Genomic DNA, 138,404 nt, shown 5'->3' with positions numbered 1-138,404 from the left:
GTTACGGGTGGGCACCCCTCCCCTCACTTGATAAAGAGTACAGAAGTGTCGCAGGACCCACAAAGCATGGGGAGAACAGTGGAGCAGAGGCATAATGACCGAGCCTCTCGGACCACAGATCTCTCAACCCTCAGTCAGCCCTGAGTTCTGGCCTTTGGATGCTGCCCTGCTTCCTTCTGCCTCTCTTGCCCCGGGGCAGCCTGCTGTGCCGCCGGCTGTAGCCAAAGCCACTGGGCTCTCTGGGCCCCACTCTGCCCCTGGAAGCTCCCTGCCCCGCACCTGCCCTCCCCTGGGCTCTCTTCTCGGCTCTCAGTACTCACATCTGGGGATCCAAGAATCAGGTGACAGACCCAGAATGCCGGGCTCAGCGGGAGCAGCTCGCAGGATCTGTTCCAAGACCTTTCAAGGCAAAAGAACCTCCTTAGGACAAAAGAAGGGACCCCCAGAGCCGGCCCTCGGGATGGCCCCACCCCTGCAGCAAGGCCAGTCTGTGCGGCCTCTATGCTCCGTAGAGACCCTCATGTCCCCACCTGCTCCACTTCCCATCACGAGCACCTCTTCCTGTCCTCCCCAGCCTAGCCTCACAGTAGCCACAGTGATCTTCTAGAAGCAAACAGTGCAGGACATGTCGGCCTCCCTGCCTAAAGCCCTCCAGAGTCTTCCCTCAGGGCTGGAAGGAGCCCTTGCAGCCCTGTGGAATCACCACCCACCCAAGACCACGGCCAAACCCAAAGCCACCTTTGCTGTTGCCCTCAAGATGCCCGGATCACAGCAGCCCCTTCCCTGACTCCCTCCCAGCCCCTAGGATCCCAACCATGCCCAGGCCCCTGTTCCCACAGCTGCCCTAGATGTCTCTCAGAAAGCTTAGGGAGCCCCCTTTCTTCCCCCACCCCTTGCTTCTGAAGTCGACTTTAGCCTTGACCCATCAGTCTCACAGCCCAGTGTCCCCAAACTACCCTGTCTAGCTCATCTCCGGCCCCTCCCCTGCAGCCTGGACCCCCACTCCTCACTCCCGTCCTGGTTCCAGGAGTCTAAATATCCAGCCCCAAGAGTCTGTGGATCCTATCAGTCCAGATTCTCAAAGTGCAACATCTTGGAGTCTTCCGGGAAGGAATCCCAAGAGTCTAAGATTATAGGACCCCCCCCCCACACACACGCTGCACACCAATCTCGAGATGCTGCCGTCTTGCTGGTCAACCCCACACTCACCGTCTATCCGGCTGAGCATGGATCTTGCAGGACGAGGCCTGTGGGTCCCCATCCCAGCTCCAGGCACAGGAGATGTTGGCTTTTGAGTTGTAGAAGCATGTGAGCTTGGGGGTGTCTGCTGACAAGATGAAGCATGAGTGTCTGGCCGCAGAAGGGCCAAGGGAGAAGGTGGACGCCTGATCTCTGGTCCTGTTGCCCTTGCCTCCCTCCTGCCCCCGCTGAAGGGCCTCTGCCCAGAAGCAGGGGTCCTGAAAGGGGTTCTACAAGGGTTGGCCACATTCCCAAGAGAAAGCACAGCTATCCAGATGCCAGGGTCCTCACCATCTGCCGCCGTGAATCCCTGAGGGATGGCCAGGGCCAGGAGGAAGACAAGGAGGGACAGATAGCAGGACAGAGCCGGCTCTGCCATCACATCCACGGGTGGGAGCTGGGGAAGAGAGCCCTGGGGAAAGGAGAGAGGGAGAAAGCACAAGTGAACACCTGCTCCAGGTCCCTGGTCGCTGCAAGAGGCGGGCCGAGCCCTGCCCATCTCAGGATGGCCCATTCTGCTCTCTACCAAGCCAATATTAGCCAGCCTCAGGGCCTTTGCACCTGCTGGTTCCTCGGCCCCACACATGCTCCCTTCCTTTGGGGATTCGGGGAGCCATACATTGTCAGGGCTCAGAGGGCTCTCTGAGAGAGCCCACACCCTTGTTCAAAGGCTGGGGAAACTGAGGCTCAGAAAAAGGAAAGATTCGCTCAGGTCCGCACAGGGAGACCAGCACAGAGCTGGGATTACAGCTCACCTCTTCCCTTCCCTGCTGCCCCCTTAATCACACCTAAAACCATCATCAGGAGGCTCCTAGAAGCCAGGCTATGTTCCGCTCTTTAAATGAAGCAGCAAAAACCCTACTGGAGATCCTCTCATTATCTGCATTTTCGGAGGGGAAACTGAGGCACGGGGACGTAAAATAAACTGCCCAAGATCACAGAGCTGATCAGATGCAGGGGTGGAATCCAAGTCAAGGCGGACCCAGAGCCCAGACAGGGGCTCCTATAGCTTCTCTGCCTCTGTCTCCCCCCACCACTGAGACGGGTGACATGCTCGATACTCACGGACTATGTCACAGCAGTACTCAGGGGTGTACTGAGCACTCCCACTGTGCTCAGCAATTCATGTACACTAGATCGTCTTCTCTCCCCAGAGGCTTGGGGCTGGGTGCTTGCATTACCCCCTTACACAGATGAAGAAACTGAGGCTCCGAGTCCTTCACCCGCCAAGGTCATGTGTGCAGAAGAAGCAGAGCTGGGACCTCACCCCCGGCCTGCTCGCCCACAGGGCCTGCTCCCTCCAGCCCTGCCCAGACCCTGTCCCAGGCACTGGTCCCAGAGGTAAGGCCACCAGCCCTCCGCCCCTGGAGTCGAGGAGTCAGGGCCCAGCAAGGGCACAGGCCAACTGTCATGTGTCTGGCTTGAGTTCAAAAAGGAGTCCCCGGCCCACCATCCTCACAGGAAGGGGAACTCCCCAGTGGGGATAGGGGATGGGGGCTGGTTGCCTTTTTCCTTGGGAACCCCCCCACAGCACAGGGCACAGCGTTGAGATCCTCAAGGGGTCCAGTAAGCCCCCCTGTGCCCCCCTACTCACTCAGTCACGGCCTGGGAGCATGGGCACTATCCGCCCCCTGGAGGGTGCCGCCCCTGGCCAGCACCAGCCGGCAAGGCAAGCCCATGCCCAGGATAGGACCTGGTATAGAGCTTCAGGATGACAGGAGGAGAGTCGGGGCAAAGGCATACAAGATCACAGGAAGGTCAAGGCCAAACCACAGTGAGCCAGCCGGAGCAGAAACACGGTCTACAACGAGTTCCCCACCACTCATAGCAGACAGGGCGCAGTGATGTAGATCACGATTGCAAAGGGCACAGAGAGGGGAGTGTGGGCTGTTCCTCAGCCGGTCGGGGCGGGGAGGGCTCCAGGACGGCGCTGAGGCTGCACCCTCCGGCCAGGCAGGGAACCGAGGCTCAGGGAGGTTAAGGAACCGGCTCAAGGCCACAGGCACAGGCTCAGCCTCAGGGGATGCAAGCAGGACCTCTGAGTCCTGAGCCCCATGAGCCCTGGGTTCTCATGCACACCCACACTCCCTGCCCTTCATGGGGCACAGCCACACTCACTGACGCATGAGGTCCCCACTGCACCCTGGAAGGTGCTTGTCGTCACCCCCACCAACCCCACGACAGATGCCAAGACTGAACTCAGTGCTGCCCCGGGCAGCCGGACTGCAAGCCAGTCACCTGATTTCAAGTGAGGAGATGATAATGCTGATGACAACGGTGATGCCGGTGACAGGGTGAGGACGGGAATGGTGACCGGGCTGGTGACTAATACTCGACTCTCATTCTGTGCCCAGGTCCTTAGCACTCAGCAGATATCACCGCGCTGAGTCCCTGCAGCAACCCTGGGAGTAGGTACCGTTATGACTCCTTTTCTCAGATGAGGAGGCTGAGGCCAGTAAACCTCTCGCCCAGGCCAGAGCGGGGCCGAGACGGGGGTTGAACTGGGTCAGTACTGCCTGATTTCCCGCCACCGCTGGGGCTGACACTGTGGGCCGTAGGGCGCTGGGGGCAGGAGGCGCGCGGGGGGAGGGCAGGGGGCGGCGGGGGGAAGACCAGAGGCAGGAGCTCCACAGCCAGACCACCAGTTGTGATGGGCACCATCTCGCCTCATCCTCCTGGCCACCGCCCCCCAACACACAAGGTGGTGGGCGGAGGGGCGGGGAACTGGCCTCTTGCTGTTTAACTCCAGAAGCATCTCCCCAGCTGGGCTCGGAATCCCAGCTGTAGGGCTAGGAGTGGGGGGACCCTCAGAAATGCCTCTGCCCCCAAGCCACCCCCTGCTGAGGTCTCCAAACACAGTTCAGGACAGGAGGCCTTGTCCCCCAGGAGAAAGGCCAGCCTCAGAGATGGAATCCTATCCACTCTCGTGGTGCCTGGAGACACTACAGACCTGTCTGTTCACACGGCCAAGGGAGGGACAATCCGGACTCAAACCCGCCGTCTGTGGCCCCCCGCCCCTGCTGCCGCCCAGGGCTCCCAGAGAGGAGGCAGCCCCACTTCATGGCCAGGTCTCAGAGGGGCCCCCTCCCTCCTCTTCCACCCCACAGCCTCTTAAGGAGCACTTTACACGGGGGGCGCCTCCCCAACATGGGTCCCATTCCACAGCCGCCCGGAGGGAGCTCGCAGGTCCCCCGACCCACATCCCAGTGCGCTCCATCTGGGGTTCAGCTGGCCTCCCCCCTCCCAGTCCTCCTGCCTCTTTCCTCGCCCCTTCTGGGTTAGGAAGCCCGTCATCCCAGGGCAGCCCCCAGCTTCCCCAGGGATGGGCTGGGAAGGAGGGGTAGCCCAGAACTAGGGACCAGCTTTTTCTTCAAAGCCAAAACCCTGATCAGGACCTGCCTCATCCTGGAGGGATTTCGAGATCAGGTTGGGGGCCAGGAGGGTTGGGAGATGGAAGTTCCAGCGGAACCTCCTGGGGCATCTAGGAGATGAAAGCTGGAAGCTGTCCCATGACTTTCACTTCCAGCCCCAAGCTGCTGGCAGGGCCGGGAGGGAGACCCCAGGTCACTGGGAACCAGGCAGCGGCAGGGTGAGGGCAAAGTCACCTGGCTGAGACATGGGGCCGCAGTGCGCTCTCTCGGGATCTCTCCGCTGCTGGGTCCGCAGCCATCTCCCCTCGGAGCCCGGCTCCGGCTCCGACTCCCTCCAACTCCGGCAGCCCAGGTAGCAGCTGGCTGAGGAGGCCGGCAAAGACTCAAACCCCAGGGCCAGCCCACTTCCTGTGCAGAGGCTGGAGGGGGCAAGGCCTGGGGTGGGGATGGGGAGAGATCAGGCTGGTGAGAAACTCTGAAACTCCTGAAGCACCTAGGGGCCCGATAAAGATCTCCCTCCTCCGCTGGGGGGGGAGGTGGGGCCGCGTGGGTGTCTTGGCAGCTGACACACTCACACATGCTCGCGCGCGCGCTCACACACGCACACGTGCACACGCCTGGTCCCTCTCATATGGGTGCGTTGTGGCACATAGGAGCCCGAGGGGTACAGCCCCTTCTTTCCCCCCCTCCACAACCCCAGCCCATCTCATACGGTGCCACTTCAAGCCTCTGGCACCTTCATCCAGTCTCACACACACAGACACACACACACAGACACACACACACACACACACACACACACACACGCAGCCACTAACAAGTCCTTTGAGGTGTCCCCGGTGCTATTCACACCTATCCCACCCCCTCTCAGAGACCTCCCTTTTCACCCAGCCTTCCAGGGAGCCCGCTACTTAATTTAGCATTCAGAGAAGACCCTGTTCCAGGGCTTTGCAAACACTTTGCTGGCATCTTACTAAACATTCTAGAACCTTCCTTTTCCTTTCAGGTCATGGCTCCTAAGCCTTTCTCCCCACCCACCCCACGCTCAGGACTTTTTTTTAAATGATGAGAAACTGGGGGCCCCTTTTTAGAAAGGTGCACACCTGGTCAGGCGCAGCATCCCGGGCCCAGGGGCCCGTGAAGTGCCATCCAGCATCCGGAAGCAGGAGCTCTGTGTTCTCTCTTTCTCCTGATTTTAATGACCCTGCTCCAGGGGCGCTTTCTGAGAAGCAGTTCCATGGAACCTGCCACCTGCATGGAAGGAAGAGCAGCATTGACAGCCCAAGAAGAGGGTCAGTGGAAGAAGGCACGATGGTTCCGACCATCCACTGCACAGAGAGGGCTCCCCAACCCCTCCTCTCTCCCAGAGCAAGGCTTTCGTAGCAGGAATAGCTCATCAGCACAACCACCACAAAGACGAAAAGAATAGCCAAGATGTATTAAGCCTAGAATATTTCTGGAAGCTTCTCAAGAAACCGGGAGCATTGGCTCTCCCAGGAAGGAAAACCGGGTCAGGAAGGGGGAGGTAGAAAGGATGTTTGTTACTGTAGCCCCGTGTGTACCCCCCCGAACATATTTCCTGCCCCCAAATCAATGCATTCAGTTGAAACTTTTAAAAAACACATAAAGACAGGACGCCTGGGTGACTTAGTTGCTAAGCATCTGCCTTCGGCTCAGATCATGATCCCAGGGTCCTGGATGGAGTCCCGCATCGGGTTCCCTGCTCAGCAGGGAGCCTGCTTCTCCCTCTGCCTGGTGTTCTCCCTGCTTGTGCTTGCTCTCTTGCCCTCTCTCTCTGACAAATAAATAAATGAAATCTTAAAAATACACACACACACACACACACACATAAAGAAAAAATACATCCCCAGGCGAAGCCAGAAGTCACGGACCCAGCTTGCCAGCCGCTTTGCCCATGGAGATGACATGAGCCTGCCCTCCGACCCCAACCAGTTCCCCTCCTCCAACCTCCTTTCCTTAGTCCCTTCTTTTGTTCATTCAACAATCATTTACTGAGCATCCAAGATGTCCCGAAGGCAGGGGAGAGGAGACTGAGCAGAGTGCCAGCCGCTGGTGGGGGGATGCAGCAACGGGTCGCCTCCCCCTGCTGGGGCGGCTTGAAACAGGAAGCTGCTCCCACCCAGGCCCAGAGGATCGAGCTTGTGCTCAGGGGCTCAGGCCAGGCCCCCTGAGGTGGAGAGGCAGGGGTGGCTCTGGGGGGCCAGGAAAGCTTCAACCCGCATGGTCTGGAGCCTCCACCGAAAATCCAATGGCTATAGGAGGACAAGGGAGGGGACCCATGGTGGTGGAGAGAGAAGGTGGGCATGTGTCCCTCTCGCCCATTGTCCCCATCCTCCTGGGTGTCTGAGGACTCCATAGGTCATCCTCTCTCATAGTCCACTGAAGCCGGGGGACTGCGGGGCCAGTGGGATGGAAGTGATTTTGTCCGACCTCTGGGCCTAAAGCCCTCACCTTGTTCCTCCTCTGTATGGGTCTGTCTCCTTCCCCCCTCCTCTCTCTTTCCCCTGCCCTCTCCCCCTCCTCTCTCTTCCCCTCTCCTCCTCCCACCCTCTCCTCTCTCTCTGGCTCCCCCCTCCCTCTTGCCCCTCTTTTTCTCCTGTCTCTGCATCTCCCCTCTCCCTCTCTCCTCCCTTTCCCTCTCTCCCCTCCCCGCGGCTCCCCTTCCCCCACAAGAATCCCCTAGAAGATGTGAACCCCTAGCGGGTATCTGAAGGCCCCACCCTCGACTCCTCCGCAGACAAACCACACTGAACTATAACAGGAGCGAGAAGGACAGGGCCCGGGAGGGGCCCGGGAGGGGCCCAGGAGGTTGGGAGGCTGGGTTTCAGTGGGCAGTGGGCTTTACCCCGACTGACACACAGAGGTTCGGTGGGGGCCGAGCTCGGTGTTAAAGCCAGATGAGAGCTGAGCCGGCGGCCGGGCTTGCACGCACACACACACACACACACACACACACACACAGCGTGCACAGAGCAGGCGGGAAGCAGGTTGCTCCGTTCAGCCCCCATGCCTGTCCCAGCGACCATCACCTGCCCCTGAGCTGGGTCCCCAGGAGCCCCCTTCCTGGTCCCCTGTTTCCACTCCTGACTGCTCCCCCCAAGTCTGCTCTCCACTCAGCAGCCAGAACCATCTTTCCCAAAGCCAAATCAGGTTATTTCTCTGCAGCACCCCCCTTTTAAGCCTTCCGGTAGTTCCCAGCACATTCAGAATCAAATCCTGACCCTTGGTCTTGGCCACAAAGCCCCCCGCAGGAGAAGCCCAGCTGCTGTCTCTGAACTTCTCCTCCGGGCCAGGCATTGGTCACTTCCCACGGCTCCTCCTGCTCTCTCTTCCCATTCTCAGGCAAGGAAACTGAGGCTCGGGGGTCATCTGGCAGAACATGGCAGAGCCAGGATTCGAACCGGGGTGTAGAGGATATCAGAGTGAGGTATCCTGAAGAGGAATCCAGAAGCTTCTCTAATGGCAGAGGCCTGACAGAGCCCACTGAGTCCTGCCTAGACCTTCATCTCAGGACTTCTGGGGGTCAGACCTAGCCTCTTCCTCCAGTGGGCCTCCTCCCCTCCCATCCCCCACGGGCCTCCTCCCCTCCCACCCACAGGGCCAGGGGCCTGAAACTCTGGTCCCTGTGACTGCCAGTGCTCAGCACACCCCCACTGTCGCTGCCGCTGGCCTCCCAAGCTCCAGGTCTGATATCCATGTTCTCCCGTGTTTACCAGCCTTTCCTTCTTCAGCACCTTGCACAGCTCACGTCCCATGCAAACTGTACCTTTCACATAGGAAGTCATTCCTGGGATGCCTGGGTGGCTCAGTGGGTAACCGTCTGCCTTCAGCTCAGGACATGATCCCAGGGTCCTGGGATTTAGCCCTGCGTTGGGCTCCTTGCTCAGTGGGAGTCTGTTTCTCCCTCTGCCTCTGCTTCTCCCCACTCCTTATGCTCCTTCTCTCTTTGTCTCAAATACATAGATAAAATCTGGAAAGAGAAAGCGAGAAAGCAAGAAAGCAAGCAAGAAAGAAAGGGAGAAAGAGAGAGAGGGAGGGAGGGAAGGGGGAAGGAAGGAAAGGAGGGAGGGAGGGAGGAAAGAAGGAAAGAAAGAAAGCCCACCTCCCCGCTTCCTCGCCAGGACTACTCCAGGGGAACTAGCTGTCCCACTTTGCCTGGGCCGGAAGGGGTTTTGGGACATGGGACGTTTGTTGCCAAGGCTGGGAGAAAGTTGGTCACTCCATTCCCAACCTAGTCGTCCCCCACGAACTCAGCTCCCCAGTCAAAAGCCAGTCCTGCTCTGCTTTCCCACGCAGCCAGGGCGGATTCTACGCACACAGTGGTCACTACGACTCGTGTCACGGCGGGAACCGGGAACTATGTGGGATTTATCCCAGCAGTTCCGGAGTCTAGAAATCACCTGACACACAGAATGAGTCAAGCTGCAGGCATGGAAGGAAAAGGAAACCTCAGTGTTTTCAAATCTAATACAAGGACGATTCCAGAAGATACAAATTAAAAAGAACACAGGGGGTGATGTATTTGACGTTTCAAAAGGTTTGCCATCGGCGTGGTTTTAAAGCGTGGGTCACTCCGCTGGTGGGTGCTCCAAGGGGCACAGTCTCTCTGGGGGGCGATTTGTCAACCACCATCAACAGCTCTGGCCCATGACCTAGCTGTGGCTTGTCTCAAGCCCATTCTGTAGAGAGAGGCATGTGCATGTAGGACACGTGTGCACCAAGCCTGGAAGTAGCCAGAACGTGCACCAGCAGAGGACAGCTGGTGAGTAAATTAAGGACCACCCGTACAGCAGAAGGTGATGCAGCCGAAGACAAACGGAAGCGGCCAGCTCTCTGTCCCTGACCCAGAACAGTCCCCAGGGGGCACGGTGGAGGGACCGAAAGCCAAGTTCAAAACAAAGTGTGTGTTTTCCCTTAGCCAGGTAGATGTGAGTGAGTGTTGCGTGTGTGAATGTGAGTCGGGGTGTGCAAATGTGTACGGGTGTGGATGTACATGAGGGCGAGCCCGTCCATGTGAGTGTGTGTGCACGGGTGGGCATGTGGACATTTGTAAGAGTGCGTACGAGGGTGTGATGTGAGTAGGTGTGAGCACACACGTTGTGAGTATATGCTGGGTGTGAAGGCACGTCTGTAGGGGGAAGCGTGTGGGTATGTGAGTATGCACATTTGTGAAGATGCTGTGTGTGCATGTGTAAGGCTGTGTGTGTGCAAGTGTGTGTGTGTGTGAGCAAATCTGTGAACTAGCATGTACGTGCACTAAGTTGCTCTGGAAGGAATTTCTAGAGACCGGTGGCAGGATTTTCCTTCGGGGGGGAGCTGGGAGACCTGGGAGGGCGAGGAAGGGGAGGAACTTTCCTGAATTACCTTTTGTGCAATTTGAACTCTGTTTCCTGGGAACCTAATATCTACTTAAGAAAATAGATAAAATTTGGAACCAAATACAAAATAAAAAGTAGGGGACCCTTTGTGGGGGACAGAGCTCCTCGGAGAGCTCCCCAAATACCAGTCCTCCCACTCCCCCTCATCATTTCTTACCTCTCCCAAGGAACCTGAAAATGTCCTCGAGTCTCCAGGCCTGTGGGACCACCTCCCTAGGCTGAAGGAGCCGGGGGAGAGACGCATTCTGTCCACAGTCGTCTCTACTCCTAACCTCAAGCTCTCGATAGCCAGGCCAGAGTCCCCCTGTGAGGACAGTCAGGAAAACGCCAAGACCCTCTACCAGCACCTGCCATGGTCTCCCCCTTTCCCGTGGGAAACAGGTAGAAAAGAATCCTTTCACTTTTTTTTTTTAGCAGGTTTCACCAAGATCTGTGATCTTTCTCAGAAGACAATCTAGGTGTTACACCGAGGAAAGAGAACGTGTGATGTTTGCAATGTGGCTGTCAGAAGTTCCTCTCAATCGAGACGTTATGCTTGCTTGCTTTTTTTTTCTTGGTATTTTTCTTAAGGAATCGGAAAAAAATTCTTCTACCTAGAGGCCGTGCCTGCCACCCCTCCTGCCCCCTGCCCCCCCGCCTACAATATCTGCTAGGAGGAGAGCAGCCAGATGGGGTCCGAAATTGGCCCCAGCTCTGGAATGACGCCCCCACTCAAGCCGGGTCCCAGGGCTGGGAACCCAGGACCCCCAGACAACAGGGGACCCCCAGGCAGTGAGGAGGGCAGCTTCCAGCAGCGGGCAGGTTCCAGGTGTGCTGGCCCCAGCCCTGCATCCCACAGAGAGACTGCAAAACCTTCCCCTGGTCCCTGACCCTTGGCATCCTGGCATGTCGGTCCCATTGCCACTTTAAGAATCCCAGTGAGGCGGCCCCGAGAGAAAAGGAGCAATTCTGCTCTGGGAGATCCTGAAATAGGACACAGGGAAGATACAGAAAACCCATGGGTCTCCTTCCGGGAAGAAAGGGGCCGAACTGAGCCTGCGGAAGGAACATTCGGGGCAGGTGACAAGCTTCTAGAAGCGCTGGGCCTGCGACAAGGACTCATGGAGAATGTTCCATGCAGATGGTACTTGGGGAGGATGGTGGGGCTGCCTGGCCATCTTCCCTGGGCACCCGAACCCTAACCGCTCCCCACCTGTATCCTCACACAAGTGTGCCCCCAAGTTGAAAGCAGGATCCCCAGGCAGCGTTTCTAAGTATACAGGCTTTGTGGACACATACCAGCCCTCCCCAATCCGATGGTGAGGACATCACGGACCATTAGCAACTGACTGACACACACACCCCACCGTCTTGGCCTCCCAGCCTCGAGGATGGTCACCCGAGGGGGGCGTCTCCCTCACGGGGGCCTTGGGCAGGAGTCCACTGCTGACATGCCCATGGGGCCAGGCGGGAGCGCAGCCCCCAGACTCCAACTGTCACACAGAAGGCCGGTGGGCACGCAGGCTCCATCCCGCCCAAAAATATCCCTTTTCAAGAGAGGCTCAACATAGGGGTTTAAAAACACAACATCGTCTCGTTTCAAATACTGGCCATCGGTGCTAAGAAATACACAACACATACCCCCGACTCCCGCCCCCGCTCAGGTCTGCCTCAGAAAACAACACAGGAAGGGGCATTTGTGGGCGGGGAGGCTGAGGCCCGGGGCTGCTGCAGGACCCTCTGTCAGGGCCGTTTCATCTCAGGTGCTGGCCGGATACTTATCTTCCACCGTGGTCACGGAGCGGCTCTGCAAACCTTTCCTGTGTTGCAGGTGTTTACTTCTCTAGGAGCCCTTGTGTCCCAAGCAACCAGCCAAAGCGTTACTTTCCCAGCGTCCTTTGCAGCAGGGGTGAGCAGAGGACCAGGCTCCTGGGGGTAGGGGGGGAGGCGGGAGTCTCCAGTGGAGACCTCAGTCTCAGAGCCCTCGAGGCCAGCAAGGACGCAGAGGACTCCCAGAGGCCGGGGGTGGGGGGGGGGGCAGCCACTTGGCCCATCCTACACGTGACACCCCTCCAAGCCCTACTGGTTGGTCCTGCCAGAGATTTCCAAGCTTCAGAAGGTCCTAAGTCAATCCCTTTTATAATGAAACAAGGCCAGGTCGGGCTCTGTGACTTGCAACAGGTGTTTCGGCCGCTAGTGGAGGGACCGTCGCTTAGCAGATCGATTTAAGATTTGAGGTTGCCTGTAATTGTCACCCAACCCCACCACCCGCTTTGGTAATGACTGACCAGCCTGGGGGACAGCAAGGTGAGAATCGGGTGAGAGGACAAAAGAAATATGGCTGCCGCACAGTTCTGTCTGCCGGGGCATTGGCCGGGGATCTGAGGCGAGATGCCTGCCCTGCAGCCAGGTGTGAGCACTGGGTCTCAGCAGACAAGTCAGGAGGGCCTAAGACAAAAACCTCTTGCTGCCTAGCGAAGTCAAGGTGTGGGTGACCCTAGGGGCTTTGCTGTGGGATGTCTTCCTGGCTGACTGCATGGCCAAAGGCCTGACTTTCAAGGTCTAGGGAGGCCCAGGCATACACACACACACACACACACACACCCATTGGCTGGCTGACCTTGAATCTGTCCCACTGACTGGTTTCCACTTTGGGTGCTGGTTAATAAAGAGACAGGCTGCGGAGCTTTCAGAACTCGCAGGGGCCCCCGTATTTGGTGGGTGGCTGGTTTCGCTTTCACAGTGTTAGACATGGCCCGGTTGTGGGTCCTCCCACCACACGGAGTCACAAACCCACCCCGGCTTGTCTGAACCAGGTCAGCACATGCTCTGTTTACCAAATGCTTGTTCCCCAGGAGGCCCTGTAGCCCTCATCCCCAGCCCAGAGCCAAGTTCCTACCCCCGCCACGGGTGCTGGGCAGGGTCACGATACGTGTCCGTGGTACCAGGAGCCCTGCCGGCTCGCCGCGCCCTGCAGGGAGCCCCCCATCCGGTTTCCATGCGCCTCCTCACACCTTGCTCAGTGGTCCAGGCTCCCCCACCCAACCGTACAGACAAGAATATTCATTTCTTCTCTTCGGTTCCCCTTCATTTCAGTCCTGCCACTCCCCTTGGCCAGAGGCTCCTCCCAGGGGACATGAGCAAGGGCTGGGAATCTAGACACCTGGGTTCGAGTCCCAGCGGGCTCAGGAGTCACATGTCTCTCCCTGTGGTAATCGCTGTTCAAGGGCTACAGGCCGCAGGAACAGGCCCTGGCTGACTTGAGCCGAACAGAACAAGCCAGAAGAATCTAGAGCGGTTTACAGGTTCTGGAAACAGCCAAAGACCCAGACCTCAGGGCTGGGCTGGGGGGCAGACTCCAAACCAGCAGCAAGATCCCTTCAGGGTATCAACTTCCAGGTTTTTCCCAGGTTCATTCCACTAGAATTCCAAGAGTCCCATTGGCTAAATGGGGTCCAACACCCACCCCCTCACTGGTGAGGATGAGGTGGTTTGATTGACAGCTTGACCGGGACCTCATCTAAAGTAGGAAGATAGATTTCCAAAGAGAAATGGGGTGCAGCTCCCAGGAACGGGGGTCAGACAGACACTGAGCCAGGAAGAGCCTTGAAGGCCAGCCCCACAGGGATGTGATTGGGTCCAATGATCCCAAAAGCTCTTCCAGAAAAGGCATCCTCTACCTGGGGCACTCTGACCTGGGCGCCTTGCCTCCCTCAGGGGAAGTGGGGCTCTATTCAGCTCTCAGGAGTGGCTGCAGGCTTGAGGGTGCTTTGCATGCCCCCCACCCCGCTCCGAGTCCCCCCCCACACCCCACATCCCATCTAGGAGACCACGGCAGGGTCAGGGCTGCCCGAATGGAAAGGAGGGAGCTCACCTCCATCCCCCATGTGAGGCTTGAACCAGTGACCTTGATCTCAGGGGCCTCCAGGGGCTCATGAGCCAACCTGAAAGCAGCAGAGGGTAAAGGGCCCCAGGCCGTGCCGCTCTCTCTCAGAGCAAGGCCTGGGGAGGGCTGTGACTAGCTCAGTTTCTAGGGCCTAGCCCTGAGGCCCCGAGCTGCCCCACCTGGGGGGCCCTTGCTCACCCCTAAGTGATGAATGATTTGGGTTCCCAGAACCCTATTCACCGGTCATCCAGAAGGAGCCCCTGACACAGGCTGGGAGATGGAAGACAGAGACCATGAACAAGTGTGTGCCCGGAGAGGCAGCTCCTGCCCAACCTTTGGCTGCTGGACAGGACTCTCCCTCTACATCCCTGCCGGCCAGTCCCTGCTTTCCCCGCCCCTAGCCTCCTCCACCAGTCCAGAAGTACCTGGGATTGGTACCAGCTTTACCCCTTCCTGAGCCAGGGCTCAGGGATTGCGGTGGGCCTGAGGGCCAGAGGCCAACGGGGTGAGAAGGGGGTTGGGGTCAGGGTGAGGAAAGAGTCTTGGGGCCCTGCCATCAGGAGGATGTGGCCGATGGCTTCAGGCCTGCGGTTCCGGCCCAGGAGAGCTGCTGACAACCTGGCGGAGGTCCCTCATGCCTTTCCTTCAGGAAGCAGGGGTGGCGGGAACGGGGGTGGCAGAGAGGTGGGGCAGGGCGGGGGAGCTGTGAGGTGTGTGGTTTAGGCTGTGAAGTTCACACCAGAGAAAGCCCGGACACTCTGGTGAGTGGGCCAAGAGAGCCGCAGCTCGCCTCCGGCCCCTTTTCCTGTTTCTGGTCTCTGGTCTCTCCTCAGGTCCTCCTCTGTCTGCTCTCCATCCTCCAACATCTGTCCCTCCTCAGGGGAGATCCCAGACCAGAACCCAGAGGAGGTTCAGGATAGCCCGCTCAAAGATATCAGAAGCTACAGCATCACCAAGTTTCCAGAGAACAGAGCAGCATCAAGGATGGAGAGGACAGAACCTTCTAGAAGCTGTATGAGTCCCTGAGCGCCGCCAGTTAACAGCACCTGGAACACTTCTGCCAGCCCTTACTACGGGCTGGACCCTGTTCTCAGCATTTTAGACGTTATTCCTGAGTGGTCTGGCACCCCCAAGAGCTCGTTGGAAACGCAGAATCCCAGGCCCCACCCCAGACTTGCTGAGTCAGAATCTGCTTTTTAGTCAGATCCTGAGGTGATTCGAGTACACGTGGAAGTCTGAGAAGCATCTCGTTAATCATTCAATCCCGACAACAACCATTTCAGGTCGGTACTCTTGGGGATGCCATTTCATGGAAGGGGAAACGAAGGCAGGAAGCTTGAGTATCTTGCCCAAGGCCCTACGGGGGGTCAGCGACAGGCTACTCGGGCTTTCCAGCACCCAGTCTGGCCCTGTCACCATTTCTCTGACCCCAAGCTCTCTAGGGAGCGTTGGAATCGTGCTTTTCCTAGGTATACTAGGTAGGAACCTGTGCAGTCAGCCGGAGCATTCATCTGGCCCCTGTATCTGCCTGGGTCTGAGCTGGGACTAATGGAGGCAGCCGAAGGTGCTCAGGGCAGCCTGGCCTCAAGGAGCCCAGGGGCTCATTAGGGAGCCAGGAGGCGGGCACACGTGTGAATGCAGTGACAGTAATCCGAGTTTGCGTGAGGCATTCGGACACTCCCTGGGCAACGGCTTCTTCAGGGCGAGCCTCATGGGGGAGGCAACTCTGAGTCAGACCCCGAAGGCAGAAAAACGGCTAACACAGAGCAAAGGGCAGAGACCAAGCCTGAGCAAAGGGGCAGAGGGGGGGTAAAGGTAAAGAGCCTGGGTGGCCGAAGCAGACACCTGGAGCTTTACACACATCTCCAAGTCCAAGTCTCATCCAGGGCTCACCGCAGTGCACCCGGAGTGCCCAGGCTCCCTTGAATTCCCCCTGTGATGAAAAGATCACTCTTTCCCAGAGGAGCAGGCCCAATCCAGCTCTGGTGTGCACGGGAAGGGGTGGCGTGGAGGGGTGGTTCTGGCGCACTGTGCACAGGCAGGCCTCCTTCAAACAAACCTGAGCCGGGCAGAGCCAGCCCAGCCCAGCTGCTAATCGGGGAGCGAGAGACGTCTCACAGGCCCGGGGTCTCCCCTGCACTGGACGCCCCTCACGCCCGGCCCCAGCCTTAAGCTCTTGAAGTCCTGGTTTCTCGGAAATGCCACTGTCACTCGGCGGTGTGTCTGCCTGGGACCCGCACAGCCCGTCGCCCTACTTGGAGCACAGCAGGGCCGGCACGAGGAAGGGGACCCTCTGCACATGAGCTCCACCTTACCTGGAGAAACCCCAAGACTGGTGTGTCCACGCACAACAGGGTGCCCCTCTGGACGACGTCGCCTTTGAAGGCACTGAGCCCACGTGCGTTGTAAGTGCAGCCCGGGCCGGGAGCGAGAAGATCACGTGTAGCACGAGTCAGCTCAGTCCTAGAGCACCACATACAGAATTCCTCCCCTCTTTAACCTTACTGCCATTCCTTCACGCCTGGCTCAGAACATTGCACACAAAACGCACTCAGTAATTGCTCTAAGGACACTTGACTCAGGACACAGTGACATGTGATCCCAGAAGTGGCCACCAGAGGGCGATACTTGCTTCTCTCCTGCCTCTACACAGGGTTTGGGCTTCAGGAGGAAGAAGAGGTAAATGCCAGGAGTGGCCCACATCGCCCAGTCCCTGATTCCTTCCTGGGAGTTTCAAGGACCCCCCCCCCCCACCTCCCCCTACACAAGACAAGATGGGATAACAGGCAGGGCTCCTGGATTCCAGGAGGACAGCATGAGGGGAGCCCAAGGAAGGAGAAAGCCAAGATCAATGACCTACAAGGGAATCTGGAGGCTCTCAGGTCCGTCCCATCCCTGTACTGATGATGAGTCTGAGCTCAGAGAGGGCAGCTATCAACCTTAGATCACACAGCAAAAGAGGCTTGAACTCTGGCCTGCAGCCTCCCAGATCCCACTCAATCCCACTCAATCCCACTCAATCCCACTCAATCCCACTCAATCCCCAGATAGAGCAGGGAACTTAACCCAGGAGGCCTTTTGTCTTCCTTTACTCAGAAAGAGATCCACCTCCCTCTCTAGATCCTGACTGTTAGGGTCCCTGAGACAGCCCTCCACTCCTCCTGCATCTCTTTCCCTTAGCCCTGGTGATGGCGTCCTCCCACACCTCTGGCCCTGACTGCCCCTGAGCGCCAAGGACTCACAGTCCGGCCTCTGCAGCCCAGACCCACATCCCCAGCCCCCTTCTCCCTTCCTCCCCACCCTCCCGCTCTCCTTCTCAAGTACCACTGCCCTGCCCTCAACCCCAGCCAGCAGCCTCTTAAGACAAAAATCAGTTAATGTCATGTCCCTCCTGCTTAAAACCCCTCAAAGGCTTGCTGCCGCACTCCCAGTACAACCTCTCCTCCTCGCCCTGGGAGACACAGACCTGCAGCCTCTCTGGCTCCTTCTTATCCTGGCCACCCCTCCCCAGGTCGCCTGTCTGCTCCTGGAAGGCTCAGACTTCTTCCCTGTCTGGGGCTCCAGCCAGTGGTCACTCTCTGAGGGAGACCTTCCCTGGCCAGCCCCACCCCATCTACAGTGGACACCAGCCTGTTCCATCCAGGTTCTTGCCCTTGGCACCCCGGGCATCTGCTCTCATTTGTAACTGGTTGGGCGTTGGTGGAGGATTTGCTTGGTGTCTGGCCAGACCGTGGCTCCTCAAGGTCCCATGGCTTCTCGTGTGGCACCTAAAGCCAGGTGTGGCTCGGATAGACACTCACACTGTATTTGTTGAAAGAATGGATGGATGGATGGATGGATGGATGGATGGATGGACGGATTGTAGGACAGTCTCGGTATCTGATCAAGGAGATGTCTGTTCATACTTCCTTTAATTCAGCAGGGATTTACTAGGTTTTCTGCTGATAGTCCCAGGCCAGGCAGTATGGGACTTGCCATCTGGATCATTCAAACCCCCCTTCTCTCTGTATAGGGGGCACAATGACACACAAATAGTTGTAACTAAGGGACCACTGGCTTGAAATGTCAGGACAACCCCAGTATCGAGTGATAAGTGAAAGTTCATGTGATTTCATTCTAAACCTTTTAAGGCTTTATCTAAATGAATGAAAAGACAGAAAAAAGAATTGTTCAGTTTACAGAGGCAATTTTGGCTTTAGAGAGAGTGGTCATGATGAGTGTAAGAGACAGAGAGTGAGCCCAGTTCAAACAAAACACAGGCAGAAGACAGAGACCAGAGCCGTGCTTGGCTGGGGCAAACAAGGAGAGCCTCTCCCCATCGCTGCCTTAAGCTCCCCAAGTTCGAAAACTCATATTCACCCAGTAAACAAGTATTTATTGGGAGCCCGCTATGTGCCAAGCTCAATTCTAGGCGCTTGGAAGCCAACAGTGAACAAAACAAAGATTTCTGCTCTTCTAGAACTCACTATCCAGCGGTGGGGGTGAGGGAAACACAGACAATAAAGAAAATAACTAAGGAAACGCCACAAGAATTAGAAGAAGACAAACATTAGGAGAAAGGGAAGAGCGGGACATGGGGGACCAGGAACCCCATTTCAAGTAAGGCAGTTGGAACAGACCTCGTGAGAAGGTGATGTGAAAATCTGAAAAAAATCAACCAAAAACACAAAGGTGGGGGGAGCCAGACAGAACTGGAGGGAGGAGGCGTGAAGAGTATGGACTGTCTCTTGAATGTGAACAGTTGCTGGGCTCCCCGGAATGTGCCCCGGGACCCCCAGCCCGAGCCCTTGCCTATACCAGCCTGGGAGTTCCGCATGAAACAAGGTGACTTGACTTATTCCCGGTAAGTGTTTACGGGATTAATGAGTTGGATCAGACAGAATGGGATGCTACCTGCAACCTTCTTCTTTGCCTTCCTCCTAGCAAACTCCTACTCATCCTTCAAGCCCCAGACACAGATGAACAGAGCTGGTTGCTCTCTCCTTTGAGCTACCCACTCTTATTGAAGGCTTGTTCCTTATACAGATTTCTTTGATATCCCCCAATGAACTGTATTTCCCTTATTTTCCTGAAAGTCTGGTCCTTTCCCTGCACTGGGACCCCTCGAGGGGATCTGACCTCTGGATCCCTTGAACCCCCTGGAGATGCTTGGTTAACGGTGGCAGAATTGAATGACCTGTTTTCCCTTCACTGTTCCCTCTCAGGTAAGCAGTTTCCATTTCTGGGGACCTGGGGTACAAGAGTTGAGGTCCTTCAGGTTGTAAGCAAGATAATTCAACGTTTATTCTTCTAAAAGTTGGGGGAGAAAAAAAAACTGATGTTGAAGATGGGAGCTTGAGCCCCAACCAAAGCTCAGGGAGGGAAAAAACCAGGGCCCCAGGACTTTGGCACCTGCCATGCCTGGGCTCCCTGACTGGAGCTTTTCCCGAATGTGCCCGTCTCTGTTAGCACTGGCTGTGGCTCTGTTTCCCTGATCCCAGGAGCAGCACTCAGGCTGTTCTGGCTGGGGTTGGGGTCCGCCCTTGGAGCCATCAACGACCCTGGCCACCAGAGGGCAGGGTAAAGATGACAGCCTGGGCCCCAGGGTGGGGTGGGAGCTGGTGGGGTGGTGAGGGATCCCGGGTAAGGAGGTCACTGAGCCTAGGGAGCAAACACCTGGAGAGCCTCCTTCCTGCGGCACCACCCCCCCCCACTCCAGCGTGCCCATACCCTTCATGTGTGAGGGGCCCAGGGCTCCAGCCGTATTCGAAGGGTAAGTGTGCTGGAGGTCAATGCCCTGGGGAACATCCTTTCATCAAGAGGCAGCTGCATTTTTTTTTCAAGATTTTATTCATTTATTTTAGAGAAAGAGAGGGAAAATCCCTGCAGACCCCAACCTCCCCCCCGCCCTCACTGAGCATGGAGCCCAACACAGGGTTCCATTCCAGGACCCTGAAATCATGACCTGAGCCGAAACCAAGAGCCTGACACTCAACCCACTGAGCCACCCAGGTGCCCCAAGGCAGCTGTATTTTTAATGAAAGCTTTATTTTGTAAAAAGTTAAAATTTCCAGCTACATCACGATGTCCCTGAGCTCAGAGCCCGGAAGAGATACACAGAGCTGGCTCTGGCCGGCAGATGCCAGCGGGCCACAGCGCACCACCGGTTGGATCCGCTGTGGTCCGAGGGCACGAGCTCCTCCGGGACTCCTGCAAGGGGTCCTGCCCTATCACGGGACTGACCAAAAGAGCTCGAGGATCTGTTCCACCTTGTAGCCATCCTCTGAGACATAACAGCTCAGCCCCAGACAGCTGTCACAAAGGCCTGGGTTGGACTTCTTCAGGTGCTGCCCACCGGCTACGTCCCAAATCCCAGGTCCTGCAAAGCTGGCTCCTTACTACCGTTTTTTCTGTTCCCTGAAAGTGCTGAGCAGTTCCTACCTCCAGGCCTTTGCCTGACCGCGCCACCCCTTTCCAATTAGCTTCGCCCTGTGTTCTGGAGACCACTTGCCCTCATTTGCAGTCTGTGTGATCCGTGAGGCTCTGTGCAGGTCTGTCCGCCCTATGAGGGCAGAGACCGTGTGGCCTTTGCGTTCACTGCTTTGCCCCCTGTGTCCAGCCCAGCGCAGAACCTGGGCTCAGTGGTCGCTCCCGAACCGCTGAATGAAGGGACACACGGTCCCTGAAGGCATTCGTCCGGTCTCCGGCGACACGGCTTCTTCTCCCGTAAAGACTTCAGTACCGTGTCTACCTTAACATAATACTCAGCACCTCTAGCGAGCCTGCCGTGAGCCCGCCTTTCACACATACTTCCCGCCTTTCCTCCCCACGCGGCGCTCTGGGGTGCACGCTGTTTCCATCATCCCCGTTTCCTGTGAGGAAACTGAGGCATCCCTGGGTTCCATCTGGGCCCGGGCAGTGTCCCCAGCAGGCTCCGATGTGCTCAGGAAGCTCGACCCTGCCTGGGAGGGCCGAAGAGGGTTCCAGGCCGGGGTGACATCGGTGCCCCACGAGCTCGGAGGCCAATCAATGGGCAGGGCTGTAACCAGGGGCGCTCAGGGCCAAGGCTGCCCCCCAAGTCTGGGAAGGCTCCCCAGAACCAAGACACCCTGGCAGAGTCAGATGCCCACATCGGGTGCGTCAGCTGTATTTTAACCCCCTTCTCCCCACTTCCCAACCCCCAAACCCTGCCCCACTCCTGCTTAGGTGTTCAGCCCAGACCCTCACGGTTCAAAGGTAAATCTTGCTTCCCACAATCCTATTCTTCTGGGGCGGGGTTGGCGTCAGTGTGGTCAGGTGACCTGCTCTGGCCAATGAGAAGCAGGGAGAGACTGCGGGAGGAAAGACTGATTGTTCTTTCTCCCATACTGAGGCGACGCCTGCCTGGGGCCGCCATCTTGGGGCCGCCATCTTGTGCCTGCCCTCCTGCGGCCCCAAGGGAGGCCGGCCTAAGAGCAAAGCTCCGGCGCCAGGGGTGCCAAGTGGACATGGGGTACAAAGCACGGTCCTTCCTGGTGCCGCTCAGCTGCTGAGTTAACCAGCCCTGGAGCTGCCTTATCTTGGGATCGAGGGTTATTTTTCCATTTTGATGCTTTCTGTTCAGTAAGTGTCCCTTGCACGCAAAAGCATCCTAACAGATACAGGGGGGAATGTGTATCACAAAGCAGAGGGAGGAGAGGATTCTTTCTCTGTGTGTTAAAACCCAAAGGAGAGAGCCTGTCTGCCCAGCCGAGAGCTCTGGGACAGGATGCACTGACTAGACACACGGTAGCCCCCACCGCATCCCCCATCCCAGGACCCAGCACAGCCCTGGGGGGAGGCGGCAGCGGGGAAGCAAGGGCTGCCTCAGTCCTGGGGTTCCTGGCTGAAGTGCATCCTCGCCCTTCCTCCCCAGCTGGCCTGGGAGCTGCGCACTGAAGACCCCTGGCAGGTCTGAGGCGCCGAGGGACCACCCTCCTCTCCCGGGCCAGACCCTGGGGAGGTGGCTGAGAACCCAGGGAAGAAGCGCCGCATGGTGTATTCGCGCAGAAGGGTCCGGGCTCAGACAGCACTCTGAGGGACTCAGATTTTGCTGCGGGAGCAAGCGTGATTCGGCAGGTGTGCGGACACCTGAGCAGACCCCAGAGCAGATGGCACGGTGACAGACTAAGCAGGGGTCATGTGGACGCGTGGGGACAGCTGACCTCTCACCGCCCACAGGATGGGGTACTTAGGAGCAGCTCCCCTTGGACGTGAGGTCAGAGAGGAGCTCCAGCTGGCCGAAAGCACATTTCTTTGCCTTCAGCAGAAATTAAGTTTAGGGGCCCCTGGGAGGTTCCGTCAGTTAAGCATCTGCCTTGGGCTCAGGTCATGATCCGAGGGATCCCAGGATCAAGCCCCACATCAGGCTCTCAGCTCAGCGGGGAGACTGCTTCTTCTTCTCCTTCTGCCTGCCTCTCTGCCTACTTGTGATCCCTCTCTCTGTCTCCCTCCGTGTCAAGTGAGTAAATAAAATCTTTAAAAAAAAGGAAAGAAATTAAGTTTAGTGGGGAAGAAATCAAGCAAGTTCCAGTTTATGTACATCTGAGCTTGGGGCGTCCATTCATTCCGCTCCCTGCCGCCCCCCATGGTGCACAGCAGTCAGCCTAGCAGCCAGCCAGCTGCAGGACAAGAATGGCCACCCACGCCCTCACTCTCACTCTGCTCCAGTCCTGCACTGGGTCCCCTGCTTCCTCCCTGTGCCCAGACCTCAGTTACTACTTCCTCCCGCCCACACTACCACCTTCAGGCCAAGACTTCACACCCCATCCTGACCCTGTTCTGCACACCCTGCTCGCCCCCCACCCACCGCCCATGCCCCCCCCCCTTCCTCCCTCCCTCCTGGTTTGCAGCCCAGCTGCTCCCAGGCACGGGGGCTTAGGGCTTAGCCATGCACTCTTGACTCCTGTCCTGGAAATCCCTCCTTCCTCTCTGGCTCCCGCGGCAGCCGCTGGCTGGCCCTGGCTCTCCCCCGACGGGGCCCCACCCATAATGTTCTTGACATCTGTTTCTGGTTGTGTTGAGTTTCTGCCTGTTTTCCCCTCCTCCAGAGGTACACGTGGCAGTATGTGGCTGCTGGGTCCAGGCGGGGCCGTGGAGCTGGCTGGGGGAGGAGGAAGTTGCAAAGGGAGCTACAGAATTTCAGCCCCCCGCCAAGGACTCCCGGGTCTTGCTTCCCGCTGCTCCTCCCTCCAGGGGAAGTCATTCATCCAACAAATGCCCTCCGAGCGCCCTCTCTGTGCCAGCCGCTGCTGATGTACAAAACGGAGACTCAGAGGACGAGGTGACAAGCCCAGCTCATGTGGATAGAGGACAAATAACAAGACCTGCTCTGAGCCAAGAGCTCCTCTAAGAAGATTTGGACCCAGGAATCAGAACCCTCACCCCGCCAGGCTCCAGAGCCCACACACTCTGACATTTGAGTACTTACCACTTCTCTGAAACTTCTCTGGCCCCTGTCACTTGACACTTAATATTTTCTGTGACAATCGGCACTGTTTTCGCAGTCTCCCCCATTGTTAGTCCAGGTGCCCTGATAGAGGGTTCTGAAAATTGTTACCCTATAAAGCCTCGGAGACGCCCCCCCAGGCCTCAGCGGGGCAAAAGAGGAGGAACTTCGAATCCAATGGGACAGAAAAGGATAATGAGGGTCGAAAGAAGCCAAATGAGTTGCCCGGCCACTCAGGGGACTCCCCAGGGCAGAGCTGGCCCAGGAGCCCGCCTCCTGGTGCCTGGGCCTGCTCTCTTCTCATTGGCATAGAAAAGTCTTGATGGGGGGGCGCCTGGGTGGCTCAGTCGTTAAGCATCTGCCTTCAGCTCAGGTCATGATTCCAGGGCCCTGGGATCGAGCCCCACATCAGGCTCCCTGCTTGGCGGGAAGTCTGCTTCTCTCTCTCTCACTCCCCCTGCTTCTGTTCCCTCGCCCGCTCTGTCTCTCTCTGTCGAATAAATAAAATTTTAAAAAGAAAGAAAAGTCTGATAGGAACAGCGGAGCCTGGTAGACCTTTTGCCCAAGCTGGACCCCCCCACTCCAACCTGGCTGCCCTCCTCTTGTCCCTCTGCTATTAAACCTCTTATTTCCTTTGGAGTCGAGTGGGAATATGGCCCTCTTCTGCAGGATGACATCGACAGTCCACCCCGTGTCCTCTCCTGGACCAGCTGCCTCCAGTCCCACTCAATACAATCCATGCTCCACGGAGCCCCCACAGCAGTCTGCCTCTTAAGTTAGCTCTAACCAGTGGCCACGCTGCTCAGAACCATCCAGCAACTCTCCATCACCTACAAGGTCAAGTCCCAACTTAGCCAGATGTTCGAGGCCCTTTATGACATGGCCCCTCCCTACATGTCTGGCCTCAGATCCCATCCTGGTCTGTCTCTACCTCCTTTCCAAACATTTACATCGCATATGGGCCTCTCCCATGGCCCAGAACATAGGCCGCACTATCCCACCTCCACCCTGTCATGCTGCTGTCTCTTTTCCCCATATCGTATGTCTTTCAAACTCCTATTCATCCTCCAAGACCCTGCTCAAATGTCCCCTCCACTCTGACACTTTCCTAGCTCATCCTCTCTAGAATTCTCTACTCTCTTCCCCCTGCTCCAGTACAACAGAGGAAGGACCTCCCGGGTGTATCTTTTTCCTAGGAAGGCCAAGGACTCCCAGATACACCCAATCCAAGCCCATAGAAGGATCCAACCCACCCATCCAGGTACTAAATCCCCAGGGACACAGCCTGGTTCAGCCGCCTGCACCAGCTCTGTCTGATGGAACTCCCCCCTTAATATTCCCTGCATTGCCCCCCTCTCACCCCCGACTAAGCGATGGCAGAGCAGAGCTGAAGTCCCCTGACTCCCAGCCTAGTCTGTTTTCCATTTCATGGGCTGCTTCTCCTCGTGGTCCATCTCTCTCTCCCCTTCCTTGTTCACTAGCACTTCAGAGGGACATACTATTTTCAAAATATGTAGCTGAAGGGGATGGCAGGGATGGAGAAGATAGCTGTACGGTCTCCCTGGGTCCCCAGGACTAAGCATTGTAGATCTCCTGGGGGGACCTGGTCCCCACAGACCTGGCCACAGGCTTGGGGGCCTCCAGAGTTCCAGGGCCCTCGCCCAGCCCCCACTGAGATGTCGCCTTCTGGAAGGGTCCCCATCACAAAGATCCAGAGGCTCCTACCATTCCTTGGAGAGATGCCACCAAGCCGGAAATCGGGCTCCTGTGGGAAAAACCGGCGCAGGCGGACGTCAGAGACCGCTTGGGACCAGGATGGAAACTTCTGCTGCAGGTCAGCTGAGACTATGGAGGAGCTGGTTCTGGGAGCCCTGAGCTCATGTGGCCTGGAAATGCCTGTGACCTTTGGCCTCAGCTTGCAAAGGATAAACCAGTTCTCCTGCAGGGGCTTGGTGAGAAGTTTCCAAAGCTTTGCTGCCAAAAAACAAAACAAAACAAAACAAAACAAAAAAAGTTGGCTGCCTTAGCGGGTTGGCAAAACCGCTATGGCACTGGGGGTAGCCCTCACCTTTACTGCTGGGGGCAGGCGGATGACGCGTGAACAGAGCCTGGGCCAAAACTAAGCCTTGGGGTCGCTCCCCTGCGTTGCCTCTGACCCATGGGGAGCACTCAGGTATAGTGAGAAGCCTCTTGCCGTGGCCATGTAGGTTTCAGAGAAACAGAGACTCATGACTCCGGTGCCTGGGCTGGGCCAAGTCCCAGGGTGGTTCTAGTAGCTTTGTTCCTTGTAGCTGGATCTTGCCTACCGTGCCCAGAACGCCACCAAGCACAGCCACAGGGACACACAAAGGTGCCCTGAGTGTGTCGGGCAAGCCGACAGGGGTCACTGCAAACATAAATAGATTTACGTGAGCAGTCACTGTGCTAGCTTGGAAAGTCAGAACCCAGTCCGCTGTCGGATGAAGCTGTGTTTTCCTCCAGAGAACAGCCAACGGTTCTCTCGTAAATATGAAACACAAACCATGAGACAGGGTCCCCAAGTAGGGCCTGCGGGGCTCGGCACTTGCAAGTGATTCACTGGAATGTAGGCTCCATGGCGTTCTCGAAGGCAAGAGGATGGCTTGGGCTCGCCCTGCGACTCCACACCTAGCGGGGTAGGCACTCAGCGGGTGTGGTTCAAACATCAGGCAATCGCTCTTCTCATCGTCATGGCCACCTCCTGGGGTAGATTCTCTGCGTCCCCATTTTATAGACAAGGAAATGGAGGCTCAGGTGTGTGGGGCCTGGCCTGAGGCCACAGACAGTGCATGGCCCAGCCAGCTCCGAGCCCGGCTCCACTCACTCCAAGGCCTACCAGCTGATGAATGACCGAGGGGGCCACGTGGGATGGGGAGCCCATGGAGGAGAGCCCTGCGGTGGGGCCCCCAGCAGAACCGGGACTGGCCGCCCTCCTGAGGAAGGGCACAGGGAGCCGAGCAGAAAGAACCAGCCCGAACTGCCAAAAAGACAGACACATTTTAATCACTCCAGACAAGCAGGACAGGGGCGAAGTCAGGCGAGGGTATAGCACCAGCGTTCACGGCACGGGGTCAGGTCCTGCTGCCAGCCCCCCATCGCTGAGCCGTGAATCCGTCAGCTACGAGTGAGCACCAGAGACCACTGCCCGGGGCGCCTCTGCCCCATGGTCAGCATCAGCACCAACGGGAAGCAGCCATTTCCCTCTGGAGAGAGATTCAGGCTACCTGGGATGGGAGACAAGAAGGCCGGAGACCGCCAGGCTGCCCCACCCCGGGAGAGGGAGAAAGGACAGAAGGCCTGATGTCCCTTTCTTGGCCTTGGTCACTCCCAGTGCCTGTCTTGGCCTCGTGGCTCAGAGGAGGTTCCCCCCGACTGACCTGGAATGTTGCCTGTTTCAGTTCCCTAGACCTGCTGAGGGGTCCAAAGCCCGGCCCATGGCCCGGTGGCATGTGTCAAGGTGGCATCTGGCCACAGGAGGCTCTGTGCCGGGCATGAGCTGCCCACCAGGGCCTAAGCACCTTAACCAGGCCTGGAAAACCAGGGACGTTGGGCCGGCAAGAAGGGCCGAGGAGGGTCAGAGAGCACCTGGGGACGACGTCAGTGTCTGACAGTGGCTGGGAGCCTGGGAGAACCGACGCCCAGGCGCCTTGGGGATGGGGAAGGGGATGTGTGAGGAGGGGAGGAGTCCTCACGGGCTGCCGTACCTGACATGTGGGGAGATGTGGGTCTGGGCTCCCTTTCCCAAAGGCCCTCTTCACTCCCCAAATGCCGCAGGCCCCTGGACCCTCCCCTCATAGCACCCTTGCCCTGACCAAGGCCCTTCTGGGGTTTGCTTTAATGAAGGGCATTGGGCAGGAAGGAGAGGAATGGACAAGGGACTCTATCCACCTTGCAGACAAGGACCATCCACGGTGGCTGAACGCCCAGACACAGACTTCTGTGACGAGAGCCCTGTGCATTTTTCTGGGTCTGGTTTCCTGAGCCTGTGTCTCCCCACCCTGGCTGGGCTGGGCACTCACCAAGGGCACAACCTGTGTCTCACCTCAGCTTCCCCAGAGTCTGACACAGAGTGAGTGCTCAGTGAACATTTGACGAATAAGGGATCGGCAACGGCACAAGTGGGGTGCACAAGAGAGGGAGAGAGAACGTGGAAGGAGCAAGAGGATAGGGGTGTGGGTGGGGGTCCTGGAGAGATGAGAGAAGTGAAGGATTTAGCAAGAGTCTAGAGTGTTCGGAGGATTCCAGAATGTTGGGAAAGATCTAGAACCTGATGACTCAAGGCGGGTCCCTGGACCAGCAGCACCAACTACAGCCAGGAACTTCTTAGACGTTCCCTGGGTCCAGGGCAGAACCCTGGACCCCGCCCACTTCAGAACCAGAATCAGAATCTGCCGTGTTTGCAGGCTGGGAAAGTTCTAGAATATTCAGGTTAGCGTGCCTCTTAAAATATGTCCAAGAGAAGAGAGAGAGATGATGGAGGGAAGGAAAGAAGAGGAAGCCCACCCAGAATGCCAGGTCCCGGGGGCCCACTTTATGGAGGCGCACATTGAGGCCCTGTGGGAGGACCACCTTGCCCACAGTTCCCCCCACCCCAGGGCCAGGGCTGCCCCACCAGGGGCCACTAATCGTCCTCAGGCTTGATGAGGTGGCCGCTGAAGGTGATGTAGGTGTCCACGTCGTCGCTGTAGACGGCGTTCTCCCGCTCGCGCTTGAAGAGACGCACCCAGACGCGGTCCCCGGGCGCTAGCGCCAGCATCACGCTCTGGCTCTGCATGATGCTGCGGTCGCTGGGCTGCGCGTAGAGGATGACGGCCGCCTCCTCGTTGTGCACCACGTGCACGTACGTCTCCTTGAAGTTCCAGCTGTGGACGTTGAGGCTGAAGAAGTAGAGGCCACGCAGCGGGGCGACGAAGTGGCCGGCGGCCAGGTCGAAGTGGCCGTCGGGGTTGACGAAGACGGTGTCGAAGAGCAGCGGCTGGAAGCCCTCACTGCTGTGCAGGGCCGTCTTGCGGCCCACCGAGAAGGCCGAGAAGCGCGTCTGGCACGGGCTCCCGGGGCTGCCCACCTGCCCCTTGGCGCCCTTGGTGCCCTGCGGGCCGCGCTCCCCCCGGGGACCCTCCCGGCCCAGCTTCCCGGGTGTGCCCAGCAGGCCTCGGTCCCCTTTGTCACCTGTGGGGACAAGAAGGGGGAAAGTCAGGGCCGGCACCCTTGCCTCTGTTTGCAGAGGGCTCCGTCCCTGCCTGGAGAAGGAAGGCCAGAGAAGAGCCAGCATGTACTGAGCACCTACTGCATACTGGACATCGCTCCACTGAACACCCTCTAAGAAGACACTGTGACCATCTCTACTCACGGGGAGCTTCAGTGACTCACCCAGGGTCATTCAGCTCAGGAGAAGCGGGAGGGGCAAGACCCAAGACGCTCTCTGTCTTGCACGGCCCGTTCCCCTCCCCGTGCAGTGAAGGTGTGACCACGTTCCCTGGGAAGCCAGGCCCAAACCCCAAGAGTCACTACACCCAGTCTGACTCCAGCAGAGAGGTAGCGGGTGCAGGACCCACTTGGCATTTCTTTTTCTTTTTTCTTTTTTTAAAATTTAAATTGAATTCAAGTAACATACGGTGTATTATTCGTTTCAGGGGTAGAATTTAGTGATTCATCAGTTGCACAGAACACCCAGGACTCATGACATCCCATGCCCCCTTGATGCCCATCCCCCACTGACTCCCTTCCCCCACCCCCTCCCCTCCAGCGACCCTCAGTTTGTTCCCTAGAGCGAAGAGTCTCTTATGGTGTGTCTCCCTCTCTGTTTTCCTCTTATTTTATTTGATTTTTTTTCCTTCCCTTCCCCTACGTTCATCTGTTTTGTTCCTTAAGTTCTGTATATGAGGGAAATCCTATGGCATTCGTCTTGCTCCAACTGACTTATTTTGCCCGGCTGCATATCCTCTGGTCCATCCATGCTGTTGCAAATGGCAAGAGCTCATCCTCTTTGGCAGCTGAGTCGCACTTTGCATTTCTGACCCAGAGAAGGAGCCAAGAAAAAAGCCTCCGCCTACCTGAAGGGAAAGGCCCTGGTTCGGAACCAGGTAGCCCTTGGTTAGTGTTACGTCCCACTGGGGCATTTCACGGTCACGGTCTCGGTTATTTTGTCTCTGTCTTGAAGAGGAATCTGTTCACCTCCCAGGGCTGATGTTGGGCCCTTGACAAAATGTCCTATGGGGGAGCACACTACAGACTTCCAGTATGAGGCAGGAGGGTCCACCCAGCAACGCTCGGCCTGTCCCTGACTTCCCCGGGGCTCCGGCAACATCCAGCCTCATCCTTAGGCACACGCGCCTCTGCCCAGCCTCTGTTCCAGGCTGACCTTGAGCACAGAAGGAGCAGGGGACCCGCTATGTCTTGAGGTACCTGATCCCAAGCATTTCCCTGCCGCCCGTCCCATGCCAGAACTCCTACCATCAGCCACTCCCCTTTGAGAGACCCGCCCAGCCCTGTGTCTTCCCAACGTCTCCTGTGACCTCGGCAATTTTGCTGGAAAGAGTGAAAGGGAAGGCATAGACCCTCGGGGGAAAAGCCTGGAAAGAAGCGGGGAGAAGGGGGTCCCCGGCTCTGCAGCCGTCTGGCCCCACAGCCTCCGTGGAGAAGGACGTCCTTGCATGTACCACACTTTAGTTTGCACCTCCCTGCCCCAGACCCGACGGAGCGGGGTGAACGGTTGTCCTAGGAAGGGGTTACCTTTTCATTTTTACAAAGGAGGCGGCAAGCCAGGACAGAGAGACCAGCCTGACCCGCACAGTGAGGGAGCAAGCAGCTGGGGTGGGGACCCAGGACTCCTGACACCAGCCAGGGGCCTCCTGCCACAGCCAAGTGTCCACCCGCGCCAGCAGACAGTGAAGGCTGGCCCAAGGGTGTCCTCCTGATCCTGGGTTTTTAGGAAGACAGTGTGGAGGAAGTACCTCCAGAGGCCAGGCAGATCCTCGGCCTCAGGCAGGGGCTCTATGGGCCTTGGGGAAGATGGGGTGCTGGAGGAAGGGAAGTGTCCTCCCCCATGAAACCCAAGGCCCGGAGGTCTCAGGAGCCAGCCGACCCCCGGCTGGAGGGTGGAGTGGCCCGAGTCCTCAGGGACAGATCTCGGCTTGCGCCTTATAGCTGTGTGCTCCTGGAAAGCTCCTCCCTGCTTGGAGGCTCAGTTTCCCCCTCTGCAAAATGGGAGCAATGACCAAGGACTGACCTCTTGGGGTGGTTGGCCACACAACCCCAAATGAAGGGTGTCCACGGCCTGGCCCCAGCCCCAGCTGTAAACAGCCGCCAACAGCAGAAGCTTCTTCCTCATTTTCGAGGACAGAGAGCCCGCTCTTACCTGGATAGCCCTAGTGGCTGCCCATAGAGCTCCCTGCTTCCACCCTTGTCCCCTGACGGCCATTCTCCACGAAATATTAGATCCATTTGCAGCCCCAGTGGGACCAAGTCTCTGCTCGAACCCTCCCCTGCTCCCCATTCCCACTCAGAGAAACCCAAGTCTGACTCTGCCCCTGTTTCATCTCCAACTTCAGCTCCTCCTCTTGCCCTCTGCTCCTTAGACACACCAGGCCCACTCCTACCACAGGACCTTAGCACCTGCTGCTCATGCTCCTTGGACTACTCTTCCTCAGACAGCCACATGGCTTCTCCCTCACCTTCTCAATGAACCGACACCCCATTTAATTTGCAACCTATTCCCTGCATCTACACTCCTGATGCCCCTTACCCTCCTCAACCTTGGAACCGCCATCCCCTTTCTCACCATTGAACATTCTGTCTCATTAACTTGGGCAATAAATGTTTTGCTCACGTTCTGCCTCTCCCATGAGAATGGCATTTGGCACTTCTGTCTGGTTTGCTCATGCTCCATCCTCAGAACTCAGAACAGTCCTGGCACATAGTAGCTGCTCAATAAATACATGAAAGACAGAAAGGGTCTGGGACAATTTTCTGTCCGGGTTTTTCCAGTTCCCTCCCCCTCACCGATCCCAGCCCAAGGAGAGGGCTCCACACCCTCCCCATCCCCAGCCAGGCCAGTCTAGCCTGAGCCACTGGGAGGAAGGGGGCTACTCACCCTTCAGGATGGTGATGTTAATGTAGGGCCTGACCTCAGGCAGCAGGTATGGGAGGGCAGATGGAGAAGCCGATGACACTGCTTCATCGGCAGGGGTCAGGGGGTCCTCAGAGTCACAGCACCGTTGACAGTACCCAGGGGCACCCGAGGCCACCGCATCCCCAGAGGAGGGCTCCTCGGTGGAGACTGCAAACACCAAGAGAGGGAGCAGGAGCCCTGCGCAGAGGATGTCCAGGGCAGCTATCCCCATGGTGACCTGCAGCAAGTAAGGAGGGGCAGAGATTCTATTTAAGGGACCGTCCACACCATGCACATGCGCAGCACGGATGCTTGCCCCCATATTATCAGCTCACCTGACGTAACTCAAGGGCAGAGGGTTAGTGTCCCCATTTAACGGGAGAGAAGAAAGAGACTGACACAGAGAAGCAATTTCTCCCAGGTCATGAAGAGACCTGTGGCCATGCAGGGCCTGCAGGCCGGGTCCCCTGGAATCCAGTCCATGGGGATTTCTGGCACACGTGGGCCTGGGAAGGAAACCCCTCTAAAAAGATCCACAGCTGGGAAACAGACGAGGGTCCTGGGACGCCTTTGCTGGGGTGGGCGAGGAAGATGCTCCAGCCACCCACGTGTCCTACCCAGTAAGACCGTGAAATGCTCCCCACCCCAGCCCGCTCTGCCCACCTCCCTTTGGTTTGTTTTCTCGCAACCGACCCAGCCTTCGCCAGCAAGCACAGGCTACTAGCCCAGCATGAGGGACGTTAGTGCGCCCCTGGGACCAACACAAATGATTCTGCAGCTCGCTCTTCAGGAGAGGGGACGAGTGGCCGAGCCCAGGATCTGGCACCTGAGCACCATGGTCCTGACCAAGATCTAGGAAAGTTCATTTATTGTAGCGGTCAGAAAGCAACATATAGAGAAAATGCACAGGGTTATGCCCAGTGATGCTGTCAGGGCGTCTTTAAGAATTCAGGAGTAGGTATGCAGAATTTCAGACCCTAGACCAGTTCTGGCCTGCCTAGAGGTGCCTGTGCGCAAGGCAGAAGCAGGTACCTCTCTGCGCGGACAAATTAGAAACAAAAGTAGAAGTCATTTTTGGAAAAATGCAACACTGAGGGTGTGTAGGTTGGCAAGGGCTGTTGTCAACCCACCTCCCCCTCAGCACCTTTGTGCAGTCAACAACCCACACAGCTCAGCCTTACACAGAAGCCCCAAGGCTCTGGAGTTAATTCATTGGAAGAGAATTGTGTCAATCATCATAGACCTACCAATCCGCTGCCAAGGGGGTAAATTGGAATTAAGGAGCAGGACTAGAAAGGCTGGAAAATTCAAAAAGGATCGGAGAAGTCCAGGGGTTTATGAAGATGTTTGTGGCCCTGGCCAAGGGAGGTTCCAGAGTTCCAGGAGGGGGGCAGGAAGTGGCCAGGACAGCAGACACTGGGGACAGGCTGGGGCTGGGTGGGCAGGAAACCCGGCAAAGAGCCTTTGAGGTGGTAGCAGTGTTTGGGGGCTGGCATATTATCGCAGGATCAGAAACTCGGCTCTTGAAACCAGACTGGTTTTTACACTTCTGGCGTTTCTTTGTTTATTTCCTTTTTGTTCCTTTAACATTGGGTACAATTCAAAAATATTTTTTCTGTGGTTAATACATGTAGAGAAGTTAAAATTATTATTTTTTTAAAAAAATGCTATTCTATCCCCACTGAGTACTGAGGTAAGGGATGGGTTTTAAAGGGCAGGAGTCCCCCCCTCTAGACACACACACACACACACACACACACACACACACACACTCCACCGTGCTGGGGGCTGAGTAGTAGCTAGAAGGGCGGTGGCGGGCAGGTTGTCCCCAGAGATACCACCCCTCTCTTAGAGGTGACCATTCCCCAGCTCTGCCCTGGTCTGTTTTCCTGGTTCTGCTCAATAAGGCAGATAAACTTCTCGGAGATCAACATCCTTTCTGTTCAAGATTATAACCCCCACCCTGTGTTTGTAAAGGCCACATCTCGGTGATTTTTGAGAAGAACAAAAATCCCCTTTTTCCTGGCCATAGATGTGACTTTATGGGAAAGGGTGAGGCCTTGGGGTTGGACCTAAGATCCCATGATAGTTTACAAGCTGTGTGACCTCGGGCTAGTAGCTTAACCTCTCTAGTCTTCCATGCTGCTCCTTGACACTTACAAGGAGGTGAAACCACTGCCTACCTCCCAGGTTGTTCGGGAGGATCCCAGTGCAGAGTAAATGCCTGACTTGTAAGACTCTTAATACAAAGGACAGCAGAGGGAATAGTCAATAACATTGTAATAACATTGTACAGTGACTACCCTCATGAGTGGTGAGCGCTGAATAATGCATAGGATTGCTGAATGACTATGTTGCAAGCCTGAAATGAAGATAATGTCAATTACACTTCAGTAATAAACAAATAAGATTTGAAACGTGTTCTTTCCTGTGACAGACAAGGCCTCTACCCAGTGCCCACACAGGATGGGAAGAGCAGAATTTCACCCAGAGAACTGGCATAGTTGGGGATGTTTCTGTTGGCGGGGGCCAGACTGGAGTCAAAAGCTCTGAGACACAGAACTGTGCCCTGGGGAGAGCAGGAAGCAGGAAGCAAAGCAGTCTTTGAACAAGAGTAATAATAACCACAGCCATGATCAGGGACTGGCCCTGGAGGAGGGGGCCAGGCAGGGATCCAGAGTGGGGGACTGTGCCATCTGGGGTGATTTGGGGTGGGGGAGTTCCTGCTGCCTTTACTTAGGAGCTGGGAGCTCTCTGGGATGGGAGGGAGCTGGGCCTGCTGAGCTGAGCCAGTGAGTGTCCCGGCAGGGGGAGGCTCCCACTGGAGGAGCAGGGCAGCCCTTCACCAGGGGCTAGAGGGGCTGAGAGGGTCAGAGGGAGAGAGCAGAACCCGGGACGTGTCTAGGAAGAGAGGAAGGAGGAAGGGAATTCCAGGCTCTGACCCCAGCCCCCGGGGCCCTACTGGAAGAAGTTACGGGAACATTCATCACTCACCCCGTGTCCAGTGGCCTCCACGGCAGCTCACAGACCCCCGGCCTCTGGGCAGTCTCTGGCTCCTTTGCCCATGTCTGCTTGTTGCTGGCCCAGACCCCCAGGCTGAGCCGAAGAGGGAGGGAGAGAAGGAGGGAGAGAGGCGGAGGGAAGGCGGAGGGAGCGGTTGAGCTGGCTTCCCACTTCCCCTCCTCCCAACTCCCTCCTCTCCAGCCTCTGGGATCTGTGAGAGATCAAAGGAGCCTAGGGAGCTGGGGTTTTCCTTTGCTTAACTCCTTGGTTGTCCAGTGGGGTCTGGTTTGATTCAGAAGCCCAAGAGAGTCAGAGTGGGAAGGGGTCTGAAGCCCCTTGAGGAGCAGGCTGGAAAATAGAGGGAAAGGAAGGGGCAGGAGCCCCCCAGATTGCTCAGGAATGAGAAGGCAGCACTGGAATCCGGGGTGAGGGGTGGGCTTGGCCTATTTGCTCTGGGTCACAAGGACAGGGTGCTGAGGGGAGAGGGCGCGGGCACCCACTAGCTCAGGACTTGGGCCGATCCATTGACCTCTCCGTCCCTAGGAATCTGCAGAGCTCCAGTCCCCAGTCTCCTTGTGCCGGGCACAGGGGAGGCTCAGCACATGTCCAGTGAGTCGATGAGCAGGTATGACCCCCTCAGGTACTAGGTAAGGGCAACAGCCAGGTCAAAAGCCCCCTCTCCAATGGACACGGAAGTCCCCCACCTTGGCCTGGAAATCTCCCCTGAACGGTCCATCCCCTGGGTCTTCTGGAGCCAGCTCCTCTGCGGAATTGACCCCCCCCCCCCAGAAGGGTCCTCTTGGCAAGAGGGACAGCCTGTGTAGTATGTCCCTGGGCCTGGGCAGAGTCCTGCCCAGCTTCCTTCCAGTTGAGCTGCCCAAGGTTTTTCATGCATCCCTGGGACTCTGGGGTGCCCAGACAGTCTCCAACCAATGTCCCTCCCACTCCATCCCCCTCTCATTCCACTCGGGTTGAGTGCTTACTGCCTGGGCTGGGCCTCATCTTTGCAGGGGTTTTTGGAACCTGAAAGGTGTTCCCATCCATCATTTCAACTCAGCTGACCCCAGCCTTATGCTTTCCCAGGGTCCCATGGCTGGGAGGAGTGAAGAGGAGCCACACCCCACAGAAAGGAAGGGGTCCCCAACCCACTGGAGTCCTAGGAACATGCCTGGGCAGGGGGGATGGGTAGGGTTGGGGGGGGTGTGGACAAAGGCTCTAGTCCTCGGTCTGTCCCGTGGGAAGAGGGAGGGGGTGACATTTCTGCCCTCGGTACAGAAATGTCGAGATCTGAGGGGGATGGAATTCAGTCTGGGGCTTAGGGCATGAAAGCCTAACCCCCACTCAACGGGCCAAGTGTGGAGGATAGAACGGCCCATGGCCTGTGTATCTTTGACCACGTCTCATGTCCAGCCTTTGGTTTTTCTAGCAGTTTTGGGAATAATCAGACAGCAGAACTTCAGGCCTGGAAAGACCCTGAGAGATGGCCTGACCCAATTACTTAATGGGACCAGGAGATACTGTGTGACCCAGGATAGACTCCAGTCTTTGACTCAAGGTCACAGCTGCCCGGAGCTCAAGCTGGAATGAGAGTCAGACTCTCCCAGCTTTCAGCTTTGTGCTGCTTTCACCTCTCAAGCCCACTTAGAGTCCTCCCCCCAACCCTGGCCTATTTAAGGGCCCCAGGGGGTCCCCTCAAAAGCAGATCGAGGTTCTACAGCATTGAGAAAACACCAGGGCCACACTGGCCATGCCCTCTATGTGGCCCTGCCTCCGGCAGCATTCCCAGGGCCCTGAGCCAGGGCTGCAAAGGGTGGGAGCCAAGGGGAGCCACCCTCCCCACCCTCCCCTGCTGCTGCCACCAGGAAAAGGGCTGAGTCAGCAGCACCAGAGTGGAAGACAGCTCCTGGCTGCCTCTGAGCCCTTTGGCTTAGAAAGCCTAGCCTCAGAGGGAAGGGAGAAGGGAAGGGAAGACAGCTGGGGGATGGGGAGCGCAGCCTGGGGACACAGTAAGTTTATCCCATGCTGTGCCAGCCCTCTGCTCCAGGCCACACTCAACAGCTCCTCTGCCAAAGGCCACTCAGCCCATTTATCAGATGAGGAGACTGAGGCCAGGAAAGGGACTTGATTTGCCAGGTTCTAGGGCTGGCTCCTTTGGCTCCCAGCCAGGCCGATGCCCCAGAAAAGGGCTCCTTGTTCTCTTTGCCAGCTGGAGGCAGGGTGGAAGAGAGAGCAAGGCTCAGATATATTACACTTCAATATTTTTCCTCTCACTCTCACTCTGCCTAAAATACGTTCATTTGTGCAACATCCGGTGGTCTCCCAGCCATTCAGAGGATCTCCCCAGCTGGCCAGGTAGCTTGGAGACAGAGCCCCAGCCCTGGGGCAGACAAAACTGGGTTATGTCCCAGCTCCAGCTCCTTCTAGCTGTGCGACCTTGGGCACACTCCCTACTTCTGAGCCTTGATGTTCCTGGGCCAGAGGGACATAAGGAAGCCAAGAGCACCTGAGGGGTCTGGTGGGATACCCAATAGGGGTCCCCTCTACTGGCCACCCACCAGTGCTTCTCCGTGGTCACACTCTGAATTAGGGTAAGTGTCTGAGCCCCTTCTCATGCACACCTGAGTCGGAAGCCCTGGGACCCAGGTATAAAAATAGTGAGTGAGTGCTTACAGAGTGCCAGGACCCCTCATGTATTTTTAAAAGATAAAATGTGTGCCTGTCAAAAGGTGAGACAGAAAACACGATTGCTGGGGCGCCTGGGTGGCTCAGTGGATTAAGCCGCTGCCTTCGGCTCAGGTCATGATCTCAGGGTCCTGGGATCGAGCCCCGCATCGGGCTCTCTGCTCTGCAGGGAGCCTGCTTCCTCCTCTCTCTCTGCCTCCTCTCTCTCTGCCTTCCTCACTGCCTACTTGTGATCTCTCTCTCTGTCAAATAAATAAATAAAATCTTTAAAAAAAAAAAAAAAAGAAAACACGATTGCTGGAGTCAGCCTTGCAAGTTGTGAATGCCAAGTCGCAGATCTAACTGCTCAGGGTCACTAGCCAATTAAGAAACTAAACAAAGGTTGGGGCGCCTGGGTGGCTCAGTGGGTTAAAGCCTCTGCCTTTCGCTCAGGTCAAGATCTCAGGGTCCTGGGATCAAGCCCCGCATCGGGCTCTCTGCTTGGCGGGGAGCCTGCTTCCTCCTCTCTCTCTCTCTCTGCTTGCCTCTCTGCCTACTTGTGATCTCTGTCAAATAAATAAAAATCTTAAAAAAAAAAGAAAAAAAAAAAAAGATGTTTGCCAGAAACTAAACAAACGCAACCGCGAGCGCCACCTGCTGGGGAGCGCCATGGGGCCCCGCGGTGGGTGTGACCCAGCCCACTGGGCACCCACCTCATGGAACCGGCGGCTTGTGATGCTCCCCACCCGTCTCATCCCCTTCGTCAGGAGCTAAGGGGATAGCAGAGGGCTAGGAGAAGGATGAAAGGCCACTGCGACGCGCTAGGGGCTGGCTGGGGCGCCCAAGCACTTTCTTCCAAACCCCCTCCCCACAAAGTGGCCAGAGGTTCCAAAAGGACCCTCCCTCTGCCAAGCAGTTCGTCCCGCTTCCTCCTGCGCGGAGAACCCCGGACTCGGTTCTACGGAGCCCTTCCACTGATTAGCCGGGTTGTCCTCGGTTAACATCCACCTCCGGACTCAGTTTCTCCACTCTGGGCTTTCAACACCCCATGTCTGATCCCGAGGTGGGCGAGTTTAAGTCCATTTTACAGAAGGGGACACTGAATCCCCAAGAGGTCCAGGGAAAGAAAGAGCCAGCAGGTCGCGGGGAGTCTGTCGGCCACCTCCACCCCCACCCCGCCCCAGAAGAGCCCTGCTGACTGTTGGGGGGAAACTGAGGCTAAGGAACAGGTGCAGCAAGTGGCTCCCTCCCCGGCGGCCGTCCAGTGGCAGAACCAGAACGCTGAGGCAGCAGCCAACCTCCCCGCTCCGCTCCGCAGAAGTAGGGAGCGACTCCCCGACCCCCGGCCCACCGGCTTCGGCTTGGACCCCTGGGAAAAGATAGTCGCCGGCCGCCGGCCCGCGCCTTTCGCTGCCAGCCAGGGCCCTGGAAAAGCACAGCCCAGGGCTCAGGCAAACCGGACCCCGCCCCGTGGACACTCGCGGCCGCGACCCTCAGGCCGGCTCTGCTCCGGCCTCTGGGCCTCCACCCGGGAAGCCCAACCCGAGGCGGCTCCTCGGCGCCAGGGAGGAGCCCCCGCGCGTCCAGCCCCGAGTGGAGTCGGCCAGGAGCTAGCAATGCCGGTGGTCAGGAGCCAGCAAGGCCGGACTTGGCCGAGCATAGCCGAATCCCGCCAAGTGCTGCCGAGGACAACCGGGCAGAGCCGACTTTGGCCGAGCCAGGCTGTGGCGGCCGAACACGGCCGAGTCTGACCGAGTGGAGCCGAGCGTGGCCGAAGAGAGCCGAGTGCGGCCGAGCGAAGCGGCGACCGGCGGAGGTCCCGCAGCGCCCCCTGCCGGACACAGAGCACAGCGCTGGCCCCGGCCCAGCCAGTCCACGGCCTCCAGGTCTCGCGACAGTCCTGTGAGGCGAGGTTATGAATAAAGCCCATTTTATGGATGAGGAAACTGAGGCTCCAAGCGGTTCCGAGGCCGGCGCCGAGGCCTGCAGAGCTAAGCAGTGGGGCCGCTTGGGTTGGATCCTGATTGCGTGGCTGACAGCTCAACGGACTGCCGCCCACGTAAACAGGCATGCGAGTTTGCTTTGTTCTCCCTGTAATTGCTGCTGTTCTGTGGCGGGAGAGCAGGAGAGACCGGCGCTGTCTGATGAGCGGAGGGAAGCTGAAGCTCAGAGACAACCTCTCCTTACAGATGGAGAAACTAAGCAGGCTCTGGGTTGTGTTGAGCAAACGCAGGACTGGCCATTCGGTGTGCCAATATTGACATATTTCCAGGTAATTAAAGCAGATAGCAGGGCACGTCCCACCCCTGGCCTCCTTTTCCCCACCTGTAACAAGCCGGCCACAGGGGACGTGGGCTCCTGGCTGCCTCTGGGCTGTGTTGCTGGGATGTGTGAACCAGGACCTGAAGTGTCTGGGACCCTGGAGATGCCTTCAAGTGTGGCTGAGACATTGTCTTTGAAAAGGAGGCCTCTGCACACACACGTGCACAAGTGTTTGCCCTTCGTTCACACCTCTGGGCTGCAGGGCTCCCTGGAGGGTGGCGGAGCCTCCAGGAGGCTATGGAGTCCCCATGGGGCCTGGGCTGCCCTCACACCTGTCTGGTCTTCCCCGAGGACATCATCTCTCAACACCCAGTGGCCACCAAGGAGCTGGCATCAGTGGCCTCAGAGCTCTGTCCACGTGCCGCATTGCTCCTGCCACCTTGCCCCTCAGTTTCATAATTTAAAAAACAAAACAAAGCAAAACTGTAGACACTGAACTGGGGGCTGGGAAAACAGCTTCTTGGTCCCGCTTCAGGCACCATGACCCTGAGTCAGGTGTTTGACCATCCCTGGTCTGACCGTCCTGTGCTGTAAACCGGTATTGGAGCTGTCCTCAGTACCTAGACCGTCTTGCCTAATTCCTCCCCGGTGCATGCATTCCAGTGTTCTCTCTACACTCAGCTGGGCCATCGCGCCTCCTGGGGAGACTTCCACCGCCCCTACCCGTGGAAAGATTCTTCCTTCTGGGAAAGCACTTCTCGCATTCATTGAACACAGCACCTAACACATCAAGCACAGTGCTAAACTGTGGAGAAATACTAACTCATTTAAACCTCCCAACAATAGAGACATCTGCTCTCAACCCCATCTCAGAGACAGAGGTTGTGGGGAGAAGCACAGGAAGGTTGATTAACTGCTTCAACGTCAAACAACTAGTGAACGGATGAGCCGGGATTCAAGCCCAGGCAGTTCCAGGCCATGTGCTTCAGAACTGACTAGTTTATCTATTCTCTTCCCTCTGACTTCCTCTGCTCCTAAAAGACAGGCGGGCCTTGTAACTTCTCTGCCTTCAGCGTTTGCAATTGGCAGTTGCCCCCCAAAATACTTGCTAAATGAAAGAGTGAGCAGGCCAGGGATTATGCAAGCCCCAGAGGTCTTGGGAGAGGAGGGACCATAAGTTCTGTTTTGCAGGCAGGGAACTGTGTTCGCTCCCTGAGCCTGCCATGACTGAGTACTACGAACTAGGTGGCTTGCAACAGAAATTCATTTGCTCCTGGTTCTGGAGGCTGGACGTCTGAGATCAAAGAGTCAGCACAGTTGCTTCCTTCTGGGGGGCTCTGAGGACCTCTCACCCAGCTTCTGGTGCTTGGCTGACAACCTTTGGTGTCCTGGGACTTGTAGAAGCCTCACGCGGCATCTTCCTTGTGCTCCTGTTGTCCAAATCTCCCCTTGGCTTAAGAACACCAGTCGCACTGGATTGACAGCTTACCCTACCCCAGTATGACCTCATCTTAGCTACTTATGCCTGAAAGGACCGTACTTCCAAATAAGGTCCCATCCAGAAGCACCTAAGGTTAGGACTTGAACATGAATTTGGCAAGGAGACTCAACACAACCTACAACAGGAATTAACCCCCTACGAGGTCCTGTCTGACAGCTTCTGCCCCTCAGCTGGGCCTGATCTCTGCCTTTCCTCTTTTTCTTGATAGTATTCCTGCAGGCTCAAGGCCTTAGCACACACCGGTCCCTCTTCTAGGCACTCAGGTGTCCGCACTTCATGCACCCCTCCCCTGCCCTGCCAGCCCCTCCCCTGTCACACTTCTCTCCCGACTCCATTCTGTGGCTCTCCAAGAACAACAAGGGCACAGAGACGGCATCTGTCTTCCCCCACCGCACCTCCAGTCCAGGGTCAGAGTCTTGCCTACTGTCTGTGCTCAGGAAAATCTTTGTTAACTCAATAAGCTACGCCCAGAGAGATGAAGTAAATGGCCCAGGGTTGCACAGTAGGTTTGTGACAGAGTGGGCCTCGGTCCCAGGCCTCCTGATTCGGGTCCCATAGCTTTTAGGGGATGCATTTCCCCCACGGCCTTCCAGTGGTCTCACCGAGAAGGTCACCAGGGCCTGCCAGTGATAGGGGCAGTGCAAGACCATGGCGGGACTGTGGCCTTGCGTTATCCCAGGGAATGTCCCTCACATTCCTGCCTGGGGTTCTTCCCACCTGCAGAGTGTTTCCTTCTGTGTTTGGCATCCTGTGGAGCCCAGCTGTCACCTCCCCATGGGTCAGTGGCCTCTGTCTCTCCCACAGCTTGTAGGTGAGGACAACCTGATGCCTGGGGCCTCAGGGCCTGCGGTCTCCCAGCTCCTCCCCACTGATGCGGATGCTGACGCAGGAAGTCCTGGTCCAGAGCCTAGTGGCCATGGGCTGTTGCCTGGCAACCGCCTCTGAGAGACAAGTTCAAGGTAAGGCCTTGGGTGTGAGTAAGTTGAAGATCTGGAGAAGGGGAATCAGGCAGGGAGGGTCATCACCACCCTTCCTGCCTGTCCTGGCTCACAACCCCAGGCCTCACCTCCCCCTGAGGCGCCTGCATTTCCAATAAACGCACAGATTCCAGGCCCAAACCCCTACACAGGTTCCTTCCATCCCCCTGGCCCTCCCCGCACTGATTCAGGATTACTGCAGGGCACAGAGCCAAAGGAGGCCAGAGTCACCGAGTTAAAACTGCCCCCGAAGTTTGTGAAATGGAATTCCCCTATTCACTCATTTATTGCAAATATTCATAGTTACCTGACTCGGGAACACAGTCCCTGCCTGCAGAGGCAAGGCTGGCGGTGGGGCCCCCACGCGCATGAATGTGAGCGGGCACAGGCAATGACACATGGCATGGTGGGGAAGCTGGGGGGCTGTGGGATCCAGAGGGGAGCTCTGGCCCGGAAACCACTCCCGAGCGACCCTTCGCCCCAGCAGTCCCTCTGCTCTCACTGCAGGCACCCGCCTCGGGCACAGTAGACCCCTGGTGTTCGCATTCCCGTGCGTGTTCACACGTGGATGTGGCTGAGATGCCCGGGCCCCTCCTAGGCACCCCGTGCTCACAAACGCACACACAGTCTCCTGTTGCTGCCTGGGGCACACCCAGGCTTTGGGGTCAGGCCAGCCTGTCCCTCACAGTCACAGCATCCCCTTGTCTCCCAGGTGGGAAGGATGGGCACGTGACCCACATCTGGCCAATCGTCGCACTCCATCACTTTGTCTTTGGTAATTGGCCCAAGGAGCTATCACGTGACCCAGTCAAGCCAATCAGCTTTCTGCCACGAGTCTTGCTATTCGGGCTCAGGCAAAGACTCTGATCTAAGGCTTTGGGACCAAGGTCTGTAAGGAAGTTGGCTGAGGCTTATCGGGGCCTCTTCCATGCGCCCTGGAGACCCCGACTCTGGGAATCCATACACAGAGACCTGGGCACGCAGAGCTGAGAGATGAAGAGAGGGATGCGACCCCCCCCCCCCCCAGGCCCACCAAGGCGGACGAACTGGCCCAGGTCACAGCTGGTGTCATGTGCCACTGTCTTTATTGACAAGAGCAAGGGGCAGGAGCAGCAAAGGGTCCCCCTCAGGGGCATTCCAGCCGCCCGTGCTGGACAGGCTCACCTGTCCCAGGAGTCAGGAAGGCAGGGTTGGCCAGGAAATGCTGAAATGCCGGGCGCCCTTCTTCACTCAGACCCCCAGATCCTTCTCAGAGGAACCCCAGACTGAGGGCTGGGCCTCCAGCTCCAACATCCATACAAGGTCTGGTTTGGGGAACTTCTGAGCGGGCGTACTCCCCAAGCCCCGCCTTCTTATCTTTGGCCTCTGCCTCCTTCCCTTCCCCCAATCCTGGGTCTCGCACTGCTCTTACCCCCAAAGGCCAGAGACAGAAAGGCCGCCTGATGAAGGAGCAGGTGTGGACCAAGCCTGGTCGGGGGCTTTATAATCTGATACTTTACTTTATAATCGGATACACCCACCCCTACCCATTGTAGTGTGGGGGGCAGTTTGTCCAACATAACTCATTCCCCTCCCCCCAATTCTGAGCAGTGGGCAGACGGGACAACCTACTATTTTATGATAGGAAAACTGAACCCCCCAGAGGTCAAGGCTAGCTAGGATCCTGAGTTGAGTTGAAAATTTAGGTCTCCCAACCTGTGGTTCACGTGCTTTCCCTGAGGACTCCCTTGCCCTTTGCTGGGGTGGGGGATGGAGGGAGTTAGCCTGAGGTGCCGCCCTCTCCCAGGGCCAATCTCACCATGGCCCCGAGGGCTTACCTCTGGGAGAGAATCCTTGCACAGTGGCCTCTCCTGTGGTTCCCTTCCAGCCCCCACCTTGTCTTGTCTTCCTTGGGGCGCCCCACATTGTGGCCCTGGAGTATATAGAGAATGGGGAGGACTGCTCCCTGGCCCGTGGGGTCCTGAGTCTCAGCAATGGCCCTAGGCCACCATCAAGGTGCAGCCCCTCTTACCAGCCCAGGCAGGCCGTCAAGGGAGCCAGCGCTATACCTTCCAGAGTGTTTGCTTTCCCACCTTGACTGCGTGCTTTCCTTGAGATTGATCAGGGCCGGGCACCCACAACATGCTTTCAGCAGCGATGCCGTGGAGCTCCACCCAGAGGGGCCACGGACGACGGCATGGTCCTGGAGCAGATCTGTCCTCCTCCCTCCTGCCCCCTCCCTCCTTCTCCCTCTCTTCTTCCTCCACCCTCTTCATCCTTCCTCTCCTCCTCTCCCTCCTTCTCCACACCATGCTGTTAGGACACTGCCTTTCCCCACCGGTCTGCCTGACCCAGGCCCTGCCTTGGTCTCTGGGAGGGGAGGAACGCCAATGGGTGTTGCTATAAGGGGTGCTCCTGGAGCCCTCAGAGACCCAGAGACACCCCCCTTCTAGCCACAACCTCACGACATGAGCTGCTATGGGAATTGGTCAGCTGCCCTCAACAGGGGCCAAGTAGGGCCTTGGGTGGCCTAAACTTAACGCAGATTGGAGACGCTCTTTATGAAAAAGAATATAAAATTCCAAGTACAAAATGAGATACGGGGCCTTGGGTGGGCCCAAGCGGTAAGGGACCCTGAAGCTGGCCTGAGTGACTTTCCTAGAAAATCCACCGCCTCTCAGGGCAGGGAACACGGAGTCCCAGCACTAACATTTGGCCAAGAGGGCCTGGAGGTTATTGGGTTGCTCAGCAGGTGAGGCCTGAGGCCCAGAGAAGAGGAAGAGCTGGCCGAGGTCTTGCAGCATGTCGGAGGAGCTGATATGGGGCCTGAGCAGGTTTGGACCTCTCCCTGCACTGGGTAGAACTTTCTTCTACTTGGGGCCCCAGTCCCTCCCCTGTGATCCTAGCTCTGAGCCTAGGAAATCCAGACCTTGGTGTTGTTCTGAGGGCCAACCTTCAGGCTAATCCCCCAGGATGCTCTGTCTTTGAAGGGGAAAGCCAGTCTGGCCTTGTCCCCTGAACCTGGACCCCACTCCGGAAGGCCAGCCAGGGGTGATGCCCCTCCGGACTTCTCATCCAGCAGAGCTTGTCCTGGCTGATTACTCCCATCCCTGAGTCACAGAAAAGAATGCAAGGCCCAGAGAAGGAAAGGGACCTTGGCAAGGTCACACAGCAAGTCTCAGCGGCTATGGGATGAGAGCCCAGGCCTCCAAACATCCCATCGTGGGCCTCTGGCACCATGGATAGCATGCCCTTGGCACACCCACAGCCTCTGTCCAGTCCTGGGGCCACGTTGGCCCTCCACAGGCCCCCTACAGATAGCTGATGTGCAGTGTGCCTGGCTTGTCTCCCGCCGAGGCCTCTTGGGGGAGGAACTGCTTGTCCTTGTTGACCTTGCTGCTGGGCGGTCGCTCCTGCCTGCTGGTGCCAGGCTGCGCAATGAGGCTGACCCGGCCATTCATCTTCCCCTCCCCCTGCTTCCCTGCCCCCTCCTCCCCATCCTCCTCCTCTTCCTCCTCCTCTTCCTGTACTGTCTTCTCTGGAGGTCCTCCAGCAGGAGGCTCCTGGCTGCGCACACGGCGGGAGGGTCGCAGCAGGACCCTGCGGAAACCCTGCTTGAAGCGGTAGGAGAGGAAGCCATAGAGGATGGGGTTGGCACAGCTGTTGGCATAGGGCAGCGCCACCACCAGGAAGTAGAGGCCGAAGAAGGCGGGCTCCTCGGGCAGCGGGCACACCACGTTGACGATGTTGAGCACGTAGAAAGGCATCCAGCAAAGGACAAAGAGCGCCACCACGGCCACCACCATGCGCGTGACCCTGCGCTCCGAGCGCCGCCGCCGCTGGCACGACGGCGCCCGCACCCGCCGCCCAGCCGAGCGCACCTTGACCACGATGAGCAAGTAGCAGAGACAGATGACCAGCAGCGGCCCGAAGAAGCCCAGTGCGGCCGTGTAGATGATGAAGCCAGCGCGCCAGGCCGCCGCCGGCTCGGGCCACTGCATGTGGCAGGTGCTCATGCCGTGGGGTACCCCCGAGAAGACCACCACGGGCAGCACCACCACAGCCGAGGCCACCCATACGGCCACGCTCACCGTGCGGGCCACCGGAGCCGTGCGCCAGCGGGCAGAGCGAGTGGGGTGCACCACGGCCAGGTATCGGTCCACACTCATGACGGTGAGGCAGAAGATGCTGGTGAACTGGTTGATGCCGTCCACGGCCATGACCAGGCGGCACATGAGGGAGCCGAAGGGCCAGTAGGATAGGGCGTTCTGGGCCGCCAGGAAGGGCAGCCCCAGCATGAAGAGCTCATCGGCCAGGGCCAGGTTGAGGATGTAGACATTAGTGACCGACGGGCTGGCCGTGTGCCTCAGCACCACGTAGATGACCAGGGAGTTGCCCAACAGGCCCACCACGCACACCGCCAGGTAGACCAGCGGGATCAGGACACCGCTGACGGCCAGCCCTGCTGCACTTGGGTCTGCCGACCCATTTCCCAGGGTGGTGTCTGGGAACCAGGCTGAGGAGGTGTTCCCAGGTTCCAAGGTTGTGGGCGCGGAGGCAGGGTAGCCAGGGGTGTCCATGGCCAAGGCGGATGGGGGTGGTCTTCAATCAGCTATAGGCCTGGAGCTAAGGAGGAAGGACACGGCCACGTTACAGTGAATGACAGCTTTGTCGGCGCTGCCCTCCCCCCGCCATCACACTGAACTTGGAGGCCTGTAGTGTGCCCAGCCAGACTTTGACACACACTTTGGACTCGGCATAGGCCAGCAAGGTGGGCCCGCAAGCTGTCCCTGCTTCTCAGAGGAGGAGGCTGAATCTCAGAGAGGCGAAGTGGATGATGCCACCAGGGTGTGGTGCGGGGTGTGGGCTTGCCTGGCTCCGGAGGGCAGGGACCTTCACTGGCCTGGGCACCACGGTGTCCCCTTCACCTTCGCACCTGTGTGCCTGTGCGTTCTCCTCATATGTCTAATAGAGGAGCGAATGGATCATTCAATCAGCCCATGGCGACAGAGGCCCTTCCTTCCGTTAGTCAAGCATCTTTGACGCTAATGCGTTTTACGATGTGACTCAACGAAATCACAAAACAATACGTATCCTTTCTACAGAGGATGCTCTGGCTGGCAGAACCCCAAGGGGATCAACCACTGCAATAGACTGAAGGTGTTCCCCCACGCTCCAAACTCGTATGTTAAAATCCTAACACCCTCCCCCCCAGAGATGGCATTGGAGGGCAGCGGCTTCTGGAGGTGCATAGGTTTTCAAGATGGAGCCCCCCACCATGGGATCAGCGCCTTATAAATGGCCCCAGAGGGTTCCCTCACTCCTACCATATAAGGACACAGCAAGACGACTGACTATGAACGAGGAAGCAGGTATCACTAGACACTGAATCTGTTGGCACCTTGATCTTGGACTTCCAGCCTCCAGAACTATGAGAAATAAATACTGTTCATAAGCTCCCCACCCCCACCCCCCCACCCCAGCCCAGGCTGTGGGATTCTGTTCTAGCAGCCCCAGAATGGACTAAGCCACCAGCAGGTCTCAGTCCTCACATTTGAAAACCAGTGCTGCGTATCCCAGGTCTTTAACCTTGAACCTGGGTCTCTAGATGAACTGCAGTGGGGGAGGGGTGGTCCATGAACCCCCTAAACTCTGGTGCAAGTGAATGCGTCCTTGTCTTTTCTCTGGGTGGAGTCCAGAGTTTTGATCAGGTTCCTCAGATTCTGAATGGAGTTAAGAACCCCAGGCACAGCGATGTCCCCTGTCCTGGGAATCCGAATGCTTGGGGACCTCCCAGGCTGAGCCCAACCCACAGTGCCCCCGAAAGGCCCTGCCTGGAGTGGCTAGCTGTGAACTTGCCAGGTGGGCATGTGGCACCCCATGGTGAAAAACTCACAGCACACTGAGGGTATTTACAAGAAGAGCCCCCCCCCCCAACCTTGCATCCGCGGGAAAGACTTCCCAGAGAAGAGGGCGTTTCAGATGGGTCCTGAAGCATGAATGAGTTTGCCCAGTGACACAGTGGAAACCAGCATGCCCATTCACGTCATTAGTCCCTTTCTTATCACACCTCCCATGTATTATAAGGAGCTAGAACTGACTCTTCCCCGTTCCCCGGCTAGACCAGCTTTCCTTAAATGTAGAGACACCCTCTCAGCTTTGAACTGTCTCCTCGTCCCTTCACACAGCACAGGCATTGCCTCAGTGTTCGAGGCGTTGAAGGAATCAGAGGAGCCCCGAGGGGCCAATTCTCAATGCAAAGGGGGGTGAATTGCTGATAGTGGAAATTCAAGCCACTCTCGCTTGCTCAGAAAGGCCGCTCACCTCCAAACCTGTGAGCCTCTCTCAGGAGGCCCAGTTAGAGGCCAAGTCTCTTCTGGGGCCTGGACCTCTCCCTGCCCCTTCTTCCTGATGACCTCCCCCAGTCCCTTGGTTCCTTTCTGTCCCTGCCTCTCCCGACAGAAAACCCTGAGAGAAAAAGAAAGCCTCTGATATCCCCACTCTGAGCCCACACTAAGCCTGAATCGTCTCCCGTGGGACCTGCCACCTGCCTGCCCTATCCAGACACTACCTTTAAGATGCAAAGTTTCTGGAAAGGAAAGGTACCCCAACTTGGAGCAAACACCCCTGGGTGGGTGAGCCTGCCAGTTTGCTCCTGCCCGAGGACCTTGGATTCCTAAAGGCTCTGAGCACCAGGCCTGGCAATGGCAAAGATCCCTGTGGCATCGGCTCCTCCCAAGGATACCCCAGGCTCATTGGGCTCAGAGCAGCCCTCTCTGATCCTCCAGCCCCAACCTGTCATCACCCCAGGACCTCATCAGCCCTCCTGAGCCTGGGACACTGGCACTAGGAAGGGGCTATCTGGACACTGGGCTCATAGGATCCTCCTAGTTCCTCCAGCTCCTTGTCATTGACACCAGCTGCCAGGTTCCAGGCAAAGCCAGGGACACACAGCATCCTATGGGGTCTTATGAGAGAGGGACCAGTGTTGTCCCCACCATTAGACAGGGTGCAAAGAAGAGACCACACAGTCCTGGTCACACAGCTAGAAAGGGGCAGACCTGGGAGGACCTGAAGGTCCTCCTCAACCACACACACATACACACACACACACACACACACACACACACACGCACACACACACACACGCACACACACACACACACAGTCCTCCATTTCACAGGCCGGCAGACTGAGGCTGGGCCTTGGGGAGGCCACCAGCTGACATCCCATTTTCCCACCAGCCTATGCAGAGCTCCCCTCCCTGTTCCTTGGGTTCTTGAACTATTAAGATCATGGGCTCAAACCCCTGGAATCTTAGGATCCTAAAAATAGAATGTAATTTCTTAGAATGGAGTTATGGAGTCCGAGATGTTTAGACTCCGTGTCCTTGAATCGGAATGTCAGAATTCCTGAATGCCAGAATCGGCCCTCTTCCTCCAGGAATTGTGCACTCTGAGACCTTGGAGTTCTTTCTGGCTTCCTCAGCCCGGGAGCCCTATGTCATCCGTCCACCTTGCCACCCTGCGCGCGCATCCTCTTACTGCATCGCTGTGGGGCAGCCAATCACAGCCCGGGGCCGGAGGAGACAGGAAAGTGCCAGGCTCCTGAGAGAGGAGCAGGGAGCTGGGCAAACCTAATATCCAGGATGCAGGGACAGATGTCCCCAGGGAAGCCCGGAGGGAGCTCTGAGGACGGGCTCCCCCTCCTGCTCAGACACATGCGTGTACACTGCACGCACACACACGTGCTAACACACAGGGTCCTGGGAACACAGCATACCCAGCCAGGCCCTGCCTTTGTGCTGGGCGGGGGATGCCACAGACCCTCCCCAAACCCCCTGCTACCCCAGAAGACCACGCCTCCACCCTCATCTGATCTCATCTTTCTTGTCAAAGTTGAACAGGCCGGGCGCCAGAAGGAGGAAAATTACAGCTTCCCGTGGGCATAAGCCAACCTACAATTTAGGTACCGTCCTTTCTTTAAGGAGCTGGAGTCCTGTGCATGGTCTAGTTCATGCTGGGGGAGGAGGGACTTTTCCTCCCTGTCTGGTTTATCTTTGGCACAAGCTTGCCTGAAAGCTGGGGGCGGACTCCTCGGAGGACTGTTCGAGAGGGGACAAAGGCCCAGAGACAGCAAGTGGCTGCCCTGAGCCACACAGCAATTCAGCACAGCCCCTCAGAGATGCCAGACACCCGAACCACTTTCCATTTGTCTGCCCCCATCTGCTTACCCTCTTGAGCGCTGGCTCAGGGGTGCGGGAACCCTGAGCTACTTAGTTCTTCAGCCCCAGCACCTGGCGCGGTGCCCAGCACTGGGAAATGAGGGCAGACCAGGCAGTTCAGCAAGTAGAACTCGGAGCGAGGCGAGGCATGGCTCCCAGGCACAGGGCTCAGACCCACATCAAGAGATCCTCACAAAGCCCAGGACAGAGGATTTTTAGAGAGGAGGACGCTGAGGCTCAGAGAATTTCTGTAACTTGCCCAAGGTCACTAGCTGGTGAGTGCGAGACCAGAATTCAAACCTGATTCCGTCTGTCCCTCAACCATCAGTACCTCCTGGCCCTGCTGACTTCCCTTGAAGGCCCCCGGCTGAGAGGAATCCAGGACAGGGACCTGAGATGGCCCTGAAGGCTGCAGGCTGATGCTCCCCAGCCAACCGAGTTCTGATTTACCTCTGCAACCCCGGGTCTTCCCCCCAAAGATCTAGATTGTGCGAATCAGTGCCAACAGACTCACCCCCATTCTAGGCCTGGGGTGTGACCCCCCAGGAACACACTCCACGAGCCCTGGGCTGGGGGCTTGGGCTCTGCCACGGAATGATAATCCCTAATTACTGTGCGACCTTGGGCAAATCACTTCCTGTCTCTGAACCTCAGTTTCCACCTGTTCCAATGAAGACAGGTAGATCCACCTCCCAGGGTTGCTGTAAAGATTAAATGGGAGTGTGCTGAGCATGGTGCCCAGCACAGAGGAGGAGCTCGGGGAAGCTGGCCCCGGGGCCGAGGCCCGAGGTTTCTTCCAGAGCTTGGACACTCTGCCGCTGTGTGATTCCAGTATTCTAGAATCATGGCACAAGAATCTGAGATGAACTTGTCCCTACCCCCCACAGCCCACTAAGAGGTCATAGGGAGGCCTTCTTCCTCCCTGGGCCTGCCCACTCTCTCCCTGTCCCCAGCCGCAGCTCCCCAAGTTCATCCCGGGCAGAGGATGGGCTCCAGCACCCCACCCTCAGGGACCCCCCCCAGGCCCAAGCCTCCTTACCTGCCCATGGGGCGAGGGGTCCCCTGCTTGCCGCCAGGCTGGTTACCATTCTGCTGCCCCCTCTCCCTGTCCAGTCCCCAAGTGCCCAGAGCACCCTTAGCTGGAGTCCCCACACACTGCCCACTTCTAGACAGCTTACGGCCTGAGCCCCTTCCTAGGCTTGCAGCGGCCACGGCTGCCCACAGAGACTCTCCCATCTGGTCTCCGGCCCTGACTTTCCACGGGCGCCTGGTGCGTCACCCCCCATCTCCAGGACACGTCCTGGAGGAGGGGGGGGTTAGAGGCACAGAGGGGGGTCTGTGGGCAGGAGCTCAGTGTGGGGGTGGACCGAGAAACTCCCAAGGAAAAGAAAAGGGGAGCAGGGACTGTCGGAAGCCAATAGAAATAAAGGGGAAAGGGGGGTCGGTCGGAGGTGGAGAGAGAGGCAGAGGGAGAAGAGAGTGAGTGGGTGGAAAGCCAGAATGAGGGGGAGTGATAAGAAATGCGTGGCAGGGAGAAGAGAAGCAGGAGCAAAGAGGAGAAAAGGGGCGAGAGGGAGATGCAGAGGGAGGCAGGGATGGAGAGCGGAGAAGGAGGAAGGAGAAGGAGGGGGTGGCAGGCAGAGTGACAGAGAGGGATTGTGCCACAGATGGTGACATGGAGAGCCAGGGAAGGAGGGAGCAGGAGTGGGGGGAGGGTGCGGGAGGGGCCGGAGAGCAGGTGCAGGGAGGGGGGAGGGGCGGCAGGTTAGGGAAGGAGTGGGGGGGGGAGGGGGGATGGAGGCAGACCCTGTTACCGAGGAGATTTGGCCACCCACGCTGGCCCTGGCTCCGGCAAGGGGAGGGGAGGTGGGGTGGGGGGAAGAGAGCGTGGTGCTCAGAGAAGCTGGATGCCCCCCTAGGCCACCGTGGCACATACCCCCCAGGGCGACAGCTCAGTCCCGAGGCCAGGCAGGTGAGGGATTGGGCAGTGCTGGGAGGGCAGGGGGCGAGCACTGGGCTGGGAGTCCATGGTCCTGGGAACAGGCTGAACACCAGCCAGAGGAAGGGCGGGTGGGGCAGCCTGGAGAGCCCAGGGCGTGGTAGGGCGGAAGGGGGTTGTGGAATGACAGGGTAAAGAATACATATTTCAGGCTTTTGGGGCCACGGGCAGAATCAAAGATATTACACAGGAGAAAACAAATGTCCACTGTTTATAAATTGACACAGTTTAAAATGTAGTAATAATTGAGGGCAACATTGTATGACCCAGGTCTGCTACTGAGAAGAATGGAATTCTCTGGGCGGGGGGACGCCGTGCTAATTAGAGTTCAGGTGAGTATTTCCTATCCTCAGATCGGTTGCAAATGCTTATCTACAAACTCCATTAGGAGTCCGCAGCCTGGACAAAGGCAGGTGGTGGGCAGGCTTGGCCAACACGTGGTCTAGGTCCTCTGCCCAGAGCCTAAGCGGCCCCGGGATGTGTACCCCGGCTCCGCTGACCCACCTTGAGACCACCGGTGAGTCGACCCTCCTCTGGGCTTGTTTCCTCATCGGGATCATTGGGAGATTGGACTGGATCATTCCTAAACTCCTCTTTCCATGGGACCATAATAAACACCTGGGGGTCAATTAGCAGTGGCTTAACCCTGCCCCCTGCTTCACAGGCATTGGCCACAGCGGCGGAGGGGAGCAGAGCAGGGCGGAGGGGAGCAGAGCAGGGTATCCGATTTACGGATGGGAAGCTGGGGCCCAGAGGGAAAAGCGATCACACAGCCAGCGAGTAAAGGAGAGAGAAGGGCCCCATGTTAACGGTGTGTTGCTATGCTAAGCACCTTCCCCGCAGGCAGCCCTGCCCCTGCTCAGAGGGCGAGGGGGGACCAGTCAGAGAAGGGAGGAAGGAAGGGCAGTGAGTCTTGCTTGAGCACCTGCGGTGTGCCAGGCACCATGCAGACCCCTTCCCATCGCGCTCCATTCCTCACGACTGGGGCGGGGCACACTTTGTCACGAGGCACCCAGGGCTGGGAAGCAGTAGGTCCTCAGATAGGCCAGCATCAGATTTTCCCAGAAGAGCCACTCTGGCTGTCGCAGCGCACAGTAGGACGAGGACCACATGCACTTTCAGAGGCTTCTGGAGGCCCCGTTCCTCTATGCCGTCCTTCCACCTGCCAGGGGTCCTAGACAAGCCAGCCCCTCCTTCCAGTCCCACTGTTCTGTCTGTGCAAGTTCCTGAGGGTAAGGGGGCTCCAGACAGCTCCTGGGAGGGAGGGAGGGGTTTCCAGAGCTCTGTCCCTCTCCTGCCCGAGGCCCTGCCAGGGCTTCTCATGCCCCTCAGAATTAGTTCCACCCCGTGCAGCCCTCCAGGCTTTATAGCCGGTTAGCCTTGCCTCGGGCCCCTGCCTTCTCCTCTGCTCATTTCCTTCTTCCCCGAGCTCCAGGCACACCCAACCTCGCCCATTCATTCATTCATTGACTCTAGACAGCCGAGTTGAGGCCTCTGAGATAGTGAGAGGGACGGAGCAGTATTTAGGGAGAGGGCCCAGGTGGAAAGCAGAGTGGCTGCAGGGGAGGGAGGCAGGGGAGGCGGCAGAGGGCCCTGTCTCAGTCTGCGTGGGTGGAGAGCTTCACAGGTAGGAGCAGAGGAACTTCTTGACCTAATTCCTGTTCTTCAAAGGCTCACCAGTCAGGCACTGGTAACAGTGTTGGTCTCCGCAGGGCCTTTGCACAGGCTATGCCCACACTTCTCACGTAACCCCACTACATGGGAGACGAAGTCGTCCCTTAGGTGGCCTTCTCCTGGAGGTTTCCCCAACCTAGATTAGCTAGGCCCCTCCTCTAGACTTCCCAGAGACCCCAGCCTCACCATGTCCCCAGGTCTGGCATGAGCTGGCACAGAGTAGGTGTTCGCTGTGTGTCTATGGAAGAGAAGAAGATGGGTGGACATCAAGCAGTAGGGTGTGGAGGAGGGGAGACTGTAATCCGTCAAATGTCTGCTGGGGGCTGAGGGGTGGTAAGGGGTCCTAGGCAGCAGGCTGGGGCAGGTGTGGCCTGAGTCAGACAGCGTCCCCTAGCCAGGGGCCTTACCCAAGCTGATGTAACCCAGGGATCCCTGATCGATCTCTCCTCCTGAGGATGGCAGGGCAGAAAGAGGATGTGCAACTCCATGCCTGCGAGCCCTGGGAGGCTGGGGACGCTAGGTGTCAGAGCCGGGAGGTGGCCCCATCTGGCCTGGCATCGAGGTCCTGGAGCATGAGAGCCTCTGGCCTCAGGCCTGGCATGTCAGTGCTGTTGTGTCTGCCTGGTATCCTGGAGGGACCGCCTGGAACACCTCTCAAAACCAGGACAGAGCTATGTCTGCCCCATCACACCCTGACCTCCCCTAGATCATGTCTAGGGCCGTGTCTCCACCCTCAGACTAGAGGGCTTCACCCTCAGACTAGAGACCAGGGACTGCGTCTCTGCCATCAGACAGGTGGTTTCCCAGAATTTGGGGCCCAGGTTCCTCCCATTCCTGAGAGCCCAGATGGTGCTGTCTCCTCTCCCTTTTCCCCTACAATGACAAGGCCAGAGCCAACAGTGGTGTAGGCTGGGGGCCTGAGCTACTGACGCTCCACTCACTGGCTGTGTGACCTCTGGTATGTGACTTAGACTTTCTGAGCCTCTGTCCCTCAGCTTCAACACCTGCTGCGCAGGGGTGGTGAGATAATAGAATTAGTTAATCCTTATATACAGCAGCAGTTCCCAGGGACGCTGAGAAGCTTTAGGCAGCATGAATCCCCCGTCCTCCTATGTGGCGGGGACAGAAGGGCTAGCCGTCTGCACAGGTGCGCCTCAGCCCCTGCTCTGGCCCAGTCAAGCAGCGTGACTCTGTGAAACCCCTCTGCTAACTTCCTCCTTCGGTAGAATGTGTCCACCTTCCTGTCTGGCCCTGGGTTCTTATGATGGTCAAACAGAGGAAATGCCTGCGGGCTCCTGGCCCCCAGCACCACGCTTCATAGCTTCTACCTCGGACTCTCTGCTTTCTGACCTGATCACTGCTCTCCCTCCCCCAAGTCTCCCTTCTGGGCCAAGCCACCATGGCCTCATCCGTCCCCCTTCTTCTGCCCTTGCCCCACCTCCTCAGTGGGGAGAGTGCGTCCTTTAAAAAATAAGTCATGCCGGTTCCTTCCTCCGTGAGACCCTCTAGGGCCATGGGCTGGCTGCTGTAGAATGAAATCCTCTATCCTTTCCGTGGCCTGAGGGGCCCATGGAACCTGCCTCTGCCTGCTGCCTTCCCACTCGCCCCTAAGACTTGGCTAAAAATAAAGGCAAATAAAAAGTAATTGCATTACAGATTAAAAAAGAAGACAGAGGAGGGAGCGTCAGAGAATGGGAAGGCAAAGTACTGTTTGCCAGTAAATTTTTAAAACCAAAGTGATAAAAAGACTTCTAAGAGCAGAAAATAGCTGTCCTCCCGTGGCCTTGACCCTTCCCGATCCTGAAGGCAATTCTATCCTTCGAGCTCTTCCTCCTCGTATCTTCTCCATCTTGCCAAATATTGGATTTATTTTTCTAGCTCCCGATACCCCAATTTTGTCCATTATCTACTGACTTCCTACTATGGTAGAGGAGGATTGTAGATTTCTTACACACTCTGGTCCCTTCTCTCCACTCTCTCCACCCTCTCCACGAAACGACATTTTCAGTTAAGGGTGTGCTCAGTGGTTTCATTAGGAATGGACTGTAAACATTATTTCCCGCCCAGCCTGGAGTTCATAATTGTTTCACTTTTTTCATTTACTTTGTTGTTGTTGTTGTTGTTGTTGTTTTTAATATCTCAGTTTTCTAGGACTCTGTACTTGCAAACACTCCTCCTGCTTTTTAAAAAGCTCCCAGGGGAGTTTCCAGGGTCTGAGCCCGGTGAGGATTTCTGCCTGGAGGCGTCTAAACTGCTCCCCTCTGTCCTGGCTGTCCTCTGTGCCTGTGCGAGGCTGCCGCCCTGAGAGTCTCCCTTTAACGCTCTATCAGCAATTCCCTTCAGCATTTTCCTGTGTTAGATCCCATTTCTTGATTCTTCCTCCTTAGTAGTTTACTCCCTGATTTTGTGGGTGCACATCTTCTGGTAATTTCCTGAGCAAGTGCATATGTTTGAGAAGAGTGCATTCTCCTCACACGTCATTTGATAGCTGGGCTGGGTATAGAAATCTAGGTTGAGAATTACGTGAACTCGGAGGATGGAAGCCATCTGTCCGTATGTCGAGCTCCCAGTACCACTCTTTTTAAAATTTAATTTTAATTTTTTAAAAAAATTTTTATTAAACATTTTAATTTTTAAAATTTTATTTTAATTTTTAAAATTTTTAAATGTTTAAACTTTTTATTTAAATTTTACTTAGTTAACATACAGTGCCATATTGGTTTCTGGAGGAGAATTCAGTGACTCATCATTTACATACAACACCCAGTGCTTATCACCAGAAGTATCCTCCTTAATACCCTTCACCATCTATCCCATCCGCCCACCCACCTCGCTCCATCAAGCCTCAGTTTGTTCTCTATTGTTAACAGTCTCTAATGGTTTATTTTCCTTTCTCCTTTCCCTCCCACCCCTTCGCATATGTTCATCTGTTTCTTTCTTAAATTCCGCATATGAGTGAGATCATATGGTACTTGGTCTTTCTCTGACTGACCTTTTTCACTTAGTATAATACATTCTAGCCCCATCTGTGTAATTGCAAATGGCAGAATTTCATTCTTTTTTGATGGCTGAGTAATATTCCATCATATATATATATAACCTCTTCTTTATCCATTTGTCCATCACTGGAGATTTGGACTCTCCACAGTTTGTCTTCTCAGTACCATTCCTATTTTCAAACTTCTAGGATCTTTGCTTTATCCCTAAATTTCTGCAATTTGGTAATGCTTGTGTTGTGCCTCCCCCACTACAACCCCTCACAACATGCTCTCCCCCACCAAGTGTTTGGGGACACTTAGTGAACTCTTTCAATCTGAAAATTTGTGTTCTTCTGTTCTGGACAGGATTTTTTTCCTTTCTTTTTTTAGAGATTTTATTTACTTATTTATTCATTTGAGAGAGAGAGAGGAGAAGCAGAGGGGGGATGGACAAGCAGACTCAGAGCTAAGCACAGAGCCCAGTATGGGACTCAATCCCACGAACCCAAGACCATGACCCAAGCCAAAATCAAGAGTCAGACGCTCTGCTGACTGAGCCCCCCCAGGCGACCCTGGACAAGATTTTTCTATTGTTTTCTTTTGAACTTCCTATTATTTACCTATTGGCCTCCTAGAGTAACCCTGTGATTTTCTTTTTGTTCACTTTTACCATCTTATTCTCCCCTCTAGGAGTTGTTTTTATTATTGTTGTTGCTCACTCTGTTTTAGCTTCCAAAACTTCTATTTAAAAAAAATTTTAATAAACACATTTCGAATTTCTTTTTTTCTTTTTTCTTTTTCTTTTTTCTTTTTTTAGGGTGCCTGGGTGGCTCAGTTGATAAAGCGATTGCCTTTGGCTTAGGTCATGATCCTGGAGTCCCAGGATCGAGTCCTGTATCAGGCTTCCAGCTCCACAGGGAGTCTGCTTCTCCCTCTGACATTTTTCCCCTCTCATGTTCTCTTTCACTCTCTCTCTCTCTCAAATGGATAAATACAGTATTTTTTTTTAGAAAAAGGATTTTATTTTTTATTTGTCAGAGAGAGAGAGAGCACAAGCAGGGGAAGCAGCAGGCAGAGGGAGAAGCAGGCTCCCTGCTGAGCAAGGAGCCCAATATGCAACTCAATCCCAGGGTCCTGGGATCATGACCCGAGCCAAAGGCAGATGCTTAACCAAATGAGCCACCCTGGCATCCCACATTTCTAATTTCTAAGAGCTCTTCTCTGTTTTCTGATTGTTCCCTTGTTATGGTCTTCTGTATTTATTTGTGAGTGCGATAGGTTTCCTTCTCTCCCCAAGGATAACAGTGATGATTTCTTTTAAGTTTTCTTCTGCTCACTGCCTTGTCTCTATTTCTTGCTAGTTCCTTTTTTCTCTGTTTGTTTGGTTGGGTCTCTTTCACAACAGAGCTTCCCTCAATTGTCCCTTCATCTTTGTTACCCATTCAGTTCTCAGAATGAAACATTAAAGCTCGGATCGGGAGCTCCGTGTCAAAGGGTAGAGCTTGCAAGATAGCGATCATCTCTGGAGGGACAGCTGGCTCTTTTGTCAAGGATACCTAGCTGTTACTGAATGTCAGCCTCTGTAAGACTTTTCTCTGGGGCGGGCAGATCCTGGTCATAGATTCCCATCTGGGATAAGTATATGCCTGGGCCCTAGCATTCCTGGACTCAGCCAGGGAAGGGGGCTATGGTCGCCCTCTTGAGTATTCAGACTTCCACTGAATTCCCCTGCATCAGTCAGCTATTGCTGTGTAACAGACAACCACGCAGACCTCTACAGTGCCCAACAATAAGCATTTCTTATACTTCACAACTTCAGGTTGGCTGGGATGGGTTGATCTTGGCTGGGCTAAGCTAGGCAGATCTGCTTTGAGCAGCAGGTGAGCTGGATACCTCTGCCCTCATGTTCCTGGCACTAGTGGGCTTACCAAGGCATGTTCTTTCATCAGGACAAGAGAGCATGCCCAAGGGTACAAGCACAACTAGGCTCACTTATGATGCACATGCTAACATCCCACTGGCAAAAGAGCAAGTCACAAAGCCAAAGCTAGCATCCAGTGGAATGGGCAAGTAGCTCCACCCCTGGAGGTGGGCATGGAAGGAGTGATATCTGCCAAGCATAACCAAACCACTACAACCCAAATAATCAGTCTGGAGCCTCACCCCCGCCCCCACCTGCCCTGTAGCTGGCATCCTTGGGTCCAGAAATCTCTGGTTGGATCTTCCCGCCCAGCCTAAGGACGGGTGGTTGCCCGGCTGCATAATGTAGTGAGGAGGCCCTGTGGGTCTGATTGCTCCTTAAACAAACTTACAGATAACCCACCAGTTTTCAGCCTCCCGCCTTGCCATCTGTGGTGTCTGGATCCCCTACTTCAGAGCCTCCCAGGGGTTCTGCAAGGTCAGTTGGTTTGCATCTCTCCCACCTCCAACCCCCCCCCCACCCTGCCCCAGAACAGCAGGCGCTTAAGTTTGCCTTCCCTGGGTTCTGTTAAATCATTTACCACCCCTCCATCTGCTCTCCAGACTTGTATGCTGTGGTTCAGGGTCACAGGTGTCTCCTGGTTTCTTTGAAGATGAGAGTTTATGTTTCTGTTTCATGTTCTCCTTATTGTCGTGGCTGTTTTTCGGCAAGGGGGAGGGGGCTGAAACATCTCTACCCCGGCACCTTGAGACCAAAATCTCGTCCTTGCTCTGTTGCATTCGCTTCTGCGGTATGTGGATCAACCACATGGCGGGGGTTGATTTGCTCACCTGTCTGTCTCATTAGCCTCTGAGACCCCAGGGAGCAGAGGGCGGGATCTCACCATCTCTGCACCTCCAGCCCCCACACAGCTTGGCATGGAGCCCAGGGTTAGTACATGGGAGCGGAACTGAACTGAACTTCAAATTACATGGATGACTGCTCATCATCTCACCTACCTTAGGGCCGTCAGAAGTCTTCTAGAACCATCCTAGATCCCTGTCTCCCTCCCCAGAGCCTACCCTGCCTTCCCTCTTACAACCCATGAGACCCAGGTGGAGTCAGATGTCCCCAGAGGAGGCTATGTCTCTGTTGGTGGGGGAGTTAAGAGGATAGGGAGGAGAGGGAAAAAAATCAAAGGAAGAGATAACAGGGACCTCAGCCCCGGAAAAGTCACTGTTTCAGTATACCATGGTATTATTTCTCAGGATTTTACAAGTTCGCTGAACTTAGTTGGATGTTCTTCTGCCTCATGTGATTTTCCCGGGACCACCATCATCCGGGGACTTGACTGGGCTGTACATCTAAGATTTCCGATGTGCGTGACAGGTCCCTTGGCAAGGACGGCTAGAAGGCTGGGCTCAGGTGGGGCGCTGGATGGGCTGGGTCTCTCTCTCTCCATTAAAGTCTATTCTTCCATCTGCTTATTCATTTACATAAACAACAGGCACTTTTCCAGCATCTACGAGGTGTCAGCTACTTGTTAGGGTCATGGTGAGCCATCCAAGCAGAAGGGCTGTTTCTCAGGGCTCTCTGCTGGCTCTGCTGGGCTCCCCTCCCTGGGCTGCGAGCTCCTAGGAACAAGCCCATGCTTGACTCACGCTCAAACCCTGTGTTTGCTGCACAATCCCCATAACGATTCGCTAAATGAGTAGATGACCGAATGAAACCATGGTCATACAAGCATTTGTTAAGGCAAGAGGCGCACATGGTGGCATCTGAGAGGCACAGCTGTTTGTAAATGAGAAGGAGACCCTGAGCTGCTCCTGGCGGGGACGGCGGATGCAGGGAGGCCCGTGAGGCGGTCACGGCTACCGTCCAGAGAAGAGATGCAAAAAGCCCAAAACAGGGAGCGGAAGTGGGGCCAGATAAAGGGGTGGGGTTAGCATACAACGAGACGCCAGATTTTCCAGTTTTGGTGACCATTGGATGCTGGGCGAGGGAATTAGGGGAGTCAGGGGGACCCCCAGGCCTCTGCTTTGGAGGAAGGAGCAAGGAGCAGCCAGGCTCTGAGACCGGAAGCCCCAAATGAATTAGCTCATCCGGCAGGTGCTTTCCACGCCCACCAGGAAATGACGTCATGGCAAGGCTCCCAGTCTGATGTCCTGCTGCCCAGCCCGGGCCTGCCCCTCCTAGGTGGGTGTTCAGGGATGGCTGCCTTTGGAGTGAAGAATCACCAAATTGTCAGCTTCTGCCCGCAACCAACAGCTCTTCCTGTTTCAAAACCAGCTCCTCACCTACTCCTCTGGAGGTTTCTCTTTCCTATCAAAAGGGCCTCTGGTGCTCAGCCACTTCGTAGAACAGAAGCGAGTGACTCACCCCATGTCCAGTGACCGCTGGACACAATGATACAGTGGAAAGAGCACGGGGTTAAGAAACCTAAAACCTCAGTTACAATGCTGTCAGCCAACAGTAATGGAGGCCTGACCCACCATGGTGTACACCATCCATGGTTTCGTTTTCCTTTTGTTCCCATAACAAGGCAGCTTTTGACATTGGCTCAGCTGCCGACCAAAGGTGTCAAGGATCCAGGCTCTTTTAATTTTTCTGCTCCTCCATGCTGAACATGTTAGTGTGTATCTTCATGCTTGTGGTTTCAAGTGTGTAAGATGGCTGCTGCAGCTCCAGACATCACATCAGTTTTGATCAGGGAAGGGGACGGGACAAAGGGCAGTGACCATTTTTTGGTGGAAGAGAACAAACACTGTCACAGAAGTCACCTCTCCAGCTGCCTTACCCTTGCCTTTTGGGCCAGCGCTGTGCACCCTTGGGACCCCAGCTGCAAAACAGGCTGGGAAAACAAGAGTTTTAATCTGGGGCTGGATACCATGCTGTTCTGCACGGAACTAGGTGTCTGTTAGCAAGAAGGATGGTGGTAGTGGAAGAAGGTGGGAGAGTAGATTGTCTGCCCGGGTGAATTGAGCTCTAGCTCCGGCTCCTGTTCCCTCCTGGGCCTCAGCCAAACCCAGCGGCTAGAATCTCCACTGGAAGGCTCTTAGGGATTAAATGAGATAATTTGTGCTAGGTGAGAACACACAGAGGCAAGAGAATCTATTTACTGATGTTACTGGCATAAAGCAAGGACTGTGCCCACTGGGATGGGCTCCCGGGAAGAGATGTAGGGCAGAGCGCCCCCCCACCCACCCACCCCCACCCTGCTTGCCCTCGACATGCAGGGAAGTTCGAGGAGTAGAGGAAATCATTCGAAGAAAAGAGGACCAGACCAGGGTGTGGAAGGGCGTGGATGAAAGAGGTCTCAAAGTGGCTTTGAGGAAATGAGAGTTCAGTCCCAGGGTGGAGGGAAGGAGAGAGGGAGGGGAGCGTGACCGGCCCCCCGGGGCCCACCAGAAAGAGGCCCAGATTTATCTGGAGGCCCCTGGAGGGCAGGGAGCAAAAAAGGCTCTCCTCCGACTTTGGCCAACTGGAGGGGGCACCCCAGGGCTTCTAAACAACAAACGTATATATACGGTGTGGGGTCGGTGTGTGAGTCATGTGTGTGTGGGTTTTTCACGGGGGTGGTTGGTTTCCAAGGAGAAGTAACCTTAAAAACATAAAGGCCTTGTCTGAGCTGAAACTGAGAAACGCCACGGGGTTCCCCCCACCCCCCCTCACCCCCCCCACCCCCCTGCAACCCAGCCCCTTCCAAGAGGCCAGTGAGCTGGCGGGCCCCCTCCCAAGAACCTCAGTACGTAGGGGGCAGCCCTGGGGGAGCAGAAGGTAGAAACCCAAAGCATCTCCCTGGCTGGGGGTTGGGGGACTTCTGTGCTGTCAGGAGTGGGGTCTTAGATCTCTCTTTTTATTCCTTCCTTGCAGCCTCTCTAGAGGGTCAGCCCACGAGGGCAATGACTCGTGCACACCGCTGGACCCCGCACCTAGAACAGAGTGAGAAGGTGCTCAATAAATGTGCATTGTACACATGGGTGCCGCTGGGTTAGGGAGGAGTAATCCCCCCCCCCCCGCAAACACACACCTCCCCTGCGCGAAAGGCCGGCACTTGAAAAGGAGCCAACACTACGGTGGGACCTGCTCCACACCAGGTGCTGTTGGACTTAACGGATGAACTTAACTCCTTACAACAGTCTCTCCTCTTGTAAAGAAACTCGCCTTGGCTTAGTGCCTGCCGGACAGGCATTGCTTCCTTGCACCGCGGGGACAGTTCCGCGAGCTCCAGCAGTGGAGGCTGGGGAGTTCTGACTGCCTGACACCCATAGCCCCACATTCCAGCAAGGTTTCAGTCTTCATTAGGAATAAACTCCTCCATCCTAAAACGCAAGGTTTATGCCCCCATTGCCTCCGCTCCTTGCTCTAGCAGTGCAAGAGGTCCAGCCTGGCCAATCAGAGCTCAGCAGCCCTGGGCTGGTCCAATCAGAGTAAACCTTAATTAGAACTTCACCTGGGGCAGAAACTTGCCCCCCTCCCTTTTTTAAGCTAACTTTGAACCTGCAAGGATGCTCTGAGTGTCACCTGCCAGAGAATGAACCAGACAGCACAAGGTAGAGCAAAGAGGTACAGAAAAGCAAGCCCTGATGACATGCTTTGAGCCCCCTTGATCGAACTGCACCTGAAGTCATGATATTTTCAAATTTGGATCAATAGGTTTATTTTCTGCTTAAGCATGTTGAATTAGGTTTTCCATTTGCAGTAGCAAAAGTCCTGACTGGCAGGGTCTGAAAGTTTCAAGACTCCTACAGGCAAATGTAGCTCTGTGAATGACGGAGAAAGACTTGAGCGACCCGAGGAGTCAGTGGGATCCCGGTTTTTGACTGGCTGCTGCAGGGACCCACTGACATGTAAAGAATTTGATTTGATGTTGTCCGGAAGAGGAGGGCTAAGGCCGCAGGAGCAAACTTCTGAGATACCCATTTTAGCTCAGGAGAAGGAGAACGTTCAGACAAGCAAGACCATCAATACGGGAGTAGCCACCTCAGGAGGGAGGGAGAGACCCATCCCTGAAGGTATGTGAGTGGTGGCTGGCCACCATCCTGCCCGAAATTTCCAGAAGGGATCCGGGCATTTGGTGGAACTGGGGTCAAGGGGTAGATGCTGCCACGTGCGGCAGCTGCGCTGACCACACTAATGGCTCCCTTCTGGCCCCTGCGAAGGCGGGAGAATGAAGGGATCAGAGCGGAGCCTGCAAGTTCACAGCCTTCCAGCCCCCCAAGGGCTTCCAGCCCGGAGAAGACGAGCAACCAATCTGCAGCCATCTGCTAAGAAACACCACAGGGAGGGGACAGCAGGGCCAGCCGGGGTGCTGCTGGGCTTTGGGTGAGGACCCCGGAGGTCACAGCCATCTGGCTGGGAGGGCTGGGCGCCACCTGGAAAGGAGACATGCAGGGGGTAAGGACCTGGGGACAAGCAGAATCGTGTCCCCCCTCAAGGCTCACAGCTTTCGTTCAGGTTGGTCCTCCCATCGGCCCACCCTGCTCGCCCACCACACCGAGGCCCCTCCATCCTTCTTGTCCCATCTCTCCAGGCTGCCTCCGACCCACACGGGTCCCTCCTCCGCCCCAAGAGCCTCAGCTCCGTCTGCCCTGCCTCCACCCTTATGGGTGGGTGTTAGGTCTCCCTGGACCCACTGGGCTCTCCTGGGGGCAGGGGCCAAAGGCATCTTTCCATCCCCGTCCCTCCTGCAGGGCTGGCAGAGTAGAAGCCTCATGGCACCCTGCCGTGGCTCTAGCTTTTTTCGACACACCCTCCTTCTGAGACCCGGGGTCCCAGCCAAGGGAGCTCAGGCAAATAGGGAAACTGAGGCCGCTTTGATACTCCCCCTTCTGTCTTGGCCTAAATGCCATCCCCGGCGAAACGGAAGGCCACAGAGCCATGGCAGGACGCCCCTTCCCGGCGGGAACCTGCTGTGTCTGGGTGCAGACGGTCACGGAGCAGGGAAGGAGGCCGTCTTACCCTACAGGATGCTGCAGGGACGCTTCTGTGGCCGCGCAGGCTGGGGGCACAGGACGGCCCGGATCGCCTCATCAAAGACGGTCTTCAGGCCTCGCTGGGTGAGGGCCGAGCACTCCAGGTATTTCACAGAGTCTGGTGGGGGGGCAGGGGGGCAGCAAGAAGGCAGAAGCCGAGGTCAGGGAGGTCCCTGGGCAGAAACCTCTCCCGGGCCACACACTGTGCAGGCCGTGGGGTCAGGGAACCACCGCCTCCGCTTCCTCGTGCCTGGAATAGGGAGCTGGACCTCAAAAGGAGAGGCCAAGACCCACAGGGGCAGGTCTGGAGTTTTCTTAGACATGGCTTCCCCAGGAGGCCTGAGGTGCTCGCCAGGACCTTCCAAATGTCATCTGACCATTCCTTAGCGTCACTTCATTTTACAGACGAGGACACCGAGGTTCATAGGTGGGGAGTCATCTGTCCAAAGTCCCATGCTAGATGTTTCTCTTCCCCCGTGGGATGGCAGGGGGCTGTCCGTGAGGGAACAGGATGAGAGCGCTTTCCCTCCCCCGCCTGAGGGGACCGGCCTTCTTCCAGGTGACAGCTCAGGGCAGGAGCCTGGGGCCCAGACAGCCAGAAAGGCAGGCTGAGCCCCCACTCCAGGGGCAGCAGTCCCTGACCTTCTGGAAGGAACCTCTGTGAGTTCCCATGAGCACTACAACACAGTTTCCCCGAGAGGGGAACAACACAGTTTCTTCGAGAGGGCTGGGGGCTGATTTCAGGAACAAGAAGAAAGGAAGGAGAACTTTGCCCCCATGCTGGGGTCAGGTCTTCTCTCGGGGAGGAAGCAGACAGACTCTGATGGGCACCTGTTCCCTGCCAAGTACTGGCTTGGGTGCTTCCAAAAAAACCATGAGAAGAAATACTTCCCCACTTACAGATGATTCCCCACTTACAGATGAACAAACAGGCCAAGAGAGGGGAAGCCTGGGTCCCAGAGACACGCACCTGGGGAGAGGGGAGCCAGGACTTCCGGAGGGGGCAGCCCCTCGAAGGAGGAAGCCCACGGAGGCCCTGGGGTTGGGAAGAAAGCAAAAGTGGAGCAGGGACAAGGAAGTGAGGTTCAGAGAGCACGTCCCTTGCACAAAGTCACGTGCCGGATGTCTCCCCTCTACTCGGGAGCACTCTCCCACCAGGGAGTGTGGGCAGTGGTCCCAGGGCCTGGCTGGCAGGGACAGAGGGCCCTTGCTTCAGTCTGGGAGCCTCATCACCTTATAACATTCTGCCTGCCTCAGCCTGACAAGCTAGAAGGATGCCTAGAAGGCTGTCCCTGGGCATCTGGCTACTGTCTCCCTGCAAGGGACCACAGCCCGTGTCCGCTTCTTCCACACCTACCAAATGCCTCCTCCCTAGAACCAGCCACCCTCTTGCTCTTCTTGGCCCAGTGGCATCCAGAACAAGGGTCCTGAGGGGGGGTGCTGCGCTCCCTTTGGCTCTGCCTGACCACCTGACGACTCCCGTCAGTCTGTTTGTGCCTGAGCCTCCCGTCTGTCTAAGACATGGTAACCTAGGACAGCTTGTCAGGCTGAGGCAGGCAGGGCCAAGGAACTGCAGAGGACCTGGTGGGGGGGCAGGCTAGGAGGCAGCTGCTGTCCCCCACTGCCATTAGACCTGCAGCTCTCCTGGGCCTCCCCTTGGGCCCCGACTGGTCTGAGTCAAATTCAAAGTCACTGCCCCTGCGCCACCCACACTTGGGATCAGCTCCAGGAGGGATCATCCAGGGACCAAGGCAGGACCTCGAGCCTCGAGCTTTACAGAGGAGAAAGCACCTTCGGGGATCACGCAGGCCAGCTGGTGCAAATGGAGAAACTGAGGCCCAGAGGGGGGACCCACTTTCCTGAGGTCACACACACTATCAGTGCTAGAGCCAGGACCAACATCCAGGCTTCCAGCCCCCTTCTCCTTGCCCCAAAGCACGTGCTTTAGAAGGGGATGGGTCACATGTAGGCTAGAGAGTCAGACCCCCAGGGCAAAAGGAGTTGGGGGATGGGCTGGTCCGAGAACAAGAGAAGGCAAGGGTACAACCCCCCCACCTTGCATCTTTCCATGCTGGAAAGCCAGCAGGCTGAGGAGCCAAGGACCCCAGGGTGGGGCTCAGGACCCAAGGCTTAAGAGGCAGCCCAAGGTCCCTAGAGGGAGATGGCCCTGTCTCAGACTAGTCACAGGAAAGGGGAGGAGACAGCTGCGGTTTCTCTTCCTGTAGAGATGTGAGTCCCCAGAGCCCTCCCACTTCCGGTGGAAGGAAGAGCGGTGGGGCTGAGGCAGGGCTGGGGCGGGGAGACCCTACCTACTCAGGGGCCAAACCCTGGACCCGCAGGACCCTGTGGCGGCGAGGCAGAGTGCCCCGGGCCGGGGTACGGGGTGTCACTGCTCATGGGGGTCAAACCCGGCTGGGGACACCAGGTTCTAGGGCAGGTGTCCCATCCCCAGGCGGCAGGCAGGTCAGGACTGGACCTGGGACAGCAGGCGCAGGTGCCGGGAGAGAGGCCAGACCCCCCAGTTACAGCCTCCCTGGGGCGGGCAGCTCCGAGTCCCCACGAGGAAGCCCCCAGACCAGCAATTTGCTGTCTTGCATTCAAATTCCAGTTCTGCCCCACCCTGGCTCCGTGACCTGGAGAAGTCACTTTACTTCTCTGGCCCAGGGATCAGGAGGCAAAGAGCAGCTGGGCTGAGGAGGGGGGCTGGGGAAAGGGAGGTGAGAAGGAGGCAGCAGGGAAGTCATCCTTCAAACCTAAGGCAGAGGCACGTCCTCCAGGAAGCCTTCCCGGATAACCCGAGCTTGACTTGGCTGCTCGTGCTCAGAGCAGCCACCGCACGTGTCACTCTGTGCCTGCTTCTGTCCGCTCCAGGGCACTTCTCCCAGCCAGCCAGCTCCCCTCCCCTCCCCGAGCCCCGTACCTATCTCCTTGGCCAGGGCCAGGCCCTGCGGGTAGGTAATGGGCGCCAGTTTCTTCTCCTTCAGCCTCTCAATGGTGTCCTTGTCGTCCCGCAGATCCAGCTTGGTGCCCACCAGGATGATGGGTGTGCTGGGGCAATGGTGTCGCACCTCGGGGAACCACTGGGCAGGCAGAGGGGTGGGGGAGGCACAGGGGGCATGGGCGTGGGGACAAGAGAGGCGCCAAGTATGAGAAGAGATGAAGGGACACGAGGGGGTGAGGAGAGGCGGCATGAGGTGGTCCAGGGTGGGGGGGATGTGGTTACAGGAAAAGAAGAAGCAAGATTCACGAGAGATAAAAGGCAGGCAGAGGTTGTGTGCAGAGGAGAGAGGGGACATGGTTATAGAGTGTGGGGAGGAAAGTTAACCACCCCAGCCCCCTCTGAACCCCCTCTGAGTCTCACCCCCAGATTCCCCAGCACTGTCCCCCAGCCCTGGTTGGCCCTGGGAATGCTCTCTGCCCACGCCCCCTGTAGCCCCTCCCTCCCTCAGGGTCACCTGCCCCAAGCCCCCAAAGTCCCGCTCTGTGCTGCTCACCTTGGCCCGGACGTTCTCATAGGAGGCAGGGCTGACAAGGGAGAAGCAGATGAGGAAGACATCCTGGGGACAGAGCAGGCAACCGTCACCCAGAGAGGAGGCCTGGAGGCATCCCAGCCTGGCCCTTCCACACGCAGGCAGCCCCTGAGTTGTTTATCCAACCCTTCCGAAAAGCCTGTCCCAAGTGGTGAATCCTCAGGGGACCCTCTACAGGCAGTGTGGCTACGGCCCCATTCTACAGATGGGGAAAGTGAGATGAAGGGCTTGCCTCCAGAACCCATACTCCTCACCAGGCACTCACTACCTGTCATCAGGTCGCCAGCCTGGAAGGAACACCAAGGATGCCAGGGCCTAGCAGCCACAGAGCCGCCTGCAAGCTTGCCCCCCATCTCTCCTCCCCTCCCCAGAACCCCTGGGACTCAGAGTCCTGGGCTCCCTATGGAGGCCCCATCCAGGGTCTGCCTGGGGAGCCAGGAGGAGCCAGAGCCCATAGAGTGCCAGATGGGCTGGAGAGACGGGCACAGTGAGAGCAGGGGGACTGAAGGAGGGCAGGGAGGGGCACGGGGAGGAGGCCCCGGTCCGCCCAGGAGGGTATTGCTGCGATGGGCAGGGTTCCCCAGCCACTGGCTCCAGGGCATCGTCCCCAGCTGGAGCAGGCTGAGCTCAGGGCAGCTTACCGTCTGTGGGTAGGAGAGTGGCCGGAGGCGATCGTAGTCCTCCTGCCCGGCCGTGTCCCACAGCCCCAGGTTCACGGGCTTGCTGTCCACCATCACATTGGCTGAATAGTTGTCGAAACTGTGGGGGGACAGAAGAGTCAGTGTCCACGCCCCGAGCGCAGGCCTGCGGTCAGCCTCGCATCGCTCCGTGCGGAGGCCAAGACCAAGGCAGGGGCGGCCATAGGCAGTCACACAGCGCTAGGCACTTGGCTTTTCTTTCCTTTTTTTTTTCCTTACTGATTCATTACATTAAAAAAAATTTTTTTTTAAGATTTTATTTATTTATTTGACAGAGATCACAAGTAGACAGAGAGGCAGGCAGAGAGAGAATGGGGGGGAAGCAGACTCCCAGCTGAGCAGAGAGCCCAATGCGGGGCTCAATCCCAGGACCCTGAAATCACGACCTGAGCTGAAGGCAGAGGGTTTAACCCACTGAGCCACCCAGGTGCCCCTACATTAAAAAAAATTTTAATGCAGGTAAGCATCAAGAGGAAAACATTGTCTCCAATCACCTTTCTGCCCCTGCCTATCCTTTGAGAGGTGATTTTTTGAGGCCATAGGCCGTTTCCTCTAAGACTTGATCCGACTTTTCCAACCTCCTGTGCTAACCTGAGGTTGGTCACCCCCGAGGCAGGAGGGGTCCCCCTCAAAGAAAACCCTGAGATGAGGAGGCAACACAGTGGCAGCCTTGGGAGGGGAGTGGGGAAGAGACAAGGAAGGGCCAGCCAGTGAGCTGTTACTGTTGGGGCCCCTGGAGACGGGGTGCCTCTGAGGAGCATGACTTGGGGTCTCTATCCAGCCCTCTGTCTTCATTGGCAGAAGGATGTCCTGGGGCGCTAAATCCCTGGTCTTCCAGCCCATCCCCGAGTGCACACTGAAAGCCGTCAGTCACAGACAATTTCAAGAAATGCCACCAAAACACAGATAAGACATGCGCCAAAGGGATGGTGGGGCAAGGTACTGACAGGAACAGCCAAAATCCCCTGCCAGCACCAGCGAGGCCACCTGGGCAATCAAACAAGCTTCTAGGTTTTCTTTTTATTCAACCCAACAGTATTTCTCACTAGAGGAAGGTGCTGGTTTCTCAGCCTGTGGGAAAGAAGACTGGGATCAGAGAGGTATAGTGACCTCCCCAAGGCCACACAGCCAGTGAGTGACCAAACTAAGTGGGAAATCAGTTGTGCGTGATTCTAGCATTCACTGCCCTGTGCCTTCTGGAGATGCCCTCACCTCCTGCCCATGAGGGCCAAGGATCATCATTTTGCCTCTCCTCACTGAGGCCACCCATGCAGGCCCTGCTCTGCATCCCTGGACCTGGCCCACTGAGACCTCAGGCTCCTCTACCTTCTCCTCCCCTCATATGCCAGCCAAGCTGTTTCTTGGACAAAGCCTACACTGCCTACCTCCCTGGACTTGCTCCTGCCCAGAATGCCCTTCCCCACCTCTCTATGTCCAAATGTTCCCACTTATCCTGACCACACAGTCCTACCCACTCTCTAGGATTTTTCTCCCATCTGTGCCTCTGTCTAGAATAACCTTTTATACCCTTTCACCCTTGTTTCCTATTCGTGCTTCAAAATCCTACCCAGGTAGTTCCTCCTCTCTCGGGAAACCTCCAGGTCACCTCCTTCCCTGTCCCTCACCTGGAAAGAGCTCATTGTTCCCTCCCTCTTTATCTTGACTGAAAGAGGCTGTTAGGGTGTCTCTGTCTTGCCAGGGGCCCTGGGCTCCAAGAGGGCAGGACCTGTGCCTTCTTCCTCTCTAGTCTCAGGCCTGGCACTTAGTGAGTGGATCGGAATTAAAGCGAACCGAATTGAAGCCCTTGGAATGCCACCTCCTCCAGGAAGCCCTCTCAGAATACTGCTCAGTGACAGGCTGAAGAAGCCCTAATGTTTCAGAGTGACTCCAAAGACACCTGTTCTGAGGAAGACACACACACACACACCCAGAAGTGAGCAGCCTGGCATTTGAACACACCATGCTTATTCATCCGTGGAGCGTTCCAGTCACCTCTCAGTTCCGCAGATGACCCGTTCCCCGCTGCCTGGAAGTTCTTACAGACACTCCTCCTCTGAGTTCCCACTCTTCTTCCTCCCTCGCTCCTCTTCCCCGTACCCGGCTGACTCTTACTCACCCGCCTCTAGCCTCATCTCCAGGTCACCTCCTCTAGGAAGCTTTTCCTGGCCCCCAGTCAGTCCAGGCCCCAAGCCAGCAATCTTTGCGCCAAAAGCAGGTGCCGTGCCTGGCTTGCTCCTCATGGCGCCCTGAGGCCAGCACAGTATAAGGCACACGGTAGGTGCTCCGTGTACCAGCTCTGGACCATCCACACTGCCGGGGGATGTCAGGAAGAAGTCACTATCCAGGGAGACACTGCAGGGTACGATAGGAAAAGAAGGGCCTGGGTTGTCCTTGGCTTCGGTCAGGAACATCCCTTCGGGACACACTTACAGGGTTGGGACACTCTTCTCTCTAATGTCCAGCCTGAAATTCTGGTGCCCAAAAGCCTCCCAAGATTCTTTGAGCCAAAGGCCTGTGTCCTCTTGGAGCCATCCCCATGGTCTCAGGGACCATGGCAGTGGGAAAGAGCAGGGTCCTGGGGCCTTGGAGCAGCATCAAGTACCAGATCTGGGGCCTGGCAGAAAGCTAGGGACCTTTCTATGTTAGGTCTTGAAGTCCCAGGTAACCTAAGCCAAAAGAACCTCAAGTTACTCCCATCAGACAGATGGGGAAACTGAGGCCTCAAGATGTCAAGTAACTTTTCCAAGGCCAACCATCTGATAAGCACAGGAGTTGGGATTCGAGCCTTGCTCCTTCTGTGACCTCTGTTAGTGAGCAAGGGGCTGGAGGTGGGGGTTGATTTCCCCAGGGACAGCCACCCAGAACTAGGAGGGACCAGAGTTCCTTGTGAAGCCTCGTTCTGGCTGTGTGACCCTGAGTGAGTCACCTACCTTCTCTGAGCCTCACTTTCTTCAATGTGAGAAAAAAAGTCCTTTCTCTTAGGGCCATTAGGAGGATCCAAAGAGACAGAAGACAGTCAGGTCACCCCGAGGGGAGATGCTAAGCTGCTGAGACCACATTTCCAATGTCCTCACACATACCCGCTTGTCCCTCCCCAGAGGCCTGGCCGCCAGGGCCCAGGGGATCGCTGCAAGCACGCAGCAGGGATCCACGGCCCCCGGGGTCCCCCTTACTTGAGACTCAGGGGTGGCCAGGACCAGAGGAACTTTACACCACCGCTCTGGCCAGCCCCCACTGCTTTTTCCAGATGAGGAAACAGGCCCACAGACAGGAAGGCACTTGCCCAAGATCTCACAGTCAGCTGGCAGTGGCCAGGACTAAGTAAGTCCTGTTCCGAGCCTGGGCGTGGGGCTTCCCTGAGCTGTGGGAAGACAGAGAACTCACATTTGCTGAGCACCCAGGGGTATCAATGACTGTTCCAGGCCCTTCCTATTTAGACCACTTCAGTGGGCCCAGGGAGCGGTCACCACACTTGTTCCCATGCTACCCATGAGGGCACAGACTTGGGAATAGAAGAGACCTGCCCGAGGTGACACAAATGGCTTGTGTTCACCCGGAGTCCGTGCGGCCTCCTTCTGCATTCCCAGGGCCACAGGCCCAGCCCTGACCCTGGAATGGTGTGGAGCAGGGGATTGGGGAGGTGGGGGAAGGGAGCTCAACACACAGCATCCATCACCTGACCCCCACCCCCCAGAAAGGAAGAAGGTGTACTCAAGGAACCCAGAGATCAGAGGGCATGCATGACTGGTGACATGGGGACCAGAGAGGAGTGACCAGGTCAGACGGGGCGTGGACCCCTCTTGGGACTCAAGTCTCGGTCCTCAGGCCAATAGGCCACGGCGGAGAGGCTTGGCCAGGAGGGGCTGCGGGGATGGGTGATGTGTGATCACATCTGCATTTAGAAAAGGCTCCTCTTGGGGCACCCGGGTGGCTCAGTTGGTTAAGCGACTGCCTTCGGCTCAGGTCATGATCCCAGAGTCCTGGGATCGAGTCCCACTTCAGACTCCCAGCTCTGTGGGGAGTCTGCTTCTCCCTCTGACCTCCCCTCTCATGTTCTTTCACTCTGTCTGTCTTTCTCTCTCTCTCAAATAAATAAATAAAATCTAAAATAAAATCTTTAAAAAAAATAAAAGGCTCCTCTTGGCCACTGGGTGATGAAGCCCGGAAGGAGGGTCAGAGGGGAAGCTGGGGGGCCAGTGGGAGGCTTGTAGAGCTGGCAGTAAGAGCGGAGAGAGGAGGGTGGCTGGGGGAGGTGGAGGGTGTCCCCGGCGGGGCACAAGGGGCTGCCCGTGGTGGCAGGAGGACGGGCGAGGGGCAGTGAGCGCCCAGCGGAAGACTCTGGGTGTCCGCATCCATGGGATTCCAGGCTTGACTTGTCAGGAGGTGAAATGCAGGTGAAAATCGAGTACTGGCCAATGGGCCCTAAATTAACTGTGTGGTTTTCCTTCCCACCAGCCGAGCCGTCCGCTGGTGGCTGAGTTCTGGCACCTTCTCAGCGCAGACCAGAGCTCCCCGTCACTCCAGAGAGCCAGCGACGTGCTCGCTCTGTTCTAGAAGCTGGTGTGATAGCCGTGAACTGGACAGATGTCCTCCCGGAGCCAGCAGGGGAAGTCAGATCAGTAAGAGCTACGAAGAACATCAAGCAGGGGGGTGGGGTGGCGGGGCCTGGGGCCGGGGTGGCGGGACCCCCTTGAGAGAGGGGGTCGGGGAAGTGATCCCTGAGCAGGGAACGGAGTGATGGCAAGGAGGAGGACCAGGGTGTGGGGGAGGCTGGTGGCATCCACAAGGAAGCCCAAGGGTCTGGAGTGAGTAGGTAAGGGTATGGTAGGAGATGAGGCTGGAGGTGGGGGGCAGGTGCCATTCAGGGACTCACACGGCAGGAGGGAAGACGGTATCAAATGTGAAGGGGGGCCATGGGAGGGGGTTTAGGTCTGGGCACAGCTGCATCTCATTTTCACTTTTGAAAACTCATCTGGGCTTCCTTTTGAGAATGGTTGTAAGCGGGAGACGTGGGTGTGGGAGAGTCCCTATGTCACAGGCAGGCAAGCGCAGGGTCCTCCTGCCATGTTCTGGTATCCCCAATACCCTACCCAAGACCGGCTTCCGTCTCCCCCTCTGTGGCATGAGGGTTTGACCCTGAGCTGTTAACCCCCCCACCCCTGGCAAGGAGCTGAGTGCAACTCACCTGCTTATCTGATCGTGAGCTGGCCCACGTGCCTCCCAGGCCCTGCAAACCCTCCTAGCCCCAGCAAACCCTCCTGGGCCCCAGCAAACCCTCCCAGGCCCAGCAAACCCTCCTGGGCCCCAGCAAACCCTCTCAGCCCCAGCAAACTCTCCAGCCCCAGAACCACGCCCCCAACCCCAGCAAACCCTCCCCAGAAAACCCTCCGGGCCCCAAACTCCAGCAGCTCTCCCCATCTTATGTCTGTGCCAGAGATCTCCTGTTTTCCCCAACTCCACTCTCCCCAGTGGCCCCCACCTGCCAATGTCAAGAGTTCTGCGTGACTTATCTCCCCTTCCCTGTACCAGGGGTACAGGCACTATAGTGGGAACCCCTTGGAGGGCTTGTCCTCCAAGAGAGCTGAACAAATCTGTCCAGGACCACATGGGAAGGGGACAAGCAGGACTGGCACATCTTTGCAGGAGCCGAGGCAAAAGGAAAATGCAAGATCCCTTGTGCAAAGGCCAAGAATTTCAAGATGGCCCTAAGTGTCTGACCCAACTGCCCAGAGTCCTGAAAGGCAGACCTTGCCTGGCTCATTCTGTCTGGCCTGCAAGGGTGGTGTCCTGAGGCCACCAGGGGCCACCAAGGGCCAGGACTCTCCAAGATGTTAGGAACAATTGGGTCCAGCCTGGCCTCTGCTCCTCTCCCTGTCTTGCACCAGAGAATACGCCCTTCATCTCCCTGCCCAGGAGAGGAGCCTCGGCAGTGAGCCTGGGGCTGCCCAGCCCAGCCTTGCCCCTATTAAAAGGGAAACTGACCCTCTAAGAGGGGAAGTGACTGGTCTAATGTCCTTCAGCAAACGGGCCCCCAGCCCAGCTGGGACAGGCAGAGGCAGGACAGCAGGCAGCCGGTGCAGGGTCGGTGACAGTGACCTTGTGCAAAAGCTGCCTTTCTTCTGGCCTAGAGCCAGGCCTCTGTCAGCATTAGGAGGTGACTGACGGCCTAGGGGCAAATACGGCAGGTGCGGAGTGGGACGAGCACCATCACCAGGCCGTCTGGGGACCTGGGAGACACGCTGGGGCAGAAATTCATTTTCTGGGCTCCCTTGACGAGTTTCTTTGCCCCGTCCTGGCTGCCTGCCTTCCTCCAGCCCAGGCGGGGGTGCCGGTCAGGGTCCTGGGGGTCAGGAAGCCCCTTGGCTGCCATGAGCCTCAGTTTCCCCCATGGGCGGCCTGGGTGGAATGCCACCTCTTATGGGGCTCAAGCAAAGGCAGATGTGCTCCAGCACGTGCCTGGCCCTCAGCGCTGGAGTCTAGCTCCGATGGACCGTCTCAGGACCTCTCCATGAATTCGAGTGGACTCGAAACACGTCCAGTGTGTATAAGACAGTGCGTAGATCACGGCGTGCCTGAGACACCAGACTGAGCTAATGGGGTGACCCAAGGGAACTGGCTGAGCCTTCCCACCCACAGAGACTCCTGGTCATGAGAAAGATCAGATCAAGTCCCTCTGGGGAGTGAGAGGGCTGTGGGGCTGGGGGAGAAAGTCTGGCGGGGGGGCTTCAGCTGGCCTGGAGGTCTGAGACACATGCGCATGCGAAGGAAAGGCACTCCAGGCAGAGCAAACCAATGGCTTGAGCAAAGGCCCTGAGGTAGAAATGCCCAAGGAGTGTTTGGCGGGGACAAGCAGACAGAACGTGAGGCAACGTGGGGCAGCGACGCTGGAAGGGAAGGTTGGGGGGAGAAGCCGCCACTGGGAGACATGAATGTCACGCTGGGGGTGGGGACGCTGTCCTGCGAGCAAGGGGCTGCCGAGGGCCGGTGCTTCCCCGAGTACTTCCCTCCCGAGGCTGTCACCCACATGGCATCCAATAGCAGCCTTGCCTCCACCCGCGACAAGAGGGCAGGGCCTCCCACTGGCCTCCAGAGGGCACTGCCCTCTCCCGCAAGTCCTGCTGTCTGCTCCGTGGTGTCGAGGCCAGGGACAGCCTCTTCCTCCTCCACTGGCCCACGGTCCCCTCCACTTCTCAGCCCTGCGTCCCCCCCTTTGCGCACACCACACCCAGCTGGGGGGGAGGCCTCCCATCCTGCCTCACCAGCCCCGTCTCTCCCGCTCTGACGGCCTCGGCACTGGTCCGCACTGCCCCCCCTCAACGTTGCTCACTGCCTCCAACGGGGTCGTCAGGTAGTTCTGCCCGGTGGGGACCCCCCTCCCAGGCCCCACCCAGGGCCCAGCCCACAGGAAGCGCCTGACAAGGGGGTGGGCTTGGTGATGCGTGTCTCCCCATCCTCCCGGCTCCCGCCCCCTGCCGGACTCACACGGTGGGGATGTACTCTCCGGGGAAAGCGTTGGTGGTGTAGCTGATGAGAAGGCAGGTCTTGCCCACGGCTCTGAAAGACAGGAGGTTTGTTGAGGAGAAGGCGGTCATGGCCCCTGCCCAGGACACTGGGAGGTTTCCGGGTCCCCTAGCCCAGCCCTCAGGGAAGACCCGGCCCCAGCTCTCTGGGCCTCAGTCTCCCACCTGAGAATACCAAGATCAGCGGTCCCAAGCCTGAGTCACAAGGGTCATCCAGGCTATTCGTTAAAGGGCAGATTTCAGGGTCCTGCCTCAGAGATTCTGAGCCGCGGGTGCGGGACAGGACTGGGAGTCTGTATTCTTAACAAGCTTTTCCAGGTGACACCGACCTGGGACAGTTAAGAACTGGGGGTACCTGGGAGCCCACGAACTGGACAATGCCACGGGGCCCCTGGTGCCTGACCAGCCCCCTACCGTCACACGCCTGGGTTCCAGATCCCAGCGCCACCACCTCCCAGGGGCACAGCCTTGGGCAAGACACTTAATCTCCCTAGGCCTCAGTTTCCCCATCTTGAACATAGGGATACAAGGTGTTTCTCCTCCTAGGAGTGTGCTGAATCGTAAATCAGGTGAAGCCCATGGAAGAAGCCAGCACCGTGTCTGGCAGAGCGTAGCTGCTTAGTCAACATCAGGGAGAGCCTGTCCCTCCCTCCTCTTTCCCTCCCACCTCACCAGAGAGAGCAGCCGTTAAGAGCACGGAGTTTTGAAGTCAGAGAGACTTGGCCTCACATCCTATGAGGTCTTGGGCAAATTACTTAACTTCTCTGAGCCTCAGTTTTCCCACCTGGAAAATGGGCCTGATATTAGGTTGGTGGGAAGACAAGATAGAGGGTGTGTGACTGAGTCCAGTGCCTGATGCATAGTAAGTGCTAGGGACTGTGCACTGGCTTCCCCGGGGGCTGCAGGTTGCCAGGGCTGGGAGGGGGCACGGGGAGTGCAGGGCAAGTCTAACAACCAAAGGGGCAACCCTGGGCCTTCCAGCCCCGTTCCTGTGTTGGTCACTTCCTGTTCTGAGGAGGCCGGCCACCTTCGCCCCGCCACTGCCCTGCCCAGAGCTTGCCACCAAGGTGACTTTGAATGACTGGGACGTTAGCTTCTGCCCTCCCCTCTTCGGATCAGATACAAAGCGGAAGCGAGCAGGGCCCGGCCGGAGGGCAGATAAGGCCAGGCTGGTGCGTCGGAATCAGCTGAGGCTGATAAAGGGACGTGCTCTAAGGAGACCTGTCAGAGCCCAACGAAGTTCGTCTGTCCTGTCAGGGCCACTTGACCCAGGCCAGGGAAGATCTGAGTCTCTCCAAGCCTCAGGCTGCCCCTCTGTGGAATGGGAGCGTTGGAATGAAGGTCTGCCAGCTCAAGATGCTGGGGTTTGCTGGATTGGACTCCCAGGAAACCCCAGGAGGCACCTGTGGGCTGGGGTCTGAGACACTGTGGAAGGCTAGCACCGGAGACCGGCAGATCCGGCATCTTAGACCTTCTTAGAAAGAGGCCCACGGGGACATGACAACTCGAGGTCACTGTGCTCCCACAGCCCAGAAGACCCCTCAGCCCAGCCTAGCCCGCACCGACCCTCCCAGTCACCCTCCCATCGCTTCTTCCCTCCACTTTCCCTTTATGCCCCCTCCCCCTCCTGCTTCTCACCCACATCCCCCACACATCCTCCCCAGCCAGGCAGGCTGCAGAGGGGGAGGGGAGAGCCAGGCAGGGAGGAGGGGAGGAGGTTAATAGCTATTAAGCACACTATGCCCAGCACAGCCACTCAAAATAGGTCAGGTGACCCCACATCAAATCCCAGGGGCGTGGTCTCTTCCCAGATGGATGAACAGAGGTTCAGAGAGGCTCTGTGGCTTGCCCAAAGACACACAGCCATGCAAGCCAGATACTAGAGCCCAGATCAGCCTAAGGACAAAGGCCAGAATCTTGGCTCTCCACCCCTGCACCTGCATCCGCAGAGTTGAAGACCAGTCCCGTAAGAGACGTGCTCCAGGTCTCGGGGTGCAGAGGAGGGGACCCAGGCACCTCCACCCTCCGTCCTGTGCCCTCCACCCACCTCCACCCGAACAGCTTCTGGAGTGAAGCAGGCAAAGAGGGTGAAGCTGTCCTCTGCCCACCTCAGGGGCTCTCTCTGGGTCCCGGGACAAGAAGGGAGCAGCTCCTCCCGGCTGCCTCCCGGGGACTCCTATTTGGGCAGGACAGGCAGGTCTCAGCGTACCCCAGTCGAGAGCCTCAGCCAGGGGAGGAAGTTCAGCCAGGTACCTACCCATCTCCCACCACCACACACTTGATGGCCTGCATCGTGTCCGGGGCCTGGGAGGCAGGGCTGGTGACAGCTCAGGGCACGGAGGGTTTCTGCGGGCTCCAGGGGCTGGGAGAGCCTGGCAAGGCGCCCCGGCAGAGGAGCAGCCGCAGCAGGACAGGAGGCAGGAGGAAGCGGAAGTGGAACTTACCCAAGCTGCTGCCCCAACAACCGTTTGCAGAAGGCGGAGCGTGCGGTCTGGCAGAACAGCTCGGGGCCCCTCAGGTGCTGGGCTGGGGCACCCGTGGGAGACCTGGGTACCCTCTGGGCTGAGGCGTCACTTCTTGCCCCTGGGGCCAGGCCAGAGCTGCTCTCCAAAGACTTCAGGCTTCCAGGACTTCAATGGATCAAAATTCTAAGTGTTAAGCATTTAATGAGTGCCTACTGTATGCCAAGCATAATATCAGGCACTGGTGAGTTCAGCCTTGCAAAAGTACAGCTGATCCCTGGGAAAGATGCCAGCTGACATGTGTGTCCAAAAAACAAGGCGGGAAGCGATGGGGTCACGGAGGATCTCCAGGGAGGGGACCTCAGAGCTACACGGAGAGAGAGCTGGGGCCCGTGAGCATTTGAGCTAGTACCCAAAAGCTGGTGCTAGAGAGAGGGCACTCCAGGTGAGGGGATTGCATGAGCAAGACACAAGGCTCCCCCCAAGCAGGTGCAAGGATGGGGATCCTGGAGTGTGGAAGGATGGGAGAGGCAGGGAGGTAGGGGGCAGGTGGGGGGCAGGTAGGGGGTGGGGGCCTGCAGAGGGAGAAGGGGAAATAAAAGGGAAGTGATGGGCAGTGCTCCACATGAGCCAGTCCTGTGCTGGCGGCAGCCTGGGGGGACCAGGCGCCCTGGGCTGAGGCCCTGCGGCGCATCTTAACGATGGACAAATGGAGGGTCCAAGAAGGCAGCTGACTCACTAGGACCACCTGGCCTGAAATCAAACCCAGGGCCCGGTGACTCCAAGTTCTTCTGGCACCCCCTGCTGCGGGGACAAAGCCTGGGTTCTGCAGCTCGTGGAAGGGTGAGTGCCCCCTCCCCTTAGCCATGAGTCGACTCGGGATCTGAGCAGCACAGCCTCTCCCCGTGGCCTCTGAGTTTACCTGGCTCCTACCGTTCCTTTTGCCACTGCTCCCACACCCAAGCGAAGAAAGATGCAGAGCCAGTGGTCAGCCAGGTTGGACTGTCACTTAGGACGAACCAGGAAACCCCGGGACAGTGGCCAGCTCCAATAGGTGGCCAGTCAGTGATCAAAACCAGCCAACAAACTTGGGCATCTTTCCCCTCTCCTTTGCATAAACTGAGCTGAGACGGTGGGAAACACTTCACGGTGATCAGACCGGGTCAGGAAGGCAGTGGCCCCACCCCCCTCCATGACCCACCCTGGCCTTCCTCCCTCACAAACCCCTGAAGGACTTTCTTCTGGGTGTCCCGCTGTTCTGACCTTCTTGTCCCATCCACTGCTCGTCCCTAGAGCAACCCCCGTTGACCTAAGCAACAACAGCAAAACCTAAATGCGATGTGATATCCTGGATTGGATCCTGCAACAGAAAAAGAACGTTAGTGGGAAAATCCAAATCAAGTCTGAAATTGAGTTGCCCATATTGTCCCCATGTTCATTTCTTAGTTTTGACAAAGGTACTGTGGTTACGTAAGTGAGGTTGATGTAAGGGGAAACTGGGTGAAGGTTAGAGGTGAATTCTCTTACTATCTTTGTGACTTTTCTGAAAATCTAAAATTGTTCCAGAACAAAATGTTTATTGTTTTAAAAAGAAAAGAAAAAGAAAAAGAAGAAGAAGAATGCACCTCTTTGGGAAGACATGGTATGACTTGGGAAGGGTAATATGTATGGGTTTTATCCCTTGTTCTCCCCTCTAGGGCGGGACTTCCTTTTGCAGTGAGCAACCTGCCCGACCATACAGGGCTCCAGTGGTCCTCCAGGCTGAGAAAGCCACTTCTCCAGACAACCCAAGAAAAATCCTCCCCTGACTGAAGGCCATCAGCCTCCCTCCTTCATTCTGCATGCCTCCGATGACACACCACTTGAATACCTAGCACTGAACTTGCTACTTCAGGGAACAAAAACACAGATTAGAAAGCTTGCCTCAGAAGAACTCGCGCTTCACTGTGAGCGACCCAGGCCGCTCTCTTGGAATGTCCCCATCTGCAGACAGCCCATAGACTGTGTCAACGGGCCAGGGTTGGCAGAGGAACAAGATGGGAAGTGAGCAGCCTGGACGGCAGCATCCGGGTGGCCGCAGGACTGGAAGGACAGTGGCCTCAGCTGTGTGCCTCCAGCATGAGATTCGTGGCTCTGAGTACATGACTGGAGGGGGCGCTGTTCCCCCGCTTTATAGATGAGGAAACCAAGGCAGAGAGGCTCCCTGACTTGCCCAGAAGGACACACTTGTGGCCGCTACACTGGAGATGAATTAAAGTTCTCCTTATATAGGTTCTCCCTCCTTTCACAGATAGGGAAACTGAGGCCCAGTCCTTGTGATGAAGACAATGATGCTGCAGTCCCGGCCTCCTTCCCCACTTTATCTTTTTTCTTCTTTTTGAAGGGTCCATCTTGAGATGTAATTTACACTCAACAAACAGATCCATTTAAAGTGCACGGTTCCATTCATTCTGATGGATCTATACACCCACGGACCCTTCGCCGTGATCAAGATACAGAACATCACGGGACACTTCCGTCACTGTGAGAAGCTCCTTCCCTCCCCTCATCACACACAGAAGCTCTGATGTGCTTTCTGTCATTCTACATTACTTGGCATTTTCTAGAATTTCACAGAAATGGAATCATGCAGTACGGACCCTCTGTAGAAGGCTTCTTCCATTCAGCATGTTTTGGAGACACAGCCGTGTTGCTGCCTGAGCCGGGCCCGTCCCCTCTTCCCACCGGGCTGGCTCCCCACCGGAATGTGTCACCATGTGGTTACTCATTCAGTCCTGTCCTTTTTTAACCACACTGAATCACAGAACCGCGGGGCTTCTGGGCATGCGTGCAGAGATCACCAAGGCCATGTTTACCCAACCCCGCCCTTGCACCACTGGTATCCAGTGCTTGGTTCCACAGAGCAGCTCTCCAGGCCCTGTCACATACCTCCAGTGACAGGGAGCTCATTGCCTTAGGAGACAGTCTCTTCCATCCTCCGGCACCTGGGACTGTTACAAAATCCTTGTTCATTTCAGCCCCAATCCACCTCCCTAGACTGTCCTCCCAGAGATCCCCTTACTCAGGCCACTCAAATCTGGGCACTCCCTCCTCCTTATCACAAGCCTGAGGATTTGTGTTGGTAAATGTTTAAACTTCTACTTCTAGTTGGGTTATTTTTGCTGGGATGTAACCTTGCATGGTGTGAATGTATCAGAATGTACTTAGCCCATCTCCTATGGATGGATAGGAGTGAGGTTTGCAAAACCTGCTTTACAAAAAGCTCTGCTATGATACATGCAGACCCCCGGGGGTAGTGGGTGAGGTTTCTCTAAAACGGAGCCCCAGAGCTGGAGGCCCTGTACATCTTTTCTTTCAATAGAGTGAGGAGTCATGCTTCAGGAGCGCTCGGGGTCCACATTCTCGGCCACACTTGGCCTTGTAGGCTTTACATTTTGGTCAACCTCATGGATGTGAACCTCCATCTCATTGTGGGTTTTTGGGGGGGGGTGGTTAGATTTATTTATTTAATTACTTTTAAAATATTTCTTTTATTTATTTATTTGACACACACACACAGAGAGAGAGCGAGAGCGCATGCACAAGTAGGGAGAGCAGCAGGCAGAGGGAGGGAGAGACGCAGACTCCTTACTGAGCAAGGAGCCCGATGCAGGACTCCATCCCAGGACCCTGGGATCACGACCTGAGCCGAAGGCAGATGCTTAACTAACTGAGCCACCCAGGTGCCCCTCTCATTGTGGTTTTAATTTATATTCACTTACTTCTGGTCCCATTGAGCATTTTTGCAAGTGTTTATTGGCTGTGTGTGTTTCCTGTTCCCTAAATTGCCTCTTCATATTTTTTTTGGTCCATTCTTTTATATTTATTTGGGGAAGTTCTTTGTATACTCTGATTTCCAAATTTACATTGCTATATGCATTACATGTCTTTTTTTCCAGTGTTTGGGGTGTCATCTCCTCAGTTATGGCTTTTAATAGTTTTTGTTTGAATGTAGCCTCATATAAACTTCTTCCCTGACGACGTCGTTTTTGGACTGAGTCATAAGAAATACTACCCTACACCCCCCTGTTTCATAAAGATGTTCTCCTATGTTTTCTTCTAAAGCTTTTAAAGTTTTGGGGTGCCTGGGTGGCTCACTCATTAGGCGTCTGCCTTTGGCTCAGGTCATGATCTCAGGGTCCCAGGATTGAGCCGCACGCCAGGCTCCCTGCTCAGCGGGGAGGCTCCATTTCCCTCTGCCCTTCTCCCATCGTTCTCTTTCTCTCTCATTCTCAAATTTTAAAAGATTTTATTTATTTATCTGACAGAGAAAGACACAGCAAGAGAGGGAACACAAGCAGGGTGACTAGGAAAGGGAAAGCAGGCTTCCCACAGAGCTGGGAGCCCGATGCGCGGGGCTTGATGCAGGGCTTGATGCGGAGCTCGATACCAGGACGCTGGGATCATGACCTGAGCCAAAGGCAGACGCTTAACACCTGAGCCACCCGGGCGCCCTCAAATAAATGAAATCTTGAAAAAAATATAAAGCTTTTAAAGTTTTGCTTTTCATGTTAAGGCTTTACACACTTGGGGTGGATTCTAGGATATGGTGAGATATGGAGTTAATTTTGTCTTTTCCATCAACTGCTCTGCCACGATTCACCGAGGCGTCCTGCCTGCCTTTCTCCAGTGGGACGCAGCCCGCCCACCTGTCCCCTGGCAGGTGTCTTCCCGGGAGTGAGTCCTCTCGGAGCTCCTCTGGCTGTTCGTCTACTCATCTTCCCTGAAGCCGACACAACATTGCTTTAATTACCAAAATCCTCTGCCAGGTCTCTATATCTGGCAGGGTAAAAATTCTCCTCTCTTGAACTTCTTCAAAATGGTGATCACTGGCCATTTGCTCTTTCATATAAATTTGAGAATGAGCTTGTCATGTTCCAAGAAGAACCATGTCAGGATTCTAATTAGAATCTGGTTCAATTTATAGAGGAATTTGGGGAGAATTGACATCTTTGTGATATTCGGTCTTCCTACCCATTAACATGTTATATTTCCTCTTTATATCTTTCAATAAAGTTTTATAACTTCCCCCCAGAAAGGTCATGCACATTTTCCCACCAGATTTATTCCTTGAGAACTTATTACTTTCAGTGGCATCATAACGAACACCTTTTGAAATTGCATTTTCTGTTTGTGGCTTCTATGCCGGAAAAATGTCAAATTTTGCATATTGGACTTATATATATTATACTTATATGCCATATGGATGAAATTCTTGTTATAATTTATCTAGAGATTTTGCTACTAACAAGTCTAAGACTGTCTTTGTAAGTAGCCTTCATTGGTGGAAAATGACAGTTTTACTTCTTCCTTCCCAAGTTTTATAATATTAATGTCTTGGGTTGTCTGGAGCCTTTACCATGGTGTTGAAGAGAATCCGTGATCCTCTCGGTTTTATTTCTGATTTTTGAAAGAGTGCTTCGAGGGTTTCACCATTAAAGACGACGTAGGCTCTTGGCAGGTATTCTTATCCGTTAAAGAAGTTTCCTTGTTATTGTTAGTAACAGCAATTCTGTTCCGTTTTTATCACAAGTGTTTAATTTTATCGAATGCTTTTTTCTGTGTCTATAGAGATGTGAATAACACTAATCCATTTTGCTGGTGTTCAACTACCCATGCATTGTTGGGTACCCATGCATTGCTGCAACTTCGCCACTCTGGGGAATGCTGCTGTACGTCCCTCATTAGCCACTGCCTGCTTCTTCTTTCTTCTTTTTAATAACAATCGATGGGCGAACAGAGCAGCTCCTTCTGATTCCTGTGCAGACGTACCCCGCTGCTCCACTCCATTTACCTGCTCCTAGGACGCTGTCTTGGCTTTTCTCTTCACACCCTCGGGACCATCCCAGCCACTCCAGGATTCCCATCGCCATCCCCAGACCTGCAGAAGATGTCCTCACCTGACCCCAGACATCCATCAGCCCATCCAACTCAACATCCCCCCTTTCTTCCCCTCCCAGTACAACACAACCATCCCGCTCCCCTAACCTGGGACCTAGACAGCAAACATTTTTTTTTAAGTTTTGTGGTTTTATTTTAATATTTTCACATTACCCTTGAATGAGTAATACATTCACCTGGTCCCATGCAAAAGAGCTTATCATGATAAGTCAGCCTTCTGACCCACCACCAAGCCACCCAGTCCTTCCTAGGAGGCCACCTCCATTGGCAGTTTCTTGCGTGTCCTTCCAGGGATCTTCCAGCAAGGGGAAAAAAAAAAAAAAAAGCATTCTTCACTTCCTTTCTCTGACCCCAGAAAGAACCCTACGCTGTCCAGTGTCCTGCACTTGGTTGCTTTTCCTTTACTGTTTACCTTGAAGTTTGTTCCGTGATCGTTCAGAAAGAGCTTCCTTCTCATTTTTGCAGCTGAATGCCATTGCTTAGGCGTGCCAGAATTATTCCGATTAGTTCCGATGAAAGGGCAGGTATGTTCCACCACCGCCCCCCCTTTTGGCTTCTCCCACAGCGATGCCCAAGTACAACAGTGCGCCTGCGCAGTTCCACCAGGTGTGAGTATCTGAAGGCCCCGCCCCCTTGGAAGGACTGCTGGGTGACAGGGGTGTCCTTTGTGTCAAATACCTTCCGGGGTGGGGGGGGGGGGTAGTACCTATTCACTCTCCCCCCAGCAGTGCCTGAAAGCTCATCTCCCACGTTCTCACCCTACAGTCTTTCAGAAGACTGTCTTATTCCTGATGCTCCTGGAGGCAGTGATATTCCAACCGAGTGTCGATTTGCATTCCTTTTAGTACGAGTGAGCGTTTTTTCCAGGGGGTTAAAAGCCATTTTCAATTTCCCTTTTCTATGAGCTCTGTTTTTATACCCTTTGCTCATTTTCTTGCTTGGCGTCCAGGCTTTTCATTGATTTCCATATTAGGGAAATGAGCTCTCCGCCCGTCCCAGGAGTCGTGTTTCCCCGGTTCCATCGCTGGCTTCGCTCATGGCCGTTGGAGCCGTGAAGACATTTTCTTATCGATATTGTTCAGTTCATTGGCGATCCTCAGAAAGGCCTCTGCCACTCTGAAATCACATTTAAAAACCGCTCTCCCGCAGTGTATCTGCTTGCAGTGTTAAGGTTTAGCTTTTAACATTTGGGCTACACCGCACAGAGCAGAAGCAATTTGTTTTCCAGGTGGCTGCTCGGCGACCAGCGCCATTTACCTTGACAGTGAATTTCCTCCTGGCTCCCTGAAAAGCTGCCTTTAGCTTCTACACATTCGTTCATGTGTTTGTCTATTCCTGGATGGGTCATGGTTCCCTCCGCTAAGTCTCCGGCCCCAAGCCCCCTCTCGGCCCCCATGGTCCCTCCCTCCTACTTTTTGTCCACTTAAGCTCCCACTTCCAGCCCGCAGCTTTAGCTGAGAAGGAAGGCAGGGGAGTGTGGGTGCTGGGGGCTGTGGGAGGAGGACTGGGAGCTTTCCTAACTGTGAATGGGATCCTGTTCGCCCTCCCTGAGGCTCACTCTCGTTCAAGGAGGGTCCCCATCCTGGTCCCCACCTCTGCACTTCTGTCTGTCTATTACGCCCTGGGCAGACCCCTGGAAGCTTCGGAGCCGCACTCAGCCTGGCCGTGCACCTGCCATTCCCTCTGCCCCAAATCCCTGTCCTCCCTGTCTCCTGACGGGATCTTATTTCTCCCCCAAGACTCAGCATTGTGTCCCCCACCCCGGGCCCCAGCACCCTCTGCTTACCTCCCCATTCCTTAGCCTTCTCATGGAAGGGTAGGAACAGAGACCCCAACCCCAGCCTGTCTGGCAGCCTTCAGGTACACACACCAAGGGTACAGAACAAGCCAAGGCATGGACGCACCGTTGCTCTAGACAGAGCGAGGCAAGGAGTCTTGGGAGCGCTTCTCCACTCCATGCATGGTATCCTCCCCATCTTATCCAGTGGGCGGGTCTTGGGTTTTGACTCTCAAAGTCCCCTTCCTCCTCCTTGGACCCAGGCCATTTGACCCCTTCGCTCCTGCCTTTCTGCCAGCTTCACTGCTGGGCGGCCCAGGGGACTTTGACGCTGAGCAGGGAGGGGAAGACTCTTTCAATCCTGCGTAGGGAGTGGGGAGAGGACAGCCTCCTGCCGGCAAGTCCCCTGGTCCGGGTTAGGCTGACATGCACCGCGCAGCACAGGGCACATATGTAACAAGCTAGTCCTGGGTGCGAGGCCCCTGAGGACTTGGCAGTGGTCAAAGCCAAGTGCCTGCCCCAGGGAGCTCACGGGCTGCTAGGGACACAGACAATACACAAGTTAATACATATAATGAGAACAGAGGTGGCAAGAAGTGCCACGAAAAGCTAACAAGGGAGACGAGGAAGAAGAGAAAGAGAAGGGGGAAAGTCAACGTGATTAGAAGCCAGACTGAGCTCCGCAAGGATGGGGAAAGCGTGCTCTGGGCGGAAGGACCCGCCGAGGGGAAAGGCGGGAAGGAGTTCGAAGTGTTTTCAGAGGCAGCAAGAAGACGGGTGGGGCTCAGTGAAGGGCACACGCAGACTGCTGGAAGGGCCTGGAAGCAGCAGTGACCACCTCTCCTTCCTTCCATGAGCGGGAAACGGATCCGCATCGCGATGGCGCCCCCTGGCGGCCGCGTGAGGAAGACCCCTTAGCGGCACAAGGGCAGAAGCTGGGAGAGTTTGCCCTCACCTAGATGCCCAGGCGAGAGGGCCAAAGGCCAGGACCAGGCAGGTGATGGTGGAGGACAAGGGAAGTGGCAGAACCCAGGATGTATTCTGTGGGGTCTATAGGATTTGCTGATGCAGTCAAGGATGGCACCAGTTTCATTGCGAAGATGGACGTGCCCTTTAACCAGAAAGCAGTGACTGGGAGAGGGTTTGCAGGGTCAGCAGTCAAGGCTTCCATTCTGGATATTTCGGTCAAGAAGCCTGTCAGACAAAGACAGGTCGAGTGCGTTGCCTGATGAGTCTGGAGCAAGGGGAAAGCTCCAGAGTAGACCTGAGCACGCAGGACCACCTGCATGACCAGAAGTTCCCTTCCATTGCCGGCCTCCCCATACCAGGCAGAGGAACTGGGAGCAGGTAGGAGGCAGGAAAATCCCTTCCACCACACATGCCCATCTGGGACATATCTGTGTCCCCTCCAGGTTTCCCAGCCCCGCCCTCAGCCCCTCCCTAGCCAGCTGCCCTGTCCTCTCTTTGGCCACTTGCCCAGACCCCCATGCCCCTGCACTCCCAGCCAGCAGCCCATTCTTAGATCTCTCGCCCTACCCAAGATCCTTAACGTCCTCCTTCTTTGTCATTCCCACCTGGTCCCCACCCAGTAGCCTAGACCTCCTGACCTACCCCACTACCCCTGTGGACACCACTTTAGGCTCAGCAAGCCCCACGGGCTCAGCCATCCTCTTGCTGAGCCCCGAGTGCTTTCCTACACACACACGCCTCCCCTGACCACATTCTGGAACCACCAACCTCTCCTTCGGATAAGCTCAGCTTCCACCCCCCCCAAACCCATCCTGAGGCAGCCCTTGCCCCCTGCACCTTCCATCTCCCACTGGAGGCACCTGTGTGTTCACGGCCACCTCTGCTACAACCGCTCCTCAACGTGCAGCTGCCAAGAGCGGCAGGTAGACAGCCCCCCTTCCCGACCTCAGTCCGCAGAGTCAAAGGCGCAGCCACAACCACAGCTGGAAGGGACCCGGGAGAAATGGCGTTCTGAGCTGTCTAGGCTCTACGGTTCAAGATAGCACAGCAGAGGGGGAAGGGCAGAAGGCAAAGTGAGCCGACCCACAGCTTCATCTAAGGCCCCATTCTCCCAGATTGACCTTCTTTTAAGTACTTTCGAAACGCTCACCTTGCATTGCTTCGGGTCCCTTTGCCCGGCTCTGGGTATCCGCTGACTCTCTCTCATGGCAGAATCCTGGCAGCAGAGGCCTGAACACGCACTGGGTTATTGTCTCGTTCAGCAAAATGTCAGGAAGAGGCAGCCCAGGCCTGGAGCCGCAGCCCTGTGATGCCATCAGGAGCCCAGGCTCATCCTGTTTTGTGGCCCCAGCATTCCTAGTGTTTGTCCCGTCTCTCACACTTGCTGTCTTCGCTGCAAGATGGCGGCTGCGCCTCCCGGCCTCCCATCCACGTGCCAAGTGGCAAGAAAGGGGAGGGGAAGGGGGCCCAGATGGTCTTCTCCTGAGAGAATTCCCTTCTCTTCAGGAAGGGATGCCCTCCCCAGGGACTTCCTCCTTAGCCAGAATCACATGGCCACCTTGGCTACAAAGGACACTGGGAAATGATGTGGCTTTCCAGACTCCGTCGCAGAGGAAGGAAATTGGGAGACTTGAGGGAGTCAATCTTTAATATTTGTCACAGCCATAAAGGGAATTCATTGGCTTATGTAATCAAGGTGTCCAGGCTTCAGGCCTTGGCGGATCCAGAAGCTCATCCAGACTCCATCTCCTGCTCTCCATCTGCCCACTCACGTCCTGTCAGGATCCCTCTGGTGGCACCAGGAGCCCCAGATTTGCATCATCTTCCCCGCTGGAAGTCGCAGCTGGAAAGGAGTCTCATTTTACTAGTTGTTCCAGCAAAAACCCCAGGGTTGAATCCCATTGGCCCTACATTGGTCACTGGTCCCCTCTTGAGCCAATCACCACAGTCAGGAGATGGAATGTTATGAGCTGGACATTTGCCTTGCCTTTCCCACCCCCTTTCTGGATCTAGGGATGGAGTCAACCTCATATATCCTGTGGACTGGAAGCGGAGGGGTGGTGGTCCCAAAAGACCTACCTCTGAATAAGGTAGAGCAGATGCCCCGATAAGCATCAATGACCAAGACCTCCCACCCTTGCCTTCCCTGACTGGTCTCCTCCTATCCTTCTACCTCTCCGACCTCATCTTCAGTTCTGGGTCCTTCTCGCAGCTTGGACCCCACAAAGCTGGTTTCTGTGGGGATCTGAACTCGACCATCCAAAGCTTCCATGAACAAGCACTTGCAGTCCTGTGACCTCACGGTCACCCTCACGTAGATGACCCCCAGATACATTTCTCCAACCTAGATCTTGCCGTGGAGCTCCAGATCTGCCGAAGGAGCTAATTTTTACGATTTGCTACAGCCATAAAATCACATGACATCAAAGTTCCCATTCTACCCCTGTTACGCGGACAGTTCTTCGGTATTTGATAGAGTCATCATGTCGTCCAACCGGCACCGCCCTCCGTCCCCAAAGCCCTCGCCATCTTGTCAGACTGGAACTCTGTCATGACACACTGACTTCTCACTCCCTCTTTCCCCAGCCCCTGTCACCCACCTTCCTATTTTCTGCCTCTGTGATTTTGACTAGTCTAAATACGTCATGTAAGTAGAATCATATGGTGTTGGTCGTTCTGTGGCTTCCTTCACTGAGCACCAAGAACTCAAGGTGCGTCCATGTTGTAGCGTATGGCAGGATCGCCTTCCTTTTTAAGCCTGAATAATATTCCAGCGTGAGGAGGCTGCACATTTGCTTATCCGTCCGTTCATCTTCTGAAGCACGGGGGTGGTTGGCGCCTTTTAACTACCTTGGATATTGCTGTGGTAAACATGGGTGTACAGATACCTCTCCAAGACCCTGCTTTCCATTCTTTGGGGTGTAGCCCCAGAAATGGAGTTGCCAAACCACCTGTGATTCTATTTATCATTATTGGAGGAGCCGCCATACTGTTTCCCACAGCCGCTCCGCCATTTTACCTTCCCGCCAACAGTGCCCGCAGGTTGTAATTTCTCCACATCCTTGCCAACACTTGTTTTTGGTTTGTTTGTTTAATAAAAGTCATCGTAACAGGTGTGAGGTGGTATCTCATCGGAGTTTGGATCGGCATCTCCCTACAGTGAGCGATGTTGAGCATCCCTGAATGTCCTCGTTGGCCATTTGTAGGTCTTCTCTGGAGAAACCTCTATTCAAGTCCTTTCCCATTTTTTAATCAGGCTGGGATTTTGTTTTTGTTTTATTTAAGTAGGGTCTATGCTGAGAGCCCAACATGGGGCTTGAACTCATGACCCTGAGATCGACCTTGAGATCAAGATCTGAACTGAGATCAAGAGTCAGACACTTAACCAACTGAGCTACCCAGGTGCCCCTGGTTTTTTTTTTTTATTAATTTTAGAAGTTTTGGAGGTTCTCTCTATGTTCTGGGTGTTAATCTCGTATCAGATACAGGATTTGTAAATATTTTCTCACATGTGGGCTGCCCTTTTACTCTGTTGATGCTCGTTTTTGATGCAGAAAATTTTTAATTTTCAGAGCTCCCCCAGGATGGGCAGCCAGGATGCAAACTCAGGCCATCTGAGTGCAGAATGCAAGTTCTTAGGACAGGTGATGAAGGGATGGATGGTGGATGATGGAGGGAGGCTGGGAGGGGGGGACAAAGGAATAGTCAGGGGGATTCCATGAGAGCCTTCTGGAACTCCAGCTACAACCCAGTCACACCCTACCTGCCCCCTCCCCCCAACACACCTGAGCGAGGGTGAGGCATGGAACCCCGTCACCTCAGGCACAGAATCAAAGGGGAACCCCAAACTTCATGAATCAAGTTAAATAATATTTTGTGATATTTTTATAAATCGAAGTCAAAGCAATAAATCATGGTGGACAAAATACCCACCACTTAAATAAAGATAGGATCTAAACCAGCCTTTGTGTGACCTCACCCACCTCCCCTTGGTCAGGGCCCTACCTACCAACCCTCCTCCTTCCCACCACTTCACCTCCACCCCTGCCCTGAGGCCAGCAATGGAGGGTCATGAGGGACAGAATGAACAGGGAAAGGGAAGACAGGGTCAGGGTTGCTGGATTCTGCTCAGCCTACAGTCCCGGCCACAGTCACTGCCCAAAGACACCCCCCACCACCACCATCCACCCTCCCACTCTCAACCCCCAAGTCCCAGGCTGTGGCTTCTCTGGGTGTCATCCCTGAAACCACCACAGGGAGGAGCCCGCGAGTTGCCTTTGGTCTCTGGGTCTCAGAGGAAACCCGAGGAAGGGGGCGACCAAAGGGACACCTACCATCCCACCCTAGGCCCCCTGCCACACCCCCCAGCTGGCTCCCAGAAGCGGAGGATCCAAGCCAGGCCCTCCCAGTGCCCCACGGCTGGCCCAATGCCAGCTGTCTTTAGTGTATTCCTCCATGAAACCCCTCACACCCATCCTCATAGGAAATGTCATTTCCTCCAGTTTTGTGGAAAAGGAAACCGAAGCCCAGAGAAAGTAGAGAACAAGCATTCTGGGCATGTCTAAGGGCTAAGGGAGCAAAAGTCCCACCTTGCAGAGGTGGAGATCAAGGCTGAGCATGGCCAAGTGACCCAGCTCCCATCACGTGGCCAGGAGGTACAGAGCCAGTGAGGGAAGGCTGGCTTTGTCTGAGAGCAAGCCCCGTGTTCCTTCTGTGCCCTCACGCCCCCCACTGGGACCCCCACCTGCGAGGCCCCAAGTCTTGGCCTCAAAACTCAGGTCCAAATAGAGGTCTCTAGCAAGTGGGAGTCAGGAGTCCTTTCTCTCCCCTCCCTCCAGGTGCTGACCCGGGCAAGGTGCACCCCCTATCTGAGCCAGGCCTGTCTCAGGACCCCCATAGACTTGGGGCCACACGGAGAAACGAGACGTGGCCTCCTTCCCAGCACACGGAGCCTGAGGATCCGCTGAGGGGATAGAAAAGGCAGTAGGAAAAAAGAATAAAAATGACCCTCAGAGTGCTCGGGCTCCCAAGCCTCCTGCCCCCCCACCACGGTTTTCTCTTCATTGGGGGAGAGACCTCAGACACCCCTGAGGACCTTCCAGCAGAATGTTCGGGCACTCAGGGGTCACGAGCTCACAAGCTGGGCTATTTCACCCAGCTTCTGGATAACTAACAGTTCCTGTTGCCCTGCCCATATGGGGAGGGCCGACCTCGGAGCAAAGGTGAGGGCCCCAGCTCAACGCCGAAAACGGCTGCAAACGGCTGGAAACTGCTGATAGACTCCGCTCTCACTTTTTCCCAGAGCTGCGCTGGGAGGGAGCGTTACCACCTGATACGGGTCAGCGGTGGGGAAGACACTATGACTCCAGCCTGCTGGGCAGCTGGCTGCCTTAGTTAGATGGTACTTGACTGCCGCTGGCCATTGTCAGTCAGGGATCCACAGGCCCTTAGAGCTGATGTGAGATATCCCTGGCCCCCGACCCCTGCTCTTATTCATTCAACAATGGCACCGCAGGCCAGTCAGACAGACACAGCCTCATCCTTCAGGGCGTTCGTGCTCCAGTGATGAAAAGCAATTTTGAGCGAGCAGTTAGGGTGCTGGGTTCCAGGATTCTGGCAGAGTATGCAGGAGCCATGAGCATTTGGGTTAGGACACAATGCCCAGAGAAAGCACAGTTTAAGCCAAAACCTAAAGCGTGGGTAAGAGTTGGCCAGAGATGGGGAGGAGATGGGTAAGTCAGGTGGAAGGAGTAGCATATACAAAGGCCCTGGGGCATGTACAAAGGCCCTGGGGCATGAGAACATGGACTGATCAAGACAAAGGAGGATGGTCCCTAGTGCGGCAGCACACGGCAGCGGGTAGCAATTGACTTCCAGAGGGTCTTGCCAGTCATGTTGTGGAGTCTCAATGCCATCCGGAGGGCGGCAGGAAACCCCTGATGGTCTTTAAGCAGAAGAATAAAGTGACCAGTTGGCTTTCAAAGCAGGATGTCCCAGGGAGCCCCAGCACTACCCAGAGATGACACCAAAGTGGCAGGAAGTGTCAACAGATCATTTTGTTAAAGTCTATAATCACACTTTCGAGAAAAAAAAAAAAAAAAAAAGAGCCTCCGAGGTTGACTGAACCTGCCATAAGTTTAAATCCCCAAGTTTCAGATTCCAATCTTTGAAGGACTGACAAAAACTCTAGAGAAGTGGCTTCCCAAATAACTCGAATTGCTGTCCCAGAAATATGACTCAGCCGTAACCACAAGAACACACAAGTCACAACCAAGGCTGGGCCGGCTGGCACAGCTGCGTGTTGGCACAGCCCCTCTGACCTTCTGCATCTAAGTCTGTGAAGCAGACACTGGAGATGCCCTTGGGCCAAGAGAATCTTCTGGCCTTTCCTGTTGGGCTGACCACCCCCCGCCCCGGGGCCCTCCACCCCTCCTGCCAGCGGCCCTTGACTCCAGAAGAGTCGCTCCTTAAAAACACCCTGCCCACCGCCACCCCCGGTCCTGGGGACCCCACCTTTTGATCTGTTCTCAACACCACATCTCTCTGCCTCCACTTCCTCAGCTCCCCCTGCCTCTCCACCTCCCACCCCGAGCTGCTAAGGCACCCAACGCCCAGAGACCTTCACTTCCCCAACACCCACCGGAGGCACGGCTGACCACTTCTTCAAAAGCCCTCACCTCGGGGTCTCAGACCTGCTTGGTTTCCTCCTGGGCCTCCACCTGCTCCCTCCTCCCCGCCCCCGTCCTCCCACCCCATCCCTGTGGTAGCATTTCCCTCCAGGGCCCTGTAGGCTAACACCTTGGTTGCCACCAGCGGCCCCCTGCCTCCCACCTCCCTGGCTGGGGAAGCCCGCCTCCCACCTGCTGCTGCAAATGCCAGATGCTCCATTTCCCAGGATCCCTGGCCTCCAGGTGTCAGCAGGGACCTGCCTGGGCCGAAGGGGATGAGCAGCAGAGCCCTGGTGGGTGTTGCCATCTGGCAACCAGGAGGGAAGCCCAGTGCAGGGAGACACTGCCTCCTGCTTGCCCCAGACCTTGGCCCCATCCCATCCCACAGCACAGACACCGAGGCGCACTGGAGGCTTCTGCTTCTTCCAGGCCCCACTCCAGTGAGCTTTCGAGGAGGGCCACCTCCTGTGTGCCCGTGACACGCACGTGTACATATGCTTGATGTGCAAATGTGTATTCTTGTCCCCAGCAGAAACTGCAGTCCCAGCCCCAAACCCCTGCCGCCTGTGTTGGAAAGGGGAAGTGGGAGTCAGGGAGCAGCTGAGTGGAGGGTAGAGTCGGGGGAGGGGGAGACCTGAGGCAGAACTAGGGCCTGGTATCTGGATTCCTCCGAACCCCACCCTTCTCCCCATCTCAAGCCTCTGAGCCTTTGTTCATGCTGTTCCTTCAACCTGGAACCCTTCCCACCTCCCACCTTCCCTGAAGCACACGCTCCAGCTTGAGCTTCCATAGGGTTTTTTTCCTTTCTTTAACAGATATCCAAGACTCTGCATGAGCATCCCTGCTCCGGTAGGCCTCACTGAATGGGTCGGCGGTGGCTGTTGAGTTTTCCGTCCCCAACACCCAGCACTCAGGGTCACACTCGGGAAATCCTGGCCACCTACTCAGTGTGAAAGGATGACTCTCACCTAACATCTCCCCTCCCCTCGAAATTCCACCCCGTGAGTCCCATGTTCAGACTCAAACATTTGGGGAGGGCCCACGTTCTCAGACAACTGAGCAGGGGGGCACCATTAGATATAGGTTGGTGCTTTATCCCAAATACACCTGTACTCTGAATCCTGCCCAACGGCCCTTACACGTTTTGCTTTTGCAATCTCCTCCTCCGCACAGAAGGAGGAGATGTTCTTATCTTCCCTTTGCCTGTAAGGAAGCTGACTCGAAGGGTCAGTTCACGTGCCCCGGGCCACCCGGCCAGAGCTGGGATCTGAGTTCAAGCCTCAGACGAACACAGAAAATGCACAGAAAGTTCATACCGCCTTAAATCCCACAACCCAGAGGCAATCTATCTGTTAACGTTTTGGTGAATATCTCCATCATGTGTTGGCAGCCAAGGCATCAAACAGGTAAGCCATGAGTCAGAGACACCCATTGGGTTGGCTTTCACCTTGCTCTCCAGCTCAGCATTTTGCAAATTTTTTGGAAGATTTTTTTATTTATTTACTTGACAGACAGAGATCACAAGTAGGCAGAGAGGCAGGCAAAGAGAGAGGGAGAAGCAGGCTCCCTGCTGAGCAGAGAGTCCAATGCAAGGCTCGATCCCAGGACACTGGGATCATGACCTGAGCAGAAGGCAGAGGCTTTAACCCACTGAGCCACCCAGGTGCCCCTTGTAAATTTTTTTAAAAACTAATTGCTTATTAATATCACACCCAAATTTATAAATCCAGTGATCCTTGAAAAACGGAGATCTGGTCATCCCAGGCTCTTATCTTTTCAAGGCAACAGTTGGCTGGTCCTAAGGACCAGTTGCCCACTTCATATGGGACAAGCCTCTCCATTTTGCCACAAGCCCCACCATTCCCTGTTGTGCCCTCATTTAGCTTACCATCCTGCCCCATGTCAGGCTGACAACCTCTCTCTAGGCATCTACAACAGCTAACATTTATCAAAAACCTACAACAGGCCAACCCACCTCTCAAACACACTTGACATGGGTTAACTTCTTTCATTCTCAAAGTAATGATATGAAGTAGGCATTATTATTATGCCCATTTTGTAGATGAGGCAACTGGGGGTGAACTGCCCAAGACCACGGTGAGAGCCAGGCAGCCTGGCTCCAGAGTCTGCCGCTGACCCCGCTCTATCTGTAAACACTTCCACACTCAGCCCTAGGTTGTTCCATAGCAATCCGTATAGTCTAGGATCATCTGTATCATTAAAACAAGAGAAACTAAAAAGTCAAAACTTACCCCAGAAAATAGCAAGAGTGGACATTTGTTTCCTTTTCTATCCAGTTTTCCTTCCTTCAAGGAACTGCCCTTCTTCTGGAAGTTCTGGTGGGACTATCCCTCCCCCCTCACCTCCCTCCTTACCGGGAGGTTGGGCATGTGACCCAGTTCTGACCAATCATGGCATTCGTCCTATGATATTACAGGTATTGGTCCAGAGATGGGCAGGTGACCCAGGTCTAGCCAATCAGAGACTTTCCCTGGGATTTTTTTTTTTTTTTTTTGGTAAGCTGTCTTTCCAAAGTCAGAGGTGATCTGATGTGAGCCTGGCACTGTTTGTGGCTGGGCTGGCTGCCCTATGGACAAAACCCAACTTAGAAGGAAATAGCTCAGACAGACTGAAAGAATGGGCAAGAGAATGAGAGAGAGATAGAGACATCTTAAGTCTCTGATGTCTATATCTGCAAGGTCATCCATATCCCTGACTCTCCAGGAACTGAGCCAGTAAATCCCAGTTTAAGCTAGACTGAGTTACATTTACTGAAAACCAAAAGATGCTTGAATTCTACATCCTCATTATTCTCTTCAGTGACTCACACAGGCCCATCATCTGGACTCAGCACAATTTATTAACCATTCAGTCCCTGATGAGTGTTTGACTCTTCCCAAATTCCCCTGTCACCAATGGGTTGCTGGGAAGAAACTTCATGGGCTCATCCTCTTCTACATGTGTGCAATTATCTCGCTAGGGGCAATTTCTAGACGTGAACTTGGACATCAAAGTGTGTTCTGCTGCCCTTGACCTCCGCCCCTGCTTTTGACATACTGAGCCATGGACCATTCCCCAGATCCAGCTTCCTCCTGTCCCTCTGTGCTACAGGGTCCCTGTAAGTCTTGCGGCCAAACCTGGACAAGGAATGACAGGTCAGGGGGATATCAGGCATGTTTGGAAAGATCCCTCCAAAGCCCTACGTGCAGCTGGGGTCTCACAGCCCAGAGCTTCAATAGTCCCAAGATCCAGGGGAGCTCCATCTGCCAGGCAGAGGCTCCCTCTAGTTCCAAGTCATGAGAAAGAATGAGAAATCAGAGAAAATTAAGAAAGGGAGGGACTTGAGAGATGATTCATCCCAGACACACACCCTACCCTCTACCTGCCATGTCCCACTCAACCCAGATGACTCAACCATGTGCCCCATGTGGCCCAAGATTTTTGTCTGTCTTGTGCCAATGCCAAGAACAGCACGTGGCACATAGTGGATGTATATACATCTACTGAATGGATGGATGGATGATGGGATCAATGGAAGGTTTACTCCAACTGTGCAGCCAATTGTGGGTTCAAAGGCAGGTTCTGCCCCTTACTCACTCTGTTAAGACTCTCTCTCTGCAGATCTCTTAACCCACATGTAAAGGAGGTCATTGATTTAGACCATCCCTAAGCTCTTTCCAGCTCTCTTGTCCTCAAGTCAGCTATGTCCAACAAGTGAGTAATTCTGAGCTTTGGGGCCACAGAAAGCAACACCTATGTGGCTTTACTACAGTTGGATCCGAGTCCTGGACCTTTCCTATTTCTCGCCCGAAGGGTGGGCAGGTCATTAAACTTCTTTCCAAATGTTTGAAATTATGCTTGCCTAAGTTTAGAGTGGGAATGAAGTCGGACAATGCAGAATCTGAGCTTGCCTCTTCCTGGCTGTGTGATCTTGAGCAAGTAACTTAACCCTTCTGACCTCGGCTTCCACATCTGTAAAACAGGGATAGTAATACACATTGTGGGGCTATGGAAAAGGTTCAATGAAAGGTTGTGCAAGCACTTAGCACAGTGCCTGGCATGTAGTGAGCACTCCATAAATGCTGGTGGTGGAGGTTGTCTAAAGACCTCCCAGATCCCATGTGTGGAGACTGCTGTGTCTTGTCCCATAACCAACTATAGACTCCACATAGTTCACATGGACGAAGCAGAGACCCATTTCAGGGAAAAGGGCTGAACTCAGGCCAGAAAGAGCCTCAGGGAGAAGGCTTTTAAAGAAGCTCTTCCCTTCTTCATCCTTCTTCCTACCCAAAATTGAGGCACAATGGCTGTAGATCAGGCAGCCACTTTGGGCCATGAAGAGGCAAAAAGTTAGAGGGAGCCTGGATCCCTGATTCCCAGGCTTCTATGAAAACAGTCCTATATTACCTACCTCAGGTTTCTTTCTCATAAGAGATAAATATACCTCTAATTTCTTTAAACCACTGTTATTTGGGTTTTCTCTTTCATATAAAGAAATACAATTTTATCTGTCCCCATTTTGCAGATGACCAAAAAACAAAAAATCAAAAACAAAAAACAAAAACACCAGGCTCAGATGGGAGAAATTCATAGTTAGCCAGTGCTGACTTGGGATTTGAATCCAGGGCCTCATGGTTCCTCTCCTATTAAATCCACCAAACCCATTGCCACCCACAATGAGAGGGTCCTTCCTTCCCAGACTACTTGTATACAAGCTGTTAGACATGAACAGGGCTGGAGGGGCAGAGGATGGAGAGATGCAATCACAGAAGGCTTCACAGAGAAAGTAGTGTTTGAGTTGAGTCTTAGAGAATGAGTTAGTCATAATAACTGAACCATTCAGCCAGCCCTTCAGACAGAACGGGAAGCCCCAGATGCCAGCCTGTGTCCTAAGGCAAGGTACATCCACTGGGGCTGGCTGCAGCATTAGGACACATTTCAGGGTCCCCAAGACCACCCTTAGTATCAGTGATTCACCTGGAGGACTCACAGAACTCCACACGAAGTCTTACCTACAGCTATGATCTGTGACACCAAAAGGGTAGAAAGCAAACCCAGCAAAAGTGCCTGGGGTGAGGTCCGCAGGAAGCTGGCATGAGGGTCCAAGAAACCTCTCCCAATGGAGTCACACAGGAGACACTAAATCTCCAGTAGCAAAGAATGCAAATGCATGGAGGGGGGGGGTTGCTATCAACCCGGGAGGCTCAGAAGAAACTCAGCCTCCCAGGTTTTTTACTAGGGGCTGGTCATGTAGGCACCCTCTGCCCAACATACACCCAACTTGCAGACTCCCAGAAGGAAAGCAGGTGTTCGCCATAACCCACAGTGTTTGCACAGTTTAAGTTCAGTGAACCTCTCTCCTCAGGGAATAGCAGGAACCCTCCAGAAACCCAAGTTCCCAGACAGCAACCAAAGGCCAAACTTGCAAGTGGGCCTTGTAATGGATCACAGTCCCGGTCCTGCTAAGTTAACTCTTCTACATGGGGAATGACACCTTCCTTCCCATTTCTGTTTTTGAAGTGACCCAGAAAATGGGTTTTCATGTCTCAGACCCAGACGTGGAGAGACAAATCTAGTTTCCTATGGAGATCGTTTCAACAAGTTTTTTGAGAATGACCTTGAGTTAGGCATGAGCCCAAGGGCAGTAGGGGGATGGGTTCCAAGAGTCCTGAGAGCACAGGACTGGCGGGTCTGGTCCTGAGCAGGCCACTAATTCAAGTTCCAACTAGGTCAAGCATATCCAAAAATGAGCCTCGGTTTCCACCTCAATGAAATGAAGGCGTTGGTTCTCACCTGTATCAGTGAGCTTCTGCTGCATAACAAACCACCCCAAGAGTTGGTGGCTTAGAACAGCAAATGATTGTTATTTCTCACAGTGCTACAGGACAACCCTGAGGGCTGGGCTCCACTCAGCGGTCCTTCTCCCAGTGTTGGCCAGGCTCACTCATGAGGCTGCAATCAGACAGCAGTCAGGACAGCTGGGCCATTCTCCGCCTGGCCTCCCATCCTCCAGCGAGCTAGCCCAGGCTGGTTCCCATGGCAGCCAGGCAAGCAGGTGGCCAGAGAGAGACACAGCCAGATTCAAGGGAAAGAGAAACAGACCCCACCCCATGACGGGAGGAGTGTCACATGTGAAGTAGCCATGCAGAGCGGGGTGCACACAGGGAAGGTTAGAAAGGGTAGCCAACTTTGGCATCAACCACTCTGTCTCCCCTATGTTCTTTTCATTCATTCATTCATCTGTTCATTCATTGCTCTTACCAGACACAGAGACATGGAGGTGACCTTGTCCTCATGGGGCCTCCAGCCTTGTAGGGAAACAGATGAATGAATCTCTGGGTGCCACAAAGTTACACCATGTGAGCATTTATTTTATAGATATTTCTTCACACAAACTTTGTTCCATCAAGAAATTGGATCAACCTGCCAGAAAAGGCACAAGAGATAAAATTGGGAATTTTAACCAGAAAGGAAAAGGAAAGCAAAAGGGAAAGGAGACCATGCTCATGGAGTACCCACTCTGTCCCAAGTGTCTTGTGCACATTCTCTCCCACCATCTTTTCTATAACCCCGAGGTGAGGATTTTTATTCCCCCTTTACAGGGAAGTAAACTGAGGCTCATGGCAGATAAGTGACCTTGCCTAAATCCTCACCGGTCCCAAGTGGCCAAGCTGAGAGTCACACAGCTGAGTCTGGCCCCAAAGTCGAACAGCTGTAAAGGAGCTTCAGATTTGACTTTGAGTTTCCTAGCAGCCTGAGGGAAGAGGGAAACTTCCAGTTGGTCACTGGACAGGAAAAAGCCAGACGTGTCCTTGAGGGGAAGCAAAGCCTTTCCTAGCTCTGAATCCATTTTCCTTTTCCCAAGGGAGAGTAGACAAAAGAGAGCTTGTAGAGTAGAATTTGGGGGCCCAGCTGTCCAAAGGTGAGCCCTCAGCTTCTATCTGGGGAGGTTGCTAAGTAAACGGCCCATTGTTCCCCTGGAGAAGACTGTGTCCCCCAACAGTCAGCAGCCACGATGTGCGCATGTGTGCGCATGCGTGTATATGTGTGTGTGTCGTCTGTCTCTCTCACTTTCTCTTTTTATCCCCCAACCCCTCCCTTTGTTTGTCTCTGCTGTCTCGAATTCTCCCTTGCCCACACCCAAAAATGCAAAGAGTCCCAGCAACACGAAACTCGGCTGGTTTTAGGAAGTGCTGCTGCGTCAAGAGCCTACAGACCAGATCCTAGCAGACAGGACTGACTTCCTCCCCACGCCGCACTGGGCGGGGCCTCCCGGAAGGGGCCTGCTGTTAGCCGAGGTGACACATCTCTGCCCGGCCAGCTCCAACGGCAGCTGGGTCAGCAGGCAGCGGCAGCACGGGCCACCCCTCCCCAGGGCCTCAGAATGGACCTGTGCCGCCCAGGTAAGCACTTGGGGCCAACCTCTCTGGGCCTCAGTTTCCTCCTCTATAAGATGGGGACAGTCGTGCCTGCTTTCACAGGATCCTGGAAGGAATCGATATAGAAATAGATCTAAGACAGGTGGGAAACTCAAAAGCAAACCGCAACTGTTTATGAGCTCAGGCTAGCTGCCTAGCCGTGCTCCAGGAGCTGGGGATGGGGTGAACAAAGCGGGCCAGGTCCCTGCCCACCTGAGCTCACGCTATAGGGGGGCAGACAGACAATAAAGGTATTTATGGACCATGTCAGGAGGAGACACGCAAGAGAAGGAAGAGCCAAGTAGGGGAAGGACGATGGGAGAAGGTGGTCAAGAAGGTCAGGAGGACATAGCATTTGGGCAGAGACCTGGAGGAAGGAAGGATTGACCCATATGGGTTTCTGGGGAAGGAATATTCCAGGGCGAAGGAACCGTCAGTGCAAGAAAGATTGGTCAAGTTGCAGATGACGGCGTTGGTGACAATGGCTTTCTGGGCAGCACAAGGGCCCTGAAGCTCCCGTTTAGCCTTTAGGGGTTGGGGGTAAGGACAGCCTTTGGGGAGGCTGAGGCCACCGCCTAGAGCGCAGCTGAAGGGGGCCTGAGGAGGTGCCGCAGAGAACCCTGGCTGAGACCCTCCCCAGTGAGCAGGACCATGTGTCGGGGAAAGAGGAGAGGCACAGTCTGCACAATCAGTGGGGGAGACAACAGGTGGTGCCGGGTTTCTGCAAGGCAGGGAGAAGGAATGGGACAAAGCATCTGTGCCCTGTACTCAGAATACCCCAGCACTGCCTGGAAGTCTGGAGGACGAGGGCTGCCAGGAGCTGTCCAGTCCCCGGGTTCAGAAGACATCTACCCTGTGAGCAATGGAACCATTTTTCTTCAAACAAAACCTAACAGAGCGGGGCCTGACCCCGCCCACCAGGCCTCCCGCGGGCTCTGGGGAACACAGTGAGAGAACCACACATCCCTTTCGACAGTCCTTGGGCTTTGGGTGGCATGTGGCTCACAGACTGGACAGGCTCTGGGCATATGTCTTAGGTCGCGCCTAGAGGATAAGCAGGGACACAGGGAGGAGGTGTGGGGTTCCAGGTCACTCGGCAGAGAGGTGATCAGAGGCAAGGAGGGCACGCCAGCACACAGGGCCCATCTTCCCACCATTAGCACTTTGTTCTTTTGGGGCTTCACAGACTGAGATCCTTCGGAACGGGGACGGCTGTCTCTCTAAGGGGAAACGGAGGCTCCCGGACATGAACTGGAGGGGAGGGCTGACTTGCTCCAAGTCAGGCGGCCAGAGCGGGGACAGGACCCTGAGAGGAGACAGAGCCGCGGGTTAGCCTGGGCTGTGGGAGGCGGGAGGCCAGAAGCTGTTCTCTTGAGGCAGGCCCTGGGCGTGGGTGGGAGGGGTGGGGAGGGGGTGGGATTGAGTAAAGCCAGGGCAGGCAGCGTGCTGACGGGTTTGAGATCTCCGTGGACGGTTCGTTCATTCACTCATTCACGCCATCCTCAGTCCTCCCGTGTGCAGGGCCTGTGCCGGGCAGTGCTAGGGACAGTGACCGGTCGTGGGGAAGCTGCTGATCCAGGATGTGGGGGACGAGGGGGACAGATTCTGCAGTTCAATGACCCACGGCAGATGAGGAAGCGACTCCTTCCACCTGGGAGGGGGGAGATCTGGGAAAACTTCTGGAGGAGTCAGAGGGAGGGAAGGAAGGTCATCCTTCCTCACCCAGAGTGGGTCTTAATCAATGCCCCTCCACAGCCGGGTGACTTCCCCTCTCCGAGCTCAGATTCATCATCTGTCAGTGGACACCACCCCCCCCCCCACCAGCCTGAGCTGGGAAAGTGAATAAGTAGGGATTGGGGGTCAGCTCCCCCCCAGCTCAGGTCCCAGCTCTGTACCCACCCGCCGGTGGTTGTGATGGGCCTTTTCCTTCTGTGGGCTCCAGTTCCCCGTCTGCACCGTTGACAGGATGGTGGCCAAGGTCTCCCAGGATAGCCTCCCCCCCTTGCCCTGTGTTCTGCCGAGAAACAGATCAGGACCTGCTGGGAAGGCGAGAGGTCCAGGCAGCCAAAGCCTCTACGTGACCAAAGACAGCACCTTTGGGCTGGTGCAGGGAGGCCGGGTGCAATTAAAAATAGACACAGCTTGGCTCCGGAGGTGGGGAGGAAGCCACACGACACCCACAAAGCCTCGGGGGCTGGGCCGGGGAGCAGCACCAGCGGACGCCCTCTTCTGCCCCAGTGCCCCTCACACCGAGACTCTGAGAAGCCTCTGCCCTCGGGGGCCCCAGGATCGCACCCTCCTCTTGCCCTGGAAAGGGGAAGCAAGGCCAGCTGTCCTGGAAGCTGGGCTGCAAGCAGAACGATTTCTAAAAATATGATGGGAAAGAGGAAGGACAAAGGGGAAGTCAGCAGGAGCTGGGGAGTGGGTCGGGGTGGGCACCGGGGCACCCCCAGCTGGTCTAGGCGCGGGCGCAGAGGGCAGCCCCAGCCTGCAGCATGGGGGGGGGGAGGGGCATCGTCCATGGGCAGCCCTTGGGAGGTGTGAAACTCAGAGCCAAGGGAGGAACCAACAGAGGTCATGGTGATGGCTATGGTCCTTCTTTTATTATCTGTTTGTTTTATTACTACTGTTAGCAAATTGCACCTCCCATGAGCTGCTCCGGTGTTTGAAACTCCAGCATCACTGGGCTCTCGCTCTGTGTCCTTGTCACCCTCCCCGAGATATCTGTGCCCTCAGCTCTGAAGTGCAGAGAAGTCCCCGCTTTGAAACACAGAGCTGAAGTGTTGGAAGGTCAGGTGCTTCCCGTGGCCGTTGGGACAGCACAGGCGTCAGAATCCTGTTGGGGTCAGAATCCTGCCAGGAGGGGACAGGGGACGGAGAGGATCCAGGAGCTTGCCCGTCAAACCACAGAAGAGGCTCTGTGAAGAAAAAAATGCAAAACAGCCCCCTTCCCCCCCCCACTCAGGCCATCCCACCGTCCGGAGAACTTTCCACCCACACCTGTGCCTCAGTCTCCCCAGCTCGAGGAAGTTGGCCGGCCTTCTGTCTAAGCCCTCCCAGAAGGGGGGAAAGAGGAACAAAGTGTGGGCATTTCTGAGCATCTGGCCTTCATTCTCGAACGTCATGGTCAGCATTTCCAAGTCGGAACTGCCGGGGCTGGGGTCGGCTGGGGTTTTGATGATTTGCATGAAAATATCTGGCTTCAGAGGATCCAAATCAAGGCGGTGGCCTCGGAGTCCCAGCCGGGCCTGGGTGTGACCATCTTCCAGCTCTGTCTCCTCCAGCGGGTCACTGGACCTCTCTGAGCCCCAGGGGCCTCACCTATAGAGTGAGAGCGGACAGACCTGCCTCCAGAGCTATCATGAAGACCAATGGGATAGAGGACAGTGAGAGCCCAGAGCCCACAGGGCCTGGCACGGAGTAGATGCCCCCGTAGCGTGCTGCCCCCCCAACAGATGGCTCTACTTGTTTATTGAGCAAGACCTCAGAGCGGTCCACGCGGATCCCGGAACTGCTGTGGGGACAGGAGGAACAGACACCGCACAGGAGGGCACCTGAGAGGGGAGAGGATGAGTGGGAGCTGCCAGGCAGAGGGGAGAAGGAAAGGCATTGCTGGTGTGGGGAAGAGCCGGCATACAGGTCCGTGGGGAAGGTGCGCGTGGAAGCAAGCCAAGGACGTCCAGGTCAGGGACGGCGCAGTGTGAGCCGGGCATGGGGGCATGTGTGTGGGACTGGTGGGCTTGAGCCAGATTTGGGGTCTTCTCTCCAGGACACGGGGATGCTGTAGGAGACTGGATTGGAGGTGCAGAGTGGAGGCAGGGAGACACAGGGAGGTCCCGCATTATCCAGGGCGGAGCCTATGGTCTGCGTAGAGTGGGGTGGGGCCGTGGGAATAAAGGAGATACACAGGGCATGGCGGTGAGGAGACTCCAGGGCGAGAGAAGGAGCTGTGTGTCAACGTGCCTTCTGGGGTCCCGGCCTCTTCCAGGGGCTCTATGGATTAAAAGGCATAATTTATATAGAGCTGCTGGCTTACAGTAGGTGTTTTGAGCTGAAGGTTAATGGGGCGCTTGCTTTGTCCCCTGGTATAAGGGCCACCTCCCCCCTCCTCTCTGGAAACCAGGGTCTCTAGGCCTATGGAGCTCAGAGTTGCAAGGATGGAAAGGAAGACTTCCTGGTGGAGGTCACCAGGAGGAGGGTACGTGCAGTCACTCCTCCTCCTTGGGCCTGGATCCGTGTCAGTGACCTGTTGGGGACAGAGCACCTTCTAACAGTGCATCCAGGTGGACAGTGCCCATCCAAGCAGGATGTCGGCTCCAAGCTGACACCTCAGCTGCACCTTCGAGAAGCCGCGCCACTGCTCCATCGGGCAGGCAGCTGCTGGTGGCAAAGTGGTGGAGAGGACCAGCGGGCCCCGGGCCATACGCACCTCCCACACCTGCTTCACTGTAAAGAGAGTCCCTTGGTCCAGTGTGATGTCAGGCGGTACTTGGAGTGAGTGGGCCGCTCAAGCAGTCTGGAAGCCTCCAGAAAGGGGCCTGGACCGAGCATCCGTGGGAAGGAAGGGCCACTGCGTGACCAGAGCATGTGTGGCTTCCGGTCAAGGCAGATCTCTGGCCTTTGAGAGTAGAAGGGATCCGACGTTATCAGCTTGTTGCCAAGTTGCTGGTTGGGCTTCCCGGGAAACCATCGGAACATGCGGCAGTGGCAGGAGCTGGGGAAGCCTGGGTCGGTGGCTCCAGACGCAGTCTCTGCCAGGGCCCCATGGCGGCGTCACCCACGGACAGTGGTACCAGCATGAGGTTAGCCTGTCAGAGACGGGCTGACCTCACTGGTTGGTCATGCTGTCTGCTTGGTGGTGCAGGCTTTCTCCTGTGCTGGACGGTTGCCAGGGAGCATTAGTGTGTCTCGCAAAAGTCCTCACCCTCGGGGCGCCTGGGTGGCTCAGTCCGGTGACTCAGGTCATGATCTCAGGGTTGGGGGATCGAGCCCCACATTAGGCTCATACTCTGTGGGGAGTCTGCTTGAGGTTCCCTCTCCCTCTCTCTGCCCTTCCACCCCCTACTTGCACTCTTTCTCTTTCTCTCTCTCAAATGAATAAATAAAATCTTAAAAAGAAAAAATCCTCACCCTCCGTGTCCACTCCTAGGAGACCATCCACTTCTCTTCCTCAGACCTCTCTGTTCCCAATCTTCCAATCTTCTCTCTTTCTAGCCTGAGACCAAGCCATCCTCTCCTGGTCATTGTTAACCTTAAAAAATAAAACTGCCAGTTACTTAACCAGCAAAGATGGATTTATTCCAGAATAGTATAGAACTACAATCCAAGACAAGCGAGCTAGGGCCAAACCCTGAGCGAGTCTGCAGAACAAAGGAGAGGAGGCTCTTTTCTAGAGGAGAGGGGAGTCGGAAAATTAATCCCCGGTTACCTGGGAGCTCAAGAGAAGGTGGCTTTTCATCACTGAGTTGTAACTTTCTCATCCACTGGGCTGTTGCTAAGAGAAGAGAAAAGCCTCCTTCCTCCTGCTGGGAGAGTAAAGGAGGAGCTAAAATCTTTCCCGCTTGCAAGGGTGTGTCCCTCCAGTGGGGTCTGCAATTGAAGAGGGGGTGAGAGTTCCCCCTGCTGGCCTCCTGACTCCAGTCTAGATTGCCTCTTGGGAATTTTCACTCCCTATATGCATGTGTATTCCTGCTTCATGCCCCTGCTCTTTGCCCATGAAACTGATGACCAGCAGCCCTGCCGCAGTTCTGCGCACTGGGAGGACTTCTCACATGTCTCTCCGGGACACCTTTGAGCAGGGCTATATAGTTCATCAGCTATCTAGTTTTTACGGGTCCCCAAACGCTAAGCCACCCATTCTGGAACCAAGTTCAGGTATTTTGCTCCATTGCCAGAAAGATCACGAGGGACCCACCCAAGCAGACATAGTGTGAGCTGAGGAACCTGGTGCAACCACAGTGGGTGACATGGGGACCTGGGTGACCTGTCCATGGAGCTTACTGGAGCCCTCTGTTCACTGAAGGAACCACTTATGAAGGGCAGTCATTAATATGTAATTGACCCAGCATTGTAGGACCCTTCCTTCTGGGGACCTTCTCCTCAGTCAGCAGAGTTTAGGTCTGAATACTGGTTCAGGTCCAGAAACTAAGCAAAAGGTCTTGGCTTTTTATGCAGTGGCTGTCCCTTGGGACGGGCAGCTCCATTCGGCTGAGTTGGGCTCCTAGGGAGGAACTCAGCTGGGACAACAACGGCCTATGCCCCCACCCCACCCCCGGCCACTGAGAAAATGGGTGCCTTAGTCCTGCAGGGGGGAGCAGATGGCACAATGTAGCATCCATTATACATGTGTTGGACACTTGCCCTATATTGACTGCTTGCTTGGTAACTCCCCATCCCAGTACCCAGTTGCCATCTCAAAGTCCAAGATGGCTGCTCAGTCAACGGGAGGGAGAGATAAGGAAAGGGAGCCCTTAATATTCTCTCTGCTTGCCAAACTATGGAAAGAGCCCAGATGTCCTTTGATAGATGAATGGATAAAGATGTGGGATATATATACAATGGAATATTACTCAGCCATTAAAAAAAATGAAACCTTGCCATTTGCAATGATGTGGACAGAGCTAGAGGGTGTTATGCTAAGCAAAATACGTCCATCAGAAAAAGTCAATTCTCATATGATTTCACTTGTATGTGGAATTTAAGAAACAAAACAGAGGAGCGTAGAGGAAGGGAGGGGAAAATAGAACAAGGCGAAACTAGAAAGGGAGACAAGCCATAAGAAACTCTGAACCATAGGAAAGAGACTGAGGGTTGCTGGAGGGGAGGGGGTTGGGAGATGGGGTAAGTGGGTGATGGGCATTAAGAAGGGCACATGATGTAATGAGCGCTGGGTGTCCTATGCAACTGATGAATACTGAGGTCTACCTCTGAAACTAATCATACACAATCTGTTCATTGAATTTTTTAAAAAGTTTAAAATATTCTCTCCGCTTTCATTTGGGAGATATAACGACTGTCCTTGCAAAACCTTAAAGAAATCTGACCCTCCCAAAAAGAAAGAAAGAAAGAAGAGAAAGAAAGAAAGAGAAAGAAAAGGAAAGAAAAGAAAAGAAAAAAGTGACCAGGTTCCCTAAAAGAGTCCGGGAGCGTATGGGCAGGAGGACAGGAAATGGCAACCCAAGGTGGAGGAGTTTCATGGGCAAAAATGGGGAAGTAAGACTGAGAGACAGGTTAGGGACCGTGAGGAGCTGGCAGGAGGGACTGCCAGACTCTTCCTGAGAATAGTGGGGAATAAGGCTGGCAGAGGAGGCCAGGACCAGGATGAGAATTTTTCTCTCTGAGTAATGAGACGCCTGTGGAGATTTTGACAAGGCAAGTGCTGTGCATGGAACAGGACGCACAACGTGCTGGGGGCGTTGCTGACGCCGATGTGGCGCCTGGCGCAGAATACCAGCACACACATGTCTCCCTTCATTCATTTCCAGATGAGGAGGAAAGAACTCGGGCTTTGTAGCCAGCCCAATCCAGGTCCCACTCTGGCTCAGCGGCTTGTCCCCATGGAACTGTGGCCAGGTCACCTCATCTTTCTGAGCCTCAGTGTCTAGAGCAAGGACTGTGAATTGTCCCCCCAAAACCTAGTCACCCCATCTAACATAGCAAGGGCATCAGGACCGCCACACTACAGACTCATTTCCCAGTTTCCCCTGTGGCTAGGTGTGGTCATGTGACTGCTTCTGGCCAATGGCATGTGAGGCAAAAGGATACACCACTTCCTGGTTGCACAAATAAGTAAGGGGGTGAGCGATAAACCCGGGGTACGGGAAAGGAGTAAATGAAAGTTCCGAGGAAAGACAAAGGTATTCGGCAAGGTTTCTGGGTACCTGCTATGTGTCGAGCTCTTTCTAGGGTCCGAGGATGCCGCAGTGAGCAAAATTCTTGACGTGTCTGCTCTCCCGGTGCTGGGAGTATGAGCAGAACCAAAACATGCAAACCAACAAAATGATTTCAGGGAGTCTGTACCAAGAGGGTACAAAGCTGGGTCGGAAGGGAAGGTGGAGTGTGTAGTCACTGCTTTAGAGTGTGTAGTCAGGGAAGGCCTCCTGGAGGAAGTGACATCAGGGCTAAAGCCCTGAGTGACGAGGGCAAGCAAGCCAGGGGTTTCTGGAAGATAGAGAGCCCTGGGGAAGCGAGAGCTAGCCTGTGTGGCTGAGCGGAGTGGGGGAGGGGGTGGTGGTGAATGGGCCCGTGACCGCTGGTTCTTCTATGTCCAGACCCAGCAGAGCTGAGCAGCGGGGAGACCCAGGAGCTGCAGCAGATCAAGTGGCACCGAAAGCAGCTTCTGGAAGACATCCAGGTGTGTGCACACTCACATTCACACACATGCATGCACATATCCACACACACGCTCATGCTGACACACCCTCCAAGCCCACTCGCCCACAAGCAAACCCTCACACACGCTCACACACCTCCCCACTCACTCCTGACCTCAGCCTGGTCAGACAGCGGGGCTGGACTCCAGCCCACGCATGGCATCGGCCCTGGCTCCCAGGAGTGGGGTGACCAGAATCCCAGAGGGACTCCCCACTGCCAGTCCCCAGCTACCAGGACCCAGTGGGAGCCAGGAGCGTGGGGGAGGAAAGGGACGACAATCAGCTAAGCAGGTACCGTGTGCCGTGCCCCGACCAGTGCTCTCCACACTTCATGGGACGGCAGGCTCTACGCCCATCCATGTGGCTCCCATCAGGCCGCATCTCCACGCTGAGCCTCATTTCAGCCCCTCTAAAACTTAAACCATTTCATCAAGATAACACCAGTGTGTGCCCGGCACTCGCCAGTGAACCAGCTGCTCAGCCGTTCACTCATCTGATTTTAGGCTACTGCTGAGGCAGGCCCTCTGTTCCTGGAATGTGCCAGGCTCTGTTCCTGGAATGTGCCAGGCTCCGCCCTGCCCCTGGGCCTTTGCACTCACAGTTCCCGCAGCCTGGGACTCTCCCAAGCTCTCCTCGTGGCACCTCCTTCTCATTACATTAATTAGGGGATCCTCTTCCCCTGGGTTCCTCCTGCAGGGTCGAGATGAAAAAGGCCGGAGGGGAGTGGGGAAAGCACAGACTTGGAATCAGGACTTGGACATGTCACATCACCTCTCTGCACCTCAGTGTCCTCTTCTGTAAATTCCACTGGGATTACTATGTCCTTGAGAAGAGGGCCTGCGCTTTCTGGTACCCTGGTGTACCCATAACTCCTGGCCCATAGTAGGCACGGAGTCAAGGGCAAATGACAAATTCAATGGACGGGTGATGGAAGCCAGAGAGGACTCGGGGCCTGGTCCTAGGGTGGGAATTCATGCTTCGTGGCTGGGAGGCAGTAGGGAGCCACAAAAGGTGTTGGGGAAAGGTAGGTGCCAAGTTGTCCTTCAGGATGCTGGCAGCTGGATGGAGGAGGGCTTGTCGGGTAAAAGGCAGGAGATGCCACGGCTGCAGAGGGGAGATGGGAAGGCTGGAAATAGAATGGGGTGAAGGATGGGAACTTGGGGACTGCCTCCCCCAAGACAGGAGCCCTTGGGGAATTGGGCATCAACAGGCAATAGTTTGGCTTGGGATTGTGAGGATAAGAAGCATCTGGGAAAGGGATCTGTCAGGGGTAGGGACCCTCAGTGATGTTTCAGTGGAGTCGGGGGTCAAACCCAGGGGTGAAAGTGGTTGTGGGAGGAGGGGGTTCAGGAATCTTTTTCCATCCCAGACTCCATCCCTGACTTTGCACCCTGTCACACCCCCTGCCACCGCACAGAAGCTGAAAGATGAGATCGCAGATGTGTTTGCCCAGATTGACTGCTTCGAGACCGCGGAGGAGAGGTGAGGGGCCAGGCCAGGGGACACTGAGAAGCTGCTGGGGTGGCTTCCCAAGGATGTCACACCCCGGGAATGAGCATGAGGGAGCAGGGGCCATGCCTGGGTCTGGGGTCCTTGTGAAATCAGGTGGTCTGCCTGGAGGGAGCAGCAGTGGAGGTGAGATAGGAACAGGGAGGACCCTAGACTCCATCGTGTGGTGTGGTCTGGTCCTTACTTCCAACAGACCTCTCCTGAGAGACAACCCTACCCTCAACTCCCTCCACCCAAAGTCTCCCCAACCTACCCTGACCCAGCCCCTGATCAGTCGCTGGCCAGGAGCATCATGGGATGGGCCGGGAGAAGGAGAGTTCAGCCCCAAGGAGGAGCACCAGGAACCAGGGACCTTCCAAGTACCGGAGCCTGGCCAGGGCAAGGTCAAGGCTGGCCCACCTCACCCCTCCCACAAGGTGTCATCCGCCTGCACCTGCTGTGGGAAGACCCCCACTGGCTCTGTGGCCTGGGGCCGGTCCCTGCCCCTCCCTGGGCCTCAGTTTCACTACTTGTGGCAAATAAGAATCTTGGTTCCAGGGTGCTTGGGTGGCTCAGTCTGTTAAGCCTCTGCCTTCAGCTCAGGACATGATCCCAGAATCCAGGGATCGAGCCCCAGTTTGAGGCTCCCTGCTCAATGGGGAGTTTGCTTCTCCCTCTCCCTCTGCCCATTCTGGCCTCAGCCCCACTGCTCATGCTCTCTCTCTCTCAGAGAGAGAGAGAGAGATTGAGAGTGTTGGTCCCTACATAATCCCCTAAGGCCTCAGTCAGGGACTCCGACATCTGTGTCCCAGGAAATCCCCACCCTGCCCCCCCCACCCCTTGGTCTCTGATGCCTCTAGTCATCGTTCTAGCCCCACACACAGGTCACACAGGCAAGCATGGGCGCACAAGCGGCTCCCCTGGGCCTCCAGGCGCCCTGTTCCAGCTCCAACAACAGCATCCCATTCACAGAGCACCTACCACTGAGCTATTTCGAACATTTCCCCCTCTCCACAGTGCTGGGAGGCAGGTGATGGTGTCATCCCCATTTTACAGATGAGAAAACTGAGTCCCAGAGAGATAAAGTGATTCAGCTGCTGTGGCTCAGCCAACAAAACAGTGGTGGGATTTGCACCAGGAGTCTGGCTCCAGCTTGTGCCCTCTTCTCCAGCCTCCCCACTGTCCTGCCCCCACTTTGAGCACAGCCGCCCCCACCCCTCGCCAACGCTCTCCCTGAAGCAACTCTGGGCTCCCAAGGCCATGGCTCCAGAGCTGGTTAAAATGCTGATGCTGGGCCCATCAGAAGTATCTCCTTTAGCAGCTCTGGAAGGGGCCCAGACCCTGTGTTTCTCATGCTCTCCCATGTGACTCCAGGCGGGGTGTGAGAACCCCACTGGAGGCTCTAGGGGAATATAGATGCTTTTGCTCCAAGGAGCAAAGCATCCTTGGGGCTTGGAGGGGCGGCCCTGGGGGCCCGGCATGGTCCCGACTGACATCCTTTGTGTCTACAGCCGGTTGGCCCAGAAAGAGAAGGAGCTATGCATCGGGCGTAAGAAGTTCAACATGGACCCCGTGAAGGTAGGCATTTGTGGGGGGCTCAGGTGGTCACGGGGCTGGGGGAGCTGTACACCAGACACCTTCGCAACGTCCTCTTGTTCCCCTCAACTGACTATTACCCACCATACAGAGGAGGAAACTGAGGCCCAGCAGAGCTCAGCACCTCGGCCAGTGTCCCACGGCCCATCGAGGCTGAAGGGGTCTGTCACCCCATAGCATCGCATGAGGGGGGAGCCGTGGCAAAGGATGTGGGGACCTTGCGTGGGGTCCACGGGCCTGGACTCTGCTGCTTCCTCCTTTGTGAGACGGGCTTTGGACAGTGGGGCCCTTAGATCTCGGGGCTCAGTTTCCAGAAGTGTCTTCCAGCCTCTCAGTCTGGGGACACTGGCACGGAGAAACTCAGGGCTCAGGGACCGGCAGGCTCTCTCCCCTTCCCTCCCCATCCCCCACTCCTCCGCCCAACCTCCAAGCAACCCCAGCCCCACCTCTCACCCAGCTAGGTGGCAGCGGGTTCCCTTCATGCTTGAACAAAGGCGGGAGGAAGCCACAGGCTGACAGGCGGAGGTGGGGTCAGGGCAGCCCAGGCGTCCCTGGAAATTTCCTGCTCGCCCTGAGAAGGCTGCCTCTTCCCCATCACAGGGACACAGGCTCACGGTGTCACATACCCATGCGCCTCCTGCAGCCACAGGAATCAGACCCCAGCCCCATCCACACGGGACACACACACACACACACACACACACACACACAGATGTACACGCGCACACAAGCGCACTAACTCATCCTCCCACCAGGGAGGGGCCCCCGACGGAGGTCAGCTGACCCTCTGCTGGTCAGCGAGAACCTCCCCCCAACCTGCCCCCACATCTTCCAGCAAACTTTTCCCCAACAGGAACAGGGACGTGAAGGAGCCCTCCCGGAAAACCAGAGACGGACCCCTCAAACTCCCCAAATGAGAAGGACAGATTCTGAGTGCTGGGAGGCGGGGGAAGGGTTATGTGTGACATCGTCAGATCAGAAAAAGCAGTTTCATGGAGAAAGGGAAGGAAAAGCACCACAATGGACACTGTCTCCCTCTGAGTAGTGGGACTTGGCAATTTCCTCTTCTTTTGATTTAGCTGGGTTTTTCTAATTTTTATACAATGAACATAAATTACTTGTGAGGAAAAAAAATGAAACACTATTTTTAAATAAATGAGTCTTCAGGGGACAAAAGGAAAGTCTGAATCATGGAATCTTAAAGTTATAAATTCATAGAATCATTGAAGCCTATAATCCAAGAGTTTAGACAGAAGGGAACCTGAGGAGCCCATGGCGTGAAACTGGTTCATTCCAGGAATGCTATCTCTCTTTGTATGCCTCCAGTGATGGGAGACTCACCACCTTGTAAAGGCAGCTTCTCTTAAGGAGGGACAGAACTTCGCAGGACAGTCTGTGCCTACATCAGAATGCCAGGCCCCCATGCCCCACCATCTGTCTTGCAGTCTGGCCACAGGGCGCCACCTTCCCTTCCTCCTCTCCAGCTGGCGACTGGGTCGCGGCTGATCATGGGTTCTGTGTACTCCCTACAGGGCATCCAGTATCTCACTGAGCACAAATTGCTGACCCCCAATGTCCAGGACATCGCCCAGTTCCTGTACAAGGGCGAGGGCCTCAACAAGACGGCCATTGGCACCTACCTGGGGGAGAGGTAAGGTGGGGTATGGACTTAGGGAGATAGGAAATGTGGGTGTGCAGGTGTGCATAGGTGTGTGCGTATGTGGGCAGGTAAATGAGGGAGTGAATTATGTTAGGGAAGTCATGACTCTTGGGCTTGAAAGGGCTAACTGATCACTTCTCTCCAACTTCTGAACCCAAGCCTGGCTTCCTTCCTTCCTTCATTCATTCATTTGCTCAATAAATAGACATTTTTTAGTATTTACCGTGTGCCAGGCAGTGTCAAATTGCTGGATTTAGCCTAGTGAACAAGACAAACAAAAATCCTGTCCTTAGGGAGATACATTCTAACGCAAAAGACAGATCCCAAAATACGTAAAATATGTTAGAAAATTTAAGTTCTTTGGAATACAAATAAAGCAGGGAAGGGAGATGAGAACCCCTGAGAACCGCGGGTCAAGGGCTGTGACGTCAGATATTGCGGATGGCAAGAGTCTTGTGGAGGAAGTGTCTCATGGAGAAATTGATGCCTTAAAGGGGGTGAGCAGTGAAGACATCTGGGGGAGGAGCATTCCAGACAAAGGGAACAGCACGTGCCAAGGTCCTGAGGCAGAAGCATGTTCAAGCAGGCTGGTGACATTAGAAGAGACCAAGGGAGAAAAGAAGTAGGAGGTGACAAGGCGGAGCTCCGTGGCAGGGTTCAGGGCAGAGGAGTGGTGAGAAAGGACCCCTCTGGCTGTTGGGGGTGGCAGGTGGGCTGTAAGTGACAAGGGGGGAGCTAGAGCAGCAACGCTTCTCCCAGGTTCCCCAGTGCACATGTTGCTGACACAGGGGCTTGGGAAGGTCCAGTGGCTTAAGTAGGGTCATCCAGGCAGGAAGTGGCAGAGGAAGGACTTGACCCAGGGCGGGCTGCTCTGAAGCCAGAGCTCCCCTCCCAGGTGAACACCCCGTGGCGGTGTGGGGGGGATGATGTGGGCGTAGACAGAGGTGAGCAGAGCAGAAGGTGGCTGGATCCGGAAGGAGGACGCGGCTCCCCTCTTCTCCCTCCCCCACCTCAACCCCCTCTGGGAGGTGGGTGCCCACAAGTTCCCAAGTGCGTGTGCCCTCCTTCCTGCCCTCTCCAGGGATCCCTTCAACCTGCAGGTCCTCCAGGCCTTCGTGGACTGCCACGAGTTTGCCAACCTTAACCTCGTGCAGGCCCTCAGGTGAGTGGTCCGGGGAGCGGGGCTCAGCCTCCGGAGATGGCCCAGCCTGGGGGGGGGGGTCCAGGGGCCACACTAATGGCACAAACATAGCCTCGCCCTTGGTCTCTGATGCCTCTGATCACCTTCCTGTGCCTCCACGACTCCTCATGCTCTCACATTACATTGTTACAGCCGTATTTCAATATCATGATGACCGTTACCGTTACTTCGGCCATCCCCGCTACCTTTGAGATTAGAGTTTCATTTGTTTTATTAATACAGCATGGTAGGTATTCCCTCTATCATATATATGAAATTCTGGAGCCAGACTGCCGGGTTCATATCCCAGCTCTGCCACTCACCCCCAGGGCAAATCTCTGTGCCTCAGTTTCTTCGTCTGCAAAACGGGAATAATAATAGTACCGATTAGGGGTGCCTGGGTGGCGCAGTCGGTTGGGCATCCAACTCTTGGTGTCAGCTCAGGTTATGATCTTGGGGTCCTGGGATAGAGCCCCACGTCAGGTTCGGCGCTCAGCAGGAAATTGGCTTGAGATTTTTTTCCCTCTCTCTCTCTCTGTCCCACCGCCCACTCTTTCCCTCTGTCAAATAAACAAATAAATCTTTTAAAAAATGATAATAATAGGGGCACCTGGGTGACTCAGTCGGTTAAAGTTCTGTATTCAGCTAAGGTCATGATCCCAGCATCCTGGGATCAGGACCTGTGTCTGGCTCCCGGCGCAGCAGGGAGTCTGCTTCTCCCTCTGCCTCTGCCCTCCCACCCCCACTTGTTCTCTCTCTCACTATCTTTCTTGCTCTCTCTCAAATTAATTCATTAATTATTTAAAAATAAATAAATAAATATAATAACAATAGTACCAAATTCATAGGGCTGTAACAACTAAACAGAAAGTACTTAGAATTGGCTCAGTAAGTCTTGTTGCTAGGGGTAATGCTGGGAAAATCAGCTCCTGAATGGGGGCATTAGATCTGGCCTTTGAAGGATGATTAGGAGTTCGCGAGGCAGAAAAGGAAGAAGCCACTACCATCCAAGAAATGTGGCCTTCTGTTCGATTCCTATGCTTTTTAAGGGAGGGGTGGATGGTCGGGAGTCTCAGTATTCATTCCTTCCTTCTTTTATTCATTACTGAGCAGTCCCTGGGCATTCAGGCCAAGGTGAGGCCCAGGGGGAGGTGTGAGAGGAGCTGTACAGACAACACTTGACTTGAGGAACTAACTTTGAAGCTCTGGAAGGACTTAGGTTCAAAGAACAGGAAAGCCCAGCCAAGAGAATGCACCTGTCCGGGGGTCCCCGGCCCGATCCCGGGGCAGACAGAGCGCCCCACCCCGGGCTGAGGCGGAGGAGGCCACAAAGGGTTCTGGAACCAGAAGGGCAGAGGGGAGCACACACTCTGCTCCTGTACTTTGAGAGAAAAGCCACCTCCCCCTGAGCCTAAAGGACAGGGCAGACACTCCCATCTACAGGATAAAGACTTAGGCAAGATAGGCAGAGCAGCTTCTCCAGGGTCCGCAGTCACCCCTCACCCACAGCCCCATTCCTCCCCCAGACAATTCCTGTGGAGCTTCCGGCTGCCAGGCGAGGCCCAGAAGATCGACAGGATGATGGAGACATTTGCCACCCGATACTGTCTCTGCAACCCAGGCGTCTTCCAATCCACAGGTGCTCGCGCTGGAGGGGACCTGGGGCTGTGGGACCCCTCCAGGGCATGCGCATGGCCGCCCCACCCCCTGAGCTCCCTTGATGCTCGGGGCCCCGGGAGCCAGACTTCCGCTGAGTGCCTACTCTGGGCCAGGCCCTCTGCTGGGCGCTTGTCAGCCAGAGCTGCCTCTGGGACCCAGTCCTTGGGAGAGGACGCAGGAAATAATGCACGGTTCCCCTGGCTAAGCGCAGCGATGGCAGAGTCAGCCTATCCAGGACGGCTTCCCAGAGGCAGTGAGATCTGAAAAGGGCTTTAAAGGATGAGTAAGTGTTCTCCAGGAGGTCAAGGTGGAGAAAGGACTTTGCAGGCAGGAGTTTTCATCAGACCAAAGGCCGGTGGCAAGAAACACGCTGGGCAGGAGGCCGGGGGCGAAGGGGTCTAGAAAGATCTCAGCGAAGATCAGTACAGCAGCCGACCATCCCACCCCTAGCAGAGCGGACAAGAAGCCATCGCGGCAGGCTTGTCCTGGCTTCTTCTCTGTACCTGAAGTTTAACAACAATAACGCATTCCATTTCTTGAGCCTTACCTGGGCATCATCAGGTGATCCTGGCGTCCGCTCTCTGAGGTCAGCAGTGTCCTCTCTGCATCAAATCCAGATACGGTCTGTCCTCTGTCACTTCCACTAGTCTAAATATCCCACGAGGCGGGGGCATGTCAGATTTATTCACCAGCGACTCCCCCGTCCACAGCAGTGGTGGGTGCACAACATACTTGCAGAAAGGATGGAATTTTAAAGCCCCAGACTTGAATCGAACAGTCTAGCCGCTTCATTTTGTGACGGTGCCTGTAACCCCCCACCCCCTTGTGCCTCAGTTTCCTGCTCTGTGCAGTGGGGATAGTAAGGGTACGTGCCTCACAGGGCTGTAATGGGGACGGGCAGCCACTAGGTGGTTCTGCTGGGTGCGGCTGTTTTCAGAGGTGAAATCCTCAGTGTCCCAGACAGAGCATGAGGACACTTCGGTTTAAACCTCCCGATGTCACAGATGGAGAAACAGAGGAGGTCAGGCACATCCCTAAGGTCCACCAGGGCACCGGGGACACAGCTGGTCTGCCCTGGCTCAGGACCTGGGGCTTCAAAATGCCCCAGAGGAGCAAACACCTCCCTCCCAAATGCTTAGCCCCTGAAAGTCTGAAGAATGGAACAGCAGCTAGGGCCCCAGGAGCCCCGCCGTGCCGGCAAGCCGGCCAAGCAGCCCATGACTAAGCCTTGAACAGCGTAGCCAACCATAAGTGTTCTCCGAGTTCTGAGGAGGCAGAGAACAGAGTGGGCAGGGGGGCTGGAAGGGCTCGGGGAGAAGCTGGAGCTGGAGCTGAAAGGAGAGGGTTGAAGTGGGTAGCAAAGGGAGGGGGAGTGCGTGCCCGGCAGGGCCCCCAGTCCCCCACCCTGCGGGAGCCCAAGTGCAGGGGTGGGAAGGTGTGGGAGGGACTCAGCCGCTGAAGTTTGTTTGGAGCAGGGAGGCCTGCAAGAGTGGGGAGGAGGCCGGGCCTCAAATGCCAAGCTAGGACAACGTGGGCCTTGGGGCGTTGAGACGGGTGATGCTTGGTGCCTGGAAGCAGTCAGGGCAGAGGAGGGGAGAGTGACTGGAGCCAGGACTGTGACCACTGTCCCATCTCGCAGACACCTGCTATGTCCTGTCCTTCTCCATCATCATGCTCAACACCAGCCTCCACAACCCCAATGTCCGGGACAGGCCACCCTTCGAGCGCTTCGTGTCCATGAACCGCGGCATCAATGATGGCAGTGACTTGCCTGAGGAGCAGCTGCGGGTAAGAGGGGCAAGGCCCACCCCATCTGGTCCCCAGGGACCCAAGAAGGGCCTACCCATGGGTGGATAGCCCAGGAGGGGGGTCCTCTTAGATGGACCCCCCAGCTTGTTGTCTGTCTTGAGATGGGCCACCAGAAAGGGGTCAGTCCTGAGATGGGCACGTCCAAGGGGGCCCATCTTAAAGAGGATGTCTGCTATAGACCACCCAGGAGGTCCTCCCAGACCCCATCCTTTGGGGGACCCTGGGCACCCGTCATTCATTCACACCTTCTAGAAAGGGTGCTTCACACAGCACAGCTGTATTGCTTAGAATCCCAGATTCTTAGACTCTCAGCATGTCAGAGTTGAAAATTCTGTCTCTGCTCAAAGCCTTCCCTCCTCCAGAGAAGGGGAAACTGAGGTCTTCCATAAGGCAGCTTGTGAGCCAAGCAGAATGTGGGCTTCCTGTCTCTTCCTCAAACAGACCCCACCCCTGCCACACTGCACCAGGCCCTGTGCCCAGCACGGGGCACCCAGGGATGAATCAGCCACAGACCAAGCCTAGGCCAAGTTCAGGGTCTGGTGGGAAGATGATGCATATATGAATTATAGCCCTGTGAATTATTATTCATGCTGTACTAACTACAGGAACATAGCTACAGGGACACAGAGGACACTACTGTCCCTCTCCTGGGGGCAGAGGAAAGGGGTCATCCTGGAAGACTTCACAGAGGAGGTGACTTTTGAACTGGGCCTTGAAGGTTGAATGGGAGTTTTCACAGAGGGAAACAGAGAAAGAACAGTCCAGAAAGGGGAAACTGCCAGAACCCAGGCCTCACCTGGCTAGGAACGGGAGAAGGGTCCAGAGTAGCTGGCTGGGGTTGTGGTTGTGAATGGACAGGGACAGGGGCAAGGTGGGGCCAGAGCCCCTTGGAAGGAGGCTTCGAATGACAGCCTCAGGGGTTTGCCAGGGAACTAAGGGCAACACGGTGCTGCGAACAACCATGTCGTAAACACAGAAGTGAGCTTCAGAACCTGGTGCAGCAAAAATGAACTGACAGCTAATTTCCAGGACCAAGGATGCCCCAGAGCTCAATAAAGTTCCCGTCGCCTCCTGGTGACAGCCTGGCAGGAGGGGAGGAGAAGGTGCGAACCCCCCCTCCCAGCTTAGCACCCCGCCAAGTCTGGGGCGAAGCCTGGGTCTGGAAGGACTCGGGTGCCCCTCCCTGTTTGAGAACTACCATGCCCTTAGCCCACCACTCTCCTCAGTCCTCAAAGGGGAAAGTTTATCATGAGGGCAAGGGTTGGGGAGGGGACCCCAACCAGGATGAGGCCTTGAGAGCTGGTTTGAGCTCAAGTCAAATGCAGTTCCCCCCCCCCACCCCCCACCCCCGTTTGCGGATCTGTGACCTTGGGGAATGACTCACCACCGCCTCCCTCCAAGCCACCATTCTTTCAACCAGGATAATGACGCCTGCGTCACCCAGCTGCTGGGAGTAGCAATTTGTAAAGATGTAAAGGCCAGAGCCCCTGCCAGGTACAGAGAGCATAGTTTCTAAATGGTGGCTTAGGTCACGATGAAGAAGAATTAATAATAACTTTAAAACCCCAGCACTTAGTAAAATGCCCGAAATCTCAAAGGCGTTTGGGAATCGGTAAGTTATCTCATTGTGGTACCGGTGGCAGGAGGCTGGGCGCACCTGGTCTGGCAGATAATGAGTTAATGACAGGCCAGCATTCTTGCCTCATCCCCCCCAACCGCCCCCCTAGAGCCTTCTTGAGCACCTCCTTCTGCATTTTTCCCAATTCAAGCCTTTTGTTAATAACAATGCGCTACGCTACGTTTGTACAGAGCTTGTGACTTTTTCCTCCTAGGGCTTGAGGGTCTAGTACCTCAATTTAGCTTCACGCTCTGCCTGGGAGGTCTGGGAAGGGTTTATTATCCTCCTCGGCAGCCAAGAGAAGCAAGCACAGAGGGGAGGGAGGAGGAAGGGAGCGTTGGAGTCACAGCCTCATCCCGGTCCCTGCTCCCCCATTCTCTGGTTGTGCGACATTGGGTAAGTGGCTTGACCTCTCTGAGCTCCCAGCTCATGGGATTTGTGTAGAAATGTAAGGTATTTAGCCCAAGTGCCTGAGTCGTTCCAGTCGCTAATGAATCCAGAGGCTTCCCTGGATTAAAAAAGGGAAACCAACAAGGGAATCCACACAAAGGGAGCCACGCAAAGAGAACCACACAAGCCTGGTCCTCGCTGTTCAAGGGCTTTTACTGCAAAATTCCGGGGGGGGATGCCCGGGTGCTGTGCGGTTTAGGGGGCATCTGCCTGCCTTCTCTCTGGGCCTCATCTTCCCTATGTGTAAAAGCAAGAACTCACCTTTAATCACTGTTAAATAGTCAAAGTCTGCCACTTTGTGGAAGGAGTACCCCATCACGGTCCTGACACTTGGGCCCTGCTGGAGGTGGGGGACAGGCGACAGGAGCACGTCTTGCCCTGGTTTTCCTGAGAGGGTTGAGGCAGAATGCCTAAGAGACTCAGGGTGTGGACTCAGAGGATAGGAGATCCGATGCCAGCTCTGCCCTTTATGGCTATGTGACCTTGAGTGTAAGCCTCAGTTTCTTCATCCGCAAAGTGGGCAGATGTTGGTGTCCTCAGGTGGCTCTCCTGAGAAGCAGGGTTAATACACTTCAAGCTCCTGGCCCTCAGCAGGTACCCAAGAAATGCCAAGAAGGGGGCCACTCCCCTGAGAGAGCTGCCCAGAGAGGGAGCTTAGGTGGGAGAGGGGGAGAAGGAGAGAGGCCAAGAAGGAGTGCTCTCCAGCCTCTGGTGTTATAGGCGGAAAAACTGAGGCTCAGGCAGGGAAACAATCTCCCAGTTCAGGGCATCTTCTGCTGTGGGCAACCCTGGACCTCCTGGGTCCTTGTCTAAACATCTCCATCTCCATTAGAATTGACCATATACCAGGCCTAGTTCTGGTCCATCTATGTTCTCATTAACTTCTCCTGACACCCTTAAGCAGTGGGCACCCTTCCCAGTTTACAGCAAAGAAAACCGACCTCCAAGAGTGGTAGCTGGCCAGGGGTCTCATATTTATGAGGACACCAGATTCGAACCATGTCTGTCTGATTCCAGGGCCCTTCCTTCTGCAGAGACCAGAAGGCAGGCTTTAGGGATGAAGGACTTGGCTATGCTACCCAGCTACCAGTTGCTTCCTGGCTAAAGGAATCTCAGTTCATGTAATGGAAAAGATCGGGGATCGATTAGCTTCAGGCTCGGCTAGATCCAGGTGCCCAGTGAGGTCAGGACTCAGTCTGGTCTCTCCAACTCTTGGCAGCCTTCTCCTCTATTTAGGAGCTTCCCTCCTAAATGGCCTCTCTTCAAGTTGCGGCAGAGTTGGCAGCGATGGCCCAGGCAGCTTCAGTGTTCGTTCTGGCTTAGCAGTTAAAACTAAAGTCCCAGAATTAAGGGCTATTGGCTGGCTTGGGTCACGTGTCCTCCCTAAAAACCAGTCACTGTGGCCAGATTGGAGTCAGTCCCTCCTTCCTGGAGTCTGGGGTGGGGAGGGGTGTCAACCCCCCCTCAGCAACCTGGACAGAGAGTGTCTGGGCAGGGGAGTCCCCAAAGGAAAGCCAGGGGCAGAGAGAGAGGAGACAAGACCAGCAGAGCCTCTGGAAGGTGGCGGTTGTCTTTCTAATCAGGTCTACCCAGCCAGGTCTGGTGGCCGCCCCCGCCACGCAGGGGTGTTTACTTATGTGGGAAGGCTGGTGTTTACAAGGTGCTGGAACAGTAGATGAACCGAGCCGTTTCCTCTGCGGGGGCAGAATGTGCAAGCTGACAGGCCACCCGCAGAAGCTGCCAGGGGCCCCTTGTGGGTATCACACAAGGAGGATGAGGCCCCCCCTGTCTGGGCCCCTGCTTGGTCCTAGGCCTCCCAAATGTTTGTCTGTGCTGACAGCTTTGCTGAAAAGGCCTTTCGGCCACTGGCCTTTGTTCGATCAGCCAGCACCACCACTCGAATTCCCAGGGCTGGGCCTGGGCGGGAGGGGCCACAGGGCTGCCCAGCTGCTCGAGGGGTGTGGGGGTTCCAAAAAAGGGCAGATGGTCCCTGCTCCTCCCTACACCCACCAGCACAGCCAGGCTGAGCCAAGGACTCTGGGGACAGTCCACAGCCACCTCCATCAAGCCTAGGAAAAGCTGTTTCTGGCAGGATTACAACCCCAGAACTATCAGGTCAGCAAAGACCTTTTAAAAACCAGAAAACACCATTTCTAAAACTTTGGGGGAATCAGACAGTACTTGTGAAATTTTTCATTTAAAATCTCAAGGAAACCATCAGAACAGCAGCATACACCAAGGCAACAGAAGGAAGTGATTTAATTATCTTCGAGATGGAGACCCAGTGCTGTGTCTGGTTTTAATAAGCAGAAACAGTCGAGAATGTTTTTCCAAACACTTGGAAATAAGGGCAGGTTGATCATAGAACACAAGTTCAAAACACACTGAGAAGATCCACTGCAGACATCCTCAACTCCCCCACGGGGAGGTCTCAGCCCTGGCTTGCATACCTCCAGTGACGAGGAACTCATTACCATACCAGGTTGCTCCATCCGTATTCCAGCAGCTCTAGCTGCTAGAAGGTCCTGTGTGGAGAACTGAAATCTGTTTTCGGGGAACTCCCACCAGGTCGCTGCCCTTGAGAGCCAAGTTGGGCATCCCACCTGAAGTGTGTCCCTGGGCCGGGCCTCCCGACAGGGGCAGTCAAACTCCCACCCTTTGGTTGCTCCTCTGTGTCCCCCAACCAAAGTTATACCTGGAAGTCTCCGCTATAGCAGCTAAGCAAAAAGGGGATCCCCTCCCCTCATGGATGTTACCTAAGGAGGCCCTGCCCCTGGCTGCTGTCCCCTCAGTCGTATGCGATTGTGTCTGAGCATTTATATGTGTGCTTGCACAGGTAGACATGTGTGGGGGTCTACAGGTCCCAGCTGAGTGCCCCTGTCTGCAGTGGGGGCCAGGGTGGGGATGCTGGGGAGGTGGGGGGCACCATTAACTGCCTGGTTAATAAAGAGTGGCCACGTGGTTTGAGGCCAGGCCCTGGGGAAGTCCTGGGGGTTGTGACACCCAGGTGTGCCCTGGGGGAGCACCCCACCCAGTGGGGGAGACCCAGCCCAGCAAGCAAACAGGCACGGGCGAGGCAGCTGGGCCCCATCTCTCTGAGGGGCGGCCTCCACGCATGCTGCTCTGGCCCCAGTGCCCAGGGTGGGGGGACCTGGCAGGCGGTGGGGTTTGGGGGCCCCAGCCACCTGGGGGAAGCGGGGAGGGTTTCCAGGCCATAGGGGCCCGGCAGGGTCCAGGCTCCGGACTGGGATGGACATCACAGCCTGCTTTTTGCCTCCCTTCTCTGGGGCAGAACCTCTTCGACAGCATCAAGAGCGAACCCTTCTCCATCCCTGAGGACGACGGCAACGACCTCACTCATACCTTCTTCAACCCCGACCGCGAGGGCTGGCTGCTCAAACTGGGTGAGGCGCACACTCGGGCACACTAGGGCACACGGGCACGTGGCAGGCACACTCAGGCACACACCAGACACATGGACACATTGACATGAAGCCTCGGGGGTGTAGTCAGGGAACCTGGCCCCCCAGCCATCCACCTGCCCCATTCCTCCATCTGTCTGTCGTGGGACAGTGGGGGCGGGGGAGGACGAGCAGGAAGAGGAGGTGAGAGGCCAACAGACCCCTAGACACTTCAACTACACGCCTGTCTCTCTTCCTGGAGGGCTTCTGAGGAAGCCACGCCCAGAGAGGTTAGGGGACCTGTCTGAGGCTACACAGCCAACAAGTGGGTGAGCAGAGGGTTGGGTGTCCCTGAAGGATGGGGGAGGAAGTGGGACAGGATGTGGCTCAGGGGAGCTTCCCTTCAGCATGACGAGGAGGCTGGGAGGACCTCCAGCCCGCAGGGAGGAGCCACAGATGAGGGCTGAGGGGAAAGGCTGCTGCAGCCCAGACAGGCTGCCGAACCTGGTAGGGCCCAGCCCCTGGCCCCAGGCACACTCCCGGATGCGTCCCCAGCAGAGACAGCCCAGCCAGGGACAGTGGCATTTGGAGGCAGCTAAGGACAGACACCTCATGTTGGAGCAGAGACCTGGGCTGGGGGGTGCCTGCTCAAGCCCTCCGTGTCCCCATACCCAGATTCCAGCCCTTCTGCAGACCACAGGGAATCTTTCCTTGCCCAACAGACCCCTCCCAGCCCTAGGGAGACTCTGAGTCACAGATCCCAGCTCCTCCACGCATGTGCCAGTGGTCAGGTTCCTCAGCCTCGGTTTCCACCACTGTGAAATGGGGATCACAGTCACCAAGATGTGTGTGGTTCAATGTGTGGCAAAATGGCCAAGCACTTGGGCTCTGGAGCTAGGACACCGGGCTTGAATCTGAGCTCTGCTGCAGGACTTTGAGCCCACAACTGAGCCTCCCTGTGCCTTGGCCTCTTCATCCAAAAAATCGGGTTAATTACAGGTCCTCCCGATAGGTAGTTCTAGGGATGAATAAGCAAATATTTTCTAAAAACATCTAGGACATTGTCTGGCAAGCGAAAGATGAGATGCTTAGCCCAGTGCCAGTCAGGGAGTAGGCCAAGGGATGAGCTGAGGGGGAAGGGTGGCCGCTGGTCCTGGGGCCTGATCATGGAGGAGCCTTGAATGCCAAGTCAAGTGGCCAGGGCTAGCCTGGGGTGATGAGTGCCACTAGGGTATTTGAGAAACAAAGCGATGGGTCTGGGGGAACGTGTGGTGAGCTGGGGTTTGGGAGGTTTGAGGGGAGGGGACAGAGGAAAGCTCTCTAGGTCCCGCTCCTATGGAAGGATGTGTCCATGGACGAGAACAGGGAGAGGAAGTCCGGCTGACTGCGCCACTGGCTTCTTGCAGGAGGCCGCGTGAAGACATGGAAACGGCGATGGTTCATCCTGACGGACAACTGTCTCTACTACTTCGAGTTCACCACGGTGAGCCGTGGGCTCCTGAGCCTGCCCCTGCCCCTCCCCCTCCTCCCAAACTCCCACTAAGAGGTCCACTCACAGAGCGTGGGGCACCTTTGAGATCATTCACCCCTCTCTGCACCCATTTCACAGAGGGGGAAACTGAGCCAAGGCCAGATCAAGCTTACAGCCCAGCCTCCTAACTCCCAGCCCAGGCTCTCCATGCATTGCCCCCCACCCCCTCATCCAGGGCTGGACAGAATCTGGAAAGATGAGTGCGCTCCTCTATGAGTTTGGGGAGCCCCACAAGTTCACTCCCTGCCCTGGGTGTCAAGGCTGCATTTGCTGATCCCGGCCTTCCCCTGCCCCTCCTGCAGGACAAGGAGCCCCGGGGAATCATACCTCTTGAGAACCTCTCCGTGCAGAAGGTGGACGACCCCAAAAAGCCAGTAGGTGGCGCAGTGGGGTCCTGAGAGCCCAAGCCGCTGGGGGAATTTCTGAAGCCCGGGTGGGAGGAGAGAGCGGCTGGCCCGGGCCCTCCAGGAGGCCCTCGGTGGGGTTTGGGGTTGCCTCAGGTTCCCTCCCGAGGCCATGGATCCTGCGGGCAGGTCAATGGCATCAGAAAGACATGGTATCATTGTCTCTCGGAGCCTGCTTCTGACACTAGCTGATGACCTCGAGTAAGCCTTGCTCCTTCCTGAGCCTCAGTTTCCCGGCCACTGAGCTGGGGGTTTTAGGGGAAATGGTGGACTTAGTTCGAGCCTGGCACATAGTAAGTTCTCAGCATGAGAAGGAGCCGCTCTGGCCCCCTGGCCTGGCACGGGAAGCCGGCCCCGGGTGGGGTGTATCCCGCTCTCTGTCCGAGCCCCAAGTGGCTGGTCCTCGCCGAACGCCCCAGAAAGCCTGGCCCAACCGCCCTCCCACCCCTGCCCGGCCCTCACCCAGCCACCTCCCCGCAGTTCTGCCTGGAGCTCTACAACCCCAGCTGCCGGGGCCAGAAGATCAAGGCGTGTAAGACGGACGGCGAGGGCAAGGTGGTGGAAGGCAAGCACGAGTCGTATCGAATCTCGGCCTCCAGCGCAGAGGAGCGTGACCAGTGGATCGAGGCCATCCGGTAAGGGCTGTCTGGGCCTCCTGTCCCTTCCGGAAGCCCCTGCTTCTCTCTGGGCTTTGTCTCCTTGCCTGTAAAAGGGCCTAATCCGGAATCTCCCTCCTGTCTCTGGCATACAAGATCTTCCGCCCAGACTCCACAGCCAGGCCTTGGGGACACAGGGGAGCAAGGTCCCAGCGTCATGGAATAGGGGGACGATCCCGCAAGATGTTGCGCGAAAAGCTCTTTGCCGGGTGCCTGGCGCGTGGTCAGTGCTCTTGAATGGTGCTCTCATTAGCACCGGGACCCAGAGGGAGCCTGGAAAGACCTGGTAGAGACGGAGGGAAGGGCTCTGTAGGGGGAAGGACCAGTGCTGGTGAAGACAGAGAGCAGGTCAATGGGTGGCCCTCCTGGACAGCAGCCCGCAGTCCTGGGGGTGCTGGTGCCGGGCAGTGTGGGGGATGGGGCATGTGGCTTTGTGGGGACGGGGGCAGTGGGAGACCAGGCTGCGTGGAATAGCAAGACCTTGATCGCCATGGCAACTAGTGGAGGTTTCTGGGGGGGGGCGCACCGGAAACAGAGAAGGGGTGTGGCCAGGTGAAGAAGGCATGGTGTAGGGGCTGATTTCGAGGTTCCAAGATGGGCAGTGGAGGGACAGGTGGAAGGAAGGCAGGTGAGGGGCAGGAGCCAATGGGGAGACATGGGAGACGGTGGGTCCCATCAGCCAGAGGAAGACACCAGAGTGGTCGCTGGGCCAGGGGCTGTGTCCCAGGGACTTGTGGGGTCCATGTCCTCGAGCCATGCCGTAGTCCTGTGAAGCAGCCCGGCAGGACCCACTGGGACCTCCATTTCACAGATGAGGCCCTGAGCACCTCTCTCCACCCCCTCAGGGGCGGGGCCTGCTCTGCCACACAGCCAGTGGGGGGGGCAACAGGCCTGCTGGCCCCACTTAGGCTCCTCCCACCTCCTCTGGGAGTCTGAAGAGGGGTCCAAAGAACTTGGGGGGCAGAATTCCCAAGACTCTCCACTCTCAGCCTGACCCTCTCCCGGGCAGGGCTGACTCACTAGGGCCTGGTCCTTGGTGAGGCCATCGGGCCTGGGAGACCCACGCCCCTGCTACAAGCCTGGGGTTGAGCTGAGAGCCTGCTGGCGGCCAGCTCAGCCCTGCCATCCTCTCACCTTTCTCATTTCAGAGCCAGCATCACCCGAGTCCCCTTCTATGACCTGGTCTCTGCTCGGAAGAAGAAGATTGCCAGCAAGCACTAAGCATCCTAGGAGGCAGTGCAGGGGGGCGGGCATCACGGGAGCCCCGTGACCTGTGGCTCCTGGAGACATACGTCCCTCCACAGGGCACCCTTTCCTGGCCCACAGACTTCACCCCTGCCCCCGTGACTTTCAGCTACCAGGAGTGGGGTGGGGGGCAAGGCTCAGGAGGATGGGTGGGAAACCCCGAAAGGCCCCCACCCCCTGCCCCACGTCACTGCAACAAGGAGCGAGGACAGCAGCTAAAGAGGCACCTGCCCCAGAACCCAGCACCCTGTCCTCCCCTTGGGCCTCAATTTCCTCTTCCGTGAAACATCTCCTGTACTCTGAAATGCTGTCGGCCCTTGGGGGAGGAGGAGCCGCGGGGATCCTGAGGGCTTCCTGCCCTTGGCCATGGTAACGCCTCCTTCTTCTGCTCAAGGGGGTTCTCAGCCAGCCCCTCCCCTGTCTTCAGCTGGGGCTTGGCCGTCCCTGCCTGAGGGACACACACAGAGCTCAGACCCACCGACAGGACCGCCGGGAGTTGCCAGGAGCACTGGACCCGGAGCACTGGACCCAGAACCCGCAGTCTCCGTCCCAGCTGCATCTCCAACTGGCCGTGTGTCCTCTGCCAAGTCACAGACCTCTGTTCTTGAGACACTGGGGGTTTGGATAGAAACTTCTCAGCCCCTTCTGTGTCTGTACCCCCCAACCCCAGTGACGCTAACAGCTGTGGGGCAGGTCCCGGCAGTGCTCCAGCTGCCGCCTCCCTCCTCAGGAACCACTTCCTTCAGGTAGAAGGACAAGATTATAGTGGATCCGCCCAAGGCCCTGGCTGGAGATGGCCGTTCTTGTTGCCTGAGCTGGAGGGACTCTGACCAAAGGTTCCCGGGAAGCCAAGAGCAGAACGGGCTCCAATCGCAAAGATGTCCATTTTGGAGGAAGGACAAGTGGGACTCCTCAAGAAAATGGCAGAGAGCATCGCAGACAGATGTCTTCAAACAGGGCTGGTGGTACAGCCAAGAAGCTAAGAAGAGAGAGGCTTGTGATCGGTGGTTACCAGGAGGGCTGCCTGGAGGCAGCGCCCACGCCGCTGAGGGACATAGAAGCTTGGGGCAGAGTCCCAGCCCTGAGCACTGCCCCAGCGGGGTCCTGGCAGCCGCGACCCACGGTAGCGCCGCCAAGGGTGGAGCTGACTTCCCCCGCACACAGGCAGGCAGCTCCACCTCCAGGGAGGCCCAGCCTGGAGGAGGATTCGGTGAACAGGCTCCTTCTCAGAAGCTCTCCTCACCCCCTCGCACGGGCGCCGGGGGAGTCTCTGGAGGGAAGTTCCCCAGCAGGAAAGCCGGAGATGCCATTGCTTCTGCCCCACCGCCAGCCTGAGTGGGCGAGCCAGAGCAAGGCGTATTCCCCAGGGGAGGGAAGACAGTCGCTCCTCCCCTCCGCCCCCACTGACCCGCACACACCTCTCGTGGAGTCAGGAGAGAGGAGCTGTCTTGTGAGTAGTGAGATCCCCATCTCTGGAGGTGTGCGAGTGCCTGGTAATGACACGGTGCTGAAGAGGGTCAGAGTGGGGCATCTGCAGGGGGCCTTGGCGGACATTTGAGGACTTGCACAGGCCCCATGGCAGCCTGGGGACTGGATGGCAATGCTCCCGCCTCCTTTGGCCCCTGAAGGGGCAGTGAGAGGTCAGGGAAGGAGGACGGGGCTGTGAGGAGCCTGGGCCCCGAGGTCCTCTCCCGCCACTGGCATACGCTGGCTATGTGGTCTCTGCCGCCGCCGCCCCCTTTCCCTCTCTGGTCCTCACCTGCCTCTGTCATCACTGAGAGGGTGGAAGCCGTGATTTCCCAGGCATGCGTGGCTGTCCTGGGACTCATTCCGAAGACAGAATAAAGCTCGTGATCCATCTCGGGAGTGGGGTCCTTCCTCCCTGTGACCACACCTGCCGTCCTTGATGCCCCCTTTCAGGCCCTTCACCCTCATTCCTTTCCCAGCTGCAGGCAGGCGGGCCAGACAGGGAAGAGTCGGCCCTCAGAGGGTCCTAGACCCTCATCCTCAGGGCAGCACGGCGGCCACCCAGACAGATGTCCCCAGAGGCTGGATTTGTGATGGAGGTCCCCTCAGAGCAGGGCAGGGGTGCAGTGGCCCTGCCAAGGCCAGGAAAAGGCAAAAGAACTTCCCAACAGGCAGTGCCGGCCGAAGAGAGAGTGAGGGATTGCTCGGGAAGCGGATGTCCAGCCTGCCTCAGCACAGAGTGACACCAGCGGCCGCTGCAGAGGGAGGGGGGGTTCCTGAGCTGGAATTCAGTAACCGTCACTTATTGGTACTTTCCACAATGTTTAAGTAGCGACAGTGTTCTGGACATGGGGGGGACAAGCTTACATGGGGTTCACAATCGGGCAATCTTGAATTCTGTGGTTCTAGGCAGCCCCTCTGGATGTGTTGGGCAATGAAGTGGCTCCCACGTCCTTCCCACCCGCCCCCTGCCTGAGATGCCACCATCGAGTTGCTCCTTGAAGACGGAAGGTGCTGAACTGATCAATTTCTCCCTACGTTCTTTGCTCCGCCCCCAGCACCTACCATGTACCAGGGTCCATGCCTGCAACCGGGCATCCAAAGATGATGGAGATAAAGCCATGGCCCTCAAAAGAAGCTGGGTGCTGCTGGGGGCACCCAGTGTGGAGGGGCAGGGACAGCCTAGACCAGCCCGTGCTGCTGTGGCTGGGGACACAGGGGCCAGTGGAGGGCTGGGCTGGCCAGAGAGGCTTCTCAGAGGAGCTGTGTGTGAGTGCTCGTTGCCAGCTGGGTCGGGGGAAAGACACACATGTGACCTTGCAGTAAGCTCACCTCGTGTCTGCTGCACCCACCCACACACACACCGACTGTGAACTCCTCCCAGGCCAGACTGTCCCTGCTTGGTGCCGGGCACACAGCAGGTGCACAATAATTCCTGCTTAGAATGAAACCGTCTCCAAAGGCCCTCTGGGCCTCAGCCTTGGCAGGTGCAGGTGTATAGAGACACGGGGAACTGGGAGAAAGCTGGCGCTGCTGCGGGTGGGGGGTTTGGCCAGAGAGGTGGACAGGCAGGGGAGGGCCACATCACAATCGGGAAGGACTAGTGGGCTGGGACTTGATGACCCAGGCCCCTGGAGCCTCCCTCAGGTGGTCTCTGCTCATCTCCCTGCCGGCCCGCCACTTCTCGCTGTGGGCAGCAGGGGGCTCCCGCCACACAGGAATGAGAAGTTTTGCTGTGTAGCCGCGGGGCAGTGGGGGCCAGAGCTGCCCTTTGCTGGAGGGGAAGCTGCCCTGAGTAGAACTTGCATCTGGGCATCCCAGAAGGGGAAGCAGGTGGATGTGCAGGCTCGAGCAGCTCTCAGAGGTAACAATGAGCATGGGCCTGCACTCTCCCCTGCTGCGGGACCCAGGGGGATCCTGCTGAGCCCAGGAATCAGACATCTTGGCTTTCCCTCTCTGGCTCTGGAACCCTGCACTATCGGCCTTGCCCGCCTAGATGCCATTTTCCTTCTTGAAGGGTTGAACCACGTGAGTTCCATGACACGGACCTTTAATAAGGACTTCCCTGTACAAGGGGGTCTCAGACATGGGCACAACGCAGCCCCGACCCTGGAGTAAATTGGGACAGTTTGGGAGGAGTGCAGGGGGCGGAGAGCGGATGAGAAGGTGCCCCGAAAAGCCACTCACTGTGAAGAGCCACAGGGGGGCAGTAGTGAGAGCCACCCAGAGGCCCTAGGTTCAAGGCTTAACTTTACCCAGTGCCTGAAGCAAGTTCCAAAGCGATCTGAGTCTCAGTTTCCCATCAATAAAATGGGAATAATTCAATATGTTCAAAACACTTAGAAGAGTATTGGGTACCTCCTCGGAGTTATGTTAAGTGCTATCGTTATTACAAAGCAAACCATGCAGTGCTTTCTTTTTTTTCTTTTTTAAGTTTTTATTTTAACTCCCATTAGTTAATATACAATGTTATATTAGTTTCAGGTGTACAATACAGTGATTCAGCATTTCCATACAACACTTACCATGCACGTGCTTTCATGGTTCAAAACAGGCTGGGGTCATTGGAACAGGAAAGATTCATGGGGGCAAGAGAGTTGAAGATCTGGGAAGCCTTCCTGGGAGAGGCGCCCATGAAAGATAAGCTAAGTGGAGGCCAGGAGGAGCTAGGACAAGGTGGTGTGACAAGGCCAGGTACTTCTGGGATTCCCTTGGGCCCCAAACACAAGCCCCAGCGGCCTAAGATACAAGTCTGAGGCCCTAGCAGGGGCGGAGGAGCAGACACAAGACTCCCTCGCGTCTCTGAGACCATAGTGCCCCTCGTCATGAAGCTCTGAGTGGCGATCCGGGGACGTGACTGCTGAACAGAGGCCATCCCTGAGCAAGGGAGGACAGGCTTGGCACAGGACGCCCTGGGATGGAGTGGGAAAGAGCAAGGGGGCTCTGGGAAGCAAGGGGGAGATCTGCCCCATGCCTGGGTTGTGGGAGCCCTTCTGGCCTGGTAGCCCAGAACTGGCCCTGGGGACCTGGGCCCAGATGCCAGCAGGCAGGAGATGGGGGGCAGGTAGCCAGGAGTGGAGCGGCAGGTGTGAGAGACCTGGAGAAATTGATTTATTAGGGACAACCAGAGAAGCTAAATATGTTTGCTGGCTCAGCGATGACTCAGGCGTTCCCCAGGGGTCCGCAAAGTGTGAGCATCAAAGCATCACAGAGAGGCCTCCTTCCACCCTGGCTGCCAGCTTCGAGCCCCTGCTTCCCCTCCATGAAAGGCCCACCGCCCACCCCAATGCCCCGAGGGCCTAGCCTCCGAGGGGCAGCAGACACCCAACCATTCCACCCAGGCTGCATGCTCCCCCCACCCTGTCAGACCTCCCCAGGATGGCTGAAGAAGTAAGACACATCTAGGCCAAAGTCCCAGCCTTGCCCCAAATTTCTGCGTGATCTTGGACAAGAGGCTGACCCTCTCTGGGACACACAGTCACCAGAGAAGACCAATCCCCAGCAACAGCCCTTCCCCCTCTACCCTCTCTGGCGCCGTCTGTACCGCCCCATCCAGCTTCTTCTAGGCAGCTGTGTGCACGGCCTCCTCTTCCTAAAATCCAGCTTCCCTCCAGGAGAAGAGCCAGATTCCACAGAGCCTCCTTGGGGGAGAACATGCTCTTCCGGTACCTGGTTCCAGGCCAGCCCTGGGCTCTGGGAGAAACATGGATGCGTCAGAGGCTGAGGCCAGAGGCCAGGAAGAGAGAAGAAGGACAAACGACCTCCCTGAGGGGCAAAGCACTGGGAGCTGCAGGGAGGAACAGGGGAGAAGGGCCCGTAGGGGTATGGAGGGACACCTGCTAGACAGGTGGGGAGGGGACAGTCCTGATGAGTTTCCCCAAGTCCGGCCCCAGTGCTGATATGGGGGCTGATCACAAGGACGGTGAGCCCAGTCCACATGTCCCCTCCACAGAGGTTAGCTGTCACTCTTAGATTCTTGATGGGGGATTCCTTACAAGGCCAAGAGCAAGGGTACCCTTACAGGTGCCAGGAGTTGCCCATGCCCTCCTTGCAAGACCAGCTAAAGCCCTCCTCCTACAGGAAGTCCTCCCTGACCATCCCAGCCCCTTTAAGACTCCAGAGATGTCAGAAAACAGGTGTTCTAGCCCCAAGCCTCCCAAGGAGACCCAGCACCTGCTTTTATCCTAATCTTAAGTGCTCATAGTTTTGGCGTGCGGGTCTTGTGGTTTGGGGCTGCAAATCTCAAGACGGGGGGGGGGGGGTATCAGCTCAGTTCTGCTGCTGGACTCCAAGTTCCCCAAGCCCTCTCCTCCTCCCCATCTTCAGCTTCTGCCCAGGGACTTCCAGCCTCGCCAAGGGGATGCCTGGGCCCGTAAAACCATCTTTCTCCTTCCTCTCGAGGAAACTGAGGCTCACGGAGCTTAAGGGACATGGCCAAGGGGTGCCCCACCACGGAGGCTGCACGAGGAAGACAGAGGCAGAAGGTACCACACGTACTGAGCCTGCCTCCTTTCACTTGCTTCTCTCGGTAACTGGCGAGGTAGGCAAGGTCATTCCCATCCAACAGATGAGAATGTGGAGGCTCAGCGAGGTTGTGACTTGCCCAGAGTCACATGGCCCAAAAGTAGCCTCTGCTCCACTTGTTCCCACTGGACTGTTGAGGCTAGGAGGACCAGCCATCCAGCAGGGACTTTGCTTGCGGCAGCCCAAGGGGATTAACTCCTTGACCTTAACAGTCCCTTTGATCCTCTGAAGCGAAAGCTTAATTCCCTTCTCTTCCTCCTCCAGATTTTCATTTAATGAATAAGAGCCCAGAGACGACCCCACTTTGACCCCAAGAAAGTATATTTTTAATAAAATGTCCCCTATTTAAAAAATACTAAAACAAACTCATTATAGAAAAGTTGGATAATGCGATGATCAGGAAGAAAATAAATTAGCTCAAAAATTCCTCCCCCTGATCAGTCTAAACATTTCCGATTATTGCCAGTACAGCTGCAAGGTCTGTGTGTTACATCTGTGCAATGCCGCGGCAATTACAAGTCTGTAACATGTGTCTTCAAAATACCGCGGGCTTCACATTCCCCCACGTGTAGCAGTCAGGGCAGGCTAGGTTATGCCATGTAACAGATAACCCCAAAATGTCAGTGGCTTCGCACGCAAGAGTTTATGCCTTGCTCTCACGGTCTGCCCAGTGAGGAGATGGGGGTTGGCCAGGGACCTCTGCTTCTCAGTCACACAGGAACCAGGCTGAAGTAGTCCCATCCCCACCCAGGCTTCCAGGAGCATCACCTGGTTATGACACATCATTTTGGCTCACATTTCACGGGCCAAAGCAAGTCATATAACCACCTAACTTCAAGGGGGATAAGAAGGACCATCCTCCTACCTGCCCCTTGAGAAGAGAGAACAAAAAGTCTTTGACTGCAGAACAAGTCCCAACTACAACTAGGGTGGCCAACAGTCCTCAGTCCTCGGGGCCAGTGGGTTTGCTAGAGAACAGTACTCTCAGCTAAAACTGAGAATGTCCTGGGCAAACCAGAACACACCATTTACCCTCACTGTTCCCCGCCTCCCAGGCTTCACAAACTCACTTCTCAATGACCATAGACCATCTAGTATTGGAGTCCAAGTTTTTCTCCCCTAACCCTCTACTGTTGGAGACTTATATTGTTTCCAGCTTTGCACATGGTTACGTTGTCTAAAAAGCATCAGGAATAAAACCTTGTCCAATTACTGGCCAGATACAGGCTTGAAACACCTGCTGCCCGTGGGTATTTCAAAAGGGTGGGGCCGGTCTAACTTGTCTTCTGTAACGGGAGCCAGTGGCCCCTTCTGGCTGCTCACCTGGAGCCCAGAGCCCAGAACACTAATTCTTCTTCTTTTTTTTTTTTTAAGATTTTTATTATTTATTTGACAGACAGAGATCGCAAGTAGGCAGAGAGGCAGGCAGAGAGAGAGGAAGGGAAGCGGGCTCCCTGCTGAGCAGAGAGCCCCATGCGGGGCTCCATCCCAGGACCCTGAGATCCGGACCTGAGCCGAAGGCAGAGGCTTAACCCACTGAGCCACCCAGGCGCCCCAGAACACTAATTCTTGAATCATAGCATCACAATCACCTGGAGGGCTTGTTAAAATGCGAAGAGTTGGACCCAGAGTCTGAGTCAGTAGCTCTGACATGAGGCCTGAAGCCCAGCATTTGTACGAAGTCCCCAGGTAAAACCATTGCCTCTGACCTGGGACCGCACTCTGAGAACCCCTGGCCTGGTGGTGAAATGTCCCTGCTTGGCAGCGGGACAGGGGATTCTGCTCAGCTACTCTGCAGCTGTGTAACCAGGGCAAATTACCTAATGGACCGCTCTCAGCCTCAGTTTCCTCCTCTGTGAACGGGGGCCATTGTGAGGACTGAGCGCAGCTAACTTTCGCAGAGCTCTGAAAGGCGAGACACCAGAGTTCAGTTAAAGAGAGTTTGATTCGGCGGGGGATTCAATAACTTCACGTTTCAAAATATTGGTGAATTTGAATGGAATTGCATTTATTAAAGCTTGCATGCCTCGCATGTCTCTGAGTGGGAATGGATTTCTTTCCATGCGATGGTTAGGCACCTGTGTTTCTTTCGGGTGTGAATTGTCTGCTCCTGCCCTTTGCCCACGTACCTGTGGGTTTCTCCGCCTCATTACAGAGCAAGACAGCAGACGTCATAGCTGTTCTTCTTTGCTACAATGATTTTTCCAAGGCTGCTGCCTGCCTTTCTACAGGGGTCATTTTTCTGGCTTACAGAGTGGCCAAATCCATCTGACTTTCCTAGTTTTATTTCTCCGTCACTTTTAAGCCGAGATGGGCTCCCTTCTCCAGAATGTGAAATATATAAAGGAATTGGATTTTGAGTGATGAGAGGAGGATGTCCTCCCGGCTCACCTCAAACCCTCCGCTCACCGCACAGGGCATAGGTAGGAACTGGGGGTCTCAGCACTACCCATCCCCCCCCCCCAAGCCTCAGCTCTGCCCCACACATAGGCAGAGTGTCTGTCTCCCCATCCGCAGAGGTCCCCTCCAGAGAGGCGTGGTGAGTTCAGGATGGGAAGGGGTCTCTGGAAGTTCAAGTGGCCCATCCCCTCCCCCCACCCCGCCCTGGAGACAGGAGGACGAAGGGCGTGAGAACTGGCCCCAGGCGTTAGTAGCCTCAGGTTCAGATTTCTCAGGTGTTTGCCCTGTGGACTTTGCCTTTGCGGGTCTCTATCTTCTCATCTATAAGATGGGAGTGATAAGGGCCACATCAGTGGAAAATTTTAAATAGATCGAGAACCTCAGTGCGCTGAGCAGAGTGCTGGGCGCCAGATGCACACTGAATAAAATAACGTGCGGTTATGCCCCGTCCTACTCCCACAGGCAGGGAGTGGGCCCCCAACCTTTTCCTCCCTTCGGACTGAAAATAACCCGCACCGCGGGCCCCCAGTCCCCAGCACCTCAAAGCGCCGACCCTCCAGCTGCAGCTCAGCCCAGGCTCCCTGGAACCTCTCCCCCCCCCCTTCCTGCCCAGGGACTCGGCGAGGATAGGGCGCGCTTACGTTTGGGGCGGCAGTGCGGAAGGGACTGGACACCCCAGCCTACCTCCCCCACACGGGGCCCCAGCGCCCAGCCAGCAGCAGGCGCTCACCCCAGGCTCCGGGCTCCCGCGCCACCGGGGCTCCCGGCTCCCGCGCCACCCGGCCTGCCTGCCACTGGGGCCTGATTTCCATAATAATCAGCCACAGATCTTCCCTGCCAAAGGCCTGGAGCCCCCCCAACCCCCCTCCCGCCGCTGCCGCCTCCCCCCATCAGGGAAGCTCCCCCGGGCGGCGCCCACGCTCCCGACCACCCCCGCTGCCCCGGAGGGAGCCTCATTTTTAAAAGCTTTCCAGAAACCAAGAAACCAAGAAACCGAGAAACCACTGGCGCTGGTGGCAGCTGGGAGACACCCGCGTGAAGGAGGGCGGCTGAGGATGCGGGAGGCCCAGAGGCAGAGGCGCGGAGCAGTGGAGACCAGCCTCGGAGACCCCGGCTGGAGAAGGGAAACTGAGGCCGCCAAGAGAGGAGGCGCCTTTCCAGGCCTGCTCTCACGGTAGCCTCACTGTGACCCTAACGATGGAATCTTTTACTTTGCAGGTGCGGAAACTGAGGCCCAGAGAGGTTTAAGGTCTTCCCACCTGGTGAGGGGCTGGGCAGGGACCCCCTTCCGGAATGGCCAATCCAGAGTTCATGGCCTCCTCCCTCAAGACTAGCCGCCTGGGAGCAGAGTGCATCCTGGAGGACGGGACCACGGCACAGAC

The 138,404-nt window shown here is 56.0% G+C and overlaps 5 protein-coding genes across 10 annotated transcripts in view; 1 reads left to right on the top strand and 4 right to left on the bottom strand.

The window, feature by feature from the left end:
* Nucleotides 1-5,038, bottom strand: part of IL2RB (interleukin 2 receptor subunit beta) — a 16,828-nt gene extending 11,790 nt beyond the window's left edge. Inside the window, exons 1-5 of one of the 3 annotated variants that reach the window (XM_046013584.1) lie at nucleotides 4,845-5,038; nucleotides 3,478-3,641; nucleotides 1,531-1,651; nucleotides 1,210-1,327; nucleotides 321-399 (exon numbers count right to left, since the gene is read on the bottom strand). In XM_046013584.1, the coding sequence (XP_045869540.1) occupies nucleotides 321-399; nucleotides 1,210-1,327; nucleotides 1,531-1,618 (285 nt within the window). In that variant the 5' untranslated portion in view covers nucleotides 1,619-1,651; nucleotides 3,478-3,641; nucleotides 4,845-5,038. The remainder of the gene's footprint in view (nucleotides 1-320; nucleotides 400-1,209; nucleotides 1,328-1,530; nucleotides 1,652-3,477; nucleotides 3,642-4,844) is intronic. The other 2 variants (XM_046013583.1, XM_046013585.1) reach the window with 2 other exon arrangements.
* A 21,277-nt stretch (nucleotides 5,039-26,315) lies between these two features.
* C1QTNF6 (C1q and TNF related 6) lies at nucleotides 26,316-34,563 on the bottom strand. The gene is made up of 3 exons (XM_046012657.1): nucleotides 34,442-34,563; nucleotides 31,430-31,685; nucleotides 26,316-28,506 (listed from the first exon to the last, which is right to left on the bottom strand). Exons 2-3 carry the CDS (start codon nucleotides 31,677-31,679, stop codon nucleotides 27,959-27,961), a joined length of 798 nt encoding a protein of 265 aa, XP_045868613.1. The 5' UTR covers nucleotides 31,680-31,685; nucleotides 34,442-34,563; the 3' UTR covers nucleotides 26,316-27,958.
* An 8,356-nt stretch (nucleotides 34,564-42,919) lies between these two features.
* On the bottom strand, nucleotides 42,920-51,638 carry SSTR3 (somatostatin receptor 3). Its single transcript, XM_046010893.1, has 2 exons — nucleotides 51,094-51,638; nucleotides 42,920-46,456 (listed from the first exon to the last, which is right to left on the bottom strand). Exon 2 carries the CDS (start codon nucleotides 46,408-46,410, stop codon nucleotides 45,142-45,144), a length of 1,269 nt encoding a protein of 422 aa, XP_045866849.1. The 5' UTR covers nucleotides 46,411-46,456; nucleotides 51,094-51,638; the 3' UTR covers nucleotides 42,920-45,141.
* An 11,602-nt stretch (nucleotides 51,639-63,240) lies between these two features.
* RAC2 (Rac family small GTPase 2) lies at nucleotides 63,241-78,755 on the bottom strand. 2 transcript variants are annotated; one of them, XM_046012624.1, is made up of 7 exons: nucleotides 78,586-78,755; nucleotides 76,291-76,362; nucleotides 68,752-68,869; nucleotides 68,075-68,137; nucleotides 67,501-67,660; nucleotides 64,567-64,698; nucleotides 63,241-63,980 (listed from the first exon to the last, which is right to left on the bottom strand). In XM_046012624.1, the coding sequence occupies exons 1-6, from the start codon at nucleotides 78,618-78,620 to the stop codon at nucleotides 64,568-64,570; spliced, it is 579 nt and encodes a 192-aa protein (XP_045868580.1). In that variant the 5' UTR covers nucleotides 78,621-78,755; the 3' UTR covers nucleotides 63,241-63,980; nucleotide 64,567. The 2 variants fall into 2 exon arrangements, with proteins under 2 accessions (XP_045868580.1, XP_045868581.1); XM_046012625.1 differs by lacking the exon at nucleotides 63,241-63,980 and having other exon boundaries at nucleotides 64,638-64,698; nucleotides 67,494-67,660.
* A 22,514-nt stretch (nucleotides 78,756-101,269) lies between these two features.
* CYTH4 (cytohesin 4) lies at nucleotides 101,270-130,491 on the top strand. 3 transcript variants are annotated; one of them, XM_046013334.1, is made up of 13 exons: nucleotides 101,270-101,547; nucleotides 109,833-109,915; nucleotides 111,304-111,416; nucleotides 112,934-113,000; nucleotides 114,551-114,669; nucleotides 115,760-115,840; nucleotides 117,385-117,497; nucleotides 119,157-119,305; nucleotides 124,687-124,798; nucleotides 126,202-126,278; nucleotides 126,629-126,700; nucleotides 127,211-127,365; nucleotides 128,535-130,491. In XM_046013334.1, the coding sequence occupies exons 1-13, from the start codon at nucleotides 101,529-101,531 to the stop codon at nucleotides 128,605-128,607; spliced, it is 1,233 nt and encodes a 410-aa protein (XP_045869290.1). In that variant the 5' UTR covers nucleotides 101,270-101,528; the 3' UTR covers nucleotides 128,608-130,491. The 3 variants fall into 3 exon arrangements, with proteins under 3 accessions (XP_045869290.1, XP_045869291.1, XP_045869292.1); XM_046013335.1 differs by having other exon boundaries at nucleotides 101,272-101,547; nucleotides 111,352-111,416; XM_046013336.1 differs by lacking the exons at nucleotides 101,270-101,547; nucleotides 109,833-109,915; nucleotides 111,304-111,416; nucleotides 112,934-113,000 and having other exon boundaries at nucleotides 114,573-114,669; nucleotides 115,779-115,840.
* The last annotated feature ends 7,913 nt before the right edge of the window (nucleotides 130,492-138,404 follow it).

The sequence above is a fragment of the Meles meles genome, chromosome 7 (genome assembly GCF_922984935.1).
Source record: "Meles meles chromosome 7, mMelMel3.1 paternal haplotype, whole genome shotgun sequence".
Taxonomy (NCBI): domain Eukaryota; kingdom Metazoa; phylum Chordata; class Mammalia; order Carnivora; family Mustelidae; genus Meles; species Meles meles.
The sequence above is the reverse complement of the archived record's forward strand: the minus strand, read 5'-3'. Positions and strand labels throughout refer to the sequence as shown.

Coding starts and splice junctions, on each gene's coding strand:
- SSTR3 (XM_046010893.1), bottom strand. CDS start 46,410: ATGGACACCCCTGGCTACCCTGCCTCCGCGCCCACAACCTTGGAACCT.
- C1QTNF6 (XM_046012657.1), bottom strand. CDS start 31,679: ATGGGGATAGCTGCCCTGGACATCCTCTGCGCAGGGCTCCTGCTCCCT. Junction 28,507..31,429: donor TAACATCACCATCCTGAAGG/GTGAGTAGCCCC, acceptor TTGTCCCCACAG/GTGACAAAGGGGACCGAGGC.
- CYTH4 (XM_046013334.1), top strand. Junction 114,670..115,759: donor GGCACCTACCTGGGGGAGAG/GTAAGGTGGGGT, acceptor TGCCCTCTCCAG/GGATCCCTTCAACCTGCAGG. Junction 117,498..119,156: donor AGGCGTCTTCCAATCCACAG/GTGCTCGCGCTG, acceptor CCCATCTCGCAG/ACACCTGCTATGTCCTGTCC.
- RAC2 (XM_046012624.1), bottom strand. CDS start 78,620: ATGCAGGCCATCAAGTGTGTGGTGGTGGGAGATGG. Junction 68,870..76,290: donor GGAGAGTACATCCCCACCGT/GTGAGTCCGGCA, acceptor GTCCCCCCACAG/TTTCGACAACTATTCAGCCA. Junction 67,661..68,074: donor ATGAGAACGTCCGGGCCAAG/GTGAGCAGCACA, acceptor CTGCCTGCCCAG/TGGTTCCCCGAGGTGCGACA.